At 37.3% G+C, this 144,179-nt stretch overlaps 2 protein-coding genes across 5 annotated transcripts; one reads left to right on the top strand and one right to left on the bottom strand.

The window, feature by feature from the left end:
• Nucleotides 1–67,224: 67,224 nt before the first annotated feature.
• LOC121383266 (insulin-degrading enzyme-like) lies at nt 67,225–116,035 on the bottom strand. Its single transcript, XM_041513179.1, has 29 exons — nt 115,851–116,035; nt 110,073–110,257; nt 108,360–108,436; nt 108,092–108,118; nt 106,912–107,015; nt 105,605–105,774; nt 103,372–103,494; nt 102,035–102,147; nt 97,253–97,342; nt 95,898–95,970; nt 93,542–93,634; nt 92,443–92,534; nt 91,571–91,651; nt 90,390–90,493; nt 89,219–89,321; nt 87,995–88,090; nt 87,655–87,681; nt 86,598–86,680; nt 84,900–85,044; nt 83,369–83,479; nt 81,253–81,373; nt 79,850–79,941; nt 77,036–77,147; nt 74,071–74,238; nt 73,370–73,494; nt 72,750–72,897; nt 72,147–72,208; nt 69,883–70,014; nt 67,225–67,942 (listed from the first exon to the last, which is right to left on the bottom strand). The coding sequence occupies exons 1-29, from the start codon at nt 115,928–115,930 to the stop codon at nt 67,841–67,843; spliced, it is 3,039 nt and encodes a 1,012-aa protein (XP_041369113.1). The 5' UTR covers nt 115,931–116,035; the 3' UTR covers nt 67,225–67,840.
• Nucleotides 116,036–116,127: 92 nt separating this feature from the next.
• LOC121383071 (protein C19orf12 homolog) lies at nt 116,128–134,961 on the top strand. 4 transcript variants are annotated; one of them, XM_041512842.1, is made up of 4 exons: nt 116,128–116,268; nt 126,543–126,657; nt 129,615–129,707; nt 130,966–134,961. In XM_041512842.1, the coding sequence occupies exons 2-4, from the start codon at nt 126,561–126,563 to the stop codon at nt 131,184–131,186; spliced, it is 411 nt and encodes a 136-aa protein (XP_041368776.1). In that variant the 5' UTR covers nt 116,128–116,268; nt 126,543–126,560; the 3' UTR covers nt 131,187–134,961. The 4 variants fall into 4 exon arrangements, with proteins under 4 accessions (XP_041368776.1, XP_041368777.1, XP_041368779.1 ...); XM_041512843.1 differs by lacking the exon at nt 116,128–116,268 and adding an exon at nt 116,346–116,467; XM_041512845.1 differs by lacking the exon at nt 116,128–116,268 and adding an exon at nt 119,013–119,144.
• The last annotated feature ends 9,218 nt before the right edge of the window (nt 134,962–144,179 follow it).

The raw sequence follows: 144,179 nt of genomic DNA, 5'->3' as shown, positions 1-144,179 counted from the left end.
GACCGAAGTTTATAGGGAGGTCACCGTCGGACTACAGGCTGGTAGGTACAGGGTTCGCAGCTCGGTACCGGCTTCAACCCAGAGCGAGTTCTTAAGGGCTCAATCGGTAGGTGTAAGGCCACTACACTCTCTTCTCTCTCACTAACCACTAAGCGCTAACCAATTAACAAGTAACCCACTGTCCTGGACAGACAGTCCAGATAGCTGATGTGTGTGTGTGTGTGTGTCTGTGTCCAGGACAGCGTGCTTGAACTTTAATTGGATATAAGCACGAAAATAAGTTGAAATGAAATGAACTAGAGGGAGGTCAATGAATGTTTAACGACACCCCAGCACGAAAAATACATCGGCTATTGGGTGTCCAAATAGGGAGGTAAAATAAGAAAATATAATTGAGCAGGAAGGGGTTAGAAACCCCCAAACCCCACCCCTAGCACACGCGCCTGTTACACATCGTTCGAGGTGCGCCATTAAATATTTACGGAGTAAATACAGCTTCGGGTTAGATTGGTAGTGTTATATGGCATTGATTATTTGTGCAAATATTAGAGGATGCAGTGACATTGATCATTCACGAGTGCAAGCAACCAGAGTAGGCAATACACATTAGAGACTGATATCAGTGTACAATAGTGTTTTAATACCAGCGTACAATAATTCTTTTAAAAGAAGGAACTATTAGGATTGCTAATAAAAACATTTAAAAATCTGTTAAATGTCTCTCTCCATCCCCGCAATTTTCATCCAGTTAACTTATATATCTGAAAAGGAAGGAAGGAAGGAAATGTTTTATTTAACGACGCACTCAACACATTTTATTTACGGTTATATGGCGTCAGACATATGGTTACGGTCCACACAGATATTGAGAGAGGAAACCCGCTGTCGCCACTTCATGGACTACTCTTTTCGATAAGCAGCAAGGGATCTTTTATATGCACCATCCCACAGACAGGGTAGCACATATCACGGCCTTTGATTTACCAGAAATAACCCAATGGGTCCACCAACGGGGATCGATCCCAGACCGACCGCGCATCGAGCGAGCGCTTTTACCACTGGACTATATCACGCCCCTATATATCTGAAATGCCACACGTTTTACTGCTGTACTGCCTCGGGGTGTTGATACGCTGATTGTATCAATGTTATTAGAATATAAATAAAAACAAAGTCTCTGTCTCAACCGCTGAATTTTCTCAACGTTTCGCTAATATACGTACTGTTAAAGGGACACACCCTAGTTACGGCTAGTTGTTAACCATTACGGCGTTGTTTTTCGCTATTAAACCCATTTTTTCACAAATAAAATTGCACTTTACTTACCGCTTATTATTTAGAATATACATTTCCATTCACCTGAAGTGTTTTTTGGTAATCCTGGTTTTTGAGAAAAAACTGTTGAGCAGACAAGGTCTAATCTATTTTTAGAGGGGATATTTCCATTTCAATGTCACAGACGTTGGTATATCACGTCACCGTTATCATTTTGGTTCGGTTTGTTTTCTCGTGCACGGTTCGCGCAATCAACATCCGATTTGTTGTTGTTCATTTGTGAGATTTTTCTTTACAGTTCGTGAACATTTTCAGTAACAATAAAGTTCAGACAAGTAAGTGTCTCAATACAAAACGTTACAAACCCTTAAAACCAATAATTTTGCTAAGTCTTACGATATCTGGAGAGGGGATACAACCAGGACAGAACAGTTGGAACATGTCCAGGGGAGGTGAAAGAAACGCACCCCAAGTCTGTGAAATTTGTCGTGACGTAGGCATTGTTGTGCTTCGAGCGACATCTACCGGTGACATCAGAATACTAACTTTCAAAATTATTTCAAGCAATTGGGACATGGGGATTCACATGGTATTTATCGGTATAAAACCTGCTTTTTCACTCCATTTGATAAAAACGTGATCTAAGTGTGTTACAGGTTTGTAGATTAACCAAATTATAATTTATTTTCGCTGGATGGAACTAGGGTGTGCGGCTTTAACCTGATCAGGAGAATTCTGAACATAAAAAAACAAGTATTGCAGCATTTATTATAAAATGATAACATTGCTGGCAATGAGAATTGGTTTGGTTCAAGAGAACCTGTATCATGCACGCGTGCCCTAATCCGGAAACTACTGTGTGATGGATGCTCCGCCAGGTCCCTGTGGTGTCGCACGACATGCCAGAATCATCCATGAATACCAGTGCGTTGCCATGTGGTCTCGTCTGATAACCGGACGTTTTTGTCATGGAAGACAACTGTAATACTCTTGGGTCGTCAAAACATATTACTCAAACTATAGATTAGCTTTTGTTTTATTCCTGCCCTCTCCACCACTTCAAATCCATCATGTGTTTTGCCTGTACTACTCAAGGTTATGGTTAGAAGATGCAAATGATGCACGCGACTTCTACCAATCTGATTAAAATTAGCTCTACTGGGTCTAACCAGTAGATCTAACAGCATTGCGTGGACTCCCTGTCCAGGTAACATTTCATCTATAAATAACAATTTAAATATCGACCAGGTCAGGTCAGGTCATAGGGTTTTACGTGCACATTCAGAACAAGCTGTTGTAACGCACGCCTGTCGTGGGCACAAGAGCCGGCCTTGGCCGGCTCCTCCGTCCATGACAGGAAAGGTGAGGGGGGAGGGGAGAGGAGGGACTGCCTGCACTGGCAGGTGCAAGGGAGCACCAGCAGCCCGATCGAATCGGTAGCAGGCGGGTGGGTGGTGGTGGTGCTATGGAATTTTGAATGGAGCCGTTAATGCCAAAGAGAAAAGGGTGCGCAATTTTGATCGAGGGAATTTGGTGCAATTTTGAACGGTCGGTCGAAAGGTAAATGGCCGAGCTAATATAGGTTTTGGTATTAGTGAATCGAGAGTAGCTCGAATATCGACCATGTCATGTGTCATGTCATGTCATGTCATGTCATAGGGTTTTACGTCCACATTCAGAACAAGCTGTTGTAGCGCACGCCTGACGTGGGCACAAGAGCCGGCCTTGGCCGGCTCCTCCGTCCATGACAGGAAAGGTGGGGGGAGGGGAGAGGAGGGACCGCCTGCACTGGCAGGTGCAAGGGAGCACCAGCAGCCCGATCAAATCGGTAGCAGGCGGGTGGGTGGTGGTGGTGCTATGGAATGTGAATGGAGCAGTTAAATGCCAAAGAGAAAAGGGTGCGCAATTTTGATCGAGGGAATTTGGTGCAATTTTGAACGGTCGGTCGAAAGGTAAATGGCCGAGCTAATATAGGTTTTGGTATTAGTGAATCGAGAGTAGCTCGTTAATTTTAGACCTTTACGATGTTGTGGTGTCTCCCTGGGTTGCCCATAGGGCCCTTATAAAGGGCCTGACCGCTTCTGGTCGAGGCATCACCAAGTACCAAGTTATTACCAGCAGCAAGTATTGGGGGTTTGGGTGGGGGAGGCCGATATTCTTTTGTTCAGCTTCCTCCGGGTGCATTGCAATTGTGTACAAGGAACGGTATTCCTTTGTCCGGTTCCTTATTAGAGTACGTGCTGGACCATTAAATGGGGGCGGGTGCATTGTTATCATTAGTCAATGCACTCTGTGTACTGATGCAGTGAGCGTGTAGTCTGTGTGTGAATCCTAGTTTTGTGTTACGGTTGTACCTATTGTCTTAAGTCCCTATTCTAGTGAGTTCAACGGTCATTCATGACCACCCATCCCCATCCGTCCTTGTATAGCATTGAATACAATGACGGAGGGGGAGTTAAACTAGCCTAGCTATCTAATTTGAAGGGTTAAACCCTTATAGTGTAGGTATTGGTTTAAAAGCCTAGTGCTTGGCATACTTAACTTTATTACCAATGCAATAAAACGAAACTAACGGTGGCAAGTAGCAATTGTATACATATATGCACCGATCTAGGTACTTAGTTTGAAGAATTTTGATTCACGCCCCCTAAATATAGGATTTTAGTAGGCTTACTTGGTTTGTCTTCAGGCTATATGGATAGTTGGGTATCGGTTTTCCTGCATGTCTTTGCTTCTGGAACCCTAGTTGACTTACCTTAGTTAGCTAGGATGGAATGCATTAGTAATAAAAAAAAATAAAAACATGGTGCGGGTGCAAAGACAAATTCGTCCAGTTTATTTACAGTTAGGTGTAATGGGGTTCTTGATCCGTGATTGGCTGAATTGGACCAATGAGAGTGCTGCAAAAAAATAGGCGATAATTAGTGGTGTCCTATCTTGGTTGATTATCTAACGATGTTGATTGGCTGGTTAATTAGCCAATTGGGTTACTGCGACTTCGATCCTGTCTTAGTGAGAAAGAAAAAAAACGAAAACAAAACGAGAAAACGAAAAAAAATAATAATAATAAAAAAAAAAAAAATAATAATAATAATAATAATAATAAAAAAAAAAAAAAAATAATAATAATAATAATGTGTCGTTAGCGGGTGGTGTATGCCAGTTGTCAATCACGAGCTTCAGAACATGAACATATTTACAGTAGAATAATATAGTTATCGTGGTTAGGTCTGGATGGCATTGGCATATCTAGTGGTTATTAATCACTCGCTACCGTCCCGCCGTTAATCCCCAGGTTGGAGTGCCTGGTCTAGTGCTTAAGGTCGCTCTTCCATCCAAGGGATGTACAGGCGGGTAGTTTTGAGTAATTGTTAATTTATATTGCTAAATTTATGCCAGCTAATTTGGTTGAGTATCATGCCCCCCGGGTTTTACTTTTGTCGTTTTTCGGTTATTAAATCACCGTTCCCGCCCCCGGGTTGGAATACGTGTTCTGTTCGAGTGCGTAGGGTGGATGTTCCGAGAGATGTACAGGGTGTCAGTAGTTAAGCAGCGTATTTGTAATTACTTATTATAGATCTTTTACTTTTGTCGTTTCACCGTTCCCTCCGTTGGAATACGTGGTCCCCCGAGTGATTGGAGTGCATGTCGGTCGAGTGCAGACGGTCGCTCTTCCCTCCGGGAAACGTACAGGCGGGTCGGTTGCGATCGCTTTCCCTCCGGGAAACGTACAGGCGGGTGGTTGCGATCATTTTCTAATTTTAGTTTTTAACTTTATGACTGTCAGGAGCCCGATGGGTGTGCTACGGTTTCCCATCCTGCCTGCGATCAGTCGGGTTGGTGGTCCGAGTCGACCGAACGCTGGCAAGGCGGGCAGTACGTGGCACTTATAGTTTTGGTTTGGTGGACTGGACGAATTGATATACTGCTTTGAAGGTTTTATGTTTTAGATATTTATCAGGTTTGTGACGGTACATGCTCTTAATCTCTTTTCGCCTGTGGCGATATTAATTGTTTTAGAAGGCCGTGTGCAGTTCCAAATGCACTTAGCCAGGTGGGCAACTTGTTACGTGATACCCTTGCGCGACGGTCGTCTAATACACACCCAGCCAGGTGCGGAGGCCATGTGGCCAGTAGTTACGTAATACCTCCGCGCGACCATGGAATCTCTAGCGAACTGGCGACATTAAGTCTGACGATCTGAGAAAAAAATACCGCTTGGTCGCGGTGGGAATAGTTGTAGGGATTCGGTGCCGCGATGTACCCCCAGGCGATATTCGCTGTCTCTGAGAGTTTTGAATAAATAGCTAGGGTTGAGAGATATCTAGGAGAACCATAGGAAGGTATCCCGGGGGAACGTTGTCCGTTTGGACTTTGGTAAATATATTATTTCTGCTCTGTTGTATAACCTTGATGTGATTGATGTGACTTTAAATATTTTAATACTGTATTATACCAATATGCTTTAGACAGTGTCTTCGGTCATCTGACGAAGTAAATCGTAGTCTTACTGTTCTATATTTATACGAGTATTTGGTAATATAAATCTTAGCCAGTCATCCTAGAGGACCTAGGTAAACTGTAGGTTATTGTCTTTATTGTGATAGGACCGGCCTCGGTGGCGTCGTGGCAGGCCATCGGTCTACAGGCTGGTAGGTACTGGGTTCGGATCCCAGTCGAGGCACGGGATTTTTAATCCAGATACCGACTCCAAACCCTGAGTGAGTGCTCCGCAAGGCTCAATGGGTAGGTGTAAACCACTTGCACCGACCATTGATCCATAACTGGTTCAACAAAGGCCACGGTTTGTGCTATCCTGCCTGTGGGAAGCTGCTAATCGGAAGAGTAGCCCATGTAATGGCGACAGCGGGTTTCCTCTCAAAATCTGTGTGGTCCTTAACCATATGTCTGACGCCATATAACCGTAAATAAAATGTGTTGAGTGCGTCGTTAAATAAAACACTTCTTTCTTTTTATTGTGATAGGTACCAGTATTAATTCTGTGTTGCAAGGTTATTGAACGAATAGTAAGGGTTAATTAAAAATTAACCAGTTAGAAATAGTGTTGTAATTCCTTTATTAATTAAGTTCCCCTAGAAGCGTTTCTCAATTATCACACGTGTGGGTGTTGTGTCACGGTGAAGTGATTAGCATATTGTGTATACTAGACACCTAGAGATTAACTAATTAAGTGATCAGTTCTGGGTTGTTATTATTGTTGTTATTAATTAACTACTGCGGCAGTACATTTGTCAGCGTAGGTTAATACAGATTCCAAAGTGTATTGTGTTTTTGTTGTGTTTTCTAGTGAACTAAACGTGCTATAATAATATATACTTTATATAAGATCGTATCTCTGATCATACCTAGACGAGCCAAAGTGGTTTTGAACTGCCCGTTACAGAGAGATCTAATAGATATACAGTTAGGAGAGATATTTGGACAATCGTGTTTTATTCAGTTACGGGTATTATAGAATCCCCGTGACAAGGGTTAAGTAAAAAGTTAGGTCTAATTGCTTTATTGTGGCTGGCTTCGGTTATTGATTCTATCATTAATTTTCTCTGGCTGTTGTGTAGCGTGTAATCCAGGAGATAGTGTTTCATGTCTTCCCGGGTGCCACACTCACAGTCAGGGTTTTTATTGGTGAAAGAGCACGTGTTGAGCTGCGAAGATTTACCTATGCGCAATTTAGTAATTATTTTATCCACATAAGTGTTTAAGTGTTTAGGTCGGATAGAGTTGACTAGTGGTTTGATGTTATAGTGCCATGTATTGGTTGTTAGGTTCCAGTTGGCCTGCCATTGATTAATGTAGTGTTTTCTTGCTTTTGACATTAGTTCTGATATTCCTAAAGGTAGTGCTGTCATTTTGCTAGTGATTGAAAGTGCAGTTTTGGCTCCATAGTCAGCTGTTTCATTGCCAAGTATACCTACGTGAGCTGGGACCCATTCGAATACTACTATTAAATTAAGCTGGTTTAGTTCATGAAGTTTATTGTGGATGGCTGCGAGGATATCTGGCCTGGTAGATTTATTAGTTTGAAGTGATTGGATAGAGCTAAGACTATCTGAAAAAATAACGCTTTTAGAGTATTGTTTAGTTTTAATCCAGATTAGGGCTTCATAGATGGCTGTCAGTTCTGCTGTATAGACTGATAGGTTATCTGACAGCCTGGCGTATTTAACTAATTTAGAGTGTTTAGATATTTTTTCTTCAACTACTGCGAAGCCAACCCTACCGTTATCTGGATTTTTTTAACCATCCGTGTAGATATGGATGTGCTCAGGGTAATTTTCGTTGGCTGCGGCTTCGAATAGGATTTTCTTAAATGGTGGAAATGGAGTTGAATCCGTAGCTTGTTTAATTAGATATGGTGTGTGGCACTCGACTGGCTGATTGGTATGGTATAGTGCCACTGGCGTGTTATCTATACCTACTTCTATTTCTATTTTACTAGCTTTAGTGGCGAAAGAATCATTAACATTTTGATTGGTTTTGAATACTAGTCCTGGTTTAGCTATGATAGGAGTGAGTTCCTGAACTGGGTGATCTAGTTTAAGAGAGTGGATTTTTAGATGATAATTAAGATGTTGAAGATTGCGACGATATTTCAGTGGCATAATGTTAAACTCAACTTCTAAGCTCTGTCCGCTGGTATTTGATGGAACTTTAGCTATGATTCTAAGAGCTTGGTTTTGAATAACATCTAATTTATGTAAAAGTTTGGGGGCGGTGCAACTGTAGGCTTGGGCTCCATAATCGATTCTGGAGAGTATGCATGCTTTGTAAACCATAAGCATTGCCTCTGTTTGCGCTCCCCAACTGGTACCTGAGATGGCTCTTTACAAGTTTAGAGTATTTTTTGAGTTCCTGACTATGTCATTGATATGGTCACTAAAGGTTAGTTTTGAGTCAAAAGTTACACCTAGAAATTTAAATTTTTTGACTCTTGGAATTATTTTATCACCTGATTTAAGTTGGTGATTATCTGATTTATTGACTTTATTAAAAAGCATATAGACAGATTTAGTTTCTGATAGTTTAATGCCCCAGTCCAGGGCCCATTTGTTAAGTCTATTCATATCAGCTTGCATTAGGTGAAATAAATTAGTGGTTGTGTTGCCTGTGCGCCAGATGGCGCAATCATCGGCAAATAGTGCTGTGTTTAATGGCGTGGTCGTTTTTGTTTTTTCCTTTAGCATTAAGTGCTTTAGTTATGTCATTAATAAAAATTTTGAATAAGGTTGGTGATAGGACCGAACCTTGTGGTATGCCATTAATTATTTCGGTTCTATCTGAATAGTGACCGTTCAGTCTAACTGAGATTGATCTATTATGGATGAAATTGTTGATAAAATTAAACATATTACCTTTAATACCGTTACTATGTAGTTTATTTAGTAGACCCTGACGCCATACCATATCAAAAGCTTTTTCAATATCTATGAATATTGTTAAAACCTTATGAGATTTTCGAAATGCATCATTAATACTATTTTGTAATCTAACTATTTGATCTATTGTTGAATGTTTAGTTCTAAATCCGCTCTGTACATTAGTTATTAGGTTATTTTCGAGTAGGTAATTGTTGAGTCGTTTATTGATAATAGTTTCTAAGGCTTTGCACATGTGGGACGTGAGTGTTATCGGTCTATAACTCCCTGGGAGGGAATGGTCTTTTCCCGCTTTAGGGAGACTAAAGCATTCTGCATGTTTCCACGCAGTGGGCATTTGACCCTCCCTCCAGATTCGGTTAAAGAGCGATAACACTACCTTTAGGGCTACATCCGGCATATGCTTGAATAACGTGTAACTTATTTGATCAGGCCCGGTGGCAGTACTTTTTTTTAGCTTTAAAGCCGCACACCCTAGTTCCATCCAGCGAAAATAAACTATAATTTGGTTAATCTACAAACCTGTAACACACTTAGATCACGTTTTTTATCAAATGGAGTGAAAAAGCAGGTTTTATATCGATAAATACCATGGGAATCCCCATGTCCCAATTGCTTGAAATAATTTTGAAAGTTAGTATTCTGATGTCACCGGTAGGTGTCGCTCGAAGCACAACAATGCCTACGTCACGACAAATTTCACAGACTTGGGGTGCGTTTCTTTCACCTCTCCTGGACATGTTCCAACTGTTCTGTCCTGGTTGTATCCCCTCTCCAGATATCGTAAGACTTAGCAAAATTATTGGTTTTAAGGGTTTGTAACGTTTTGTATTGAGACACTTACTTGTCTGAACTTTATTGTTACTGAAAATGTTCACGAACTGTGAAGAAAAATCTCACAAATGAACAACAACAAATCGGATGTTGATTGCGCGAACCGTGCACGAGAAAACAAACCGAACCAAAATGATAACGGTCACGTGATATACCAACGTCTGTGACATTGAAATGGAAATATCCCGTCTAAAAATAAATTAGACCTTGTCTGCTCAACGGTTTTTTCTCAGACGTGCGTGCGATTTATGAAATACGAAAAATGCATTTTGTGGTATTACAAAAACCAGGATTACCAAAAAACACTTCAGGCGAATGGAAATGTATATTCTAAATAATAAACGGTAAGTAAAGTTCAATTTTATTTGTGAAAAAAATGGGTTTTATAGCGAAAAACAACGCCGTAATGGTTAACAACTAGCCGTAACTAGGGTGTGTCCCTTTAAGAGCTGTTTTTAATTCTAACATTGTTATCGGGTTATTAAATTCTAAATTATCAGTAGTTGGGTGATTTGCTGTTTTAGTATCATTAGTTGGTAGAGAGTTATCTTTCTTAAGTTTCTCAAAAAATTGTTTACGAATATTTTCGTTGCTACTGTTTTTACTGAAAGTTTTACTGAGAAGGTCGGCCTTTTGTTTATTAGTAGTTGCTGTTTTATGTTTTTGAAGGACTGTGGAATTAGCGCGTTGTCCTTGAATAGCCTTAATTTTTTTCCACATTTCTCTAATAGATGTTCTATTGTTAATTTCACCGCAAAATGTATGCCAGCTGGCTTGTTTAGCATTGATGATAAGCTTACCTACTTCGTTTTTGGCTATTTTATATTTAGTGTGATAGTCTTGTTTCCCTGGGTTTTTTTATAAAGTTTACGCATCCTGTTCCTAAAGCCGCATTTGGATTTAATTTCGTCCGTCCACCAGTTAACTAGTCTATTTTTATTGAAGGGTTTAGTTTTAGGAATATTCTTTTCAGCTATTTCTATTATTGAGTTTATTGTAATCTCTTAACGTTAGTTGAATATGGGCTGTTCCCGGTGGGCTATAAACATTGATGATATCAATAGGCATTTTATCGTTTTGTATAGTAAGTCCTAGGACTTCTAAGTTTTTATTAATAGAATCATATTTAATTTCGGTATGCGGTATGGTATTTTTAATTAGAGTGGCTATTCCACCTCTGGTACTATTTTCTCTATTTTTATAATAACTTGTATATCCTGGAATTTTAAATACTTTTTATTTATTTTTTTATCTTTAGTGCCGATTTTCCTAGCCAAGTTTCTTGCAGGCAAATTATATCTGGCTTGATGTTGCTTGTGCTAATGAGGTGAATGAGTTCGGCACCATGTCCCATTGAATGGAGGCCTTTAGCGTTCCACTGGAGAACGCTAAGGCCCTTATTTCCTATGTTTGAATTATTAGCGGGGTCGTATGGAGACTTGTCTCCCATGACGCTGGCCCGATGTTTTTTACGTTTTTAGTTATTTTTAGATTTAATTAGGTTAATTTTTGGGGGTAATTAGGCTAGCTTTAAATGTTGATATCTCCTGTACTAGAGTTTTAATGATGGATTTGAGTCCAGGTGACATTTAATCTATAAATAACAATTTAAATATCGACCAATTACACTTCGCCTTTTATAGCGTTATTCGGGAGCATACAAATTCTAAAAATATCGGGCGAGACTATTTATGCAATAGGCGAACTTGTTTGTCTATATCAACATTGAAAAAATAGGGGAAAAGTGCAGTAATAAACTTTGGATTGTATACTAGTATAAACAGATTTTATGGCTATACCATCACATTTTTTTTTTTTTTTTGTCTTGAAACGAATTTTATATAAAATTTTATATTGCAATTAGTTTCCGGCATATTACGTAATTCCCACGAATTATTTCGTATACCTCGGCATAATCCCGAATGTTTTCAAGTTCTTTTCAAATCACTGGCATGATTTTGCAAGTAAGGTTTTGATTGGTCGAATCAAAGGTTAACTGGACATGAGCTCCAACGGGCAGCTGTTAGATCCACGTGTAATAGTGGAGCTAATTTTAATTAGATTGGACTTCTACGTACAAGTTAGCGTTTACCGTTATACATGGGCGAATGGGGTGGCACTCTCCTGGGGGGAGGGGGGGGGGGGGGGGGGGGCACACGGAATTTACCATCAAATGCTATGCCATGATTAAGCAAACAAGTTTTGAAAAGCAACCCAAGACTACATCGTATCATAACGATATGCCATAAAACGTTTAGTCTCTTTTTTCAAAACGTTCCTCGTCATTTTCCAAGGGAATTCGGAGACAGACGTTTTGAACCTTCAATGGATGTCAAATGGTTGATTGCTTACAGTCTCAGCTCCCTAGATGTAGGGGGAGGTGTGGGGAGGAGAGCTAGGCCTTTCGCTTAAAGATCGATCGCTTGACTACCATGCTACCGAGAGGTACACGGTCCGGTTTCTGATGGGATGATTTTAGAGAAATTGTTATTCACAGTTAATATTCTGTTAATAAAAGTTTGTTTTGTTTAACGACACCACTAGAACACATTGATTTATTAATCGTCGGTAATTAGATGTCAAACATTGGTTAATTTTGACATCTAGTTTTAGAGAGGAAGGAAATGTTTTATTTAACGACACACTCAACACATTTTATTTACGGCCATATGTCGTCGGACATATGGTTAAGGACCACACAGATATTGAGGGAGGAAATCCGCTGTCGCCACTTCAAGGGCTACTCCTTTCGATTAGCAGCAAGGGCTATTTTATATGCACCATCCCATAGGCAGGATAGCACATACCACGGCCTTTGATATACCAGTCGTGGTGCACTGACTGGAGCGAGAAATAGCCCAATAGGCCCACCGACGGGGATCGATCCCAAACCGACCGCTTTACCACTGGGCTACTTCCCGCCATATACCACAAACAATGTAGAGGAAACCAGCAAGGGATCTTTAATATGCACCATTCCACAGACAGGACAGTACATTCAACGGTCTTTGATATACCAATCGTGGTGCTCTGGCTATAAGGAGAAATAGCCTAATGGGTCCACCGACGGGGATCGATCAAAGGCCGACCGCGCATCAAGCAAGAGCTTTACCACTGGGCTACGTCCCGCCCCTGTTGTGTTAACAGTGCATCTAACCCTGCCTAACACCAAGAAAAGAAATCACGAAATCACGCATTACCAGTCTATTTGAGAACTACTAAGTGTATTTTGATATCACAATATGGTGTTGTATCCGGCGACTGCCGATTTCAGGATGGCAGGGTTATAAACAGTATTTCCACTTAATACCACGTAAATAGGTTAACTCTTGGTATTGTCATTTCGTTTGATCATAATTAGTACTTTCACTGAATACATTTTCGTGCTGCGGTGTTCGTAAACATTCAGTCATTCATTTATTCATTCATTCCACTAAATACCGTGTAAATAGGTTTATTTTGCTGTTTTCTTTGGATTGCATTATAGATAGCACTTCCGACAAGACCAATTTTCCTTTAATTACATCATAAATAGTACTTCCATTAAATACCATTAAATACCATTTAAATATGATTAATTTTTCTGTTTTCTTTTGACTGCATCATAAATAACACTTCCGTTAAGACCAATTAAACAAGTTTAATTATTTATTTTTTTACCTTGATAAAATGTGGTTATAAAATGTGGAGATACCTTCAACCAATACCTTCTAAATAAGTTTCAACTTGTTATTTTGCTTTGATTGCAACAAAAATAGTACTTCCACTAAGACCATTTAAATAAGTTTAATTGTGCACTTTTCCTTTGCATCATAAATAGTACTTCAACAAAGGTCTCTTAAATAAGTTACATTTTGCACTTTTCGTTTGATTTCTTCATAAATAGTACTTCCACTGACATTATTTATATAACTTTAATTTTGCTTTTCGCATTGTGTTTACGTGAAATCCCAATTCGTCACAATCATATATCTTTTTTTTTCAAGCCGAAACAATTACTAAAGAAACGGGGGTGGTAATTTATTTTCAAATATATCCAGTAATTGTAGATTATGAAAACAACGATTATGTTTGTGTTCCACGTTGTCATCGTGTTTCGATATACGACAAACGTTTTGTTATTACAAAAAAACTATTTTGGTACTGAAACTACTGTGTAATAATGACAATGCCAGGATAACGATAATTTTTGTTTTGCATCTACAATACACACCGCAGGCTGTTTTGTTTTGTTTTTGTGTGGGGGTTTTACGGCAAAAAGAGTCATTTTAACGTAGCAGTTTGAAAGTTGCACAGTGCCTTTTATATATATTTTTTAATTTATTTTATTTAAATAAAACATTCTACATAAATGACATGCCCACGAAAGGTACATCCAACTAATTTCATTTAAAACTAGTTATAAATTAATATTATTTAAAAAGAAATCTAATAACCGTGACCGAAAGGTTAACAGTCACAGTCCAGAATTAATTTTAATGTTTTTAAAACACTTTGATTTCTATACGAAGTTTTAAAATATACTTAGCGAAATATGACACCCGCAATATTGAGAATACACCTTTAAGGCAGGAAACCGGCTTCGGTGGCACTATGGTTACGTCATAGGACTATAGGCTGGTAGGTACAGGGTTCGCAGCCCGGTACCAGCTCCAACCCAGAGCGAGTTATTAAGGGCTCAGTGGGTAGGTGTAAGGCCACTACACCCTCGTCTCTCTCACTAACCACTAACCAACTAATAACTAACCCACTGTCCTGGACAGACAGCCCAGATAGATGATGATGATGATGATGATGATGTGTGTGTGTGTGTGTGTGTGTGTGTGTGTGTGTGTGTGTGTGTGTGTGTGCCCAGGACAGCGCGCTTGAACCTTAATTGGATATAAGCACGAAAATAAGTTGAAATGAAATGAAATAAAGCAGGAAAACAATATCCCTGGCTAAAAGACCTATAATACTTATAGTAACCACACAAACAGTTTGTAAAATTTGATACATGAATGTATTATGCAAGTTTATCACCTGCGTGACCCTTTGCAAAACGGAATAATACTTGAGAAATTTGTGAATCACTTTTTCGATTACTGTTTTGATAGCGATTCAAGATTACAATTCAACTGTAGTTTTAAATACAGAATACTAACCGAGTGGCCAATACGATACCATTTATCGTACAACGAATTGTTTTAAAACGTATCTTAACTAGCGAAAGGAAGTTGGATACGTTTTTAAGCAACGGGTTTTACGATAAATGGTATCTTATGCTAGTGTCAGACTATCAACTGTCATGACGGGCGCGCTCAGATTAACAACTAGTGTTGTACGACGAGAATCGAGTTGTAAAAGCGCTCAGTTGTGACAGCAGAAAGTTGGCCAACTTTATGCTGGCAGGTGGTAGTCTTATCTAGCATAACTGACAAAAATGTAGTATTATATTTCTTACTCATCTTCAAAAATAAAAATAAACGTCTTTTCGCTCATTAGGTACATTTTAAAATAAGTCGTACGGTAAATGGTATCTAACGGCTACTCATGTTGTATTCTCTATGTATCGAAGGAAGGAAATGTTTTATTTAACGACGCACTCAACACATTTGTATTTACGGTTATATGGCGTCGGACATATGGTTAAGAACCACACAGATATTGAGAGAGGAAACCCGCTGTGGCCACTTCATGGGTTACTCTTTTCGATTAGCAGCAAGGGATCTTTTATATGTACCATCCCACAGACAGGATAGTACATACCACGGCCTTTGATATACCAGTCGTGGTGCACCGACGAGGATCGATCCTAGACCGACCGCGCATCAAGCGAACGCTTTAACACCGAGCTACGTCCCGAAACTATTTTTCTTTCTTCTAAAACAAACGAGACGGTTATATGTTGAAATACCCTTTTATCTGCACTAGATGTTCTGATACTGGCAAGAATAGGTAATTCGGTTGCGTTATCAAGCTGCTCTTTAAAGGGACATTCCTGAGTTTGCTGCACTTTTTAAGATGTTATCGACTAACAGAGATTTTTCAAGGATTGTAATTAAATATCAAATATATTTTTCGGCATAAAATATTAGTGGCTGTATATTAAACGTGTTTCTGATCGTTCTGATATTTGTACTAGGTTAAATTTCATTTTATTTCCTAAAATAGGTTTTTTCGTACGTACGAAATTATTTGAAGACAAAATCCAGTTTAGGCTTATTTCAAATATTAAGACGACCAGAAACCACATTTAATATACAGACACTGATATTCTAAACAAGAAAATAAATTTAATATGCAAGATTAATCGTAGAACTATTTTATTAGTCGGAAGCATCTTACAATACAGCAAACTCAGGAATGTCCCTTTAATGTTTAAATCCAGAAAGTTTGTTTTTAAAAAAGTATTACAAAAGCTTCGTTGATCATTCTGTTCACTATATATACACATAATTACTCGAAGATATAATCTACCAAATCAGTACTAAAAGAAAATAACAGTGGGTGTATTTTTTTTCCATGTAATTAGCGTGAACTGGTTTGAAACAAAAACGGATAATACCATTAGTATCTATCTGCTCTTCTTTTTTCTTTAATTCTTCTTAGGTTTGGGTTTTTATACGATACACATCAGTAAATGATGAGTAAACTTTTTTTTTTACCACGATTTTTTTTTTATATAACCAAAAGGTGATATACGTATAAAGGTACACGGTTTTTAATTCGATTCTATATGTAGGCCTACGATAATTATTGATTGGTTTTCATTTCAAAAGTAGAAACAACGAATGTTTAACGACACCCCAGCAACAAAACAAAAACAAAATCATATTTGCCACAACGATTTTCTTGGGGGTGGGAGTGGGGGTCGGGTTTCTTCATATAGTGTTGATACTGGTTAACAACATGTAAAAACTATTTTTGTTTAACGACACCACTGGGGCACATTGATTAATTAATCATCGGCTATTGGATGTCAAACATTTGGCAATTCTGACTCGTAGTCATCAGAGGAAATCCGCTACATTTTTCCTAATGCAGCAAGGGGTCTTTTATATGTACTTTCCCACATATAGGATAGGACATACCACGACCTTTGATCAGTTGCGGTGCACGGGTTGGAACGAGAAAAAACCCAATCAGTTGAATGGATCCACTGAGGTGATTCGATCCTGCGACGCAAGCACTTCAGGCGAATAACATGTAAGTTTAACGGCATAACTGGACTCGAGAATAATCAAACTAAAGCTTTGTGGCATCAGATTTACTATTTTAGACACAGGAGCTTGCGACCATTTGGTTGTCGAGGATTGCCAAAACATATTACATAGTTTCGTCTAGTCTTCCCCTGCATATCAATATCAATAAAGGGAGACCGGTCTCGGTGGCGTCGTGGTTTGGCCATCGGTCTACAGGCTGGTAGGTACTGGGTTCGGATCCCAGTCGAGGCATGGGATTTGTGCTCCGCAAGGCTCAATGGGTAGGTGTAAACCACTTGCACCGATCAGTGATCCATAACTGGTTCAACAAAGGCCATGGTTTGTGCTATTCTGCCTGTGGGAAGCGCAAATAAAAGATCCCTTGCTGCTAATCGGAAAGAGTAGCCCATGTAGTGGCGACAGCGGGTTTCCTCTCAAAATCTGTGTGGTCCTTAACCATATGTCTGACGCCATATAACCGTAAATAAATTTGTTGAGTGCGTCGTTAAATAAAACATTTCTTTCTTTTTTTTCAATAAAGGGAGGGCTGGAGGTGACTCGAGTTATGATGTACCCAGTACCTATCAACGTTAAGGCCAATGGCTTAAACATTACGATTCCGAGTTTGTGTTGGAACCGGTCTGAAATTAGGTTCTCCTTCACCCTCTCCGTACAAAAAACAAAACGACAAGTAAGTGGCATACTGTGTGGTGCACATACTGACGTACCACAGTTTATTCCATAATAAAACACTCAAAATCTGAAATCCACTCTTACAATGTAAACCTCTAAACGTATTATAATGGGCCGTTACCCCTCCAGTGGCTGTTCACCTTCAGCGTATTCTCACCGTTCGCCAATCTATAAAAAGACAACACAAAATTAATCTGATATTACTTTCAAAACAGTGTAAATTGCGTGCACCACAACCGAGATGAGAAAAAAAACATTGCCACCTCCTTATATAGTGCACTAACAGCGACCCCTACCAAACACTTATGCAAATTACCAACCTTTATGTACTTCGACCAAGGAGAAAATAGTTACTTTCTAATTCGTTCCTCAAACGAAAGAAACAATATATCTATCGCATGTCAGTCTTAAAAAAAGAAGTGTTAAGGACCACACACATAATGAGAGAGAAAACCCGCTGTCGCCATTTCATGGGCTACTCTTTTCGATTAGCAGCAAGGTATCTTTTATATGCACCATCCCACAGACAGGATAGTACATACCACGGCCTTTGTTACACCAGTTGTGGAGCACTGGTTGAAATGAAAAATAGCCCAATGGATCCACGGACGAGAACCAATGAATCAGAATGTAACTATAACGAATAACGTTCAAACTTTTTTTCTTCTTGTTTTTTTAAAATTAAAGTATGTGTAAATAAAAATGTTTCTTAACAAATCCTCCGCCTCAGTGTGAGCACTGTCCGTGTCTTCTGACGTTGCGCCACATTTTGGTGGAGTGTAAGCAGTTGTCAGCAACTCGAAAAGATATAATTGGTCAGAGAAATGTGATGGAATCTTTTCGATTCCATCCAGAACTTTTATTACAGTTTTTACGCGATACTGAATTTTATTCTAAATTTTAATTTTATCTATCTGTCCTATTTGTATTTTTGCACAGTCCTTTACACTGTGTTTTTATTTAATTGTTGAATTTTTATATTGATGTTGATCATCACTTTAGTTTTGCATTAATCATAGTTTCACACCCAATAGCCGATGTATTTTTCGTGCTGGGGTGTCGTTAAACATTCATTCATTCATTCATTCGTTTCTTAACAAATTTTCATGACATTCCAATAAGTTAAATCTCCCTTTTTGATACAGGGATGAAGGTGACTAATTGACCAGCCAAGGTAAAGCAGATGCACCTGCAGTTTTACCCAAGTCATTCTCTAGGTTCTAAATTCATAATTACTAGTAACAATTCAGGTGAAACTGCCAACCTTGGTTATTCCAGCATTTTGTCTTCGTCCCTGTATTAAAAATGAGATTTACTCCATACAGTTTGATGATAAACAATATTTTTCTAAGAATTTGTTTTTACTTACATAGAGTCCAAGGGTCCAAATGTATTTGTATGCAGAACCCTATCTGTGGGATGGTGCATATAAAAGATCCCTTGCTGCTAATCGAAAAGAGTAGCCCATGAACTGGCGACAGCGGGTTTCTTCTCTCAATATCTGTGTGGGACTTAACCATATGTCTGACGCCATATAACCGTAAATAAAATGTGTTGAGTGCGTCGTTAAGTAAAACATTTCCTTCCTTTAACTTCGAAAATTAGATTCGGTGGCTATTCTGTGCTGTAACCACTTTTAACATGCGATTTGTAGTACTTTTTTAAACACTTTGATTTTTATATAAGTTTTAAAATATACTTACCTTGATATTTGTATTGTATTATACTTTTCCCAACAGCTCTTTACATTGGTTTTACATAATTATATAAATTGTATTCTTAATATACATACAGGCCTCAAAAAATTGTGCGAACGATCGTTTCGCTCGCGCATCGTTCGCACAAGTCTAGTTTTGCGTAACTCATTTTTCGTTCTCGTCAAAAAAATCAAGATATTAAGAATATTTTACACTATCATTTGTCACTGTGTTAACATATTGGTATATTTGTAACGGGTTACACAAAATTAAATGGGTTACCTGAAAAAAACAATTGCGCAACCCATATTTGGGTTTTTGTTTTTGTTGAATTATATTTAAATTGTATATAGAAAAGTTAACAGATATTTTTAAAAACCCAACAACAAACAAACAAAACACACATTTAAAATGAGACTGTGATTCTGCTATTGTTGGCTCCAGAAACGTTTTGTACTTCAGGAATTAGGGCCAGGTACTCGGTGACTTTAAGACAGATGTAGTAAGTTTTTGCTGAATTATATTTAAATTGTATACAGAAAAGTTAACAGATATTAAAAACTAAAAAAAACTAAAACACATTTAAAATGAGACTGTGATTCTGCTATTGTTGCTCCAGAAATGTGTGATACCCCAGGAACTAAGGAAAGGTACTCAGTGACTTTAAGACAGATGTAGTACGTTTTTGTTGAATTATAGTTAAATTGTATATAGAAAAGTTAACAGATATTTAAAAAAAAACCAAAAAAAAAAAACCAAACATTTAAAATGAGACTGATTCTGCTATTGTTGGCTCCAGAAATGAGACTGTGATTCTGCTATTGTTGGCTCCGGAAACGTTTTTTACCTCAGGAATTAGGGCAAGGTACTCAGTGACTTTAAGACAGATGTAGTAAGGTTTTGTTGAATTATAGTTAAACGTTCACAGATATTTTAAAAACAATAATTAAAGAAAATTAAAATGAGACCGTTCTTCTGCTAAATAAAATACTTTTAAAATAACTCCCAGCGACACATCACATTATTTCCTCAATTACTGCTAAATAAAATAACTCCCAGCGACACATCACATTATTTCCTCAATTACTGCTAAATAAAATAACTCCCAGCGACACATCACATTATTTCCTCAATTATTGTTAAATAAAATAACTCCCAGCGACACATCACATTATTTCCTCAATTACTGCTAAATAAAATGGGAGAACTCAGGTGTTGTAGTCATCCGTCACCTGAGCCTCGCCATTTTGCAGAACAGCTGAATCAGTAGAGTGATTTAGTTTTGCTATTTTTGACTCCCTTATTAACAAAACTTGAAAGACGCCCGGTGCGTTTCCAGGAGCCTTAAATATATACGTCTCTATGCACAGATTGAAAGTCTAAAAAAATACCTTTGTTGTAACAATATTAACGAATTTACTCGCATCTAAAACAGCCCAGTAATAAATTGGGAACAAATTATACAGCAGGAATCAATATTATTAGATAAGAAAGATTCTAAAATTCTAAAATAGCGCTCTATTATATAGTGCTGTCATGAAACTTATTTTGGGCTTTTACACACATTACAACTGATTAAAGGGACATTCCTGAGTTTGCTGCATTGTAAGATGTTTCCGACTAATAAAATATTTCTACGATCAAACTTACATATTCAATATATTTTCTTGTTTAGAATATCAGTGTCTGTATATTCAACATGTTTGTGGTCGTCTTAATATTTGTAAGAAGCCCAAACTGGATTTTGTCTTCAAATAATTTCGTATGTACGAAAAAACAATATTTTAGGAAATTAAATTAAATGTAACCTAGTACACATATAAGAACAATCAGAAACACGTTTAATATACAGCAACTAATATTTTATGCAGAAAAATATATTTGATATGTAATTACAATCGTTAAAAAGTCTCTGTTAGTCGATAACATCTTAAACATCGCAGCAAACTCAGAAATGTCCCTTTAAAACAAATGAGTTGGATGTTCAAACTTTTATTAATAACAAAACTGTAAGTCCACTCATTCTGTAATGGTCAACAACAGGTCCAAGAATATATAGAGAATAATACATGAGCGACTATTAGATACCATTTATCTCACAACGAGTTGTTTTAAAATGTATCTAACGAGCGAAACCGAGTTTGATACGTTTTTAAACAACGAGTAGTCAGATAAATGGTATCTAACTGACACGAATGTATTATTCTATTTCTTACATATTTTCAATAAACTGGTTTTAAGCAAAGTTTAACATCTTTTTCGACTAAAAGTTATTTACAGCCATTGCACTTGTAGCTAACGTATACGTCACAGACACATGATTGTCAGGTTAACTATACGTCACAGTGTAATCTATTTCCACCGTGTTGTTTTTCATTGGATGCATGGCACTGGTGACCTGGTCATCACCAAGGAGCAGACAGTCGTATGTCTTGAAAGTGTTAACACAGGTACATGTGTAAACAACCCAGGTGTTATAAAAATAATGCATGATGTTCTCACCAAAGGGTGTGTAAGAAATCCGTTTAAACAGACACAAAATAATGTGTGGTAATTATGTTCATTAGATAGTTACGGTATTCTTACAACCTGTACTATAGACAAAGATGTACTCTTTCATAAACACGTGTTCAGTGGCGGATCCAGAAAATTCATTTGGGGGGGGGGGGGGGGGGGCGTCAATGGTATGAGGCGGAATGCCAAGAGAACTTTGGGGGACGTTTGGAGGGGAATCGTAAACAAAATGAAAATTAATATATAATAAAAATATTAGCTCGCAAAATTTAGGGGGCCTGGGGCCCCCCTAGATCCGCATCTGGTGTTTATAAATCGTGAAAGTCCTTCACTTTTTTCTTTATATTTACAGGTACATGAATAAAAAATAAATGCCATAGCATTTACTGATAGATTTACTTAGACATTCCGTAGTTTATATAAATTTAGAACTGATCGTCACAAAATTGCATCTTTTCGCTTTACTAACAAATAGCGGATTCTGAAATGGACTTCAAACAGACTTTAATTTTGCAAATTCAGATTTAATTTGGTTGGACAGAACTCAGTGATATACATGAATGAATGGATGAATGAATGAATGAATGAATGAATGAATGATTAACGACACCCCAGCATAAAACATACATCGGTTAATGGATTTCAAACCATGGTAAATAAATAAAAGAATTGATGAACAAAACCCAGGATGTGTGTGTGTGTGTGTGTGTGTGGTAAAAACCAAAAAACATTTACTCTAAACATTAATTATACAAACGTAAAATATATGGGGGGCGGGCCCCTGGGGCCCCCTAGATCCGCCTCTGGTGTTATTGGGTAAATTACCGGAAGTAGGTCTTGTCAGTTATCACTCTAAACCATATAGTTTTATAAATCGTCAAAGTCTTTGACTATTTTCTTTATATTCACAGGTCCATGAATAAGGATAAATGCCACAGCATTTATCGATTGATTTACTTGACATTCCGTAGTTTATATAAATTTAGAACTGATCGTCACAAAATTACATCTTCTCGCTTTACTAACAAATAGCGGATTCTGATTCTAAAACGATTAAATAAATATTGCAAATATACTCTGCCGTTCGGGAGCTAGACGAACATAACCGTACAAATGTCCGTCTAGCTCTCGGCTAACTTGGCATTACACTTCATGCCAACCAACATAGCTGGTACCCAACAGAATATAACATCTTTTTTGGCAATTGATAGTTGAGGTGTGTGCCCAGGACAGCGTGCTTGAACCTTAATTAGATATAAGCACGAAAATAAGTTGAAATGAAATGAAATCAATGAATGTAATCACAGTACCTGTTTTGGATGTCCATAAAATGTTGTTTATAAATAACTGCATACGTGAAATAATTTTTTCAGATACACAAGATCGAATACAATTTTGGGTGGTTTGATACACCAAGGTCGCAGAGTGTGCGCAAGGTGTTTTGGCTATGACTTAATCTGGGTAGCATACTGCAGAAAAAGTTTTACATGTCTAGCACCTAAACTAGGTACAAGCTCTCCGGGAGATGTTCTAAAAGCAACACGACAAAGCCCAAGTCCCTGGTTGTGTACAGGATATGTATATATATATATATATGTATATGTGTGTGTGTGTGTGTGTGTGTGTGTGTGTGTGTGTGTGCGTGTGTGTGGTAAAAACCAAAAGGAATTGCACATCTATACATTTACTCAAAACATTTGCATTTTTATTAATTATACAAACGTTTTGTACATAAAAAAACAACAACAAAAAAACAAAAACAAAAAATCGTCAAGGTCACTGAACTGGTGTGACCTCAAAAGTCATAGATTCCTACTAACATATTTTTTTTTTAGTTTGTGACAGAAATTATTAAATTACCTTTAAATTACTATTTCCCTTGTTACTGCGTATGCTTTTGACAGGGAAAGCACGGTATTAGCCGTGCCATTTAATATGGGCTAGAGACAAAAAGCCAGCAACGAGTGTTTGGCATATTTCTAATAAGGTCCCCTGTCGTGAATAATAGCAGAGTCATATTGCGAATCAGAGTTTCTCAAAGACTAATATTGCATTTAATACGCGGTAATAATACTCATTTAAAAGGGAATTATTTGATGGAATAGTATTAAGGAAATGTCAGATTGTCCCCAGCGGACCATCTTTTGTTGGTGTACGTTGGCGTCAGTTTGTCATTTCTTGGCGCATTAATACTTGAGCTATGCTAGACGAAAGCAGCGTGAACAAAAAATAGAGGGAAGAAAAGAAGATCCATCGTTGTGAAGAACTATGCGCATCTTCTTTTTTACGTTTTAGCTTGTTTTTGTTTACCGAGACCAGTAGATCGCTTTGTCTTTTGTAGAATGATATATACTACATATATACTCTTCAAACAAAAGTAGGGGAACTCTAATAAAAATGTACACTTGCCAAAATTGTAAGGTATATTAGCTGTAGGGAATGGTTATACGATAATAGTGAATTAATTCGGCAAACATTACAACCGGTTTTATGACCACCAAAGATCTTGAAGGACGATTGTGGTCAGAAGTGAAATTTGAAAGTTGACGTTTCTTTATCAGTGGTGGGCGATACCGCCACGATTTGTCAGACATTCATTCAGTCGATGAGGCATACTGCGTATGAGTCTCCCAATAGCCATTTGAGGGGTCTGTTCCACTCCTCTTGCAGCGCCTGACTAAGTTCCGCTAACGTGGTCGGCGTTCTTTGACGTTGGCGCACACGTCTCCCAGACGTGTTCAATGGGGGAGAGGTCTGGGCTCATTGCTGGCTGTGGCATTCGGTAGATGTTGTGCTGCTGGCGGTGAGCATGGACGATTCGTGCACGGTGGGCACGGGCATTGTCGTCCTGAAAAACAAAATTTCGACCCACACGCCTAGCAAACGGGACGACAAAGGGTGTCAGTATGTTGTCCCGGTAGTACTGCCCAGTGACCCTTCCTTGCACAATATAGAAAGGGGTTCTGTCAGTCATAGTGATACCACCCCACACCATAACCGATCCACCGCCAAATTTGTCATGAAATCGCATTGTGACGTTGGCGTGCCGTTCATTTCGTTGTCGCCAGACCTGACCACGCCTGTCAAGGAAGTCCAAAGTGAATAGGGACTTATCTGAAAACATGACACGTGACCAGCGACGAATACCCCAGTTCTGACGCTCCGTACACTATTCACGTCTAAATGAAAATGTGACGATTTGTCAAGGTAGGCAGAATCCGGGGCCGTCGAGCATGAAGACGATTTCTAATCGTCTGACCCGTAACTCGGACACCAATAGCCCGATGAAGGTTTGCAACAATTTGATTTGCCGTTTGAGCTCGATTTCTTATAGCCTGGTTACGGGTGAATCGATCCTGTACTCCTGTCGTTGCCCTGGGACGACCTGAACGGGGTCGATCGTCAACATTTTGGGTTTGTTGGTACCTGTTCCATAGTCTGCTAATCACTGACCTCGAAACATTGAAGGTGTTGGCCACTTCACGCTGACTTCTGCCCGTTCGCAGCATGGCAATAGCCCGTAGACGCTCATCGCGTTGTATACGCCGCATCGCAAATTCAAACAATAACAACTGTATGATCAACAGAATGAAAAACATTGACAGAAATAATGATTAATCAACCTTCCTGGAAATTGTCAAAATCGAGAATGACACTCCACGCACGTGATGCATGTGCAAACTATGGAATGTGTTTCGGTGTGTTGATAAACAGACCTGAACGTTGTATGTATGCAATCTAATTAAAATTAGCTCCACTATTACATGTGGATCTAACACCAGCCAGTTGGAGCTCATGTCCACCAATCAAAACCTTACAAAAACTAACAACACTGCGTAGTCCCCAATGTCCAGGTAACATTTCGTCTGTAAATAATAATTCGTCTGTAAATAATAATATTAAATATCACACTTCGCCTTTTATAACGTTATTTGGGAGCATACAAATTCTAAAAATATCGGGCGAGTCTATTTTAGTGGCCGCAGTACAGCGAACCATACCAATACGTACGGGGTGGGTTATCAGTCTTCAATTTTACATTAAAAATTATTTGTTTATTTATAAAAAAATAAAAATAAATAAATCAGTCTTCAGTTTTACATTACAAATTATTTATTTTATAAAATAAAACATGTTTTAAGGCATTCGTAATTCACACGAAACATGTCGTATACCCTCAGGATAATTCGGAATGTTTTCAAATTATTTTTAAATCACTGGCAGGTTTTGATTGGTGGACATGAGCTCCAACTGGCTGGTGTTAAATCCACATGTAATAGTGGAGCTAATTTTAATTAGATTGGTATGTATGCATGTATGTATGTATATATAAATATAATATTATATATATGCTTGGCTTTACCCCCAAAATATAACTACTGTGTACATAGCCAGCCGTCATTAGCCTAGGCTATATACACGGCCGCCGGATATAGCCACTCCTGTATTACGTACCGTAACAAAGATGGCGGCCTCCATTACAGTTGTATTTACGGAAATAATCCTTGTACGCAATATTTATCACAATGTGTGAACGTCTGTGCCCCATTGGACTATTTCTCGTAACTGGTATATGAAAGGTCGTGGTATGTGCTATCTTGTTTGTGCGATGGTGCATATAAAATATCCCTTGCTACTAATGGACAAATATAGCTGGTTTCCTGTTTAAGACTATCTTTCAGAATTATCAAATGTTAAGACAGCCAATAGCCGATGGATAATAAATTAATGTGTTCTAATAGTGTCGTTAAACAAAACAAATTTAACTTTAACTATTTTCCCTTTTTATTTATGTTTAATACGTCGATCTGCTTTAAGTCTGCGTTATTCGGTGACCTGTTACATGTTACATGCGTCGATCTGCTTTAATTCTGCGTTATTCGGTGACCTGTTACATGTTACATGCGTCGATCTGCTTTAAGTCTGCGTTATTCGGTGACCTGTTACATGTTACATGCGTCGATCTGCTTTAAGTCTGCGTTATTCGGCGACCTGTTACAGGTTACCTGCGTCGATCTGCTTTAAGTCTGCGTTATTCGGCGACCTGTTACAGGTTACCTGCGTCGATCTGCTTTAAGTCTGCGTTATTCGGTGACCTGTTACATGTTTTATGGAAACCAGGCTTAACGTGGCAAGGGAATATCCTTTGTCGGTGCATACCTTTCATCTGAATGTCATTGTCATCATGCCCAATAATCTGCGGAGATGATTCGTCATTATACGACCGACTAATATCTCCAGTTCTAATTACGTCTGGTATCCATATCACTGACGATAAGGTTTTAATGGGAAGCTGAAAGCAATTGGATGCATGATAATTTGTAACTGTGTACACGATTTTGAATAGAACAAATGTTTTGCAGGGCCGAATATTATATAGTCTAAACTGTGGGGGCGGTAGTACAATAAGAACCAGGGCATAGTAAAAGTGCATCTGTACCAAGGCAGACCAAAACAGGGGGGGGGGGGGGGGGTAATCGAAAAGGCACTTTTTCATATTTTCTGTGGGTTCATCTTTTACCACTTGCACTCCCGCTAGATATGGTTCTGTTATATCTGTTATATCATTATATCAGACAGGATATAGGTAGATTCGATTTCCAAAAATTAATGTAATTTTAATTTATCATCCATTTTTAGAGAAATAAGGTCCTTAAATCGGTGACAGTAAGTCTAAGTCGATACAAGAACAAAAAAAACTTTTTTTTTGCAAATTAACTCAAACGATCAGAAGTGGATTTGGGTAAATACTATTTGAAGTCAACCGCCCTTTTAACCAAGTTTGCTGCGAAAAGAAAATTTTACTTCCACTCTATAATGCCAAATAATGAAACGTTTCAAAACGTCCTCGCATGCACCCCAATCCTTCTTGAATTATTACGTCCATAATATTAGCTGTTGTGCTCTAATGTGTGTGAATTATTACCTTGACTATTGATGAATTTATAATAATACCAATTAAATATTGGGAACATCTGCCACCTAGGTACATGTATTTGTAATGGTCAACCGCAAATTCTTGTCCACTTTACTTTTGATGATTATGGATTGAATACTTATCGTGGAAAGCTCTATCTATTTAAATATATTAGAAGTAACATTTACAAGCATGTTCAATAATTTCATGCATTTTGATCGTCTGAATTCGAAAATCAGCTGTTAAAAACATAGGGCCGAATTTACAAAGCGTGTAACTACATATATTTACAATGCTTAAACACCTACGTTTAAGAAAAACGTAAATTTTGGCCCATAATCTTTTTTTCTTCTAAATTCGCAACCTTAACCCTACAAGCATTGTTCGTCATTCAAATATATATATTATATATATATCTATATATATATATATATATATATATATATATATATATATATATATAATATATATATATATATATATATATATATATATAATATATTATATTATATTATATTATATTATATTATATTATATTATATTATATTACTGAACAAAATAAGAAACTTCCGCTAACTTTTCTTGAACATAACGTGATGAAAACAAACCGGGGGAATAATTGTTATATATACGTTTAAAGAGTGTTACATGATGCATCGTTTGGTGCAAAAATCATGGCCATAGGTTAACAGAAACTGGGAGAAATTTTGACCAAGTGTGGTAGGGGTTAAAACAAAACCCACCCACTTAACAACGGGTATGACCACCTCTTGAATTGACCACTGCAGTGCATCGCAGGAGCATAGAATTGACTAAAGTGTTGATTTCTGCCTGTGGAATATTGTTCCATTCCTGAATGAGCGCTTGACGAAGTTCGTTGATGTTAGCGGGTGGGTTGGAACGACGCCTCAATCGTCTGTCCAGACTATCCCAGACTGCTCGATGGGGTTGAGATCAGGACTTTTAGCGGGCCAGTCATCAATGAAATCATTGTTTTTTGTCCTAAGAAAATTTACAGTGTCTCTAGCTGTATGAGAGGTAGCATTATCATGCTGAAAAATCGAGATGTTGGCGTTATGGAACATGTCGACATGCCAGCATCAAGCATGCCAATCGCCCGTTCGCGTAAATTATTGGGTATTCTTTGCATACTAAAAATGCTACAATGTAAAAAACGTTAATCTTTTTTACAAATTTTGAAGCGTTGTCGTTCACTTGACAACAATGTCAGTAAGACAAGTAATACAAATTGACCGAATACTACACGGGACATGTCGAACCATGCATGCACGTGCACATTGAATTTCACGTTGTCGACGATTAACAGTGCAAAAATAATCGATAAAATTCATGAATCCTGATTATATAGGTAGTATAAGGCTAATACTACCTATATAATTTCATTACACAATGAATTCTTTAACACAACAAATACTATATGTACAAATCGGAAGTTTCTTTTTTTGTTCAGTATATATATATATATACTCACGGCCAAAAGAAACTTTACAAGTAATGTTTTTGAATCTGTGGGGTAACGGCAAATAATAAGAATAACATTATTTGTGATATTATTTAATAGTTCAATACCAAATGTAAATCATCAACAAAAGCAACGTGACTGCAGGTAACAATTACGTCATAATGTGAAAGTTACACGTGGGGTCAAAAACCAAATTTACACTGAAATGTCACCCAATGAAGTCGAGCAAAGTGAGGTATTTCAGACTCCATAATGTCTCTAATAACGTGTGTGTCCCCCGTGAGCTCGGATACATGCATGCACACGTCTTCGCAGAGATGTAGTCAGCCTTCTGATTACATCATTCGGGATGCGTCGCCATTCCTCAACTAGGGATTGTTGCAGTTGTTGTCTGTTGAGTGGGGGCTGTTGTCTCTGTCGAATCTGGTGATCAAGGTAGTCCCAAAGATGTTCTATAGGTGACATGTCCCGAGAGCGTGCAGGCCATGGCAAGACGTTAACGTTGTTCTGATAGAGGAAGTCCTGCACAATGCGAGCAACGTGAGGTCTCGCATTATCCTGCTGGAACATGATCCCTTGAGGCTGTTGCTGTAGGAATGGCAACTAGTCTTAGCACTTCATCCCTGTAACGTTGAGCGTTCAGATGGCCATCAATGATGACAAGTTCAGTGGTCTGATCGCCACAGATGCCTCCCCACACCATCACACTACCACCTCCGAAAGGTTCGACTTCATTAATGCAACAACGGGCTGTACGTTCTCCTCTACGCCGATACACTCTTATTCTCCCATCCCCACGGAACAGGCAGAACCTAATCTCATCAGAAAAGAGAACCCTTCGCCAATCACGAATCAGCCAACGCCTCATATGCCTGGCCCATCGTAATCTGAGCCGACGGTGTTGGTCTATCAATGTGGTCCCACGGTAGGGTTTGTAGGCTCTGATACCAGCAGCACGTAATCTTCTTGACACGGTGTGTCTACTCACATGGTGGCGTAATGCCGTTGCCGCTGATGATGTCACCGTCAGAAAACGATTACGTAGGTGTAATGTTCGTAGGTATCGGTCATCCCGTTGAGTTGTGGCACGTGGTCTACCTGTTCTTGGCCTGTCCGATGTCCAACCTGTCTGTTGGTATCGATTTATCAGGTTACCAACAGCAACTCTGGAACATCCAAATGTCCTTGCGACATGAGCGTTAGATGCCCCCATTTGTATCATGCCTATGACCCACTCGCGTTGTTCTACAGTAAGTCGTGGCATTCTTTTGGTGGTTTTCTATCAAATGCATACCCTACCAGTATCCTGGTTCATTTTAATACCATTATTGCACGGGTGAATTTCGTAGGTCCTGGAAAACGTGATTTCGATTTATTTTTTTGCTGGGCATGAAAAGCATGCAACGTTACGTTTCAAATATACTGTTGAAAGTTGGTTTTGTTTGGGTGATTATATATGCAATTGGTTACGTTAGGATATATGGATGTTTTCAGAGACTAAATTTTGTTTTCATTTGTAAAGTTTCTTTTGGCCGTGAGTACTGACGATCAAAAGTATACCAATTATTTTTTCAAAGTATTAAAAACACAAAACACAAGTTGATGCAAATGTTATATTTTGAAAGTATAATAATTTGGCGTTAAATAAACACGAGTATACTCAATAAAACCCATAAAATTATAATATCAGTGCACAACAGCACTAGGGGTGAAATGTGCGATTTCATAAAGGACCACTCGTAGCGAAGGTGAATAAATTTGACCACAAAGAACATGTTTCAGTAGCGTGTATGTCCACCATGTGCAAGTATGCAAGCATGGACCCGATGTCGGACAGAGTTTAAGCGCCTAATGACGACATCAGGTATTGCCCTCCACTCCTGCCTCAGTGCCTGTACCAACTGATCCCTGTTCATTGGAGGGCTAGGTCGACGTCGAATTCGCTGGCCAAGATTATCCCACAAATGTTCTATCGGCGAACGGGCTGACCATGGCAAAACATTGACGTTGTTTGCGGCGAAGAACTGTTGCATCACACGAGCTGTGCGAGGTCTGGCATTGTCCTGTTGAAACAAAGAGTCTAGGATGGCGTTGCAAGAAGGTAACAGGACGGGACGTAAAATCTGGTTGATGTAACGGTGTGCGTTAAGATTTCCGTCAATGACAAGATCTGTCCGCTGTTGGCCACAGATACCGCCCCAAACCATCACAGATCCACCACCAAACGGTTCAGTCTCCTGAACACAGCACGGAGCTGTTCTCTCTCCTGCACGTCGGTATATCCGAGTCCTGCCATCAGCTCTGAATAACTGGAACCTGCTCTCATCAGAAAAGAGTACACGTTGCCAGTTGAAACTGACATGCCCAACGTAAACGTCGAAGTCGATGTTACCTCGTCAATGCCATCCCTCCGAATGGTCGATAGGCCCTAATACCATGCTGTCGTAGTCGATATACAGTGTGACGACTGATGACATGTCCAAGGCCAGTCGCTGCAGATGACGTCACAGTGAGGAATCTGTTACGTAAGTGTAAGATGCGGAGATGGCGGTCCTCGTTGGCTGTTGTGACGCGGGGTCCTCCACTTCGTGGTCTGTCTGCAGTCCTGCCAGTCACCCCGTAACGCTGTATCAACCTGGTGATCGTCAGTTTTGTGCAATTCAGGATTCTTGCCACATGGGCATAACTCGCACCCACCTGCACCATACTAATAGCTCTCTCTCTTTCTTCAGTAGTTAGCCTTGCCATGTTCTCTGGTGTTTCACTGTTGACTGAGGCATGTTCTAAGCAATGGCACCCTTTTTTATACCCTTATGTGCACGAGTATCATGTTTCTCGTGCAGTATAAATTTGATTAATAAACTCATTTTGCCCAAACGCAGCAATGTGCGACTATTCGTCATTGATTACATTATAACGAACACTACTGGAACCTATCTAACCTTCCATGAACGAATGAATGAATGAATGTTTAACGACACCCCAGCACGAAAAATACATCGGCTATTGGGTGTCAAACTATGGTAATGGAAACAAATAAGGTGATGATCAACATCAACAGAAAAATTCAAGATATAAATAAAAACAGTGTAAAGAACTGTGCAAAAATACAAATACAAATATCACAGATAGATACTGACTTTTACTCTAAACTTCAATTTGTGCTGTATTGGCCATTCTCAAAGAAAATGTTACACCCCTGCACCACGGTGAGGTCACAGCACGCGCAGGGGGGAAATGAACGTGTATTGTGTTTATTTATAATTTAAAAAACGTGTATTGTGTTTATTTATAATAAAAATAATTGGTATACTTTCTTTTGATCATCAGTTTTTATATATATATATATATATATATATATATATATATATATATATATATATATATATATATATATATATATATCAATAAGTGGAAAAGTTTGTTTTGGTTAACGACACCACTAGAGCACATTGGCTGTCAAACATTTGGTAATTTTGACAAACAGTCTTAGAGAGGAAACACGGTACATTGTTCCATTAGTAGCAAGAGATATGTACCATGCCACAGACAGGATAGCACTTACCACAGCCTTTGATATATGAGTCGTGATGCACTGGCTGGAACGATCAATAAGGGGAAGCCAAGAGGTGACTCGAGCTAGTCGCAATAGTGTATAGAGACAACATTTTTGTGGAGGTTTTCCATTGTCTGTGCTTTAACTATGTTTAGTTAATCTACAAACCTGCAACATATTTGGATAAAGTTATAATTGTCTGGTGGTATAATTTCAAAATGACAGAGAGAAGCTAAAGTCTGTTATGTTTAAATGGGGAAAACTGTCTAGAAATAACTAGAGTTTGTCTCAATAACCATTACTTGTCAGACGAACGTGCGTTTTTTAGAATTATGAAAAATACATTTTGGGGTATTATAAAACCTGGATGATCAAAACCACTTCACGTGTATGAAAATGAATATTCTAAATTTAAAAAAAAATGTAAGTACTTCTAATTTTAACGGCTTTAATATTGAAAAATACGTCGTAGTGTTTAAAAACTAGGGTCCGTCACTTTAATATTCTTAATTGAAGTCAGTGACCCTGGTTCTTGTTGGGAGTAGCTTTTCTGTTTCGTATCACATTTGATGCATTTTCAACGTACTACAAAGACTAGGATGATTGGAAAGATATTGGATTCACCCCCCCCCCCCCCCCCCCCCCCCCCCAGTTTAAGCATTACCGTAAAATAACATGTTTAAACGGTTTAAAAAGGTCTTAACAGTCGATAATAATTCAGACTGCCTACCTGTCAATGCCTTTAAAGGGACATTCTTGAGTTTGCTGCAATTTTTAAGATGTTATCGACTAACATAGACTTTTTAACGAGTGTAATTACATATTTTTCTGCATAAAATATTAATGGCTGTATATTAAACGTGTTTCTGATTGTTCTAACATTTGTACTAGGTGAATTTCACTCTATTTCCTAAAACATTTTTTTTTCGTACGGAAATTATATAAAGACAAAATCCAGTTTGGGCTTGTTACAAATATTAAGACGACCAGAAACACATTGAATATACAGACACTGCTATTCTAAACAAGTAAATATATTTAATATGTAAGTTTAATCGTAGAAATATTTTATTAGTCGGAAACATCTTACAAATCAGCAAACTCAGGAATATCCCTTTAATTATCAAAAACGGCTTTAATATTGAAAAATACGTCGTAGTGTTTAAAAACTAGGGTCCGTCACTTTAATATTCTTAATTGACGTCAATGTCTCTGGTTCTTGTTGGGAGTAGCTTTTCTGTTTCGTATGACATTTGATGCATTTTCAAGGTACTACAAACACTAGGATGATTAGAAAGACGTTGGATTGCCCCCCCCCCCCCCCCCCGAAAAAAAAAAAAATAATAATAATAATCAATAAATAAATAATAATAATAATAATAATAATAATAATAATAATAATAATAAAACAAATGTTGTTGTTTTTTTGTTTTTTTTAAATGACCGTTTAAGCATTACCTTGAAAATAAGGTGTAATTGAACGGTTTAAAAAGGTCTTAGCAGTCGATAATATTTCAGACTACCTATCTGTCAATGCCTTTAAATAATTCGGCTAATTCGTCTCTAAGGGTGGAATTAACTCCAAAAAAGGTGTATAAATGAGATCGTGTCACCTTTTTCTTAGACTCAGCTTAACGAACATGACACCAAATGGCATCAGATGCAGCAGAGGGATATCATGTGTCGAGATTATAATATTTTGCTGACGCTTGTAGAAAAAAAGGTTAGAATAATCGTATTAAAAATAAAACAATGTATGACATTAACATGTATCTGTCATCTGGTGTCCACATCTAGGTTAACATGCCTCTGACAGTATAGTACATGTAATAAGCTAATAACCGTTATAACCAATATATTTACTGAAATTAAACTTAATATCCAGTGACGTAATGATACGTGTGTGTGTGTGTGTGTGTGTGTGTGTGTGTGTGTGTGTGTGTATGTGTGTGTGTGTATGTGTGTGTGTGTGTTTATAGTAACAAATACTGTTCTCAAATTGTTGTAAAGAATAGTTTCGACATGTTTTTATTTGTTAAATGTACAATTAACATCGTGTATGAGCATCTAATTTGTAAAGTAATGCAGTAGGAATCCCCAATCTTAACATTTCGGGGCAATAATTAAAAAAAATTAAGTTTGACTTTCACGGCGATTTACCCATTTTTTTTAAGGAGTTGTGTCCCTTGAACGTAGGAGATACGAAAACGTGTTTTCCGAATTTTTATTACTATTTAGTTCTTTTGCAATGCTTCAAGATATTGCACTGAACAATTTGTGTATAGCTTTATCATGGTCTGTTACAAATCAAGTCTGAATGTTATGGCAATTAGCTCGAGTCACCTCCAGCCCTACCTCTTATTGATATTGATATGCCGAGTAAGGCTAGAGGAAAGTCTATGTAATGCTTTAATAATCGTATGGTTACTGTGTCTAAAATATTAATATCAATAAAGGGGTAGGGCTGGAGGTGATTCGAGATACATGGTCATTTACCCATGTTTCAGCCGCTAAACTTAGGAATTTTTTTTAATGGTTTTTTTTTTAATGTTTTATTTAACGACGCTCTCAACACATTTTATTTACGGTTATATTGCGTCAGACATATGGTTAAGGACCACACAGATTTTGAGAGGAAACCCGCTGTCGCCACTACATGGGCTACTCTTTCCGATTAGCAGCAAGGGATCTTTTATTTGCGCTTCCCACAGGCAGGATAGCACAAACCATGGCCTTTGTTGAACCAGTTATGGATCACTGGTTAGTGCAAGTGATTTACACCTACCCATTGAGCCTTGCGGAGCACTCACTCAGGGTTTGGAGTCTGTATCTGGATTAAAAATCCCATGCCTCGACTGGGATCCGAACCCAGTACCTACCAGCCTGTAGACCGATGGCCTACCACGACGCCACTGAGGCCGGTGAACTTAGGATTTATGCAATTTTGTTTTGCTACATTTTTTTGTAATGCCTGACGATATTGAGATGACATTTTGTATATATAGCTTTAGCAGTGTTCTCAGAATCCTTGTTTATTTAGTACTGTCTCTCTATCTGTCTTTCTGTCTCTCTCTCTCTCTCTCTCTCTCTCTCTCTCTCTCTCTCTCTCTCTCTCTCTCTCTCTCTCTCTCTCTCTCTCTCTCTCTCTCTCTCTCGCTGTTAGATCCGTTCCTAAAATATCGTTGTTGTTTTTTCTTCTGCTACTGTCCTTCTATCCAACAGACAGGATAGCACACACCACGGCCTTTGATATACCAGTCATGGTGCACTGGTTGGTACGAGAAATAACCCAATGGACTCACCGATGGGAATCGATCCCAAACCGACCGCGCATCATGCGAGCGCCTTACCACTGGGCTAGGTCCCGCTCGAAGGCCCCACCCACCACCCCCGAGGAGAAATGCAGACGTTTAGAAAAACTAGCAAATTTAGAGTCGCCTTCATTATGCTCGGGCACAAAATAATAACAAGTGTGCATCAATAAGGAAGTATGCCCATGTAAACGTACTTACGTTGAAAAGTTTGTTTTGTTTAATGACACCACTAGAGCACATTGACATATTAATCATCAGCTATTGGATGCCACGTACGTACAGGAATGTGTGCAGGAATTTATGCACTGGGGAGTCTTAGACTGGCAAGCGTAGTTTCGGGGGTCGAGGCATGCTGGCCCGGAAAATACATTTTTAAAAAGAAAATTTGCATGAGTACGGGTGGGTGATCACCGAACAGCCCCAGTGGCAGATCCAGAAAATTCATTTAGGGGGGCCCCAATGACATGAGGTTGAATGCCAAGGAAACTTTGGAGGTTTGGGGGGGGAGGGGGGGAGGGGGGATGGTTGGTAAAAAAAGAAGAAAATTAATATATAATAAAATTATAACTATCGTAAAATTTAGGGGTGCCGGGCCCCTGTCCCCCCCCCCCCCCCCCCCCGATACGTCTCTGAGCCCTTGCACATGCTCCTGAACTGATAGTGGAAAACGTACACTTAATGTTTCGTAAAATCGGCTCCTGTCTCATTTGTCAGTTGTATTTTGATATACCGTTTTGGCCTTGTGGATAATTTTGTAATTAGATTGTATGTTCTGTTAAGATCTGAACACGAATACTAAGTAGCCCTAGGGGACACGAATGAACGAAACCAGATATTTTATGGCAATATTATACAGCCCTTAGATCAATAATGTATTGTACTATGCGACATCGCTTTGCAAAGGAGCACATTTTAACTTACGGCTGGTTGGCATCTAACATAATATTAATTATGGCTTCATCATTTTGTTCAGAATATGAGAAAATCCGCAACCGCCATAATATAACAGTAATTAACATAATTATACACAACACTACTTCATTCTTTATGCACTGCTTGCGGGAAGACTGCCACTTTCTCAAGAACGGAATGAAGTTTGTTCTTGATCGCACCGTTCCAATCATCTTGTCAAGTCGAAAAGATGTATTGGTTAATATGATTTTAAAACCACTGTTGGGGACATAAGCGTACGAAACGGGGTAGGATGGCAACTACCCCCCCCCCCCCCCCCCCCCCCCCAGTCCTGGAGAAAATACTTAAATTCGGGCAAAATGAGCAGGCCTGAACACTTTTCACCATGTAATTTCATTATTCTACCCTAAATATTAGCTGTAACCCATGTAAAAGCATGTGGCTATTCGTTTGAAGCCCTATATAGCTGTTTGTCAGTGATGCTAATATGAATAAACGTTGAAATCCAGATTCGGGCGCTTTTGTTTAATTCTTTCAAAAATCAGCCCGTACGTCTATGGTTGGGTATACCAACATTGTCATTAATGAATGTTTAATGACACCCCCGCACAAAACTACACATCGGCTATTGATTGTCAGAAAAGGTAAATATATGGAAATACCATTTACATTAAGAATACAATTTATACAATTTTGTAAAACCAGTGTAAAGAGTTGTGAGCAAAAGCAGGGCCGTAGCTAGAATTTTTTGTTTGGGGGGGGGGGGGGGGGAGGAGAGAGCAACTGAGTAGTTAATAGTCTAAAACTCCTTAAACGGTTAAGAAGAGAATTTTCTTTAAGTTTCTATTATTTTTTCCGGATTTTTCGGGGGGGGGGGGGGGAAATAGTGAATTTGGCCAGTCTAATATGCCCTCTCTCCCTACCCGGAGAATGATGTGCGGGACCCAGCCATATTGTTTTTTCAAAACTTAGATATGCTATAATTGAATAATCGTCTCTCATGTAAAAGTCTATAAAAAAAAAAAGTGTCAGAATGACCATATGTTTGACGTCCAATAGCCGATGATAAGATAAAAAATCAATGTGCTCTAGTGGCGTCGTTAAATAAAACAAACTTTACTTTTTTAAAACGAAAATGCCCGAATCTAGATAACAACATTTATTCGTATTACCATTACTACCAAACAGCTATATAGGGTTGCAAACAGATCACTACGCATTTTTACATGGATTACAACTAATTTTGAGGGTAGAATGATGGAAATACATAGTAAAAAGGTCTCAAGTTATCACATTTTCCCCGAATATCTGTATCATTTTCCCCCGAATTTGAGGTTTTGCTCCAGCATTACGGGGGCAGTTGCCCCTACCCCCTGCCCTCCTGTCTAGTACGCGTATCATAGCCATAGAGGTCAAATGAACGTTATAAACACTTACTAGAAAGCCAATACCAACATAACGGCATTATAATTATGACAATTTGTGATATGCAGTCGCGGAGCACTGGTGGTGTCTGCTGCACTCAGTGATCCCAGGAAGTTGATCATCGCAGTTCTAACCAAGCTCAGCGTTGGTGATTCATTATCATCTATTAAGAAATCTGGCATTTCAACGTGACACAGTCTTGCGGGGTCGTATCAAACAGTTATAAGTTTGTTTTATTTAATGACACCAGTAGAGCACATTGACTATTGAATATCAGACATTTGATAATTCTGACACATTGTCTTAAGAGGAAATCCTCTACGTTTTTTCATTACCATCTTTTAGTACCCCGCAGACTGGACAGCACATACCACGGCCTTTAATACACCAATTGTAGGGCTTTTGTTGGAAAAGGAAAACCCAGTCAGAGAATACATTCACGAAGGGATTTTGATTCTCTCGCTAGATGACGTGTGCTACATATTTCAGACTTTCAATCTCAGAGGTGCGAAATACCCACCCCTCCACCCCTCCACCCCCCACCCCCGTCCCCTCTTCTTTGAACAAACCACACTGAACTAAGTTTTGTACAATAGTCGATGTATGAATTTCAGAAATTTTACTCGGTTAAAACTTAAGCCCAGTGGTACAGCGTCTCAAGCAAGGACTCGAGCGACTGAGCTAAATCCCGCCCCGATATTGGTAGAGAAGAAATCAAAGAACGAAACAGGGCCCTCAAAGAGAGGTTCAAACGGGAACCTACCGGGACTAATCTGAATGCCTATCGCATTGCTAGGGCTAAGGCTCGTAGAGAGATCAGACAGAATAGGAAATAATCTTGGAGAAATTATGTCTCAAACGTCTGTAAAATATGTCTGGAATAGAATCCATAAAATCAAAAGGAAAGAATCTAGTAGAACTGTTCATCATTTGTCTATCAATGGTACAAATGTCGCGTCCCGACGAGACATATCCAATGTCTTGGGAGACAACTTTTCACATAACCCATCTTCGGCTTTCAGTACAGATGATTTTGCATCTTTTACAAATCTATTCACTTTTCATGATCATTCAGTAGGACCAGATGAAATACATTATCAACTATTAAAACACTTACCTGAATCATACTTGATGGTTCTATTAAATATATTTAACAAAATCTGGATTTCTGGTGATTTTCCTTCTGATTGGAGAAAAGAAATTATCATTCCTATTCCTAAGCCTGGTAAGTATGGGATTTTGAAAGACCTCCATTTCATGGGCCTAAGAGGTCGTATGCCTGACTTTATCTCCAATTTATTTTTAAAATAGGTCTTTCAAGGTGCGAGTGGGATATACGTTATTGGATTCTCACTCCAAAAAAATGGGTGTTCCTCAAGGTAACATTCTGTAAAAATTAACAGCATCACCCAGTATTTAAAGCCTGGTGTTGATAGCTCATTATATGTCGATGATTTCTAGATTTGCTACAGATCGTCCAGTACGAATATCATTGGACGTCAGTTGCAACTTTGTTTGAATAAACATCAATAATGGGCAATGGATTTCAATTCTCAAAGTCAAAGACTATGCATATCTGCTAGAAAAGAGGTCACCAATTAAATCATCAGCTGTTTCTGGACAAAAATCCTATTCCAGTTGTGGAGGAGACCACAAATTTCAGGGAATTATTTTTTTTACAGGAAGCTATCTTTTGTTCCTTAATTTACAATATGTTAAATGGAAGGGCTTAAAGGCCCTCAATATTTTAAAAGTTATTGGCAATACTGAATGGGGGGCAGATCGAAACAAAAGGTTATTTTTCGTTTGTATAGATCTCTAGTAAGATCAAAACTTTACTATGGATGCATTGTGTACGGGTCAGCACGCAAATCTTACTTGCAGATGCTAGATCCTATACACAACTAGGGATTTAGGCTTTACCTTGGCGCTTTTAGAACATCTGATGTAGAGAGCTTGTACACGAACTTACATGTAGTTTGGGTGCTAGACGTCAAACGCTTTTTTTTGTGCACTATGCTATTAAGATTAAATCAATGCCACAACATCCTGCACATGTGGTGTTTGATAACAAATGTATGACGTTATTTGATGCAAAGCCGAATGTCATCCGAACATCTGGTATTCGCATTAAGCACATTTTAATCAGTTTCCAACATTGATTTAACTGACATTTTAAAAACGCCTTCATATTTTGTTTTGCCACCTTGGTGTACACCAAAGTTATTGCTGAAATGGATTCAGTCGACCATTCAGAGGTCAGCAAATGGACTGTGAAGGAGATGAAGCATTGGTTACGACAACCAGGGGAGAAGATGTGTCAAAGGTTGGAATGATTGATATCCATCAGCACTTACGTATTTAAAGGGACATTCCTGAGTTTGCTTCAATTTTTATGTTATCGACTAACAGAGACATTTTAACGATTGTAATTACATATCAAATATATTTTTCTGCATAAAATATTAGTGGCTGTATATTAAACGTGTTTCTGATCGTTCTAATATTTGTACTAGGTTAAAAAAATTATTTCCTAATTTTTTTTACGAAATTATTTGAAGACAAAATCCTGTTTGGGCTCCTTACAAATATTAAGACGACCAGAAACACATTGAATATACAGACACTGATATTCTAAACAAGAAAATATATTTAATATGTAAGTTTAATCGTAGAACTATTTTATTAGTCGGAAACATCTTCCTTTAACCGAAACATTGTTGAAATGGGCTGCTGTCGGGATTCTTTCGTTAGTATGTGTATTAGTGGTCAATATGTGAAATATTTGTTAGCGATGATCTCGAAAATGATCAATGTAATGGTATTTAATGTTAAACATAAGTTTATTTTTGTGTTAGACTGGGAAACGTTGTCGATGGTAGGAAGAAAGAAATTGAGGGTTTTCGGTATAGATTTATATCTGACTTAGAGAGCGATTATAACCGTCCAAATGTCCATCTAGCTCTCGAAGGCAGTGTACTCTGACTATATTACGTAGTACCTGTATATCACATAATCTGTACCTAATAGTTAATAGTGTATGGATGTCAGTCTTGGTTATCTGTTGTGAAATACGACCAAGTCTGTCTCAAATTTGAGTATTTTGTTGTTACGATGAATATTAGAAATATACTTACGGAAAAAGGTTTCTCAGAAATACTTATATTTTAAAATAAGTTAAAGTTTGTTTTGTTTAATGACACCACTAGAGCACATTGATTATTTCAAAATAAATCAAAATGTTCTGTTTTCCATACATGTATGGGGGTTTTTCTGTTAAAAGTATAGTGGTCCAGTCCTGTCATCCGAACCTAAAGTGTGGTTTACACCATGCTTGATACGTCGTCGATGACGTTGTAACAGGACTACGTATTGCTGAACGGTTGTGGTCGTCTTTTGTGATCACGTAACAGGTTGCGTACAGTTCTTCCACTAATTGGCCTTAACTCAGACTTGTTTTGGGATGTCAGACTTATCGTTTCAAACTGTTTCCGTAGGTGTACTAGCCTGATATAGGCATTTTGCAAACGTGACGTCACACGTAGCCTCCCGAATACAGAAGATCTCTAGTACTCCTAACTATTAATATCATCTCAGCAAGCACTGTATAGTGTCCAGATGAACACTAATGAACATCACGACGTCTAGCAACAATGTGTTGTGCCATTCCAACTTCATGCTTACCAGTCGCTTGAAGACGTTCATTTTCCGAAAGGTGTGACATCACGATGGCGACAATCAGATACCAACCAAAGTAATTTTCAGAGTGATGAGAAGCCAGCCATACAATCGTTTTGTGGTCAATGATAGGGGCAATGACGTCAAACAGGAGCACGTGACCCAAAATGCACATAAGGCAAGCTGTGCGCATAAAGCGTGAATAGCACGTGCAATTGACAGAACATATCTGGAATATCGAAGGGAATAGTTACCGAATCATTTTGTAACATTTTCATGACCAGATTTCACGTACATTTAATTCTGTATTCATTTAAGTTGTGCACAGGAACTTTTTTCCGCGAGTATATAATTTACATTATTGATACATTTGTCAAATTAGTTTAAATAAATTATATATTTAATGATCTAGTTATTATTTTTATTGATATATATTTATTTAACAGCGTTTACAATTAATGTTTTTTTTCTGCTTTTTTAATTCTACATTTTCAACATGCAAGTTGTTTATTATGAATATATTTCAACTTTCTTTGAAATTGTGAATATAATTATTTCCACTTGACGTGTGTGTTTTAAACTTTTGAATGTCTGCCTGATGTGATGTCTTCATGAAGTTGAAAGAGCTGTTCATTGTCCACCGATAAATACATTTGATATAATTATTTGTACATGTGCAATGGCGTAGCCAGCATGAGGCAGCCGAGGCGCTTGTCTCGTCTGGAATTTCCCCAGATTTATTTTATTTTTCCCATGACACTGATATTTATTTTACAGGTCTGGGTTTTCATCGGCGTTTTTTCCTCTCAGGCTACGCCCCAGATGTGTATGTATATTGTTAATATTTCTTTCTTTGTGTTGTTGCAGGATTGTTGGTAATATGTCACTGGATGGTGTTGGACATAAAACAGCCGAACTTAAAGGGACATTCCTGAGTTTCCTGCACTTTTTAAGATGTTATTGACTAACAGAAACTTTTTAACGATTGTAATTACATATCAAATATATTTTTCTGCATAAAATATTAGTGGCTGTATATTAAACGTGTTTCTGATCGTTCTAATATTTGTACTAGGTTAAATTTCATCTTATTTCCTAAAATATTGTTTTTTCGTACGTACGAAATTATTTGAAGACAAAATCCAGTTCAGGGGCGTGCGCAGGACATTTTGCAGGGGGGGTCGAGGTGTAAACATTTTGCAGGGGGGGGGGGTCGAGGTGTCTGGCGAAGCCCGACACCGCAAGCGCCGCAGCCGAGAAGCCCGTGGCGGGGGGTCTGGGGGCATATGAATTTTTTTTTCACCTTGAGCGGGGGGGGGGGTTCGACCCCCCCCCCCCCCCCTGCGCACGCGCCTGCAGTTTGTGCTTCTTACAAATATTAAGACGACCAGAAACATATTGAATATACAGACACTGATATTCTAAACAAGAAAATATATTTAATATGTAAGTTTAATCGTAGAAATATTTTATTAGTCAGAAACATCTTACAATGGTGCAAACTCAGGAATGTCCCTTTAAAGGTGATGACAATGATAATGACAATCGTGTACTTGGTAAGTTTAATTTTCCTCAACTCACGACATACAAGGCTATTAATTGTGTTGCCATTGGGGGCGGGATTTAGCTCAGTCGGTTGAGTGCTCGCTTGAGGTGCTTGCGTCGCAGGATCGAACCACCTCGGTGGATCCATTCAGCTGATTGGGTTTTTTTCTCATTCCAGCCAGTGCACCACAACTGGACAAAGGCCGTGATATGTGCTTTCCTGTCTGTGGAAAAGTGCATATAAAAGATCCCTTGCTACATTAGAAAAAAATGTAGCGGGTTTCCTCTAATGATTACGCGTCGGAATTATCAAATATTTGACATCCAATATCCGATGATTAATTAATCAATGTGCGCCAGTGGTGTCATTAAACCAAACAAACTTCGTCTTGTTGTCAGTGATGTGCCCGATTTTAACATTAGTCATATTTTATTGCATATGTTATAATTATCAAAATCTAACTGATCTAACTGTTTCCTTGAGGCTTTCTGCCAGAAAATAATTTGAGTTCCAACATACGTCACAAAACAAAACTGATCATAAGTGCCCCTCCTAGGTAGTTAAGGGGTTGAAATATTTTGAAATTAGACACTGCATTTGATGTACTTTGATCGATTCCCGTCGGTGTAGCCCATTGGGCTATTTGTCGTTCTAACCAGTGCACCACAACTGGTATATTATCAAAGGCCGCTGTATGTGCTATCCTGTCTGTGGGATGGTACATATAAAAGAACCCTTGCTACTAATGGAAAAATGTACCTTAACTCTAAAATACTTCCCTTTAATTGTTTGTTTTTTGTTTGTTGTTTTTTTTGTGGGTGGATAGAGGGGATTGCAATTTTTGTAAATGTTCAGAATATGTTGGTGATTATAAAGCTTTGATACAGCCCCTTTAATCTTCGACAGACTACAACTTAATGTTATTTCCTCAATTAGCAGATATTTGCTACCAGCTGCGGTAATTGTCCATTCCGGAACTTCTGTCCGTCCGTTCGAATTTATCGTGTCATTTGCACTGTGGCCAAGATCTTACTAGCACGTCGTTGTTAACATACATTGTATAACTACATCTACAGACGTACTGACGTTATTTCATGAGCCCTTACAAGAACCATATGGCTATTAACTTCAGTTTACTTATGGTCCATTTGCGTCAAAAGGGAACCGATGAAATGGAATGTAACTATAATGAATAATGTTAAGTGTAATAAATGAATGAATGAATGAATGAATGAATGTTTAACGGTTAAGTGTAATAAAAACACATTATTAGGTTTGAAATCCATAACACCTCAAATAGCATGGGTTTTTTTTTTTTTTTTTTTAATACATATTTTTTCAAGTTTGTTGATAAATTGCCATAAAATACCAACAGGTTAAATCTCCCATTTTGATACAGGGATGAAGGTAACGGTAAAGTAATTGCCTGCGCAGTTCTACCTTTAGTCTCTATGTACTGCATTTGTGATTACTAGTAAAACATTCAGGTGGCACGATATATTTGGTCAAAGAAATGTTTTGAAATCTTTTAAATTCCAAACAGAATTAATTTTAAAGTTTTTAAAATACTTCGATTTCTATACACAGTTTTAAAATATACTTACCTTGATATTTGTATTGTATTATATTTCCCCCCACAGCTCTTTAGACTGTGGTTTTACATAATTATATAAATGTTATTCTTAATGTAATTAATATTTCCATATACTTTACCTTTTCTGAAACCCAATAGCCGATGTGTATTTTTGTGCTGGGGTTAAACATTCATTTATTCATTTATACTTTGTATGTTCCAACATTTTGTTTTCACCCCTGTATTAAAAATGAGATTTAATCTATACAATAGGATGATAATTTGTTGAAGGGACTTTCCTGAGTTTGCTGCATTGTTAGATGTTGTAGACTAATGAAGTTTTATAACGAGTTAGTATTACATAGTAAATATATTTTCTTGTTTAGTATATCAGTGTCTGTATATTCAATATATTTCTGATCGTCCAAATATTTCTTTTACTTATTTTATCCCACTGCCCTCTTTCCTTTTTCTCCTTTGAATTTCATCTCATTTCTTCCCTCTCTTTCAACTTCTATCACTGTCTGCCTCCACATTCCAGTCCTTGTCTCTCCACTGCCCCCTTTCCTTTCTCTCCTTTGAATTTCATCTCATTTCTTTCTTATTTTTCAACTTCTATCACTGTCTGCCTCCACATTCCAGTCCTTGTCTCTCCACTGCCTCCTTTCCTTTCTCTCCTTTGAATTTCATCTCATGTCTTCCCTCTCTTTCAACTTCTATCACTGTCCGCCTCCACATTCCAGTCCTTGTCTCTCCACTGCCCCCTTTCCTTTCTCTCCTTTGAATTTCATCTCATGTCTTCCCTCTCTTTCAACTTCTATCACTGTCCGCCTCCACATTCCAGTCCTTTTCTCTCCACTGCCCCCTTTCCTTTCTCTCCTTTGAATTTCATCTCATGTCTTCCCTCTCTTTCAACTTCTATCACTGTCCGCCTCCACATTCCAGTCCTTTTCTCTCCACTGCCCTCTTTCCTTTCTCTCTTTTGAATTTCATCTCATTTCTTCCCTATCTTTCAACTTCTATCACTGTCTGCCTCCACATTCCAGTCCTTGTCTCTCCATTGCCCCCTTTCCTTTCTCTCCTTTGAATTCCATCTCATTTCTTCCTTATCTTTCAACTTCTATCATTGTCCGCCTTCACATCCCAGTCCTTGTCTCTCCAACTGCGACAGGTGCTTGTCTCGTGTGGCTATCCGTGCAATTCAGAAATGGCTCGAGGGATTGGCAGGTGAGCCCAAAATTGTTAAGAAATTAAGGAAAGGCTCATTTTGGTTAAATTTTCAACGGAGAGAGTATTTTCAGAAATATTCTCAAATTAAAACTATTATGTAACATCTTCATCAGTGATAGTCCTCGTGCAAATCTTAATTCCTCCAACGGAGTAGACCGATCAACAGATTTGGAAGAAGTTACTGGGGCGTAGCCAGAGAGGAAAAATCGCCGAGGCAAACCCAGACCTGTAAAATAAATATCAGTGTCATGGGAAAAATGCAATAAATCTGAGGAATTCCAGACGAGGCAAGCTACGCCATTGAGAATACGATTTATGAAAATGTCTCTTCACAAGGTGTAGTGTCAGTCAAACAGATACAGGTTCGTTGGAATAATGAGCTTGTCACGACGAATACTTTGATCCTCGTAATGTGTTTTTATCACCCATAAAGTATGTTTAATCTCGCCAAACAACACTTCATGGGAATTCATGACAGGGTACCATGATTACATTCCTGTTTACACGGACGGATCACGGGATGGTAATGCTGTGCCTTCAGCTACCGTTTTTCCGTCAGACACTGATATTTGTCATCATTTTTTTTACTGCTGAAAGTTGGACAATGTATTAAAGCCGTGGAATAAATAAATGATTCTGCTGTATCCAAATACATTATTTTTATGGACTTTCCCATCGGGCTAATTGTCGTTTCAGCCAGTGAACCATGACTGGTATATCAAAGGCTGTGGTATGTGCTATCCTGTCTGAGATGGTGCATATAAAATATTTTGTTGTTGTGCTACTAATGGAAAAATGCAGCGGGGTAAATCTTAACGGGTCCACCGAGGAAGTTCGACCTTAGGTCCATGCACCTTAAACGAGCGCCCTACCGACTAAGCATGGTCTCGCCCACATTAACCTTATAAACCAAGTCCATAAAAGAAATATCCATGATGGCACGCAGGCAACCGGAAACGCATAGTTCTAAAAATAAAAATAATTTTAATTCCGTGGATGATAGGTATTGGAAATGATTGCCTGTATATCTAATGCATGTACATAATTGCACGCACGCACCGATATACAAACAAAATATATTACAGAATACATTTTTTAAAAATGCAAATTTATTCCGTCTACCTGTCACTTGGACCTTTAAATTTTATTGTCAAAAAACAACAACTATTAAAAGACCCTGGATCCGCGCCTACTTAACCACTACGCTATTGTATTATATATCAATACAATTCAATCTGTATTGCAACCTCTCTCTCTCTCTCTCTCTCTCTCTCTCTCTCTCTCTCTCTCTCTCTCTCTCTCTCTCTCTCTCTCTCTCTCTCTCTCTCGCCATAATCTCTACCCTCCGCCCCTCCCTGCTTAATTTCCTGCGCACTCGCCTGTAACCCGCGATTAGTTTTAAGTGATGTCTTCGGATATTACCTATGACCATTCCTCATTGATCTGTTTTATTCTGCCTCACTTGACATTTACAAATTTTGACATTTTCGTCAAACCAATGTGATCATACAATTTGTTAGCCGATGCTACCTCAGGTGTTCTTTTAAACACTACTTCCATGCCAATATTAGTTATAAAAGTATGTTTTTAGAGCTATTTTATTTGACATTTCTTAATTGACGTTCTTGAAAGCCAGTAATGGGCATCATAAATTCCCACGTATTTTCTTTAAATGTTTTGTGGGTTTTTTTTGTCCTAACAAAACCAAGGTTATTGCGTACTCATTTAGAATATTCTGAAATTACTTTTGAAAAAGATCATATTATCTCAGATATTTTAATCAAGGACCAGTTTTGTTTTACATATATATATATAAAAGATCCCTTTCTGCTTATGTAAAAGTTTACTGTTTCCCCTACGTGTCACAATGACCAATTGCAAATATTTGACATCCAATAGTCGATGATTAGTAAATCAATGTATTCTAGTGGTATTGTTAAACAAAACACATTTTATATCCACGTTGATTTCTAGCTTTCGTTAGATCAAATCAATTTCTACTGACGACAAAGTGAATATTTTCTGTTCTGGAGGGACTGGTTTTTGTGCTTATTAACGCTACGCGAATATGATATGAGAGAAAGCGATGATACCAGTCAAATTGTTCGCGAGCGCTCGACTTCATGAACACGCCACATAATATTAAAAATACTCAGGAAGTACAGGTATAACAAGTATGGCATCTTATATTTCATATACTAGCAAGGAAATGACGGGTCACCTGGCATCTAAGAATTGTTTTAATGTTTCTTATTACAAACCCGACCGGCTTCGGTGGCGTCGTGGTTAGGTCATCGGTCTACAGGGTGGTAGGTACTGGGTTCGGATCCCAGTCGAGGCATGGGATTTTTAATCCAGATACTGACTCCAAACCCTGAGTGAGTGCTCCGCAAGGCTCAGTGGGTAGGTGTAAACCACTTTCACCGACCAGTGATCCATAACTGGTTCAACAAAGGCCATGGTTTGTGCTATCCTGCCTGTGAGAAGCGCAAATAAAAGATCCCTTGCTGCTAATCGCAAAGAGTAGCCCATATGTGGTCCTTAACCATATGTCTGACGCCATGAATGAATGAATGAATTAATTAATGAATGAATGAATGTTTAACGACATCCCAGCATAAAAAATACATCGGCTATTGGGTGTCAAACTATGGTAATGAAAACAAATAAGGTGATGATCAACATCAATAGAAAAATTCAAGATATAAATAAAAACAGTGTAAAGAACTGTGCAAAAAATACAAATACAAATATCACAGATAGATACTGACTTTTACTCTAAACTTCAATTTGTGCTGTATTAGCCATTTTCAAAGAGAATGTTACACCCCTGCACCACGGTGAGGTTACAGCACGCGCAGGGGTCTGACGCCATATAACCGTAAATAAAATGTGTTGAGTGCGTCGTTAAATAAAACATTTCTTTCTTTCTTTTTTATTACAAACCCTCATCTGTTGCTGAAAATCACATTTCTAATGTTTATTATACCTGTACTAGATGTAACACTTGGTTGGGATGGTAGTACGAACTTTTTATCCATTGCCAGTAAAGCTGTTATATTTTGTTGGGTACCTAGTCATGTTGGCTTTTAGGGCAATGGAAAGGCAAATAGTGCGACGTATGTTTCACAATTACAGCCGGTTTTTATCATTTAAATATTAGAATTACTTACATTTTATTGTTTAGAATATTAATTTTCGTAAACCCAAAGTGATTCTGGTCATCCAGGTTTTTGCAATACCCCAAAATGCATTTTTTCATAATTCTAAAAAGCTCTAGTTATTTTAGACGGTACTTCCTTGTTTAAACATCACGGACTTTAGCTTCTCTCTGTTATAATCTTATCCAAATGTGTACTGTATTTTAGATTTGTATATTAACTTAGTGTCCATTTTCATGAGTTGAAACTAGGGTCAGCACCTTAAACCAATATATCTTTTCGACTTGACAAGCTTCGTTCTGTTAAGGCAGTACTGCTACAGGCGATGAATTCGTCTTAATATGTCGTGCCCGTATCGACCATACATATTGTATGTGATACTGTTTTGCTTCTAAGAAGGACCCGGCCACAGACAACAATTAATTACGCTATATTTTTCTTAGGGGCGGGTGGTAAAGCGTTCGCTTGATGCGCGGTCTGTCTAGAATCGATCCCCGTCGGTGGATCCATTGGGCTATTTCTCTTTCCAGCCAGTACTCCACAACCGGTGTAACAAAGGCCGTGGTATGTACTACCCTTTCTGTGAGATGGTGCATATAAAAAAAATCACTTGCTGTTAATCGAAAAGCGCTTATGAAGTGGCGAAAGCGGGTTTCCTCTCTCAGTATGTGTGTGGTCCTTAACCATATGTCCGACGCCATATAACCGTAAATAAAATGTGTTGAGTGCGTCGTTAAATAAAACATTTCCTTCCTTTCAAATAGCCAGTGTGTATTTTTGTGCTGAGGTGTCGTTAAACATTCATTCATTCATTCATTTTCTTCGTACGGGAAAGTTTAGATGGGACATGGTGGCCTTACACTGGACTTTCCCACCAAATACGACCATCATGTAGATAGCTAGTCCTCATTAGCCAAGGATATATACACGGCCTCCGTGTATATAGCCATTTAAAGTCACAAAGATGGCGGTGTCCACTGAGGTTGTATTTATGGAATTCGTCTATGTACCTAATATTTAGCACCATGTGTGTATGGTAGTCGACTGGATCTGGGCATAAAACGATCCTTGCGAAGTGCGACATCGGGTAAGTACAGAACTCTGTCGGGAATTCAGATTAAAAGAGAAGCGATCAGAGCGTTCAGAAATTGTTAAAAAGGCCTTGCGATTTATATTATAGTTTGGGAATAGATAGTAGTATTTGCACACAAAGAAAAAGTGTCGCATATCACTACCGATCGACCAGAGTTGCAGTTGTTTTTACTTTGAACATATTTCATGGCACACCTCTAACACGCAACTCTGTATAGTGTAGGGGACGGGATGAATCTTAGTGGGAAAGCGCTTGCCTGGTGCGGTTAGGCCATTGGGCTATTTCTCATTCCAGCCAGCACTCCACAGTTGGTTTACCAAAGGTTGTAGTATAGCATGTATTATCCTGTTGTGGGACAGTGTATATGAAAGGTATCTTTCTGCTCGGCATACTAAGTTAAAAAAAAACATGTAGCTCCCCATTTTACCTTTAGGCGAACCGTTCATAAATGCGCAAACATTCCTTCATGAAAACTGCGCCATATTTCTTCTTTTTTTTACTTAATCCCTCGGGATATTCAAAATTTAATAGCACCAAAATTGCCCACGCCCGCTACCGACCCCGTTCGGGCTGCTGGTTGTCCCTTGCGCTTGCCAGCGCGGGCGGTCCCCTCTCCCACCCATCCCAACCCTTTTCCTGTCTTGGACAGAGGAGCCGGCCGAGCACCTGCGTCCATGACAGGCGTGCGCTACAACAGCTTGTTCTGAATGTGCACGTAAAACCCTATGACATGACATGACACATCGAAAAGAGTTTCCATGAAGAGCATGGCGGATGAAAGTTTCCTCTCGCATTATCCGTGTAATCAGTAACCATATGGGCAGGACGTAACCCAGTGGTAAAGCGTTCGCTTGATGCGCGGTCGGTTTGGGATCGATCCCTGTCAGTGGACCCATTGGGCTATTTCTCGTTCCAGCCATTGCTCCACAACTGGTGTAAAAAAAAAATAAGGTCGTGGTATGTACTATCCTGTCTGTGGGATGGTGCATATAAAAGATCCCTTGCTGCTAATCGAAAAAGCTAAAGCTCATGAAGTGGCGACAGCGGGTTTCCTCTCTCAATATCTGTGTGGTCCTTAACCATATGTCTGACGCCATATAACCGTAAATAAAATGTGTTCGAGTGCATCGTATCATCATCGTTAAATAAAACATTTCTTTCTTTCTGTTAATGATTTTGTCCATCAAGGTCAAAGGCAGCTGCTTTATCACAAATGGCCCGTTCAGAAACATACTGTATTGCACAGCAAATCTTCCGCATTACCCAAAGGACGTACACCCACACACAGTTAACTAACCAAGTGGTGGTAACTGCGTTTTCGCACGTTCCGTCTCTCTTCATTGATGGACAATGTGGATTCGCCGGCCGTTTTCATCGCCTGCGCTGTCTGTGACGGCGTGATATACCGATTGAACAGGCAACTGCACTTGTTCCCAGAAGTGGTCTACTTAAAGTCGGTCAATTCTTCTGGCATTGATCAATAGAAGTTGTGAACCCTGAAAGTTTAAAAATACGCACACACAACCCTCAACTGAGTCAACTCTGGCTGGTTGGAATAATATCTGCAGGGGTAGGTTTCCGACGGTCGAAGTCTCCCCGGACAAACAGCATATATTTTCGTCCTTGAATCGGGGAAGGGGGAATAGCCTATCTCCGAACTCGCCCATCATTACAGCTGCATATAAACAAAATAATTAAAACAACTAATAAAATAATTATCAGTTGATATATTTCTTTATCATTGAGTTCAGACAGTTAAACAAAAATATCCATATAATATTTTTTGTTTTAATTTCACGAGTAAAATATTGAGGTGGGGGAGTCTAAAGATGTGTGGTTCCAAAATGTACGCACTACGATTCCAAAATATCCGATTCTGTCTTTGAGCCTGTTTTTCACATATACCTCTTACGAACATGCACCCTTCGAGACGACCATGGAAAGAAAGAAAGAAAGAAATGTTTTATTTAACGACGCACTCAACACATTTTATTTACGGTTATATGGCATCAGACATATGGTTAAGGACCACATAGATTTTGAGAGGAATCCCGCTGTCGCCACTACATGGGCTATTCTTTCCGATTAGCAGCAAGGGATCTTTTATCTGCACTTCCCACATGCAGGATAGCACAAACCATGGCCTTTTTTGAACCAGTTATGGATCATTGGTCGGTGCAAGTGGTTTACACCTACCCATTGAGCCTTGCGGAGCACTCTCTCAGGGTTTGGAGTCGGTATCTGGATTAAAAATCCCATGCCTCGACTGGGATCCGAACCCAGTACCTACCAGTATGTAGACCGATGGCCTAACCACGACGCCACCGAGGCCAGACGACCATGGATAGAACTCGAACAAGTCGTGTAATAATAGCATGCTAATATAAAGGTCCAGTGCAAGCCCCACCTGAACCTCGAAACGTACTTTTTATACTACTGCATAAAAAACAAGCAAAAAGTGGCTGTATATTAAACGTGTTTGTGATCGTTTTAATATTTGTACTAGGTTAAATTTCATTTTATTTCCAAATTTGTTTTAATTTTTTTCGTACGTACGAAATTATTTGAAGACAAACTCCAGTTTTACAAATATTAAGACGACCAGAAATACATTGACTATACAAACACTGATATTCTAACCAAGAAAATATATTTAATGTGTAAGTTTAATCGTAGCAATATTTTATTAGTGGCAAACATCTTACAATGAGGGAATGTCCCTTTACTGTGTGTACACACAACCCAACCCACTTCACACATATTGTTCGTACGGGAAAGGCAGTCGTATGCATGTGCTATATATCCTGTCTGTGGTAAAGTGCAGATAAAGCATCTTTCTATGCTGCTAATGGAAAACTCAAGCGGGCTCCCTCTGAAAGACTTGCCAAATGTCTGATATCCATAAAATAGCAGACGATTTAATCAATCAATGTGTCCTAGTGGTGTAGTTGACCAAAAGACACTTTTAACTTTCCCAGGAGCCTGAAACATTTTACCATTTTACGAAACAAATATGTCATTCGGTAGTGGGCGTTTGGTCTGTTACCAGAATAGAATCATTTCTAACATGTAACTGATCGAATCAAAGAAGTCTCTTTTTATTTTACTTTGCTGCTATTTAGTCAATTATACGCGTTATTGCTTTGGACATGTGATCAGTCAGACGCCAATATAACGTCGCCTTGTCATTTCCACTAGTTACCTATTGGATTTAGACTCCATTAGTCAAATGACGGTCTTTTCAACTACATTGATCAAACGTGCACATCTGAGCAATGGTGTCCATTTGTATAAACAGATCTCAAGGATATATGATCATAAATCTTGCTATATGTCACTTTGCATTTTATTCAATGTGTCTGCTTTGAGCAAACTTCAAAATAACAGTGAAAACAAGTTTGTTGAAATAATGTAATTATATAAAATGTGCAAACGTTGACAAAAATTAGTTTCTGTGTGTGTGTGAGAGAGAGAGAGAGAGAGAGAGAGAGAGAGAGAGAGAGAGAGAGAGAGAGAGATGTTCGCTCTTTTCAATTTATATTTATGATACTAACATTTTGTGAAAGCCGGTTACCTAAATTTTCCCGCTGCACCCTTTATTCCTAAGCCCTTGCGTTGCTTCAAATGTCAGAGATTTGGCCATAGTCAGAAGACATGTGGTGGAAAACTTACATTGATCGTTGTGGTCCTTTTTTTTAACTTGACAGCAAGATGTAAAAACGATGTTCTTTGTCTCAGGTAACGGTACATATCAAGCTATCCTTCATGGATGCCAGTACGTTGGAGACAGCAGTACCAACAGTGGTGGACAAGTCATATTATGCAACTGCTACCAAGTATTGAAGTCAACACAGAGCTAATTATAATGAAGCCAAATATATATATTTTTTAAATACACTGTCTGACATCGAGAAAGCTTTAAAAAGATAGGTGCAAAAAGTAGCAGACAAAAAGCTACTCCCCAGCACAAGGAAATTGAAACCCAAGTGTTGTTGGATTTGAAAAATCAACCAAACATGTCGAGCACTGATCTTCCTAAAATAGACAATTACTCAAAGAAATCTTCAGAAGTACTTTCAGGTTGGCTGAAAAAGATCGAACGACGTTTGGTCCCGACAGCAATATTTATGAAACTTTGGCTGATATCGATGATGATGATTATGATGATGATAATGATATGGATATTTCATCTCCAGATCAGTGCCCATCACAAAGACAACCAGCAAAGCTAAAGATACGTTCTCCCGATGGAATTAAAATCATCTAGAGGAACTGCCGTGTGCTTGGGCCCAATTTTGATGAAGTAACGTCAGAGTTTTTAATCTCCACTATAAATGTTAAGACAATGAAAACATTCCCCAGAATAAGTTACATTAAATACAAATTTACAAACTGTTGCCGTACAAGTATTACTCATCTTCTGTTTATTTATCCCTCTTGAAATAATTATAATGTTAACACTAGGGACTTTCAAGATATTTTTATGAACTCCCTACTCCTTTTGTTATCATGGGAGATTTGTGGGGATATGAGTATATAAATAATAAAAGTAAACAATTAGAAGACTTAATTCTCCAAAACGACTTAATACTATTTAATGATAAACGTCATATACATTTTCATACTGCAAGAATAGTAAGTGAGAGTAAGTGATGACAAAATTTGTATAAATATGTCATCACAGGATGTTTCAGCAGTCAAGGGGATAAAACGTTCGTAGGAATTATGAGTTAGTTCTACGAATACCTTTATCCTAACATTTAGAAAATCAATCCTTCCAAAATCAATCAAGGCTGGGTATCATTTAAATCTACCTGTTGAAGCTTTCATTTCTAATCCCTTGCGTTGTTTCAAGTGTCAACAATATGAACATGGTCAAAAGTCTTTTCGCAATAAGCGGACTTGGGCTCAAATTGACCATGAGAGCAAGTAATGCAAAAATGACATCAAATGCATCAATTTCAAGGGATCCCATTTCGCACATTCAACACCCAATAACCGGTGTGTATTTTTGTGCTGGGGTGTCGTTAAACAATGAAACTGTTCAGAAGCAGAAATAAGAAATGGCCCAAGTGTCTTTGGATTCGCTGAATCCACCATCTAAAGCGAGCACTCGTGTGCCAGGTCCCAGTGTCTCTCCAACAAGAAAATATTATAAATATAAACAGACTTCCTCGTCAGGACGTCTCAAGAAGATAGAGCAAAGATCTGTCCAGGTTAGCAATCCTTTTGATCCTTTGGATATGGATGGAAGTGATGGCATGAATGATATGCATACGAGTATCTGTCAGAAAATTTGTCACTATTTAGATCCACAGCTGTTTCTGGACACACAAAAAAATCCGATTCCAGTTCTTGGGTTATTTTTGACAGGATGCTATCTTATGTGCCCCGTTTTAAATATGTTAAACAGGAGAGCATAAAGGCCCTCAATATTTTAAAAGTTATTGGCAGGATTGAATGGGGAACAGATCGAAAGGTTATGCTTTGTCTGTATAGATTTATAGTGAGATCAAAAATTGATTATGAATGCATTGTGTATGGGTCAGCACGTAGGTCTTAACTGTAGATGCTATATCCTATACACTTTGCCTTGGTGTTTTCAGAAATCTCCTGTGAAGAGCTTGTACGTTGATGCAAACGAACCTTGTTCGGGTGCTAGACGTGCAGGTCTGTCACTGCAGTATTTTATCAATATTAAAGCTTTACTCAAACATCCTGCACATAATGCGGGTTTTTTTATAACAAATATGTGATGTTGTTCGATGCGAGGCCGAATGCCATCTGAACATTTGGTTTTCGCATTAAGCAGTGTTTATCAGTTTCCAACATAGATTTATTTGACATTTTGGAAATGCCTTCGTATTTTGTTTTGCCACCTTGGTGTATCAAACAACCCCAAATTGTACTCGACCTTGTGCATCAGAAGAAACATTGCACAGATGTAGTAACTTATAAACATTTCATGGAAATTAAAGACTGGTACTGTGCCCCATGCCAGTGTTGGTATTCCCTTTCGACTTTGCAAGATGATTGGAATGGTGCATTTGGTAACAAGCTGCATTCTGTCAAGCCCTGGTGGGAAAATGGCAGTCCTCTTACAGACGCTACAGGAAGGATGAAGTAGTCTTGAGCCGCATCGCCACACACATTTTCAGATTAAAAAACTGTGTTGGACTGTACAATTATTAGCTTCAGTGTTCTCTCAGGTCTGGAATTAGGTGAAGCCTGCAAGGCCTACTCCTCCCACCTATTCACTTTTGATTAAATTATTATTTTAACATTTGTATAAGTGTAGGGGTGTGGGGCAACTGCCCCCTCAGTCCACTCCAGGAGAAAATCTTCCAATTCAGACAAAAACAATAAAGAAATTTGGGCGAAATGAGCTGGCCGGAACACTTTTCACCATGTAATTTCATTATTCTACCAGAAATATTAGTTGTAACCCATGTAAAAATGTGTGGCGATTCATTTGCAACCCTATATAGCAGTAATGCTAATATTAATATGTTCATGTTGTAATCCAGATTACACAAACACACAATGGGAGCCCGTATGCTTATATGTATAAGGCATGAATGAATGACACCACAGCACAAAAATACACATTGATATGCGACCTTGTTTATCCATGACACCAAACTAACTATATTAATGTTGCACACACACACACACACAATAAAAACAAATCTTAAATCTGCACTTGTCTCTAGCCCTAACAGGATACCAGTATAGATGAAAATAAAGTCATTAATAGGATTAATTGGTACAGTTCATCATAAAACTAATCTGCACATCGATTCATTCTATGAATACTAGAGGCCAGACATACATGTAGCTCAGTGGGTTGCAGAATCAACTGCTCTTAGTGGACTCTGTTGTTTCCAATTCCAACCAGTTGTCCATGATTGGTACATCAAAGGCAGTGGTATGTACTCTCCTGTCTATGGGGAAGGAAGTGCATATAAAAGATCCTTTGCTAACTTATCAGTAGGAGTAGCCAATGTGGAGACACGTACACGCACTTGCACTCTCTCTCTCTCTCTCTCTCTCTCTCTCTCTCTTTCTATTTATTTATAATGACCAAATGTCAAAACAAATCCTATGTCAAGACATCAAACAGTCAGGGCGGGATGTAGCCCAGTGGTAAAGCCATCGTTTTATAATGGTCAGTCTTGGATCAATCCCCGTTGGTGGACCCATTGGGCTATTTCTTGCTCCAGCCAGTGCACCACGACTGGTATATCAAAGGCTGTGGTATGTATTATCCTGTCTGTGGGATGCTGCTAATCAAAAAGAGTAGCCCATGAAGTGACAACAGTGAGTTTCTTCTCTCAATATATGTGTGCGTCCTTAAATAAAACATTTCCTTCCTTCTTCAAGCAGTCATAGATTAAAATGTGATGAAGTGTTGGTGAACAAAAATTTCTGTCCTTTCCTCTGAATAACAAGTATTCTGAGAGAACTGCTAAAGCAACATGTCCCCTACTGGACCGAACAAATTTTGGTATCTCCTAAGTTCAAGGGCCATAACTCGCCATGAAAATTAAACTTGAACTTTAACAGTAACAGTACATGACAAAGCTGTATACAAAATTCCAACTCAGTATCTTCAGTCATTGCAAAACAAAGTCTGGAAAAAACAATTTTCATATCTCCTAAGCTCATGAGCCATAACTTTGTCACAAATGGGTAAACTGCCATGAAAGTCCAACGTGATCTGTAACAGTACATAATAAAGCTATAAACAAAATTTTACATCAGTAGGCCTATCTTGAGGCTTTGTAAAAGAAAAAATTCCTAAAAACTCTATGTGGGACAGACAGAAAAACAGACGGACAGCCTGAGATGTAGCCTATAGTCACCTCTGGTTGGACCAGTAGGGAACTAATAATGCCATCAAGCTTTAGTACAATTACTTGTCAATAACCGTTTGTCAACTTTTTTTCACTGAATACTATTATGTGACAAAAGCAACAGCTTTTTTCGCATGCTATTATGATAAATTCACCAAATTTTGGTCAATTTGTCACAATTTATTTAAAACTTACATTGTATTTTTTCTCTCTTCTTTTTGATACTTAGTATGTCCTCGGTCTCCTTTTGAATTTTTCATACATGTATGTTGGATTATTAGTCACATATATTTGATTTTCTAGCTAAATATATCTTTTAACTACTTTATTTTTCATGTAGTTAAATATCTCTTTGTCATATTCACTGTATATATCTGTGTGTGAATATCATGTCAATAAAAATGGAAATAATAAAAAGAAATTAAAAAATATTTATACATTATGTCATTAACACCAAAAACAATATAAATTACAACAAACTACTGCTAAAAATAATACAAAAGTCTGACTTACAAAGCAACAATTTATTCCCAATACAATACACAGGTCATATTCCAAACACCATAAAACAAATACATATACCAATACATAATGTATACACTGAGGGTATTTTTACATCCCTGTTAATTAACACAATATCCAGTTAGAAAATCAAATACACCCATACCAAAACTACACAGAATATTCTGACTGAAACAATAAATTTCAATTACTGAGGTACATGTATAGGAAAACCAAAAATGTAATGCCTTAGTCTCAGAAACATAAATTATAAGTGCTTGCTTTGATTTTCATGTTCTCGCTAGAACGTGATGCCCTATGCCTCCACATCATTTGTAATTACCAACTGAAACAAAGATACCGGCCTCAGTGGTGTCGTGGTTAAGCCATCAGACATACGGGTGGTAGGTACTGGGTTCGCAGCCCGGTACCAGCCCCCACCCAGAGTGAGTTTTAACGATTCAATGGGTACAAATGTAGGTGTAAGACCACTACACCCTCTTCTCTCTCACTAACCACTAACAACTAACCCACTATCCTGGACAGACAGCCCAGATAGCTGAGGTGTGTGCCCAGGACAGCGTGTTTGAACCTTAATTGGATATAAGCACGAAAATAAGTTGAAATGAAATAAAGATATCAAGTTGGTTGGGGTACCATGAAAAGAATAATACACAGTAGCATAGGAACAACTAGTACCATGAGGTGTGAAAACATATCCAAGGGAAGTAACTATTTTTATCAACAAATTACCAAGACATACATTTTCCTGAAGGATCTATCTGTGAAAATACTAAATTTTCACCAATTAAACTATTCAATAAATTACATAATACATCCCCTAGTTTTTCTGGCTTTTAATAAATATATTCAGAGGTACACAGGCAAAGAAAAATCAATAAAATTAATACATTTATAATTTACATTGCACAAGCACCACTTTGAAACAATAAACTTTTACAGTCAACACTACCACAATTTTTTTTTAATGTTACCCTAATTTTTAAATGGCATTTTCTAATGGGTGAATGTTGAAAACCAAATGAAGGGTCCAAGGGAATGACCTACCATGACACACTTGGTATTTTGAGATAATTGAATTTTAAAGTTTACAACTCTGTACTTAATGCAATTGTTATATATCTATATCTAAGCAAGCGTGTTTTACCAACAACCTTTAATGGCCTACCATAATTATATGTTTTTATTTCATTGTGTCATTGTGACCGTGACATGCACAAATGTTTTTGATATGATGTCTGGTTCACAATGACTCCAAGTTATTTTCGTTATGTAGAAGTTCACCCGTGTGACCTATTTTGACGTAACGTCACCGATTTCTTCATAGCTAGCATGGTGTTCCATATTAAATGCATTTTAAATATGCTTACACCATGTGAATGATCACGTTATATTACTGGAGTAGTTTGTAGTTAAAAAGTACATACTCTAAATATGGGCTAGGGCAGATAATCGACAAATATTTCAAGTGTGGACATGGTAGATTATTCCCTTGGACCCTTGGAATATGATACAAATTGAATGCATTTTTATCCATTAGTGATGCCTAATATTATGGGTATATTGTTACATTATAATTAAAACAATATGAATTATGATACGCCCTACCAATGAACTACATGTGTAAGTAATGTGTGTATTTTAATCCATCCATTGTAGGTGGGAACCCCATCTCTTAGCTTCATCTAGTTTTCTCAACTCTGTTCATAGTTGCAAAAAACAATGAAGAGACTAAATAAACATTCATATATGTCAGAAAGACAACTCTGTGAGATTCCTACATCTACTGAAGATTAATCTAAAGACACCTTAATGGCTGCTCCATAGTGATGCCCAATGCCAAAGCCAAACTGTCCAATGAAATAATTAAACACTACCAAAGCTGATTGTCATACAAGTTAACTGTGCAAGGATCATAAATAAGTAAAAACCAGGGACCCATTCCATGAAGCGATCTTAGTGCAAAGATCACCTTAAGTGTATACGGTAGTTTTACACTTAAGGTGATCTAATCACTAAGATCGCTTCGTGGAACGGGGCCCTGGTTTTTAAGAAATAGAAAACTGAAATCATGTCTTTTACATTCCATTTATTTTACAACTTATATTAGAACAAATTTTTTTTATTTATGAATAATTAAATTTCTTTTACATTCATTACAACATAGTGTCATCCCATTGGTCCAGATGCAGCAACGGCAGTTTGTTCAATTCTCGATGAATATAAAAATTACGTCGTCAGGGAACGTCATATCTGATGACATCATTTTATATGGGCAAGTTGTCTTATAAGCATTATGGTTTATGGACCAAAAGTAATTCAAAATAAAGGATGAAGTTTTAGTGTTATTATTAGCAAGCATGATTTAAATTTAATTATAAGTATCGTCTGTTATTACTTTTACGTTCATCTGGGAATGAAAAAAAAATCGTCCACAAATTTATGTGAGAACGGCATCACCGATTCACAGTATGCGGATCATTTTTTTTTCTTCTTACCCCGATGAACATAAAAGAAATAACAGACAATCCTTAATTCTCTCTTTAGTTCACTGAAGTGATCCTTATATTTTGAGTTTTAAATAATAAACATCAACTTTTATTATGTGTTTTTATTATTTTGTTACAAGCTTTCCTTAAAATACTTTTGATAATTACATGTATGACGGTACATATCATTATACAGGATACCATATAATAATGTACATGTATTATGATAACAATAATTCTTATAATACCCATCCATATTATTCATGATACAGTAATGGTTTAAAAAAAAAAAAACCCCACATTTATGAAGCCATAGCCATCATGGTTATTTTTAAACCTCTTTGTAGAGAACATCTTTAACAAATATTTACCAGACAAATACAGAATATATACATGTATACTTGTACTGTGACATCATTTGACATTTTGAATCACCTGCTCAAAAGTAATAGCCATGACAACCAGGATCAATTCTGAATTGCCAACACAGTGCTGCTTTCACACTGTCCATGATACACAACAGGGGCCTACATGTATTTCATAAAACATCGTAAGTTTACATCTGCAACTAGCCGTTATACCGGACATATGTTTACAAGGGTTTTGGCATCTATTTCACACAGAAAACTACATCATTACAGAAGATGGAGCATTTTAAGGGGGGGGGGGGGGGGGGGGGGGAATTAAATGTGTATTTTAAACTCTATTTGTTGTACTATAATAATAATAATAATAATAATAATTAAAATTGTGGTTTAGTCATAGATTTACGTTTATGTGCAAAATTAGGCTTGCGATGTTTTGTGAAATTGGGCCCTGAGTTTTTACACTTGTCTTGCTAGACTCTGATATTCAGCACAATGCCCTTAAGGTTATGTTGCTTTTCAATCCCAATTCTTAAGTCAAAACTCTCAAATATGTAATTCAATGTTAAAATTCCCCACTCTTTACCTTTTATTATATAATCATAAACACACATATATATACTATATTTAAATAAATTTACACATATTTTTCTCAAGAGATAAACAGAAACATGAAATTATTTAGGTGGCTTATAAATCTATTTAATTGACTGGTTTCACATTCATGAATTGTAGTCACCAAACTTTATCCCTCGAAATTCTTGCAATGACCCTTTACTACAGATAATAGCAAAGTACCTGATAATGATAAAAATTCCACTGATCAACTTTGCAACAGATTTTTACAGTGGCAGTCACTGACTGACGTCACAAATTTTTATGTTTGGAACTATGCCACGCTTGAAACTATTAATTTCATAACAAGTTGCAAAATGCTTTCTTCTCGCATTGGAAGTTTGTTTTGGGTCCATCAGTATTAAAAATGTTCAATAATTGTTTCTTGCAAGAATTTTACTCATATCACCAAAACACAAAACAAATCTTTAAAATGGATTTTAATATTTTATTCCAACACCAATTCTGACTGTATTTATGGGTATTTAAAAAAAAAAAAAAAAAAAAAATTGTGTACATAACCAAGATACAGGGTATAAAAGTCAGTATACCAGTAATGCCTTTTGTACTTACAAATTATGAGGTAATTGTGAACATATATCAGGCATCCAAGCAAAATGAATGTTCCGGACAAAAGCATAAAATTTTGTCTGTTATCCATTGCTATAGTTTTCAATTATTAACAGGAACCTTTACCTCAAGGTGCATTGTGGAGACCATCTTGCCTTTCCAAGATGCCCACAATGTAAAAACATATTAGTACCAATATCTCAGCTCTCATGCTATTAAGGCTCACAATTGTTTTGCCTACGCTTACATTTTTAGGGGCAAAGAAAGCAATCTTATCATTCAAAAGATCACTAGATGGATTTTTATAAAAGGAACAAAAAAGATGAATTATTGAGGGGAAAAAATGCAATATCTATTGTGAATATTATCAGCATCTTGCTATGGTATTATTGTTCTAGATAGTCTCTAACACCACAAAGTACAAGGCAATAATATATTTATGAGAACGTTTCATGGAAATTGAAAATACACATGTACCAGTCAGGTATAGATTAACCTGATTAAGAATTGCAATATGTAGGGGCACGTATCATTCAAGATGTTTTGCTGATTTTATGCACTACTGCACAAGCATGACGTTTATATTGAACCTCTTACCTCTCACAGTACTGAGACACAATTCTGTGCATTTCCAACAGGCCTTTCTTGCATGCCCATCTATAGTCCGTCCCACAGGGAACGCCTTTTTTGATACTGTGGAATTTACTACAAGTTATTTATTTCTGAGCCGAATGTTTTGTAACTTACATACACAAATACCAAAATGAAATTATAACAATAAAAAAATAAACTTTTGTAGAAGGATGGGATAGACTATAGTGCTACATCTATTTAGATGCTCTCAACAATATGTAACCACACTTAGCCATGTCTTAAAGAAGTCGTTCCTGTTGAAAATTTTAAACTTACGGCAATGGGCAGCATATGGTCAAAATTTGATATTTGTATCCAGAACGTCCACATTATTCTGAAATTTGAATATCCGCTGCCTGACAAGTGAAGAAAATAGTACAGACATAAACACACACACACGTATGTGCACGCATACACACACACTGCACACATACACACGCACTACACACGCACTGCATACATGCACACGCACTGCACACATGCACAAAAACTAAAACACACAAAACAAACCTCACCTATGTTTAACCATTTAAAATGACATCATGCTAACCTACTTTTCAGTGGTGTTTATAAAACATTACAGACAATATAAGAATTGTATTCATATAACTACACTAGACTGATGAGAACAAGTATAAACATGGATCATATAATGAGTCTAAACCAAGAGGTGTAATGTATTATACACATGGCGATGAATATTACACATATTATGAATATGAGGTGACAAATACACAAGTGCCAAAAAAAGGTTTGCAAAAAGGAATAATATGTGTATTTATTTTCTTTAAAAACCAAATTATGTTGGTCTGTCTATTTAAGGGCCATTTTAAATGTTCATGGTGGCGTGGGGTGTTTTTTTCGAGTAGTGCGAGCATAGCTAGCCTACCATGGACCATATTGGCTGATATGGAAACACTTGTCATGATAACCATAAAAACCATCAACATGGAAAACAGCTCAAACTGTGTTATCATTATCAGAATTGAAAATATATATCACTGCATTTGTAAATAATCTTATTTTTAAATGTTATTTTCTTAATTCACCATTCTGATACCATGGCAACCGTATAATGTAAACATAAGCTATGGATTTAACAAATTTCATTTTGTGCATTAAATATCTTTTTTAAGGTTGTTTTGTTTTACCATATATTACAAACAAAATATGCTTGCCATGACCAGTGCTCTTGTAACAGAAATGCTAGGCTGGTTGAACGAGATTACAAGACCATGTAATTTTCAAACAGTCTTAACAACTGGCTAGTTTTACACCAATCCATCTATGAGCTTCATCTAATAATATCAAAAACAACTGACTCAGTGTTGCAGTTTGGTTAGCATGAATCAGAATCATAAATTGCACCAATGGAATGTAACCTATAAAACTAATATGCAAGGAGAAATAATATGTCGGTAAAAATGAATGATGTGAGTGATGGGACAATAAAAGAAATGGGCATCATCCACATGAGTTACTCTTTTATGCTCAATAGCAATGTCTACTTATCCTTCTAGAGTATCCCAACAACACTCAAAAACGTGTTAAATCTTTAGATAAATGCAAATGAACAAAATATTTTTTCATAATTTGTTTTAAAATTTAAAAATATTTCTATCCCAAATATAATGTGCGATCTTGGCCTTATTTAAGTCTCCTGTCTCCTATTTACATCACAATACATGTATTAAAATTACTGTTTACTAATAATCGATTTAAAAAATATTTATCTGCTGGAAAGTCAAAAAAATAAAATAAATAAAGGCTGTAATTTTATCTATAGACTTTTGACAGGATAGCAACATGGCTTTACAGCCCTTGCAATTAAGCAATTAAGAAATTGGCCTCGGCAAAAACAACAGTTTGCTTCAGCTAAAATATACACTGCTTCAGCAATTTAAAAGAAAAGAGCTTATATCTCTATACAATAATATTAACCTGTTTTTTATGTCACTGTGCTATGATAATCTTATATTAAATATGTACCTGTACGACAAGTTACATTGTTGATCTTTTGACTATATATATCATTGGTTTCGATTGAAATTTTCGACAAGTTAAATACCGATGTGAATCAATCATTATTACTTCAAGTTTTACGTCGGCACTGCTGAATGTTGAAGCAAACTGCGAGGGCTGCTCATATCACCTGTGTATTATTAGTGTTGTACACACAGTTTTACGTCGGCACTGCTGAATATTGAAGCAAACTGCGTGGGCTGCTCATATCACCTGTGTATTATTAGTGTTGTACACACAGTTTTACGTCGGCACTGCTGAATGTTGAAGCAAACTGCGAGGGCTGCTCATATCACCTGTGTATTATTAGTGTTGTACACACAGTTTTACGTCAGCACTGCTGAATGTTGAAGCAAACTGCGAGGGCTGCTCATATCACCTGTGTATTATTAGTGTTGTACACACAGTTTTACGTCAGCACTGCTGAATGTTGAAGCAAACTGCGAGGGCTGCTCATATCACCTGTGTATTATTAGTGTTGTACACACAGTTTTACGTCAGCACTGCTGAATGTTGAAGCAAACTGCGTGGGCTGCTCATATCACCTGTGTATTATTAGTGTTGTACACACAGTTTTACGTCAGCACTGCTGAATGTTGAAGCAAACTGCGTGGGCTGCTCATATCACCTGTGTATTATTAGTGTTGTACACACAGTTTTTGTCATGGCCTCAGTGGTTAAGCCATCGGACTACAGGCTGGTAGGTACAGGGTCCGCAGCCCGGTACTGGTTCCAACCCAGAGCGAGATCTTAATGGCTTAATAGGTAGGTGTACTGCCACTACACTCTCTTTTTTCACACTAACCACTAACAATTAACAACTAACCGGCTGTCCTGGACACAGAGCCCAGATAGCTGAGGTGTGTACCCAGGACAGCGTGCTTGAACTTTAACTGGATATAAGCACGGAAATAAGTTGAAATGAAATGAAAATATCACATTAATTGATAAAAAGTAAATCAAAATATGGCCCTTGATATTTATCACAACACAACTAGATTCTAACACATTTTTTATGATACAGTTGGCTGTCATAAAATAAAGACTGGCTGTTATAGCAGGTTCCACTGCATATTTTTTAGGACATGTAAAGTAACATTACCTATTTGGTTATGTCACCCTATGAATAAGGAATCTGATAGTTAAGTCACATTAGTCATTTAATTATGTCCCCCTTTGATTTATGAATCTGTTGACAATGGATACTACAGGGGAAAAAAAAAAATTATCATCAAGAAGTCTTATACAATATTACTGTTGTTATCTGTACTAAATATGATGTCATCATGATTTGACAAACAAAGAAAATGATGTCACACAGTTTAAAGAGTTTGCATTTATACCTCTGGACACTGGCCTCGGTGTCGTCGTGGTAGGCCATTGGTCTACAGGCTGGTAGGTACTGGGTTCGGATCCCAGTCGAGGCATGGGATTTTTAATCCAGATACCGACTCCAAACCCTGAGTGAGTGCTCCGCAAGGCTCAATGGGTAGGTGTAAACCACTTGCACCGACCAGTGATCCATAACTGGTTCAACAAAGGCCATGGTTTGTGCTATCCTGCCTGTGGGAAGTGCAAATAAAAGATCCCTTGCTGCTAATCGGAAGAGTAGCCCATGTAGTGGCGACAGCGGGTTTCCTCTCAAAATCTGTGTGGTTCTTAACCATATGTCTGACGCCATATAACCGTAAATAAAATGTGTTGAGTGCGTCGTTAAATAAAACACTTCTTTCTTTCTTTTATACCTCTGTTTTTACTGTTAAATTAGCCACACCGAAATATGTTATTTTAATACACTGTAGATTCAAAAATTAATGCAATCATGATATTAATGCGAAAAATGTGAGACATAATTCACATTAACAAATTGATGCATTTATTTTTAACTGGACTTGACGTTTGCTACAGTTAAATCATTTACTTATTTAAGTCCCTCTGTGAATTAGTAACCTGTCAACATGGCACACCATATTTTTTATAGGTCAAGTCCTGTTACTTATTTGATTATGTTCTGTGAGTTATTAATCTATCAACACTGGAAACAAAGTTTCCTATAGTTAAGTGACATGTTACTTATTTTACTGTCCTCCTGTGAGTTATTAATATATCAACACTGGAAACAAAGTTTCCTATAGTTAAGTGACATGTTACTTATTTTACTGTCCTCCTGTCAGTTATTAATATATCAACACTGGAAACAAAGTTTCCTAGAGTTAAGTGACATGTTACTTATTTGATTACGTCCCTCTGTCAATCAGGAATCAATCAACATGGACTCTGCGTTTCCTACAGCTTGGATTTCGCCTTGGCCAGGTCAATGTAAGGCTTTGCAAGCGGATACAATGCCAGTTCTCTTTTGAACTCCGACTCATCAGTAACGATGATGGGCTGTAAGAACAGAACAATAAAATCTTAAAGGACTGTCCTGAGTTTGCAGCCATTGTAAGATGTTTCCAACTAATTAAATAAAGAGTTGTTTTGTTAACTAAAATTACATATTAAATACATTTTCTTGTTTAGAATACCAATGCCTGTATATCCAATGTGTTTGGAGTCGTGTGGTAATGTTTGTAACAGTCATTTTTCATTGTACTTCGTACTACATATATATACTGAACTCCAGTGAAAACACATCACCCAATTTCCAGTTATTATTGCTATCGCAGGTGCGAGGTTCCTATAAAACACTCAATAACCCTAAGCCTTATGTACAATCTTGGGGCCTACTAGAATACACCCACTTATACAAAATCAGTTAAATGTATTCTTTTTTTCTTCTCATGTCATTTTAAAAACTTAAAATCTGACTGGTGTGTTTTCATTTGGGTTCAGTATAAGTGTTTTAGTATGTACGAAATCATTGTAAAGAAAAAATCCACTATGTGCTACCACAAACATTAGAACGACAACAAACAACTTCTCTATAGATAATAGAGACAGTGTTTTTCTAAACAAGAAACTATCTTTAATATTTAATTTTAGTCATCAAAAAAGCTCTGTACGTTGTAAACAATAGCAGCAAACTCGGGATAGTCCCTTAAAGTATATATAAAAATAATTACATATATTAAGTGTTTTTCCACAGAGCAGTGGGAGGCAAAATCCAGGAAAGAGAATCATTTTATTTATATCATGTATTTAAGGAGAAAAATTATAATTACAGTGCCTTCCACCTCCCTCATCTGATTCTGTAACAGCCTTAAGTATACAATCAATTGAAGAAAACTTTTATCATTTTCTGTTCAAAATACTTAACCTGACATCTCATCAAGTGCATTTCACACACACACACACACACACAGAGACAAACACACACAGACACACAGAGAGAAACACACACACACACACACACACAGACATACTGTGAGACACACACACACACACACACAGACACATACACAAACACAAACATACATACACAGACACACACACACACACACACACACACACACACACACACACACACACACACACACACACAGACACACACACCCTATGCCAACCCAACACCCAAGATCCAAACGCCTGAACAGCCAATCAAATGGCTATCATCTTCCATTAAGGATGGTACCATTTCCAGTCATGTGACTACTTCATAACCTTTTTGAGTTTAAGAGGAAATGCAACTTAGTGACAGGTCAGGCTAATGTATGAAACATAATTGTTAATCAAGATGTTATAGACTTGCATGGAAGGTCTCTAGAGCATCTTACACAATATGTTTAAATTATAAATTTATCTATATTTTATTGCATGCATCTAATGGGAGAAAGAGTATATTCTACTGCTCTACTTTACAGTCAAATGTTATGCACATTATATTAGGGTTCACGCTTGAAAAGAAAATTATATTTGGATTCTGGGCAATTGTTGTCAGCACTCTGACTTGTCAGTGTTTTGTTTTTACTTGCCTTATGTTATAAAACTAATACTCTCTCAAATTACTATTCGAATACAACCAGCACATTTATGAGATATTAAACAAGCTTCCATTTCATTAATTATGTTTATGTCCAGAGTGAAATAATTTCAGGCATTTAAAACTAAAACCTGCACTGATTTTAAAAAGCTAAAACCTCTGTACCATACCTATATAAAGGTCTTTTTTTCAGCATTTCATGCAGATCAAATCCAGACTATAGTAAACTTTGTGAAAATTATTTTACACAAAAAAGCTAAAATCAAATAAAAAGCTAAAAAATCACATCCCTGTAATTTTCAATTGTTACAAGCTTTAATCTTTTTTAACTTTAAAAAAAATATATATATTAGAGATGTGAGTTGCCCACCATTATTTCAATAAGAGGTGAAACATTACTGGAACTGACCTCAGGACATGTTGTTTGTACCACAGACTCCAGACCATCTGGCGACTGAGATGTCACGTTAGTGGGCTCAGTGCTGGATGCCACATGTACACACAGTTTGTGGCGCTGTGGAGCATCATGGGATATCAAAGTCTGAAAACAAGAATGAGTACAGGGGCTTATTTCACAAAACATTGTAAGTTTACATCTGCGACTAGCAGTTACACCGGGCATACATTTACATCCGTTTGGTATCTATTTCACACAGAAAATTATATCATTACGGAAGATGGATCATTTTAACGACAAAAGAAAATGAAATATATGTACTTTTAACTATATTTGTTGTACAGTAATAGTACAATAATAGTAACAAAAACTGTGCTTTAGTCGTAGATTTACGTTAACATGCAAAACTAGGCTTATGATGTTTTGTGATATTGGGTCCAGGCATGCATGAGTATTATTATTTTATTTTTACAGTCTCTGTACATAGAAAAGTAACGGTTGTTTGCGCCTCTCAAAAGTTCATTATGTAAACTACTTAAGGGTTATGTAAAAATAAATTCAACTAACTCATCTCTTTTTTTTTGGGGGGGGGGGGGGGGGTTAACTCGTCATGACCACGTAAACGAAAGAAAGAAAGAAGTGTTTTATTTAACGACGCACTCAACACATTTTATTTACAGTTATATGGCGTCAGACATATGGTTAAGAACCACACAGATTTTGAGAGGAAACCCGCTGTCGCCACTACATGGGCTACTCTTCCGATTAGCAGCAAGAGATCTTTTATTTGCGCTTCCCACAGGCAGGATAGAACAAACCATGGCCTTTGTTGAACCAGTTATGGATAACTGGTCGGTGCAAGGACCACGTAAATTATGTCCTTTGATTTAATGCATGAACGAAAACTGGGTTAAAATATGACTTAAATGAGTGTCGCACTAAAGTTATAAAGTTTGTTTTGTTTAACGACACCACTAGAGCACAATGATTTATTAGTCATTGGCTATTGGATGTCAAACATTGGGTAATTTTGACATATAGTCTTTAGAGAGAAAACCCACTACATTTTTCCATTAGTAGTAAGGGATCCCACAGACAGAATAGAACTACCACAGCCTTTGATATACCAGACGTGTTGCACTGGCTGGAACGAGATTTATAGCCCGATGGGCCCACCAATGGGGATCGATCCCAAACTGATGGCACATCAAGCAAGCGCTTTACCACTGGGTTATGCCCTGCACGTCGCACTAGAAAAACAACCTCTCTCGCAAGTTTCAGAGGCCTGGGGCCTAATTCACTAAACTCTCGCAACTTTGCGATCTCGCAGTGCAATGCTAAAAGACTTGCAAAGAGGATGCTTTGTTGTCTAGCAGAGCCTAAGAGACCTTTGTGAATTATGCCCCAGTTGTTTAATCTCTGCACTGTGGCGAGGACGTATGTCATAGGTCCTCTGTCCATGGCTGGCAGTGTTGTGATGATTTGTGTTGTATGTAACCATTTATTTTCACTTGCACGCCGCATAGCAGAATAACTAGTTAGTCCACCGAGTTACTTCATTTAATTTTCTTTTTTATATGAAATCTGTCCATGTCCTTTATCTGCCTCTTGCATAAATGGAAGGAAAGTTTTCGAAGTTGGGACTAGAACAGACTAGCAAATTCATTAGCAATGAGGTGTTTAGCGATACAAGGAATGGACACATCAGTACATCTGCTGTATTGACACGGTTATTTTAACATTTGGTCTTGAAGCAAAATAGGAAGGTAATATTTTTATTTAACGATGCACTCAATACATTTTATTTATGGTTATATGGCATCAGACATATGGTTAAGGATAATGAGAGACATGAGCTACTCTTTCCGATTAGCAGCAAGGTATCTTTTATATGCACCATCCCACAGACAGGATAGCACATACTACGGCCATTGATATACCAGTCGTGCACTGGCTGTGACGAGAAATAGCCCAATGGGCCCACCAACGGGGATCGATCCCAGACCGTGAAACAAAATAAAGGAAAGTGGCTGCCAATTAATAGGCTACTCTAATGGAACAGCAGCAGGGGTTCTTCGATATGCACACCAATCAATTCAATTTATTTCATAGCCTCCCTCCACCCCCAACTAATAGATCTGGCCAAACTGTCTGAATGTTAATCAACACTAATCAATTCAATGAATTTCATAGCCTCCCTCCACCCCCAACAAATAGATCTGGCCAAACTGTCTGAATGTTAATCAACACTAAAGTACCATTCCTATAAGTTTTACCTTATAGAATTTTAACAAATCATCTTTAGTGATTCCTTTCAGATATGCAACTTCAGTATTATCTGGAAAAACAAAACAACACAATTTTACAACACAGCATTACAGTATACCTAATTAATGGATAGCATTTCAAATTAATACAGTTACAGTTACAGTTGCAAACCAGTGAGTGAGTGAGTGAGTGAGTGGAATGATTGAATAAATGAAAGAATGAATGAATGAATGAATGAATGAAAAAAGTTTGTTTTGTTTAACAACACCACTAGAGCACATTGATTATTAATCATCGACTATTGGATGTCAAACATATGGTAATTTTGACATATAGTCTTAGAGAGGAAACCCACTATATTTTTCCATTAGTAGCAAAGGATCTTTTATATGCACCATCCCAGACAGGACAGCACATACCACAGCCAGTCGTCGTGCACTGGCTGGAATGAGAAATGGCCCAATGGGTCCATCGACAAATGAATTAGTGAATGAATGAAGGAAGGAAGGAAGGAAGGAAGGAAGGAAGGAAGGAAGGAAGGAAGGAAGGAAGGAAGGAGTGAGCGAGCCTGAAAAGAACCTTGAAAACAAGTTTAGCTGTATCACACCAACCTCTGTCAAAATGATACTGCTGTGAACTGATTTCGGCCCAGAATTTTGCATTCTGCGCCGACAACTTCTTGGGCTGTTCTAATCTCCTTGCAGCTAGAGCTTTCACGTGTTTCTGGTACTCCTCATCTGACATGCTGGATATGCATTCCTAATAAGTAACAAATAAATATATCTACATTGTATAGACAAGGCTGTGTACACAACATTATCTTATTTGACCTGGATAGAAAGAAGTGCAGAAGAAAACATGAGAACATTCAAGTTATCTCACTGTAGAAGAAGATCTTGTGGATGTGACACCCATTTAAAAATAAAAACTGAAAAGATCTTTAAATAGTTGTCAAAATTAGCTGATTTTTCTTCATTTTAGATCCAATACAAATCTAATTTACAAAAGAGAAAAAAAGCAGAAATCAGATTTAAAAAACAATTTGTTTTTTAAATGCATCCATGCATCCAATGTTTCTCTCAGATTTATATTAAGCTTATCAAAAATATTTGCCATTTCACACCTAATGATTCTTCGAAGCAACATTTCTCAATCAGTTTGAACCAGAAATGTATTATTTCTTTCCATCAGATGTTGAATGTGTTACGCCCGATTACCAGCTTTCACTTACTTCCACACTTTTGATGAAAGCTTCTACACGTCCCTCTACATAAGCTGGCGATTTGTCAGACTGGACAATGATTCTCAGCCCTTCAACTCCACTGGACCTGCGAAGTCCACTGAATACTATGTATCCTGTAAAAAACCAAACATAATAGGTATCTTTTTCAAGCTAACTTTTTCTATCTATCTATCTATCTACATGTATGTATTGATGTATGAATATCTATATATTGTATGTATGTTGAGGTTGACTGTTACATACATAGATATTTAAACACCTAAAATTTAAATTTTTCTAATGCCTCAAACACCCCTCCCCAAGCCCATGTTCATCCCAAGGGCCATCACATGACAGCCCTGCCTCGTCTTTGAAATACACACTGTGGACCCTGTAGGCCTCTGGAAATTTTAAGTCTGCATAAACCATTTATGGCTTTTGCCAAAAAAACTATAGATAGACCTTTTTATTTTGCATAACCTATTACAACCAAGTATATGTCCTAAATTTAATGCAAAATCAAATAAATTATGGATTACGCAACTTGACTTGCACGACCAACGAACTAACTATTGTTTACAATTTTTTTACGAGATCTCTCATAGAGAACTGAGTCGCTTTTTTTTATTAATTCCAGACAAAATCTACATTTTTAATGTACGCTTTTCGGAGGGTGGAAGTTGCAATAAATACATGTCGTCTTCTCTTACCGAGCTGCTCCTTGGTGCGTAGAATGTTGAAGCATGGCTCGCTGATCACCTGACAGAAGAGCTCCAGCTGCATGTTGAGTTCACGGGCCTGGCGCCCACACTGATAGTAGATCTCAACACACGAGCTCTTGTGCACCTCATTCGACTTCTTGTACATGTAGTAACACCCTGCAGAAGAAGGAGGAAAATGTTTTATTTAACGATGCACTCAACACATTTTATTTACGGTTATATGGCGTCAGACATATGGTTAAGGACCACACAGATATTCAAAGAGGAAACCCACTGTCGCCACTTCATAGGCTGCTATTTTTGATTAGCAGCAAGGGATCTTTTATATGCACCATCCCACAGACAGGATAACACATACCACGGCCTTTGATATACCAGTCGTGGTGCACTGGCTAGAGCGAGAAATAGCCCAATGGGTCCACCGACGGGGATTGATCCCAGACCGACCGCGCATCAAGCGAACATTTTACCACAGGGCTATGTCCCACCTCTAACACCCTGCAGATACAACAACAAACAGCTCAACAACTCCACACACACTAGTCGACTCTGTACAGTAAACTGTACTTTAAATATATCAATATATTTCAGTCAATTTAATTAAATTTCACCATTCAGTAGCATACATTAGTTTTTACTTAATACAGTGGTTATTATGCAGTAGCAAATAAAAAAGAGAGTTATGTCAAAAACAAATACAATGGTTATCACATATAAACGGATTAATGTTAGTGTACAGTGTGATTTTGATAAAAATAATGGGCCGAATTTAGTCTTTTTTTACGTCTTACACGCGTGTAAGTATATACTACTCAAAAGAATTTAAGGGTCAAAAATTTATAACCAAATAAGTTTCAGAGTGTATTAGATTGATGATGTAAACTACACCAAATTTTTTATTTATTGTTCCATATTTACAAAAAAACACAAATAAACGTCACTGTATACAAGAAAGTCACATGACATGCTGTCAAAGTTGAAGGTTGTCAAACATGGATTTTACACATTAGAACATTCGTTTAATAGTGTGTGAATCCACCCCTGGCGTGAATTCACTCGACACATCGTTGCCTCATGCTGTTGATCAGACGTCTGAAGAACTCTTGGGGAATGGCCTGCCACTCTGCCATAAGAAGTTGACCCAGATCATGAAGGTTGGCTGGAGGGGCATGGTTATCCCGAACTCTCCTGCCTAATTCGTCCCAGGCGTGCTCTATTGGGGCCAAGTCAGGCGAATATGCTGGCCAATCCATCCTGGCGATACCTTGTTGTCTGAGAAAGTCTGTTACCACCCTGGCGCGGTGGGGTCTGGCATTGTCATCCTGCAGAACTGCCCCGCCGCCAATCTGCTGAAGGCCTGGGAGAACCAACGGCCGGATAATCTCATTCAGATAGCGGATTCCATTCAGATTGCCATCCACCACATAGAGGGGGGTCCTGTGGTGGATAGAGATGCCGCCCCACACCATGACGCTGCCACCACCGAACCGGTGACGTTGTCTAACGTTAACGTCAGCGAAGTGCTCCCCAGGACGTCTGTAGACACGAACCCGACCGTCGTTGAACTGGAGACTAAACCTGGACTCATCAGTGAACATCACTCGACCCTACTGAACACGTTGCCACCGCAGATGAAGCATGCACCAGTGACGTCTGGCCGTTCTGTGACGTGGTATGGTGGTCGAACAGCCTGGCGACGGCAGCGTAGATTATTGGCTCTCAGACAATTGCGTATGATTTGATCAGACACTGGAGTTCCAGTCGCTGTCCGCAGATTGTCACGTAATCGGCGTGCAGTGGTTGTGTTGACATAGAGCCATATTGGTGATGTAGCGGTCCTCTCTATTTGTAGTGCTTCGGGGTCTTCCCGAACGTGGACGATTTCGAACAGAATTCGTTGCTTGGTACCGTTGCCACAGTCGGCCAACGACACTCCGACTGACACCAAGTCTCAAAGCAACATTTCTTTGCGTATTGCCATCCTGAAGCCAAGCAATAGCCCTTCCTCGATCTTCGATAGTCAGTTGAAGTCGTACCATTGTCGAATTTGGAGTGTGCACCGTACACGAACGCAAGCTCCAATTATACGGAAATTCAGCATTGGGAACATGGAATACACGTGCAAAGCGTGCAAATGAAGCGCTTTGTGAAAAAGCAAGTTATGGGCACTTAGCAGACCTTTCGCTTTCGCCCTAATTTACGTGCAAATGTAAGCATGTTTTCGCCATTAGAACTAGTTGACAGTGTCAATGACAGTGGATTTTAATTCATTTATGGGTTGCTTAGACCCACTTTCGTCAAAATGGAACAATACCATGCGTGACATTATGGTCTAGCTAATATAATTGACATTCAGAAAATAATGTCGAAAATATCGTCTGACCCTTAAATTCTTTTGAGTATACTAAATTATTACATTTACAATGCTTAAAGTAAAGTTTGTTTTATTTAACGACACCACTAGAGCACATTGATTTTTTATCTTATCATCGGCTATTGGACGTCAAACATATGGTCATTCTGACACTGTTTTTTAAAGGAAACCCGCTGTCGCCACATAGGCTACTCTTTTATGACAGGCAGCAAGGGATCTTTTATTTGCGCTTCCCACAGGCAGGATAGCACAAACCATGGCTTTTGTTGAACCAGTTATGGATCACTGGTCGGTGCAAGTGGTTTTACACCTACCCATTGAGCCACTGAGCCTCACTCAGGGTTTGGAGTTGGTATCTGGATTAAAAATCCCATGCCTCGACTGGGATGCGAACCCAATACCTACCAGCCTGTAGACCGATGGCCTAACCACGACGCCACCGAGGCCGGTTTACAATGCTTAAACACCTGCGTTTATGAAAAACAGGCTTCATAAATTTGGCCCATTAAGTTATAAATATAATCCTGTAGTTTTTGGTAACAACATACTTGCTGACAAAAAATTAATTTTAAACCATACCATTTGGTAACTGGACTTCACGAAGGCGTTTTCTCTGACTTCTTGTTAATGGTTTGGTAGCAGTTTTCTCCTTTAGTATATTCTCAACTGCACCCAATGTGTCAATAGCTTGCTGAAGTAAAGAACGAATTACATGTATACCAAGTCAAAGATAGCAAATCTCAGTAATTTAAAATATTAAAAAAAAAAAAAAGGTACTTTAAGGCTAACCAAAGAAATAAATGTTTTATTTAACAATGCACTCAACACATTTTATTTACGGTTATATGGTGTCAGATATACAGTTAAGGACTACACAGATATTGAGAGAGGAAACCCGCTGTTGCCATTTTATGGGCTACTCTTTTCGATTAGCAGAAAGGGATCTTTTATATGCACTATCCCACAGACAAGGTACTACATACCATGGCCTTTGATATACCAGTCGCGGTGCACTGGCTAGAACAAGAAATAGCCAATGGGCCCACCGGCGGGGATCGATCCCAGATCAAGCACGCATTAAGCGAATGCTTTACCACTGAGCTACGTCCCACCCTTTAAGGCTAACCAAGACACTAACTTAAAGGTATTTTATCTTAGTCACATCAAGTGTTTAGCTAATAGTATATACAGTCAAACTTCAGTAACTCAAAATCGAAGGGAACAGAGAATTAATTCCAAGTTTCATTGATCTAGGACTCATTGTTTGTGAGAAATGGAGCTACCTGTGAAATTTTAATGTTGAGCTAAACTTATTTTTAAGTCAGTCATCGGTAATGTTTAAAACTTTAACTTTTAATTCTTTTTAAAGTACAGTTTGTACACGCATGAAAATGTTGGTACCGTATATCTTCACCTACAAGTCGAATTATTTTCACCCAAAAATTATTTTATAACTTGGGGGGTCGACTTATAAGAGGGTAAAAAAATTTCACCCAAAAATATTACCGTTTTGGGGATTATTTTATAAGTTTTATTGTTGAAGTATGCCCTGTATTTATACTCAAATATGTTAATTTGATACATTTATTTTTTTATAACCTATTGTTTTTGGCATTATAACGGTTTTGGTTATTTGAAAAGGCGTGCGATCTCACTCACATGCCAAGACAACAGTCCACTTAGTTAAAATAACAGTCATCACTAATAGCAAAAATGTAAACAGTACTAACTACTTGTTGACTGAGTTTATTTTGAAATCTGGTCACTGGCATTAATGGTTGTTCAAACAATGTTTTGTCGGTGATTAACTTCATGAATATTACTGAGCTTTCCCGTAAAATAGACTGATCTCTGCAGTTCACTAGAGCAATAGGAACACACATCATTTGGTACAAAAACCAGTGTACTTTCCAGAGTTATCCTCCTTACATGTATTAATATGGTGGCAAAACATGTGATTAACCGATGATACATGTACTTTCAGTTTTATCGTAGTGATCTGTTGTCAGTGCTTATAAATAAAGTTGTTGTCTTTGCACAAAACCATGCTGTACAGTGCCATACAGTAACAGTCAAACAGCTTTCACTCTCTACTAAGGGAATATTTCGTTTTGATGCTATGTAGTTTGGTTGGAATATTATTGCGATGTACAAAACGTGAAAAACAAAGTTTGTAAAATAATTTTCTTTTGTTCAGATATTGTACATTATTGTTCTCATGTGCTGAAAATATGAAATATTTCAATATTTATAAGTTGTTTTTCATGGGTTGACTTATAAACGGGTCAATAATAAATAAAAAAAATTCGGGGCTTGAAATTAGGGATTTCGGGGCTTGAAATTAGGGGGCTTGAAATTAGGGACTCGACTTATAGCCGAGAACGACTTACAGGCGAAGATATACGGTATATGTAATTGTGAATGGCTCTTAAGGTGTCACCACACAATATAATATAATCAAACAGTCACTTGTATGATTATCTCACACTGTACTTGTCAATCAAATCAAATGTAGAATGAGCTCATTGATCAACTTCAAAATACATGATGTCATTGCCATCAAACACAGACGGCATCACAATGTATTGGTTGTAAATACACAAAATACTGAGTACACCAAATCAAGGGATATGTCAACAGGCAGAATACACACATTTAATAATAAAAACAAAAATCAACCACCTCTGTCTCATTTCATTTCACTGACAGTTATTCTTGTGCTTATGCTCAATCAGGGTTCAAGAACGCGTCATAGGCACACACACACACACCTCAGCCACATCTGGACTGTCACTCCAAGACAGGGGGTTACTGGTTAGTTGTTAGAGAGAGAGAAGTCGGTGTAGTGGTCTTACAACTACCCACTGAGGCAGCCTTATGTCTGATGGCTTTAACCACTGCACCACCGAGGCTGTGTCTACCGATAATCCTTATTTTAACTTCAGTCCCAACCATGTCAGGATCAGATTGGTCAACCGTACATCCAATTCAATGGTATCAATGTAGACACAAGTTCTAAAGTTCAATTAAAAGACGAGTCTGCTTGTATTTTGTATAATTTTTTTGCACTTTTTTGTAGGCAAAATAATGAGTATGTCTTTCCACAAAGTCTACCAACACACAACAATATGGTAAGCAAGCTCCCCCACCACCACCCTTTTTTTTTGCTTTTTGTTTTTTGGGTGTTTGGGTTTTTTTTATTGAAGGGTGTTGTGGCGCATGGCCGCCCTCCTTTAATTTCACCCAGAGAGAACACTGACAAGTGTCTTGTAAACAAGTTTCTTAGGTGACAAGACAAACATTACAATTTCACATCATAAGCGATGCAATCAGCTATCCTCATGTGGCATCACTTTTAATAATCGATCTACATAAAAATAATGATTGATATACCTGTTTTGTGATATTACCATATATCAGCGCCTCTATATACAGCTTTGATAGGAGTTGTGGTATATAAGACTGGAGCTTGTCAAGTGTGACCTCTGAAAAATAAATAAAAACAATTTAAAGTATTTAATCTTAAAGGCCCAGGACCTGGCTGGAACACCTGCTATATTGTGACCTTAAGATCAGGGAAGGAAAGATTTTTTTTTATTAATAACACCTCAACACAATATGAACTACAGATATTTTGTGTCAACGTGATTATTTTGACATCTGATCAACAAATAGAAAGAGACTAGACAAACTGCCACTGAAATGTGATATTATAGTATTAATGGATAAATAAATGTGTTCTTGTTATATTAAAAGAAAAGTAATAATTAGTATTAGGATTTCTGCCAGTAAATAATTTGAGTGTACATAATAAAAAACAAACAGACCACAAGTGCTCCTATTATATTAGGTGATTATGGGGTTAGAAATGTTTTGAAATTGGACACTGCATTTCCAGCACATTAAATTTAAAAAGCAGTTCTCTTTTCTATAATATAAATATTACAAAAATATATCCATTAATTTCAAGATTTTAGGGTATGTAATTATTATTATTATTTTTAAAATAATCTTTATTGTCCCAGAAGAATATGTAGTGCTAGGGTTGGGCCCCTAAATCACTATAATACACAGTATATATATTAGTAGCAAGGTATACAGGTAATTACAGAGACATGTCTGGTACAAAGAAATATGACTTTAAACTCTTCAAGGGCATTGACTTAAAAAAACAATAATTAAAAAAAAAAAAAAAAAAAGTAGGAAAGAATGAAAGAGTGGGGTATGTAATTTTACCCTCTGAAGAAACTCAGAGTATTTTCTAGAATTACTAAAATGAATCCAACTGAAAACTGATCAATACCTGACTGATTAAAAGCAAATGGCACCACATGCATCAATGTCCAGTTTCGTGCTAAAGTGAAACAAGGGACCAACAATGTGCTTAGTGTGTTATGACAATAAACATATCAGTTTCTTGACATCTATTGTGTGATTTTTGTTTTTGAAATTAGATTGTGTCAAAAATACGATGCAGGTTTCACTTTTCACAACTACTGACAACTTGCCAGTTTGTGCCAATTTCCAGTGAATAAAACTGTCAGTTCGCCAACTAGATTAGTACCTGTAATAATAGTTCACAGACCCAGAATTTCAATTTTGTTAAAGTCGGCTAGGTTCAGGGGCCTAATTCACAAAGGTCTCTTAGGCTCTGCTAGACAACAAAGCATCCTCTTTGCAAGTTTTTTAGCATTGCACTGCGAGATCGCAAAGTTGCGAGAGTTTAGTGAATTAGGCTCCTGTTCTCCAAATCCTTGCACAAAAAACCCCTGAAGTTTTAAATTAAACCAACAAACCATCCAGTGCTTCCAGCAGCTCATCCTTGGTCCAAAAGACCTCTGACATCAAGACCGATGTGTAGTAGATGGCGTGTTGATGAGGCTGCTCAGCAACAAAGTTGCGTAATGATCGCGCATACTAAAATAAACATTAATGCAAAGCATCAGGCAAATGAAAACATCTTTTACAAGCTTGGCAGAATAAACTGGCAATTTCTGTGTCTGCTATATTTTACAGTACAATAATTCTCAAAATGAGGAAATCTGGAATACTGTAAAAATTAAAGGGACATTCCTGAGTTTGCTGCAATTTTTAAGATGTTATCGACTAACAGACTTTTTAACGAATGTAATTACATATCAAATATATTTTTCTGCATAAAATATTAGTGGCTGTATATTAAACGTGTTTCTGATCGTTCTAATATTTGTACTAGGTTAAATTTCATTTTATTTCCTAAAATATTTTTTTTTCATACATACGAAATTACACAATGTATTTGAAGACAAAATCCAGTTTGGGCTTCTTACAAATATTAAGACGGCCAGAAACACATTGAATATACAGACACTGATATTCTAAACAAAAAAATATATTTATCATGTAATTTTAATCATAGAAATATTTTATTAGCCGGAAACATCTTACAATGCAGCAAACTCAGGAATGTCCCTTTAAGGTGGAAAGCAAAAACTGACTGTTAAACTGATTATCAGAAAGCATATTGATAATTTTGAGCAGCATTTGATTCCTGTCTCCTGTCAATTTTGAGCCTTAGATTTAAGATGCTGTTTACATTTATAAACATTTTCACACACTTATAAATCTTCTTTTTTTCTTTTTTTTTAACAACACCACTGGAGCACATTGATTAATTAATCATCGGCTATTGGATGTCAAACATCTGTTAATTCTGACTCGTAGTCATCAGAGGAAACCCTCTACATTTTTCCTAATGCAACAAGAGATCTTTTACATGCACTTTCCCACAGACAGGAAAGCACATATCATGGCCTTTGACCAGTTGTGTTACACTAGTGTGGACAAGAAAAAAAACAATCAGCTGAATGGATCCATCGAGGTGGTTTGATCCTGCGACGTAAGCACCTCAAGCAAAAACTCAACCGACTGAGATAAATCCCACTTCCTTATAAATCGTATGCTGGAGGGGAGAGGGGAAGTGTTAATGCCAGTATATGCTTTATTAACCCCCCAAAAAACCTACATAAGTTTCGAAATCGACATTATTTTTGTATGATGTACATTTTTAGGAGTGAGGCAAAGGGTAGCAAAAATATTTATGCTCAGTATGCCTGTGAAAATACTGATAATTATGAATGGCCCTTAACAAAAATATTGTCTAACGAAAGGAAAACAATATTTTTCAAGCTCTCAAATCCAAAGGTATTATCTTTCAAACCTAATGTAGTTGTGTTAAAAAAGAAAAAAAAAAAATTCTGCAAAACAAAGTACTCTCTTTTTGTATTAGCATCTACACTGTAGATCATTGTACTTTCTAACATGCTGATTAAAATTTCATTTGGTAAATAATATAAGTAAATATTTTTAAGGCCGAGTTACTCTTTTGGGATTATTAGTAATGGGGATAATTTTATAATACATTTGGCCAAAAAATAAAATTGGCCTATAGAACTATAATAATCATAATTTATTAAGTTAACCCTATGAACCAGAAAAGCCGGTTTTCCGGCTAGATGTCATTTGACATATACCCAAGAAGCCATTTTTTTATGCTGGAAGCCCAGAGTGGAGGTAATTGAATTTTTTTTTAAATTTAGGGTTCAAAGTTTGTTTTGTTTAACGACACCGCTGGAGCACATTGATTAATCAATCATCAGTTATTGGATGTCAAACATTTGGTAATTCTGACACACAGTCATTAGAAGAAACCCACTACATTTTTCCTAATGCAGCAAGGGATCTTTTACCACGGCCTTTGTCCAGTTGTGGTGCTCTGGTTGGAATGAGAAAAAAACCAAATCAACTGAATTAATCCACCGAGGTGGTTCGATCCTGCGACGCAACCACCTCAAGCGAGCATTCAACAAACTGAGCTAAATCCCACCCCTTTAGGGTTCAAAGGGTTAAAATAAAAATAATAATGACACATACCAAGTCTTTAATGATCTCGTATCTCTTTGGGTCAAGTTTAAAGCTTGTCAGCTTGTCGAGCACTTTCTTCAGGAGAACATGCTGCTTCTCATTGTACCCTCGGACAGACAGCTACAACAACAATCATATTGTAATTAAACCATATTGTAATTAAACCAGAAATTAATTAATCAAGAAGCACTGCGTTTTTCAATATTTTTATTAACGACAGTGCTAATCAATTTCAAAATTGGTTATCCACTACTGTTTAATATTTTTAAAAATTGTAGAACAATCTCTGAAATTTGCATAGCAAATTACATCATACTGAACAAATTACTAATAATTTATTTATTTAAAGTACCAATAAAAAAATTCCATTCTTTACAAAACAAACAAATTTCAATGTTGCTACAACAACTTAGTTGTTTTAGGAAGGTAAGCACTCATGGACCCTTTTAATCAATTAAGTATACACAATACTGAATCAAAACCTTAGTCTCCTCGATCTAGCTATAATCTGTTTAAATGTGAGAATATGGTTAAAGTGTACTCTATGTAACGGACTGTCAATTTTTAACAGCAAAACAATCTCCAAGTACTGTGTTTATAATACCTTAAACTTTTCTAAATTTGATGCCAACTGACTGCAATTAATTACCTCTTGAAAATGTTACATTTCACATAACCAGATGATCAGCAACTTCGAATGTTTGAATATTCAGATGTGAAATCAATGTATGTTGGGAGTGTACAAGAATGAGAATGGCAAATAACAAAAAATCCAGTTCAAATATTTGTGTGACTGTGCAAGGCCAAATGCTATGTTGGGGGTCTAGGCATGGGAACAAAATTTGATAGGTGTGTTGAGGGATGTGAAGCAGATTTATGATGTTGTAATGCTGCGTTCATTATAAGTCGTGAATATCGAATTTCCCAATTCATAGATCACGAAGAGCATTCATTTGGCGAAATAACCCATGAACTGGGATAGGATTTTCTTCTCAATCTTCACAACTCGTGAAATAATGGTGGAACACACACAAATCATTCATTGTCTGTAAATCACTGAACACTCTCCACTTGGTGAAGGCGTGTTCACAGTTTGGAACTTGTGAATTACTGATATTTATAAACACCAAATGAATGCAGTATATATCAGAAAATCATTTTAACATTATTGCTTCTGTGCACCTGGTATGCAAATATATTTATTTTTTATCTTTGGTGAAGTAGAAGGGTTATGGGATGAATTGAATCGTAGACTTTTTAAAATGTTCCTTTCATTGACAAAATTAAATAAAAATGAGAGACAATCAATCTGAAAGAATAAGTTATACAATGTTGATTTTTAAAAATTATTATTATTAAAATATTGTAGCAGAATGAACAGGAATAAAATTTAGCCACCCCACACACACCCACCCACCCCACCTACCGCAATCAAAATATGCATCTGTTTCTGATAGTCTTTATGAATGTCCCTGTCCAAAGACTACCAACAAGTTGTAAACCCACCAGCTCCAAACTGAACTATGCCGAACAGACTCACGTGTATTCCGTATATGGAACTGTCCAGACTGTAGTAAAGACCTGCCAGCTCGGCGTCATAAGCGTATTCGTTGAGGGAATCGCTGAACAGATTCACAAACAGGCTGTTCATGTTGGCATGTGCTGGGTCATTGTAAGCCAGAGGACTGCAGTAGAGAAAATATTTAATTCTTATTACATCCCATCAAGCATTCTTACAGTACTGCTAAAGCAAATTTTTGTATCTCCTTAGTTCAAGGCCCATAACTCAAACACAAAATTTCAGATCAATATCTTGAGGCATTATGAAATAAAAGTCTGGAAAACTAAATTTTGTGTCAAAGTTCAAGAGCCAAGAATGGGTAAATTGGTATGAAAAGTTAAGTTTGTTTTGTTTAATAGCACCACTAGAGCACATTGATTTATTAATCATCGGCTATTGGGTGTCAAACATTTGGTAATTGTGACATAGTCTTAGAGAGGAAACCTGCTATATTTTTTCATTAGTAGCAATGGATCTTTTATATGCACCATCCCAGACAGGATAGCACATACCATGGTCTATGATATACCAGTTGTGGCGCAATGGCTAGAATGAGAAATAGAATCGGCATGAAAGGCAAACTTGATCTCTAACAATACATGATAAACCATCACACAACATTTCAGCTCAATATCTTGAGGCATTGTGAAAAAAAAAAAAAAAAATCCGGAAAACTATATGGACAGATGGACAGACAGAAAGACTGAAAGACAGTCAGACAGACAGAAGGACGAATGCGAAACTAATAAAAAGGAATTCATATCAGATGCCCTGACATGTCATGGTTTATTTATGCAGTCATATATTTTTAGAGGTTTTTTTCACCTATGTATGAGATTCAAGAGCTAATGTATTCTTTGTGCTGGGGTGTCATTAAACATGCATTCATCCATTCATTGCATGTATGTTTTTAAAACTATTTTCATGCTTATAACTATCAAGGTTCAAGCACTATGTGCTAGTCACATACATTAGCTATCTGGGCTGACTTTTTCGGGACAGGGGTTAATAGTTGTTAGTGGTCAGAAAGAGAGAAATTGTTCTGATAATCTTTAAAAAGTTAAAGTTTGTTTTGTTTAATGATACCACTACTAGTGGCACTACAGCACATTTACTTATTAATCATCGGAATTTAAAAAAAGTTTTAAAATCTTATAACCTGCTTTATTAGATTATAATGTTATTTTTAAAAATAATTACAGTAGAATCTCGATGGGTCGAACTTGGAAGGGTCGAATACACCGCAACGCTCAAACCAACTATTACGTTGTTGACCAAATGGTTAGGTTGAACTACATGATCAGTTGAACACCGGCAGGGTTCAAGCCAACGGTATTCAACTGTAATTGCAACTGTAATTGCAACTTTTTCAACATATTAGAACATCATATTAAGCTGTTTTTCACTTTTATAACTATAATTTTATTAGAGGTACTTCTGATCGGGATTTTTAAGGTTCTGCATCAAGTGCATTACCCAGATGACTAATTTTTATCCTGACAATTTATTGTCAAACCTCCAATGGTACTTTGGTAGAGAGACAATATCAACAAGTGGAAACCTGTAATTCCTAAAATTTTGTTAACAAAAAGACATATTTAACCTTTTCTTTCTTGTTTTCAGCCTCAAAATATACATAATCATCTTGCGAACAATACATTAAAAAATATTATATACCTAGTCATATCAAAACTCATGCAGGCTTTTGGCAACAGGAATTTGTCGTCTTGCTTGAACCATAATCTGGACATTTCACAATCCTGCAAATAAAACAACATCACAGAACTGACGATAAAACTGTATTATGTAAAGCCAGCATAGAGGGTAATTAAACCTACAATTCAAAATAATCTTCAGTAAGTAAAGGAAGGAACGAAATGTTTTATTTAATGAAGCACTCAACACATTTTATTTACAGTTATATGGCGTCGGACATATGGTTATGGACAACACAGATATTGAGAGAGGAAACCCACTGTCGCCACTTCATGGGCTACTCTTTTCGATTAGCAGCAAGGGATCTCTTATATGCATCATCCCACAGACAGGATAGTACATACCACAGTTTTTGTTACATCAGTTGTGGAGCACTGGCGGGAACGAGAAATAGCCCAATGGGGCCACTGACGGGAATCGATCCTAGATCGATGGCGCATCAGGCGAGCGCTGTAACACTGAGTTACATCAAAATATTTCTGCTTAAAACCAAGTGGGCTAATATAAAGAGTTACACAGACGTAAGATTTGAGTATTTGACAATGTGTAATAAAATAATATATCAATCGGCTGTTATTGTAACACATTTAGAATAGCACAATCAGTTAAAGTTGAAATTATAGTTACTGTAAACAAAGTCAGGAAAACCTTACTCAAAGCCTCTTGCACCTACAGGTTAAAAACATTATGCTTCCCTTTCTTAATTATTGACAAGAAAAGCTTTCCATCTGCCCTAATGTTTTCTAATATTCATAATATTCAACAAAAATTATAACAAATAATTTACAGTAATCCAAGGAAAAAAATATGCATGTATAAATTTTACGTCATTTGTGCCAAAGTTGTTACATTTATACGTGAACATTACTTTCAAGATACACGCTGCAGATATAAATTGTTGTTCACGAAATGGCCACATTGCAAATATGTGCTAATGTGTGTATTCATGAAAACAACCCATGTAGCAATATTAATCTGGTTTGCAGTTTTTACGTTAAGAAACAGCACTACAAAATACCTTGATAATTTCTGGTACAGGAGATATCTGAAAATATATAAAAAATCAGTGTTAAATATACATGTAGTATATCTGGAGACTAAAACTGAGGTTAGAATTTTATATTTATTAGTACTAAATTTAGAGAACTTCATGAGACAGACAAACATTTTAATGGTGTGATAGTGTGTATCATCATATTACAATAACACTTACTGTATTTTGACAAACAAAAAAACAGATAAAAATTAAAAGAAATACAGCCAAGTGAAAGTTTTTAGAGGCACAAACTTGAAGGTCTGTCTGTCTCTCTGTCATAAAAGCTGATTATTTTGTATGCTAAATGTATAGTGTATCATACCTCAGCCTCCCTTGGAGTAATGTCAAAGTTTGATGCAATAAATTCATTCCTGTCTGGTAAACGAAGATTTTCATGGTAACCACCATTGTTCCATATCTAAAAAAACATAAAAAGTCATGTACTTGTTCATAACATTTAATCATTAATTATTTTTTCCCCTCCCAAATGCACAATTTGTCACAATGATAAACAATTCCAGATAGTAACATGTGATTCCTTTGATTCTTGGAATGTCTTAAAAGTAAAGCTAGGGGTGTGAGACGTAGACCACTGGTAAAGTGTTCAAAAGATGCACAGTCGGTATAGGATCGATACCCACTGATGCACACATTGAACCATTTCTCGTTCCAGCCAGTATACCAAAGGTCATGGTATGTGCTATCCTGTCTGTGGGATGGTGCATGAAAAAGATTCCTTGCTACTAATAAAAAAGTGTAACAGGTTTCCTCTCTTAGACGATATGTCAAAATTACCAAACGTTTGACATCCAATAGCAGATGATTAATAAATCAGTGTGCTCTATTGGGGTCATTAAACGAACAAACTTTAACTTCATTTAAAAGTAAAGATAATATTTCATTCTACGAACTAGATTTAGAATATGCTATACTATCAAAACAAATGAAAACTGTTGATAATAGCTGGTAATTTATTCATTATCCTCTTTTTAAACTGTTCATCTGCACTGAAAGATTTTGAAAACCACTCGGATGGGTCGCTGTTTTCTAAGCAATGAGAATACATGTCTGTGTGCACGAGACTGGGAAATTCCACTTCTATGGATGAGAATACATGTCTATGTGTAAGAGACTGGGAAATTCCACTTCTATGGATGAGAATACATGTCTGTGTGCACGAGACTGGGAAACTCCACCTCTATGGATGAGAATACATGTCTATGTGTAAGAGACTGGGAAATTCCACCTCTATGGATGAGTATACATGTTTGTGTGCACGAGACTGGAAAACTCCACCTCTATGGATGAGAATACATGTCTGTGTGTAAGAGACTGGGAAATTCCACCTCTATGGATGAGAATACATGTTTGTGTGCACGAGACTGAGAAACTCCACCTCTATGGATGAGAATACATGTCTGTGTGTACAAGACTGGGAAACTCCACCTCTATGGATGAGAATACGTGTCTGTTTTTACAAGACTGGGAAATTCCACCTCTATGGATGAGAATACATGTTTGTGTGTACAAGACTGGGAAACTTCACCTCTATGAGCGAACTTGGAATCCTCTCCATCTTGTAGTCCGTTCCATACCATGTCTCCTTCTTGTCAGTCTGGCCTTCAAACTTCTTGGACACCACAAGCACTCTACAAAAGAAGCAGTACATGGATTACGGAACTGTTGAAAATCCAAACCAGGATGTGATTCTTTATGAATCAACAATCTTTATGAGCCCAGTGTTGGAATACATCTATGTAGTTGAAAAAGCATTGATGCTACATGTAGCTGAAAATGCACACAGACATTTACAGGCATCGAAATAAATATTATAGTATCTGGAAAACCCATTTATAGGTTTGCACAAAATATAGACCATGACCCATGCTTATCTACAGGTAGACTCAAATCTTTAATGACATCACAAGGATGCAGTGTGTATGATGTTGCCATGACATTAAAAGTCTCAAAACATTATTAAAGTCTTCAATCTACAATCTACAAAAGATTTATAAGCATGAAGCCTGGTAACTTACGTATTACAATATATTTATTATAAAGTTTACAAATCCCATTATTTATTACCAGTAAAGCCCTTCACAAATATGCTAATACTTTGTTATTCAACCACTGTTCTCAATATACTAATGTGTGCATCGCATCTGATCTAAATATATATGGTGTTGTGTTTCTTTAAGAAGATTTTAAACACAATTTACCAGTTTAAATTGATGTCAATATCTTTTGTTCACAAAAACTAATCCCATTAACGACTACTGCAGTTAGGCAAAAGATAAGAGAAACAAACAAACAAGATACATGCAGATAAAGGAAGAAGCAATTTGTTTGTTTTACGACACCACTACAGCACATTGATTTATTAATCACTGGCTATTGGATGTTAGATATGGTATTTTGACAGCCACAGAGAGGAAACCTGATATATTTTTCCATTAGTAGCAAGGTATCTTTTATATGCACCATCCCACAGACAGGATAGCATATACCACGGTCTTTGATATACCAGTCGTGGTGCACTGGCTGGAACGAAAAATAAGCCAATGGGTCCACTGATGGGGATTGATCCCAAACCGACTGTGCATCAAGTGAGCGCTTTACCACTGGGTTTTGTCCTTCCCCTTGCATATAAAGGAGATTAAAATACAATATTTTTATTAGGAGAATAGAATATTAAAGCAAGTTAGTGAAAAGCCAACCTCATGTTTTCAGGAACAAGTTTGTCTAAAACCATCTGGACTAGATCTGGGCGGTACTCTGTCAGCAACTGTTCACCACTTAGCACTTCTTTTAAAGGAAATCTCTGATAATGAAAACAAAATAAGATGGTGCATGTACTAGATTATGTATAATTATCCCTCAACACAAAATGTAAAACCAAATAATGCCAGAAATTAACTGTCTAATAATAAAAAATTAAAGGGACTGTCCTGAGTTTGCAACAATTGTAACATGTTCCGACCAGAGCCTTTTCAATGACATAATATACAAATTAAATACATTTTCTTATTTAAAATATCAGTGTCTGTATTTACAAGGTGTTTGTTTTTGTCCTAAAGCTTGTAGTAGCCCAAACTGGATTTTACTTCTAAATACTTTCGTACGTATGAAAAAATATACATCACAAAATAAAGTAACAAGAGTATCGGTGAGGTACATGAGACACCTATCAGGTGTTTGATGGAAAACCAGATCTATATTAATGAATATTTTACGGGTATGATTCAAGTCGAATTATGTGAATTATGTGAAATGTTTGCAATGGGATGGATGAACAGTTTGTTTTGGACCAACCACCATACCAAGTTGTTCCTACATATGAGGTTTGATGGTCCTGTATGCAAGATATGATCCGGATAAGGAGTTATTGTTATGTGCAGTAGACCGTGAAAAGTAGGTCACAGTGACCTAGTAATAGTACGCAAAACACCGCCATCCCAAGTTGTTCCTACATGTGAGGTTTGATGGTCCTGTATTGATCTGCATGCAAGAAAAAGTTAACAGACGGACATACAGATGTACAGACGGATGGACAGATAATATGACTTATAGATGGGCATATAAAAACTGAGTGCTACAAACATTAGTATACGACTGCAAACACATCTGATATACAGACACTGGTATTCTAAACAAGAAAATGTATTTAGTATAAAATAGTAGTTACCAACATGGTTCTGTTATCGCAAACATCTTACAATGGCTGCAAACTCAGGACAGTCTCTTTGAGGTAAAAAATTATTAATTATAATTTTAAAAAATGTAATAACAAAAAACCCCACAAAAAAACATAATATAATATATATGAATGACACTGTTATGTTAGTCAGTTAATACAGTTAAGAATATTTAAAACATGTATTATAGATATATAACTCACATGCAGTAAGCTTGATATATGACTTGTGTAACCTCTTGGCTTCTCTTTGTCTTTGAATCGGAACCGCATCGCATCAATTTCCTGTGGAAGTAAACCAAAAAAAGCATATTATTATATCTTTAGTCTCTATGTATCACATCATCATTAAAAAAACACTAGTATATTTATTAGTGATTCATCTACATATTCAAATAAACTTATTGGACTAAATTGTAAGCCCCACTTTCTGTTTTGACAATTCAACAGATTTTTAATAGGTGTTTTTATCATTGGCAGCAACTCATGTCTTTCACTAAGCTTTTGACACACAACTTCCAACTACAAACAAATATGGATTTACTGCATTTATGTGAAGCTTTCTACAAATGTTTAACACCAATTAACAAATTGAAACAAAATAAATCATTCTCTTAATGTTTCTGCTTGAAACGAGTGTATGTTAGTTACAGGTAAGTTGTTATACAAAAACAAAACAATCTTCAGATACATATGATTGTTAAACGCCATTTTCAGGCCATAAACCGGTCACTGCTTTCTCAGATCCCATATGTACCGCCTGAAACTGGCAGACACTGATGAATGTCCATGTCAAACAGGACCATAGTACCCAGGCACATCCTGCAATTCTGTCCCCTCTATGAGGAAGCCAGGATAAAGCACTGACCGAACGGAGCAACACTGGCTGTCAAGCTTTGGGGTTCCAAAGAAGACTTGACAGAGACAGCGTTTTTTATCACCACAACCGGACTCCAAATCTAAAGCATGATCAACTATAGCTGGAACGCAGAAGAAGAAGAGTGTTAAACAGAGTTGTTGTTGTTAGGTTTTCATCACAAACAGATGAGCAAAATGTTTTTTTGTTTTCCACTGACCTGACACTCTTTGAATATCCACTCCTTGACTCCCTCGCGTCTCAGCATGTTGATGTACTGGTAGGCAAGGCTGATTATATCCTCAACATGTTCTGGTAACAAAATGTGATAACAAACTTCAAAAATAGTTAAGTATTAATATGTCAGCTTGATGATATTTTTCAAAAGATTTTCACCCATACCACTACATTTATATGTAATTTTACACACTCTACATCAGGATTCAAACACATGGCACATTGCACCATTGTTTGTTAATTCTGCAATTTCAAACTGAACCAGACATTCTCATAATCAAGTGAATTACTTCAAATCTTATAAACCTGATTGGAATCAATTCTTATGAAATGAACCAAAAACAGTCAATCATAAAATTTGAAGCATTAATTTATGAGTGTTGATTGAATGAAATGCTTTATATCTCTAGTGATTTAAATTAATCACTGGAAAAAATTACACAAGAAATGAAACTGCTTTTAAAATGTTTTATAAAAAAATAAATAGTTATACCATATATTGTAAGGAACGTTTTTAGTACTTAAATGTTATCAATGCTAAATATATAATATATATATGCATAGATACATATATATATATATACATATATACATATATACATACACACATACATACATACTAGCCAGTGCCAGGTCTGCCCACTGTTTGTGCACATAAGTGGGATCGACCGCATAGATTGTAGGCCCCATGCATGTGGTTGAGTTAAAGAGCATCCTTTTTATGGATGCCTCAATAGCTCAAAGCGCATCGTGGTTAGTCTCGCAATTTGCAGGCGATTCAGTGCCACAGGTTCGAGTCCCAGCAACGGCAAAGAACAATTTGTGAGGCCAGAAAGGATTTAATTATTCCCTGTGCCAGTGCATTAATATCTATGTATGTATGTAACAGTCAACCTCGACATACATACAATATATAGATATTCATACATACATACATACATCAATAGATATAGATATAGATATAGATATAGATATAGATAGATAGATAGATGATGTCATCGTGACAAAAGTAACACCAATATCTCTCCTGTAAACTTTGTCAAGACGTGACAAACATGTGTTAATCAACTTATTGCCAGTACCTTGTCCTTCTTCAGTAAGATCCACATTTAATATGAAAAATCCAAATCCTTTAGCTCCGTTCTGATAACCACCAACCAGTGTATTCACCCATCCTGTATGAAACAAAATAATCTATAGGTTGTCACAATGTTAAAAAATAACAACATGAAAACACATCTATTTTATTATACAAAATAAAAGTAATAAATCTTTGCAGACTAAATGGCTCTCATCAATATGTCAATATTACTTATATGGGCATCATATTCAATGTTTTACTGAATCAGATGTAACATCATGACAAAGTCTCTTGTCCTCAACTTGGTAAACTTGTATAAAATCTTCCATGACATCAGAATAACAATGGGTAACAATGGGTAATAAAAAATATATTGTTTTGTTTATCTCCACCACTAGAGCACATTGATCAATTAACCATCTGCTATTTGATGTCAAACATTTGGTAACTCCGACTTGTAGTCATCAGAGGAAAGCCGTTACATTGTTTCTAATGCAGCAAGGGATCTTTTATATGCACTTTCCGACAGACAGGAAAGCACATACCATGGCCTTTGACCAGTTGGGGTGCACTGGTTAAAATGAGAAGAAAAAACCCCCAATCAGTTGAATGGATCCACCAAGGTGGTTCGATCCTGCAGATACCGACTCCAAACCCTGAGTGAGTGCTCCGCAAGGCTCAGTGGGTAGGTGTAAACCACTTGCACCGACCAGTGATCCATAACTGGTTCAACAAAGGCCATGGTTTGTGCTATGCTGCCTGTGGGAAGTGCAAATAAAAGATCCCTTGATGCTAATCGGAAAGAGTAGCCCATGTAGTGGCGACAGCGGGTTTCCTCTCAAAATCTGTGTGGTCCTTAACCATATGTCTGACGCCATATAACCGTAAATAAAATGTGTTGAGTGCGTCGTTAAATAAAACATTTCTTTCTTTCTTTCCAACTTGCTACTCAGCAATACTGTTTATCATGCAGCCCATTTGTCCTTCGTCAACATCAACATCAATTCAGATAAACAGTTCTGACTGGATTTAGATAAAAGTAACAAATTGTTAGTGTAACTGAACCTACACTATGGGGATGTACATCTTAAAAGGAAAGAAAAATAATGTTAAAGGTTAACTTTATATTGTAACATTATGAACTATGCGCTGTAGACTTTGTATTCCCAGTAGCAAGTAAAATGTGTTATTCCTACTTTCACATTCAAGTATGCGCAGCAAAGCATCTTACAAAAATATCTAAGCTGAAGATGATATTCTAATGTTTTCAGTATGTACATATACACCATACAGCAAATCATATTCAGGAGAAAATAATACAAACTATGTCACTGTTCAAGAAAGTTAATTCTTGGTCCTTTTTCTTTAGACCAAAAAAGCAATTTTAACACAGGATTTTCAATTTTTTTTAAATTTAAATAGCCTGTATTGGAAACGAACACATATATTATGTCATCTCTTTTTATTTGATTACAACTTGGCAAACAAATTTTGGTCTGGTTTTAACCTTTCGTTACTATAAACCTTTAAATGATACCTCAACAGATTTTAAAACCACAGCTATTTGGTGTACATTATGGTTATTGCAACACTTGGGATTACAGAAAAACTGAAGAAAACTGCAGATGCCACACAGGCTACTCCAACCAAGGAGCAGCATGAACTTTTTTATGCACTTTCCCATAGATACGACAGTACATGTCAAGATTCTGTGTACAGAAACAATGATACAGGAATGTGACATCCAATTGCAAACGAGCATTCTGAGAGTACTGCTAAAGCAATACATGTCCCCTACTGGGCCAAACAAATTTTCATATCTCTTAAATTCAAGGGCCATAACTCTGTAAAAAATGGGTAAATTGTTATCAAAGTTAAACTTAATCTGTAACAATACATGTTAAAGCTATATACAAAATTTCATCAGTATCTTCAGGCATTGTAAAAAAGGTCTGGAAATGTTTTTTTTCCGTATCTCCCAAGTTCAAGGGCCATAACTCTGTTAAAAATGGGTAAATCGTCATGAAAGTCACACTTGATCAGTAACAGTATAAAGCTATACACAAAATTCCAGCTCAATATCTCAAGATATCCAAAAAACTATATGTGGCACAGACGGACAGACAGATGGAGATAAAACCAATAGTCCCCTCCAGTTGGACCACTAGGGGACTAATAAAGCTGAAATGATTTTTTTTAAAGTTGAAACCCCCGTACTTTAACTAAATAAATGTCATTTCTCAGCATTTTAGATCAAATCCAATCTACTATGTGAAAATTATTTTACACAAAAAAGCTGAAATTAGATTTAAAAAACAAACAAAAAAAACCCTGAAAAATCACATCCCTGATTATACCTTTGTTCTTGAGCTCCGACAACAAACTGCCTGGACCTTCATGACCAATCAAATGTCCTAGGTAATGACCAGGCTGAAAGAGGATATATAAAACAAGTTAAAACATAATCATGATCAAATCATAGTCTGAAAAATATCTTAAACATCAAAGTAAAGAAAACATAATCAATGTTTTATACCTTCACACAATTCAGCCATAGTTCAAATGATCTCATATAAATAACACTTAACAGTTTGCAAAACAATGTTTAAATCATTCACTTTTCCATGCACAGGACAGCACATATCACAGCCATTGGTATACAAGTCCTTAGGGTTTTCCCCATCCAAACCAGTTCCTGAAACATCAGAGGACTGCAGGCAGAAACTGTTGCCCAATATTATGTTTTTCTGAGCTATTGATGACAGAAACTGCTGCCTAATATTATGTCTTTCTGAGCTATTGATGACAGAACTGCTGCCCAATATTATTCCTTTCTGAGCTATTGATGACAGAAACTGCTGCCCAATATTATGTCTTTCTGAGCTATTGATGACGGGAACTGCTGCCCAATATTATGTCTTTCTGAATTATTGATGACAGAAACTGCTGCCCAATATTATGTCTTTCTGAGCTACTGATGACAGAAACTGCTGCCCAATATTATGTTTTACTGAGGTATTGATGATGGGAACTGCTGCCCAGTACTATGTCTTTCTGAGCTACTGACGACGGGAACTGCTGCCCAATATTATGTTTTACTGAGGTATTGATGACGGGAACTGCTGCCCATTATTATGTCTTTCTGAGCTATTGACGACGGGAACTGCTGCCCAGTATTATGTTTTACTGAGGTATTGATGACTGGAACTGCTGCCCAATATTATGTCTTTCTGAGCTACTGACGACAGGAACTGCTGCCCAGTATTATGTTTTACTGAGGTATTGATGACGGGAACTGCTGCCCAATATTATGTCTTTCTGAGCTACTGACGATGGGAACTGCTGCCCAGTATTATGTCTTTCTGGAGCTATTGATGACGGAAACTGCTGCCCAATATATCTTTCTGGGCTATTGATGACAGAAACTGTGGCACAAAATTATGTCTTTTTGAGCCACTGATGGCAGGATTTGCTACCTGGTGAAAGCCCTTCATTGCAATCCAAATCCTGTCATTTTCCCAAATTCTTTATCATTAAAAAATGTAATGTTTTATTAACATTAAATATATAACATGATTCTTCTTCCAAAAATGGCATTGCAGTTGCACCCTCTCCGCAATTTTAGCTACTGTCCGAATTGATTCATAAATGGAAATGTTTTCATGAATGTATTCTTTTATCAAGGTACAAAGCCATGTAAGTGTAAACTTACATTTGAAGAATAATATGGATCCAAGTCTGGAATTGGCCACGTGACATTCATGCTACGAATATCTTTAACAGGAGCAACTGTAATTTTGAGCTGAAAACAAAACAGGGAAAAGAAACATTTTAATTTTTTGAAACATGGAAACATCTAAAGTCCGAACCAAACTGTTAACAACTACGATAAATTATTCTCCTACCTTTAATTACTGTTACATTTCCCCCAAATTCTGTCCAGACACAAGTTGTGGAAAAAACCATTACAGTGACACAGATTCCACATATGAGACTGTAACGATGTCACCAGTATTGCATAAGCCAAAATACATGCAGTTTTCTGACGTCTGCCATTCCGCACTTTTATGGAATACTCTTCAAGAGGGATGAAAGTCTCCAAAGTATGTGACATAATTAATATAAAATCAATGTTCTCTAGTGGTATCTTTAAACAAAACAAAACAATTTTTTTTAATATGATTTCATCATGACATATTATGACGTTGTTAGATTAAGTCATATCCTTTCCAGTCCTCTTAGAGAGTATTCCATAAAAAGTCAAAATGACAGCCAGCACAAAATTACATGCATTTTGCCCTATGCGATCTCAGCAAAGTCGATATAGGTGACATAGTTATCATCTAGTTTGTGGAATATATATCATTGTAATGGTTTTTTCAAGATTTCTGTCTGGACAAAATGTGGGTAAAATCTAACAAAAAATAAAGGTAGGAGAGCAGTTTATCATAGTTGTCAACATTTTGGTTCGGACTTTAATCTGACTTAACATATCAACAAAGTAATGTGCCTTAGACATCCACTACCTGTGTCAACATAGAAGGTAATGTGCCTTAGACATCCACTACCTGTGTCAACATAGAAGGTAATGTGCCTTAGACATCCACTACCTGTGTCAACATAGATGGTAATATGACTTAGACAGGCACTACCTGTGTCAACATAGAAAGTAATGTGACTTAGACATGCACTACCTGTGTCAACATAGAAGGTAATGTGACTTAGACATCCACTACCTGTGTCACCATAGAAGGTAATGTGCCTTAGACATGCACTGCCTGTGTCAACACAGACGGTAATGTGACTTAGACATGCACTACCTGTGTCAACATAGAAAGTAATGTGACTTAGACATGCACTGCCTGTGTCACCATAGAAAGTAATGTGACTTAGACATGCACTGCCTGTGTCAACATAGAAAGTAATGTGACTTAGACATCCACTACCTGTGTCAACATAGAAAGTAATGTGACTTAGACATACATAGAAAGTAATGTGACTTAGACATGCACTACCTGTGTCAACATAGAAAGTAATGTGACTTAGACATGCACTGCCTGTGTCAACATAGAAAGTAATGTGACTTAGAGATCCACTACCTGTGTCAACATAGAAAGTAATGTGACTTAGACATACATAGAAAGTAATGTGACTTAGACATGCACTACCTGTGTCAACATAGAAAGTAATGTGACTTAGACATGCACTACCTGTGTCAACATAGAAAGTAATGTGACTTAGACATGCACTACCTGTGTCAACATAGAAAGTAATGTGACTTAGACATGCACTACCTGTGTCAACATAGAAAGTAATGTGACTTAGACATGCACTGCCTGTGTCACCACAGAAGGTAATGTGCCTTAGACATGCACTGCCTGTGTCAACATAGAAAGTAATGTGACTTAGACATGCACTACCTGTGTCAACATAGAAAGTAATGTGCCTTAGACATGCACTACCTGTGTCAACATAGAAAGTAATGTGCCTTAGACATGCACTGCCTGTGTCAACATAGAAAGTAATGTGACTTAGACAGGCACTACCTGTGTCACCACAGAAGGTAATGTGCCTTAGACATGCACTGCCTGTGTCAACATAGAAAGTAATGTGCCTTAGACATGCACTGCCTGTGTCACCACAGAAGGTAATGTGCCTTAGACATGCACTGCCTGTGTCAACATAGAAAGTAATGTGACTTAGACATGCACTGCCTGTGTCACCACAGAAGGTAATGTGCCTTAGACATGCACTGCCTGTGTCAACATAGAAAGTAATGTGACTTAGACATGCACTGCCTGTGTCACCACAGAAGGTAATGTGACTTAGACATGCACTGCCTGTGTCAACATAGAAAGTAATGTGACTTAGACATGCACTGCCTGTGTCACCACAGAAGGTAATGTGCCTTAGACATGCACTGCCTGTGTCAACATAGAAAGTAATGTGACTTAGACATGCACTGCCTGTGTCACCACAGAAGGTAATGTGACTTAGACATGCACTGCCTGTGTCAACATAGAAAGTAATGTGACTTAGACATGCACTGCCTGTGTCACCACAGAAGGTAATGTGACTTAGACATGCACTGCCTGTGTCAACATAGAAAGTAATGTGACTTAGACATGCACTGCCTGTGTCACCACAGAAGGTAATGTGACTTAGACATGCACTGCCTGTGTCAACATAGAAAGTAATGTGACTTAGACATGCACTGCCTGTGTCAACATAGAAAGTAATGTGACTTAGACATGCACTGCCTGTGTCAACATAGAAAGTAATGTGACTTAGACATGCACTGCCTGTGTCACCACAGAAGGTAATGTGACTTAGACATGCACTGCCTGTGTCAACATAGATGGTAATATGACTTAGACAGGCACTACCTGTGTCAACATAGAAGGTAATGTGCCTTAGACATCCACTACCTGTGTCAACATAGAAAGTAATGTGACTTAGACATGCACTACCTGTGTCAACATAGAAGGTAATGTGACTTAGACATCCACTACCTGTGTCAACACAGAAAGTAATGTGACTTAGACAGGCACTACCTGTGTCAACATAGATGGTAATGTGACTTAGACAGGCACTACCTGTGTCAACATAGAAAGTAATGTGACTTAGACATGCACTACCTGTGTCAACATAGAAGGTAATGTGACTTAGACATCCACTACCTGTGTCAACACAGAAAGTAATGCGACTTAAACATGCACTACCTGTGTCAACATAGAAAGTAATATGCCTTAGACATGCACTACCTGTGTCAACATAGAAAGTAATGTGCCTTAGACATGCACTACCTGTGTCAACATAGAAAGTAATGTGACTTAGACATGCACTACCTGTGTCAACATAGAAAGTAATGTGACTTAGACATGCACTACCTGTGTCAACATAGAAAGTAATGTGACTTAGACATGCACTACCTGTGTCAACATAGAAAGTAATGTGACTTAGACATGCACTACCTGTGTCAACATAGAAAGTAATGTGACTTAGACATGCACTACCTGTGTCAACATAGAAAGTAATGTGACTTAGACATGCACTACCTGTGTCAACATAGAAAGTAATGTGCCTTAGACATGCACTACCTGTGTCAACATAGAAAGTAATGTGCCTTAGACGTGCACTACCTGTGTCAACATAGAAAGTAATGTGACTTAGACGTGCACTACCTGTGTCAACACAGAAAGTAATGTGACTTAGACGTGCACTACCTGTGTCAACACAGAAAGTAATGCGACTTAAACATGCACTACCTGTGTCAACATAGAAAGTAATGTGCCTTAGACATGCACTACCTGTGTCAACATAGAAAGTAATGTGACTTAGACATGCACTACCTGTGTCAACATAGAAAGTAATGTGACTTAGACATGCACTACCTGTGTCAACATAGAAAGTAATGTGCCTTAGACATGCACTACCTGTGTCAACATAGAAAGTAATGTGCCTTAGACATGCACTACCTGTGTCAACATAGAAAGTAATGTGACTTAGACATGCACTACCTGTGTCAACATAGAAAGTAATGTGACTTAGACATGCACTACCTGTGTCAACATAGAAAGTAATGTGCCTTAGACATGCACTACCTGTGTCAACATAGAAAGTAATGTGACTTAGACATGCACTACCTGTGTCAACATAGAAAGTAATGTGACTTAGACATGCACTACCTGTGTCAACACAGAAAGTAATGCGACTTAAACATGCACTACCTGTGTCAACATAGAAAGTAATATGCCTTAAACATGCACTACCTGTGTCAACATAGAAAGTAATGTGCCTTAGACATGCACTACCTGTGTCAACATAGAAAGTAATGTGACTTAGACAGGCACTACCTGTGTCAACATAGAAAGTAAATTTTTTCTCTGACTGTTATTAGTTTCACCAAATCATAAGTCAGTTAGATGATAACAGAGAATGACAAAAAGTTTATATCACACAATATACAGTATTTACACCTTACAATTTAAATCATATGGTATCATGTTTATAAAATCTTAAATGCTTATCAGTTTAAAAGACAGTCCATTTACTTTATAGGAAAAACTACAAGTGTATTACATAATGAAATAAATTTAAAATGGTTTCACCCAGCATATAGTTCACCGATGCTGTTACGATCCAATACGATTTCTATACTGCATTCCAGTCTTATATTCCAACATGATTTGATGGCTTAAATAAAATGTTAATTTGTGGGTAAAGGGGATATAAACAATATTGCTTCCTTCCCTCAGTTGCAAATCCAGTGAATTTTTTTTTTGGGGGGGGGGAGGAGAGGGGAGGGGAGGCGGAAGAGGGCACATGGACCAACATGGATTGAAAACAAAAAACTAAAAGAGGGAATATTTTGGGGGGGAACAGGTCCCCTGGTCCCCCTCCCATCCCATCCCATGGATCTGCTTCTTCCCCACTCATCCATGTGATCAGTTCTGGAACAGCTCCTAGAGCTAAATGCAGTAGACGTGATCACCTGCAACTGGTCAGATCCAAACGGATTGTCGTCCCACTGAGGTACGGTGACATTCTTGTTCTTGCTGTGGCCAAACAGAGGTACCACCATGTTTGTAAGCTCGTCCAGTGATTCTGTTCATCAAAAACAATTACCATACAATTATTACAAAATAAAAGCAAAAACAAACAAGCATTCTGATGGTACTGGGCAGAAAAAAAATTCATATCTCATAAATTCAAGGGCCATAACTATACAAATGAGTAAATCGCCATGAAAGTTATGCTTGATCTGTAATAGTATGTGATAACGCTATATAAAAAATTATTTTCAGGCATTGCAAAATAAAAGTCCGGAATTGTTTTTTTCATATCTCCTACGTTCATGGGCCATAACTCTGTGAAAAATGGGTAGATTATCACGAAGGTCTAACTTGATCTGTAACAGAACATGATAAAGCAATACACAAAATATCAGCTCAGTATTTCAAGACATTGTGAAAAAACATCTGGAAAACTATATCTGGACAGATGGACAGACAGACAGACAGACAGATAGAAGGACGGAGATGAAATATATAATCCCTCTGGTTGGACTGGTAAGGGATTAATAAGACAGCATTCAGAAGAAAAAAGAAATGTACTTAACAGGCCCCATATTAGGAGGACTGGTATATATGTTTATGCACCCTCATAGGAACTAAAAAACAAAAGCGAAAAAATAGGTCCATGTTTTTTCTCAACAGAAAAGGTAAATCTTTAACAAAAAAACAAACACTTGGAGGACATTCCAGTTAGTGCTACAATCCAGGGGCCTAATTCACAATGCTTTCTTAGGCTCTGCTAGACAACAAAGCATCCTTTTTGCAAATCTTTTAGCATTGTACTGCGAGATCGCAAAGTTGCAAGAGTTTAGTGAATTAGGGCCCCTGGTCTTGAAATAACAACTTTCCAAAAGCAAAAACCAGTCCATTTTGTAGACCTATATGTAGCAGGTGAAATAGAACTTCACATTTATTTACTTAATGCCATAGTGCCCTAAAATACATCTCAGAGATCCTACATGTTTCATATACTATCTCAAACCATCTCCTCATCCCCATGCTGTTTTATTTCCAGCAGGCCACTTTTTCTTAGCAGGACATAATTCTTTTAGCCTTCTTTGATAAAAATAATAATAATAATAACAACAGGCCATATTTTACTTCCTAGTTCGAGGTGTGCAAGTGAAATAGGGGTCTGGGCAAAAGGGCCTTTCTGCTTTTGACTGACCTGCTTTGACAAGGCCCATACAAAAAAGATTTTGATACAAAATGTAGTTATTTCACTAATGCTGTTGTGTTAAAAAATGTCTCTAACCTTTTCCTAGTACAGACAAGCCCATGATATTGGAAGAGTAATAGTTGGAATGGAATTTCAACAGTTCATCTCTAGTGTTGATGCCTTTTTCCTTTGGTAAAATCTCTAACGTTGTCTTGTTTCCTGAAAATGTACAGCACAGAAAATTAATATATTGTAGAAATAAAATTAAGACTGCTGTGTATTCAGATACTATGGTACTTCAGAATGAATGTTTAACTGTTAACAATACCCCAGCACAAAAATACCCCTTGACTATTCGGCATGGAAGCACAAAACTGATAAAATCAGGGTAGTAGCTAGCAGGCGGCAAGGGGGCAGTTGCTCCCTCCCCCCAAACAAAATTACTGGTTATTGATATTGACGTTTTAAGTATGCAAAATGGTATTTCAGAGCCTCTAGATTTAAAAATTTCCTGGGGGGCATGCTCTCGGACCCCCTAATGTCTTGCGCCTTCCATGCTGGTTTGTTCCAAGAATTCATCTGCCCCCCCCCCCCAAACAAAAAATCCTAACTACGGCCCTGAAAATAGCTCATATCTGTATATATATACTCTTCAAAAAAAGAAACGCAAAAGGGTACAAATGGGTTATAACTCCGATTTTATGTTTCCTACCGGTTCATGCTTTGTGAATATAAGGTCATTGCATGTCCCAAACACATTCCCATGGTTACAAGTGATAAACCACCAAGGCAGCTACTGTGGAATAAAGTTGGCCCAAAATGTGAATATTCGTAAAAACGCAGCCACGTGCAAACCATGTCACCACTGCCCGTGCGTTGTCTGCACTGCCAACATGCTGCCGACAGCTATAAAAGGGCTGGGGTGGTTTCGCTTGCCTGGCCTCTGTATCTGGCCCACAGTTGCTCAATTGGGGACATGCCACGTCTCATGTGAACCGCAGAAGACAACAATGCCATCGGCCGACTAGAAAGGCGAATCCAGAACGGCCGTTGCCAGGGCATTCCATGTGTCCCCAAGGACCATCTGCCAGGCTGTTGGACCGTTACTGCAACATGGATCAGGACACGTGACCTCCCTAGATCCGGTCGACCACGGGTCACTGCCCCCGGGCAGGACCGCTACATCCCAGTACGCCACCTTCTGCCGACGACTACTGCCACCTCTACAGCCGCCGCAATACCTGTGCGCAGGATTCCGACCAGACCGTACAGAACCGCCTACGTGAGGTACGAATTCGTGCCAGACGTCCAGTTTGAGGTGTCATCTTAACACCACAACACTGTCGACTCCGACTGCAGTGGTGCCAGATTCTCGACAATGGCCTCAACTGCGATGGAGACAGTTGAGGCCAGTGACGATCCCGATTTCTGGCTCCGATGTCATGATGGAAGATGTCGCATGTATAGTTGTGGTGGTGAACGTTATGCGGCAAACTGCGTCTGCACGAAGTGGACAGATTCGGCGGGGGTAGTGTCACGGTGTGGGCAGCCATCTCACACACCTGGCAGAACTGCGGCTGGTCCACGTGGCAGGGCAAATCGAATGCACAAGGCTACATTGACCAGATCCTCCGGTCCACATCGTTCCAGTTATGGCCAACGCCAACGCAGTGTTCCAACATGACAATGCCTGGCCTCACACAGCCGTCACACAACGACTTTCCTACAGAACAACAACATTAATGTCCTTCCTTGGCCATCGATATCACCGGATTTGCCTGCGTCTAGTCGGCCATTGTTTCTATGTTCACGAGACGTGGCATGTCCTGGATTGTCAACTGTCGGCCAGATACACAGCGACAACCACAGCCTCAGACCCTGCCCGAGCTGGCAGCAGCCTTGCAGGCCGAGTGGGCCACATCCCCCGGGACGTCATCCGTACAGTGGTGCTTCAATGGGCAGGCGGTGTGGCTGCAGTTGTTTGCACAATAGGCCACACCCGGTATTGACTCCAGATGACCTTGACCTTGGTGGTGTGTCCTATCACTTACTCACAATGGACTAGAGTGAAATGTGAACAATCCTGCAACATTTGGTAATTATCGGACTCACCATTCAATAATTAAATCAATTCTCCAAATGTTACGACAATGTGGTTTTGTGTTTCTTCTTTTGAAGAGTATATTAGCAAACATAAAAGTTATGTAAACATTCTCATGGCCTACTGCTCATCAAGCACTCAACAGTTAAGCTACATACCAACCAAACAAAACCCGTATATAACTACAATGAAATCTGTTGAATGACCAATCACGGTACTTGTACATACCCGTGCCGAACTTGCTGTAGTCATGATCTGGGTTGGCCAGAGATTTCTCCAGCTGCATCAGTCGCCACTGATCACTCTGTAGATTTTTGTCATTTTCAGAATTCACAGCATTTACCTCCCTTTCCGTCGCCGAAGCCGTAAATAATGGAGATAAGAAGAACTGAGCAAATCTGGAAACAACAACCAGTTTTACTCAACAAAGCTGACTGCAGCAGTAATAGTTGTTTTGGGGTGGGTTTAATAGGGTTTTTTGGGGGGGGTATTCTTTAAAGCACGTAACAAAGTAATATTTAAGTCTTAAATAAAAGGTTCAGTCCTCAAAAAACATTGCACATTACCCAGATATTAACCGGAGTTGCAAAAATTATTAGTACTACGGTGTCAGTGAATTTGGTCAAAAAGTCTGGATTCAAATTCATGTTTCAGTCCACGAAATGACATATAAGAAAATTAAGGCTCATATTTATTTGATTTTTCAAAATGTTTTTTTTTAGAAGATTTGGTAAGGAAATATATTCACAAATTTAACTTTAGTTCACATCTATAGTCCGTCACATCATTCTGTAAACAACTTTTTGGTAAATATTTCAGTTTGGTTTGATGCAAGAAGAAAAGCAAAAGGTTTTTAGAAATAACAAAAATATACTATTTTTGTGTCCAATTTACAAATCGACTGGCTCAGCTTGTAGTAAATTCCATAGTATGAAAAAAGGCGCTCCATGTGGGATGGACTATAGCAATTTGGTCGAAACTTACAGAACTAGCTTACAGTATTAATTTCTGTACATCAGGTGTGTTTGTGGATAGAATAATGTGTACTGAAACTCAAGACAGTGTTCAGAAGCTCAGGATCATGCACTAAAGCAGTGCTCAAAACAAACGGTCTGTAAGATGAAAAACAACCAGTCCATTTTTTAGATCTAGCAAGTGAGAAAATATTTTCACCAGTTAAACCCATCCCGAAATCGCAGGCCATTTTTCCAAGAGACAGATGCATGTATGATTATTTCAACTAATCTTTTAACTTCCAATTCTGTTATATTTTAATTCCATAATGCTCTAAGTACATCTCAAACATCAAACATTTTCACACACAATCCCAAACTCTCCCCTCACACTGTTCTGTCTTATTTCCAGCAGGCGAGGTTTTCTTAGCAGGTCATTTTTCTGTTGCTCTGCTATTTAAACATAATAACAGCAGGCCATATTTTACTTCCTATGTCGAGCCCTGTAAAGCTGATGACTGTGTCTTGGTGCGACTATTTTTGGTGTATGCCAGAATGATGCGGATAGACGTTAGTTCTTACCTGTCTAGAGCACCAGGTAAATCGTCAGGAGTGATGTCAAAGAAAAAGTTGGTATGTTCTGACGAAGTGAAAGCATTTGACGAACCACTATGTTCATTCAAAAACTGGAAAATAGACCAAAATGTATTTTTAAATAAGCTGTAGTAGACGTTTCCAGTTTATATGTACCTAATAGAAATTACATGGCTGATAAAATGTAAAAGTAAATACGTTCTACTAATAAACTTACAAGTAGAGGACTGTTTGACAAATGTAGACAATTACCACCTAGATAAGTGATCACAAAGAAAGAAAGAAATGTTTTATTTAACGATGCACTCAACACATTGTATTTACGGTTATATGGCGTCAGAGATATGGTTATGGACCACACAGATATTGAGAGGAAACCCGATTTCCCCACTTCATGGGCTACTCTTTTCGATTAGCAGCAAGGGATCTTTTGCACCATCCCACAGACAGGGTAGTACATACCACAGCCTTTGATATACCAGTCATGCTGCACTGGCCGGAACGAGAAATAGCCCAATGGGCCCACCAACGGGGATCGATCCCACAAGTGATCAGATGTGTAAACATCTTTGAGGGATGCTACAGAAGTTTAAACTAATTTTGTTTTTTAATATTGTATCAAAGAAATCAAAGGTACAACAAATATATCAGTATGGTGACCTGATATTTGTGTATCAATCTGCAATGGTTCTTTTGTATCTAAAACCCCCCAAAAAGATGAGCTTAGATTGCCACAAGCTACAAATAAAACTTATGGAATATTATAGCCTCTTCTTCACAACTGTTTTCTGTTTCCACACATAATAATGGACAATAAACATCACTGGCAAACATGTATGAAATTCTGAGTTTGCTGAAGAGGATTAGTAAATATCAATACAGGTAGGAACAAAATAATTATTCTCATAAATTGTTACAATTCACATACACAACGTGCATGTACATGTAGTCACTGTGAAACACAAACTGAATAATTTTAATGCTTTGACACAATAAACAGTTTATTTTAGACATAATGTACTGGGGAGGGGAGGGAAGGAGGGAGGGAGAGGGAGAAAGGGAGGTAGGGAGGGAAGGAAGTGGAGAAAGAGATACAACATGTAAATAACAATTATATGGGATTCATACAATCATAGTCAAGTGGCTATTAAAACACAAGCTTTCTTACCTTTGTATATTCATTTTCCTCAGGATACTGAAAAATAAAATGTAAATTTTATTAGAATATTGGACATAGTAATCAGAGTGTTTGATATATATACAATTTCCAGTTGATCATATGGCATTTATGCTCTTTTAATGTGTTAGTTGTCAAGACTCAAGGTGAATACAAATACATTGTACATGCATTTATTCAAAAATGTATTTTTTCAACTTGTACTGAACTTCAAACTTATACAAAGTTAACATGTACATATCAAGTTATATTGATTTACCTTCTCTGTTCCCAAAAACAGCATGTGTTCACAGAAATGAGCCAACCCTGGCAGTTCTCTGGGATCTTTCATGAACCCTGTTAAAAGAAAATTAAAATAATAAATACACACACACAAACACACCACACACACATGCATACAAAATAAATCTGAGTGTATATACATGTATGTATGATATATATCACCCCTTTCAAATTAAGAACAGAATATGCTTAAAGTTAGTTTGTTTTGTTTAATGACACCACTATAGCACATTGATTAACACACATTCTGAGAGTACTGCTAAAGCAATGCATGTCGATCCCCTACCAGGCCCAACAAATTTTCTTATCTGTTAAGTTCAAGGGCCATAACTCTGTGAAAACTAGGTTAACAACCATGAAAGTTAAACATGATCTATAACAGTACATAATAAAGCTACACAGGTACATGTTTATACAAAATTTCCATCTCAATATCTATAAAGGTCAGCTTTACAAGTCATTCCTGTTGCATAATGTCAAAAGCTTACAACCACATAGCGAGAACAGGAAACGAGAAGACTTTTTCATTTTTCTGTGAGATCAGAGGTTTCCACATATAAACAAACAGAGTTTGGAAGCCCTACCGGTACATTATAAGATGATCTTATGTCAAAATGTTTCATGGATGGTCATAATACTGGAGTTTTATTAACTTTTAGGGCTTCTAGAATTTTTATAAAATCACTAGCCATGGGATCAGTGATTTAAAACATTTACTAGCCACAATTACAAATTCACTAGCTCTACTTTACTTTAAGTTATTACAATTTCACTAAATAATAGTGAAAATTGGATAGGTCACCTAAAGAAAGAGGTATAGCTTAAATACACTAACACTGGGGGTGGGGGTCAGGATATTTATATTTACAACATAGACTTAACTGCAACATTTGACTTCTTTTTTTTCACTAGCCATCAGGCATAGCGATATTAGTTATTTACTAGCCCAACATTGAATATCACTAGCCATAGGAGTGGGCTACTATAATCTAGAAGCCCTGACTTTAAATCATTACAGTAGAATAGGCTCACGATTAATTAACCATTTACCAGTTGTTTAAAGCTTTTTATTTCAGTACAATCTCAACCATGCCAGTTTTGTACATGAAATGCAGTATTTTCTTCTCATAAAATGTTGAGTTAGAATTTTATCAGGTTTGTTCCTGTAAAATGGATTTCTAAATGAATGATTAGTAACACCCTAGTAGAAAAACTAACATATCGGCTACTGGGTGTCAGTCAAAGGTATATGTACATGATGTAAATTTATGTAAGTACATGTATATTCATAAACTGAACATCAATATAAATATTTAAAAATAATAATAATTAAATTAAATTAAAACTGTGCATAAAGAGCTATGCAAAAATGGAAGTATATTTAAATGTTATAATCAAATTCTAGTTCCAGTGGGGGAAACAAAATTTAATTCAGGGTTTAATCAGTTATTTGTCAAATTGCCAAATGCAAATTAAAGTTGTATTTTATTATCAATTCTGAAATCAAAATAATTTGAAAGGAGCAAGTCCTTTATATTTAAATATCTAATGCCATGTTGTTTTTACTGAAATTTCAATTTGGCTACAGATTTTTTGACAAAATCCACCAAACTGCTAATAATTTTGGGGAATTTCTACCGTAACCCTGATATATATATGTATAATTTATAAATTCAAATAATTTCTGTACCGATGTTTACATCCATGGCCGCTGATGACTTGTCTGTCTCTGGGTCACTGATAAGAAATACTTTTATCCCATTGGTCAGTTCCAAGCCTCGATACAACCTCTTATCTTGAGCAGAACGAATTATGTCATCATTCTCCACCACCACTTTTATATGTTCTCTGTTCATGGCCGACATGTATCTGCAACTACACACATGATGCAAACATTAAAAGTATTTAAATGAAAACTTTCAAATAATTAAGGACTTTGTGTCAAGGAAAGGAATTCCTGTAGACACGTTTAATAACACCTCAGTGCTCATATTTCATGTATAAATGGTCAGGGTTTCTGCCAGAGGGTAAAACAGGTATGGTGCCATACCCAAATATATGTGCATATTTTTACTGTTTTAATTTAATTTTCTAACAAAATTAGTTACTCTTATCATTACTGTATGATTTTTTTTAACCCTAAACTTAACCCACTTTCTTTCTGAGGGAGGTCCCACATGCCCCCTGTTGACTGTGGTTGCATTCAATTCCATAGCGCCATACCCAAAATTTCTTTCTGGTAGAAACACTGATGGTGTCTAACAAATGGTTAGATCTGGTACTTCCAGGGCTCACCCTGTACATTGCCAAATTAGCTAATTGCTAATTTTTATAGGTGGCTAAAACATTTAGTCTTTGGCTAATAAAATATTCCTTAAATGACATGTACCATTTTAATAATTTTCAAGGAAATACTCTACAAACTCTAAACCAAAATTAATTCCAGTGTAAGCTCTGGTATATCTACCAAACTGTTATTTTGAGAGAGTAAAACTAGCTGGCAGCCATCATACTGAACATGCTTCCTGAACAGCAGGAAGTAATATATTGGGAATCGGCTGGTATTCCATCATCAACTATTGGTTATATAGTCAGTTTACTGCACAACTGATCAACTTTTCATTATATACAATAAGTTAAAATTATATATGAAAATAAAAAGAATTTTAATTATCAGCACTACATATATATGCAACCACTGTCGTATTCACTGACACAGCTAGCTCAGGGAGAGCAGAGCATTTCACAAAAATATCTAATAAATTTTTTAAAATTACAATCTTAGTTAATTTGCCAATTGTTCTCAAAATTCACAAGTGCCAAATCTGGCGAGTGCCAGAGTTATAGCCCCATGCGGAATGGCTAATTTTCACTTTAATGACTAGATGTAAAAAAAAAAAAAAAAAAATCTTTACATATGAAAACAAATATCATCCCCAATATATATTAATTTAGTCACATCAATTCTATATTTATCTAAACTGGTGGAACAATTACAGTTAACATTTCCCCACACAATCAAGAGAGAGAGGGAGGGAGAATTACTGTACAAACAATTAGCAGAAAAGATTTGTTACGAACACATTTGTTTCCAGTTTTATATTTTACACATTATATACATGTACATGATGTTGGTTAATTGTGGCACTTTCCAAAGTTTCGTGAAACAGAACTATTCATAACTGAATACGAGGAGATGCATTAGACACTATTTGCTTTCATGTAGTCATCGATCCAAACTAAAATAATCGGAAAAAAACCCAATGTTTACAGACGGCTGTTTGTGGTATCGATGTCTGTTCTTGTTACAGCCAGTTTTGGACTATGTTAAGTCTACAATCTTGTTGCTTGTTAGGTGACTATTACGACAAAATTATGGGTAAAATTGTTTTTATATACCTAAGTTTACATACTACTACAATACAATAAGGGCGAAATGACTCATGATGGAGGGCAAAATTTAATGACTCGTGATGGAGGGTGAAACGACTCACTCTAGGGGCGAAACGACTTGGGGCAAACGGGAATAAGGGTGAAATGACTCGGAGGCGACCAGGAATAAGGGTGAAACAACCCAGATTCTATTTTAACACCTCAAATTAAAAAAATTACTTGAGGAAAGCAGCTTTAATAGCAGGTGGTTACCTACATTTGAGTATATTTACTGATTACAGTAAGGTGCATAAATGTAGGCATAAAACTTATAAACACCAATGCCAATGGAAGGAGGAAACAATGTTTTGTTTAACGACACACTCAACACATTTTAAATATTAGTTAAAGTGCTGTCCTGTGTATCGGCGTACCTAAGCATTCAAGGACCATTTTCTATGTGAACACTGTGAAATACTTAATAAAATGTGTCTCTTACTAATGAAGCAGTGCATAATCTGAAATACACTACAATTTGTTTATATATGTCTGTAGTAAATAAACATTTTAAAATGGTGCATAAATATAGGCACCCCCTTTTGCATGTCCGGTGATTTGGCGCAGTAGATGTGGATCGTTGACCCCACTATTTAAAGGCCACCCATGACCTCACTTTGTAGCCCATAAACGCCACACTATTGTCCAAGGATTATTTTAGTACTGTTTTGTTTTGTCTTGTTAAAAATATTACTGAGTGGCACAGTACTGCAGATGCATACATGTACATGGATTTTATCTTTCACGGGTAGATTGTTATAAAAATAAAAGAGAAACAAAAGTGTGCACAATGTGACAATTGTGAACTGGAATGACTGTCAATTAAAGTTACATTCTCTGGTTACCATATTATAATATCATGTACAAATATGAAATACAAGCTCAAATGCACTTTTAAAAAACTATGTGTGTTCGCTATGAACGGAGATCTATCGTCAAAAGTATACGCTCAATTTGTCGCCTGTGCTCGGCAAAGCACAAACGACAGCCTGTTGTCAGTTTCAGTTAACACGTGCGTTTGCCAATTTCAAATTGTAGGGTTCGTCTCAAAAAATTAAAAGAGAAATCTTGTGCTGTACGAAGAACATTTGGTTGAGGATACAGTAAGTACTAGAGTCTTTAGTTAAAACCGGTTTGATCTTGACAGCGTATTATCGACAGTCGTACCCTCCTATTTCAGAATTGATATTTTATAAAGTGTTAGTAGTACTTTCAAAGTTTAGTTTGTATACTAGTAACACATTAATTATGTATATATTTTTAAAATAAAATATACTAAAGTAGACAATGAACATTTTCACTTCTTAATTTTACGTGTTAAAATCGACAAATTCAAATAAATATTATTTCGTTTGGAAAGGGTAAAGTTGGGCGGGGGTGTGTGTGTTTAACGACATCAAAGATAAAGCATATTGATTTAATAATCATCCGACCCCATACAACCGTAAATAAAATGTGTTCAGTGCATTTTTAAATAAAACATATCCTATCCTATCTGCTGTTGGATGTCTAACATTTGGTAATTTTGACATATAATCTTAGAGAGGAATCGGGCGCATGTGCAGGGGGAGGGCATGGGAGGTCGAAACCCGTACTTGCCCAAGCTTAAAAATAATTGAAATGTATTTTTGGGGGGAGCATGGCCCCATATAAACTTCGCTCAACACAGTCTATAACCCCAACCCCGCTGAAATCCCTGCACATGCGCCTTGGAAACCTGCTACATTTTTTTTTTAGCAAGGGATCGTTTATATGTACCATCCCACAGACAGGATATCACATACCATGGGGATCGATCCTAGACTGACCACGCATTTCTAAAAAACACCTTTTTAGGTCTAAGTAATGAATAAAAATAACATATAGTCTTAAACAATGTTACGTAAATCGAACACAGTACCCTCTTCCTCTACCCTAGAGCATTACGTAATTAGTAACACCCCTTACATGTAACGTGTATGCCAACAGCTGGCCACCCTCTATGGGTATAAATATGTTTCGGATATGAGACAGTTAAATTTGTTCAAAAATTGCTAAATCTCACGTGATCTCTTGTTGGGGAATTCTATACTTGTGATAAGCCAATGAAAACCGAGATCTGTACGAGCCCATCAAAAGTGTCCCACTTTCAAAATGCTGGCTTTGGTTTTGACCTGGGTAAGCCAGCGTAATCAGTGTTCTTGCTGCTCCATGCAGCAAGAGATTTTTTATATGTACAGCATTCCACCGACAGGATAATAGTAATACATACATGTGTACATACCACGGCCTTTGTTACACCAGTTGTGAAGCAGTAGCTGGAGGGAGAAATAGCCCAATAGTCTTTGAATGGTATCAGGTCGTTTCGCCCTTATTCCCGATCGCCCCGTGTCGTTTCGCCCCCGTGTCGTTTCGCCCCCATACCGGGTCGTTTCGCCCTCTACACAGGGTCATTTCGCCCTCATGTTTATGTTTGTGAATGATGAATAAATTTGTTTACATGACTCTAGTTGCAAATCAGATATAGATTATTAATTTGTAACCCTTTATCAACCATAAACACCATTTATATGTATATGTTATTATGTGCAATATTTTAAAGAACCCCTCCCCTCACATCATCCCAGTTCCTACGGGCCTGATGTATTTTATATTAATAAGTACAAAGACTAGCCTACACAATGATATTGTCGATAGGACATATTAGTTATAAAGTGCTTTGGTGTGTGTGTGTGGGGGGGGGGGGGGGGGGGGGACCGCTTTTTTGTAAATTTGCGAAATTGGCCTCTGTAATATCCATTGACGTGTCATGTTTACATCTATGCTGATGAAATATTAAAAGGTCCATTTGCTTCAGTTTACATTTAAAAAATGCTTGTTGTATGCTATATATGGCATTATTGTTGTCCTTGTTATTAAAATAATGCTTATTTTGTTATTAAAATGTTTTAAAATAATGAGTGTTTTGTGCATTTTAAAACAGGTTTTAACTAAGAGTTCCCGTTAGAAAATCACATACAGATGTAATCATAGAGCGAGTCTGAAATATTATTACATTTTGTGTGTTTTTCTTCTAATTAGGTCCATTTGCTTCAGTTTACATTAAAAAAGTCATTAAAAAGATATGTTTAAAAAAATGTTTGTTGTATGCTATAACATATCGATGTCTGTTCTCGTTACAGCCAGTTTAGGGCACAATACATGCAGTTTTCTGCTGTCTGCCATTTTGGGTTTTTTATGGAATACTCTTCAAGAGGGGTGAAAGACTAAAATATTAATATAAAATCAATGATCTCTAGTGGTATCTTTAAACAATCAAATAATATTAATAATAATAAAATAATATGACGTCACCCCTCTTGTAGAATATTCCATAAAAAGTCAAAATGGAAGCCGGCACAAAATTACATGCTTTTTGCCCTATGCGATCTCAGCGAAGTCGATACAGGTGACATGGTTATCATCTAGTATGTGGAATCCATGCCATTGTTTTTTTTCAAGATTTCTGTCTGGACAAAATGTGGGTAAAATCTAACGAAAAATAAATTTATTGTAGTTTCTTGTTTCGGACCATCCCAATACATAGGGGCAAAACGACTCATAATGGAGGACGAAATGACTCATTCTAAGGGCGAAATGACTCGGGGCGAATAGGAATAAGGGCGAAACGACCCGGATTCCTTTGAATAGACCCACCTATGCAGGCTATGGGGATCGATCCTAGGCCGCATCAGACAAATGCTGTCCCTCTCAGTTTACTAGGGCCTACAGTACTAATGAACATCCCCCTTATTTATGTTTAAAAAAAAAAAAAAAAAAAAAAAAAAAAAAGGTTTATCAATTTACTGCAGAAAGATATCCGCCCAGTTCAACCCCCCCCCCCCCCCCCCCCCATCAATTTTAAAAAGAGAATTTTTTTTGATGGGGCTTATATGCAATGAATGAAAGGGTAGACCGGGCGGATATTTTTCCATTTACTGCCTAATTTGCAATACAATAGAACATTGTTTTCAAAAATAATAACAATAATAATAATAATAATAATTTGTCATGTGCAAACCTGTTCGGATTTTCAAGAAAAGTTTTCTGAAAAATCTTGGTGAAACTAGCCGATTTACCGACTGCTTTTTTTACAAACATGTATATTTTAATTTACATGAATTTCTTTTTTTCACCTATAATAAATAAGACCAGTATCTGGAGGTGAGCTTTTCTTTCAACTACGCCTCAAAATATTGAACTGAAAATACGATCCATCTGTTCTTTTGACTGAATATACGGAAACAGGAAAGACTCTTTTTCTTGTTTTCATTAAGAGTCTAGGAATAGTCATCGAATCGAGACTATTTCGTTCTTTGGATTTTATTTTAAAATATTTGTTTAGTTTGTTTATTTTTTATTGCTGGGGGTTCTGTGTGAAGCACCGTGTTCCTCCTGTGCTTGAATTGTAGAACTGACTGAAGAATTCTAAGTTTGGGGTTTGTTTGTTTTGGGTTTTTTCAGTCTGAAAATGTCTTGTAAAAAGAAACTAGACTAGAGTTGTCTCCCCATAGTTTACGATTGCAGTGCAGGAATGATGAAAGCCTTTTGTGATTTTTACTTTTAGTTACATTAGCGTACAGACTAAGCTCTGACAATTTATTCTTATTAGCTTAAGTGTAGATAGAATATTTTTTGGTAAGAGCTCGATAGTCATTTTGTATTTATAGTCCTTTCCAGCCTCCATCACCCATGAACATTCTTTTTTGTAAATAACCAAAAAAACTAAAAACTTTTTTGTGTAATTTAGAAAGAATCTGATCCGAAATAAATAATTTGTATTAAATACCATAGTAAGAAAATGGCATTCCCTGTGGGAAGGACATATAATTTGGTTGCTTCCTACGGGTACCAAACAACGTGAAACGTTTCTCCCGCAAGCCAGGTCGCCCCAGTCAGTTCACCCCAGGTCAGTTCGCTCCCAAATAGGATGTCAGTTCGCCCCCAAATAGGATGTCAGTTCGCCCCACGTGCATAGCCAGTTCGCCCCACAAAGGTACCAGTTCGCCCCCATGAAGATGCCACTGTGTTGATGTGAATGTTACCTTTTTAGATGATGATCATCTTTTTTTATGTTCATGGTTACTAATTAGTGGCCAAAAGAACGGATGCAATAATCCCTCAGTTAGAATAATGCTCACCAGAAGAGGCCATGTCGAATTGCGGTTCAAAGCCCTCTTAGGTGTTAGCTGAAGATGCATAATCAGCATCAAGGTTATGTAGCTGATTAACCATTGTTTTAAAATCAAATATGGTGGAGGTTTATTTCGTTTTATTTGTGATAGTTTGTAGATGCTCATAATTCTTTAAATTACTCAAATTATTTTTTTATTCTTAAAACAAATCCTATCTCTGGCAGGAATGGATGTTTTAATAAATGTTGATGATGTGGTTTATGTATAAAAGTGCTCTTTTTAATTTGCAAAGATGACACACATGTCTAACAATACAGATGAAGCACTATAGGTTCGATTAAGCGATTGGCCACATGCAAATCTGGATATCAGCCAGTCAAAATTAACTGAACTTAACACTATATACCGCTGTGCATGGACTGGTTTCCATCAATGGTAACTGGAATGGAAACTAGGGCAAGATATGCGGTTTGTGTATGGTCATATTAGACTTAAATTTGACAAACATACATTTATTTTAAATAAATCTATACTTTAAATGACAAATATATCGATTTTTAAAAACCATAAGTATCGATACAATAGTGCATGTATCGTGAATCATATCGTAGAGAGAAATATCGCGACATGTCGACTTAACGATGAAATGTTAGATCCCTAATGTATACAGTGCTTGCGAGATAAAAAATAGTGACTGCAGGATAAATTCAGTTATATCAAGAAATGTATTTAGTGTAAATTTATAATATTAATTTCTTGTTCTAGTACTGTCAGACTTCTTTAATACCACATTTACACCATCTAACCATAAATTGTTGGGAACAAACATACATCAATGGTATTCTGTTCATTACACTATAATTCACACATTCTGACACCAACAGATTAGCAAAAAACATGCATCTGACATCTAAAAAAATTATATTACATAATCACAGATGTTGTAGCATGTTGGCAGTACACACAGACACTTGGCATCCTTAATCTTGTCACAAGCTGACAGTGTCACATGATGTCCGAGTTACCAATGTCAGCTAAATCTGTATACGACGTACTATATTGCTTTTGAAAATAAACCATTAGTCATTCAGTTAAAGGAATAACTTTGAACAATCGTGTCTTCTATTATTATGACATTTTCTAAACGAAATAGGTACAAATTGTATAGATGTCTTTAAATAAAAAAAATGATTAGATTGACAGTGAATGCACATTGATTAATATATTTAATAATTATTAGCCATGTACTAAAACATTCATTCTTCATTTCCTCCTTGAGGTGGCAACTATACCCACGAGTCATCATCTTATACACCATATATCCGTATACATATAAGGTGGCTGGGTTATGATAGCTCAACCTTGGGTGGGGGGGGGGGTCCTGTCCAACTAGTGCCATTTTATCATATACTAGCTGTCCTCTTATGGGAGGGTGTATATATAAAAGATACCTTGGTGCTTTTGGATGGTGGTATAATTGTTGTGCATGGCTGCACCTGTGTCTGTCCGTCCCTCTCTCTCTCTCACAACAGATGCTTATTTCTTGTGGGTATCTGGGCCACACATCTGTCATTTCTCATGTAGCCATGGAGTGGCAGTTGCGGGTTTCCTCCCTCATGGGATGGGACAAAAACTCAGTGGTAAAGTGCTCGTCTGATGCATGGTCGGTCTAGGATCAATTTCCACCGGTGAGTCCATTTGGTTATTTCTCATTCCAGCCAGTGCACCACAACTGGTATATATCAAAGGCCGTGATATGTGCTTTCCTGTCTGGTACATGTATGATGCATATGTAAAAGATCCCTTGCTACTAATGGGAAGATGATGATCTAGTAGGTTTTCTCTCTAAGACTACATGTAAAAATTACTGAATGTTTGACATCTAATAGCCGATTATTAGTAAATGAATGTGCTATATTGGTATCGTTAAACAAGAAAACTTTACACTTTTTCCATTCTCGTTATCTGTGTGATGCTTAACCATATGTCTAACACAATATAACCGTAAATTTAAATGTGTTGAGTGCATTAATGTTTTAACAAAATATTTCTTCCTTCCCATCTGGGCAAGATTGGGCTAGCATTCAGCATACAAGATGGGAGGGGGCATCGATCTGCCCGAGCCCTCCCCAATGCTGGAAACATCTTCATATTGGTGCAAAAATGACTGAGATGTTCGGGTGAGAATGAGCTACATGTAGCCTGAAACCTTGTCACCATGTATTTCCATCACTCTACTCACAATCTTGATTGTAATCTGTAAGAATGTGTAGTGATTCATTTGGAACCCCATGTATATATTATACATGTAGCATTTTGGTAGTAGGGGTGGGACGTAGCCCAGTGGTAAAGCGTTCGCTTGATGCGTGGTCGTTCTAGGATCGATCCCCGTCGGTGGACCCGTTGAGCTATTTCTCGTTACAGCCAGTGCTCCACAGCTGGTGTAACAAAGGCTGTGGTATATACTAATAGAATCTATCGCCGTTGTGAGGTATAGATAAGGAAATTCCAACCCGAGGGACAAAATGTTTTTTGTGAGGGCTGAAGTTTACCGAGGCCCTTGCAAACGACATAAACGACATAAAAATGACATAAAAATGCAACAACTTAACAATAAATATAAAGTTGAAAATATTAATTTGTTTAAATATTTTTAAAACAATGATACAAATTAAGTGAAATGGCAATTTTTGTTGTTGAAAACCATGAGTTATAACGTCAATCGTCGTAAAACATGAGTTATGACGTCACGCATATGTATAAATCGTCTAGCCCTCGAATCAGACAGATTTTTCTAGCCCTAGGGTCAGACAGATTTTTCTAGCCCTAGGGTCAGACAGATTTTTGTAGCACCGTGCAAATATTTTTAATATATACTTATATATATTTTCATTTTTATATCAAATTAAGGTTTATAAGCACATTGTCTTGAGCACACACCTCAGCTATCTGGGCTGTCTGTCCAGGACAGTGGGTTAGTGGTTAGTGAGAAAGATGTTGGTGTAGTGGCCTTAGACCTTCCCACTGAATCCAAGGTTCGCACATGCTTGAAAAGGCCCTAAATTTGAAGGATTGCCCTAAAAAGTCCCTATTTTGATCATCTAGCCATAAAAAGGCCTATATTTTACAGGCAAGTTCACAAAAGACCCTAAATTGGGCCATATAAGCCCTGAAATCGAAAAGACATTTTTCTTCTTCCGGAAACATTAAATAAATTGCCAAAAATACATAGATATCTACATTCATTTGTTGATCTCTATGCTCGCTCGAACGTTGGTGTGTAAACAATGCCAAAATGATACCAATTAACGATTCATTCGTAAAACATCGTCAGTGTTCAGTATTGTTCGTAGAAGGATTCATTCGTAACGTTTGGGGAGCGCATGATTGGTCATTCTAAAACGAAACACGTTTCTAAAATACTATTCAACAGTCTTAATCTCAGTGCAAACTAAAAAAAACCCCAGAATATTCTAAAATTATCTGAACTGAATCAGACATTTATGCCTATGTGGATTCTACGTATTTATGAATGTTTACGACGGCCCGCTCAAACATAACTCCCATTATTTTGTCGAGTTCGTAGGTCATTGCAAATGGTGGAAAGCATAGTTTTAGTCCCTAAATTTTACTTATATTGACCCTATAAAAGTCCCTAAAAAGCCCCTGAATTTAGGTTTGAAATTTCTGTATGAACCATGGAATCGCTAGACTCGCTTTGGGTGGGAGCCGTTAATGGGATGCGAACCCAGTATCTACCAGCCTATTGTCTGATGGCTTAACCACTACACCACTGAGGCCGGGGAACAAAAATGAGAGCCTGAACAGAGACTGCAGCTTTAAGGTTGTTATAAATAGGTGTCTACACTTTGTTCAGGCCTTGCTATTCTTTAAGGTTGTTATAAATAGGTGTCTGCACCTTGTTCAGGCCTTGCTATTCTTTAAGGTTGTTTAAAATAGGTGTCTGTACCTTGTTCAGGCCTTACTATTCTTTAAGGTTGTTATAAATAGGTATCGACACCTTGTTCAGGCCTTGTTATTCTTTAAGATAGTTATAAATAGGTGTCTACACCTTGTTCAGGACTTGCTATTCTTTAAGGTTGTTATAAATAGGTGTTTACACCTTGTTCAGGCCTTGTTATTCTTTAACTTAGTGTAAGGTTGTTATAAATAGGTGTCTGCACCTTGTTCAGGACTTGCTATTCTTTAACTTAGTGTAAGGTTGTTATAAATAGGTGTCTGCACCTTGTTCAGGCCTTGCTATTCTTTAAGGTTGTTATAAATAGGTGTCTGCACCTTGTTCAGGCCTTGCTATTCTTTAAGGTTGTTATAAATAGGTGTCTGCACCTTGTTCAGGCCTTGTTATTCTTTAAGATGGTTACAAATAGGTGTCTACACCTTGTTCAGGACTTGCTATTCTTTAAGGTTGTTGTAAATAGGTGTCTGCACCTTGTTCAGGCCTTGCTATTCTTTAAGGTTGTTATAAATAGGTGTCTGCACCTTGTTCAGGCCTTGCTATTCTTTACGGTTGTTGTAAATAGGTGTCTGCACCTTGTTCAGGCCTTGCTATTCTTTAAGGTTGTTATAAATAGGTGTCTGCACCTTGTTCAGGCCTTGCTACTCTTTAAGATTGTTATAAATAGGTGTCTGCACCTTGTTCAGGCCTTGCTATTCTTTAACGTTATAAATAGGTGTCTGCACCTTGTTCAGGCCTTGCTATTCTTTAACATTGTTATAAATAGGTGTCTGCACCTTGTTCAGGACTTGCTATTCTTTAACGTTATAAATATGTGTCTGCACCTTGTTCAGGCCTTGCTACTCTTTAAGATTGTTATAAATAGGTGTCTACACCTTGTTCAGGCCTTGTTATTCTTTAAGGTTGTTATAAATAAGTGTCTGCACCTTGTTCAGGACTTGCTATTCTTTAAGGTTGTTATAAATAGGTGTCTACACCTTGTTCAGGCCTTGCTATTTTTTAAGGTTGTTGTAAATAGGTGTCTGCACCTTGTTCAGGCCTTGCTATTCTTTAAGGTTGTTATAAATAGGTGTCTGCACCTTGTTCAGGCCTTGCTATTCTTTAAGGTTGTTATAAATAGGTGTCTGCATCTTGTTCAGGCCTTGCTATTTTTTAAGGTTGTTATAAATAGGTGTCTGCACCTTGTTCAGGCCTTGCTATTTTTTAAGGTTGTTATAAATAGGTGTCTACACCTTGTTCAGGCCTTGCTATTCTTTAACGTTATAAATAGGTGTCTGCACCTTGTTCAGGCCTTGCTACTCTTTAAGATTGTTATAAATAGGTGTCTGCACCTTGTTCAGGCCTTGCTACTCTTTAAGATTGTTATAAATAGGTGTCTGCACCTTGTTCAGGCCTTGCTATTCTTTAAGGTTGTTTAAAATAGGTGTCTGTACCTTGTTCAGGCCTTACTATTCTTTAAGGTTGTTATAAATAGGTATCGACACCTTGTTCAGGCCTTGTTATTCTTTAAGATAGTTATAAATAGGTGTCTACACCTTGTTCAGGACTTGCTATTCTTTAAGGTTGTTATAAATAGGTGTTTACACCTTGTTCAGGCCTTGCTATTCTTTAACTTAGTGTAAGGTTGTTATAAATAGGTGTCTGCACCTTGTTCAGGCCTTGCTATTCTTTAAGGTTGTTATAAATAGGTGTCTGCACCTTGTTCAGGCCTTGCTATTCTTTAAGGTTGTTATAAATAGGTGTCTGCACCTTGTTCAGGCCTTGTTATTCTTTAAGATGGTTACAAATAGGTGTCTACACCTTGTTCAGGACTTGCTATTCTTTAAGGTTGTAAATAGGTGTCTGCACCTTGTTCAGGCCTTGCTATTCTTTAAGGTTGTTATAAATAGGTGTCTGCACCTTGTTCAGGCCTTGCTATTCTTTACGGTTGTTGTAAATAGGTGTCTGCACCTTGTTCAGGCCTTGCTATTCTTTAAGGTTGTTATAAATAGGTGTCTGCACCTTGTTCAGGCCTTGCTACTCTTTAACATTGTTATAAATAGGTGTCTACACCTTGTTCAGGCCTTGCTACTCTTTAAGGTTGTTATAAATAGGTGTCTGCACCTTGTTCAGGCCTTGCTATTCTTTAACGTTATAAATAGGTGTCTGCACCTTGTTCAGGCCTTGCTATTCTTTAACATTGTTATAAATAGGTGTCTGCACCTTGTTCAGGCCTTGCTATTCTTTAAGTTTGTTTAAAATAGGTGTCTGCACCTTGTTCAGGCCTTGCTATTCTTTAAGGTTGTTTAAAATAGGTGTCTACACCTTGTTCAGGACTTGCTATTCTTTAACTTAGTGTAAGGTTGTTATAAATAGGTGTCTACACCTTGTTCAGGCCTTGCTATTCTTTAAGGTTGTTATAAATAGGTGTCTGCACCTTGTTCAGGCTTTGCTACTCTTTAACATTATAAATAGGTGTCTGCACCTTGTTCAGGCCTTGCTATTCTTTAAGGTTGTTATAAATAGGTGTCTGCACCTTGTTCAGGCCTTGCTATTCTTTAACGTTATAAATAGGTGTCTGCACCTTGTTCAGGCCTTGCTACTCTTTAAGATTGTTATAAATAGGTGTCTACACCTTGTTCAGGCCTTGTTATTCTTTAAGGTTGTTATAAATAGGTGTCTGCACCTTGTTCATGCTTTGCTATTCTTTAAGGTTGTTATAAATAGGTGTCTACACCTTGTTCAGGCCTTGCTATTTTTAAAGGTTGTTGTAAATAGGTGTCTGCACCTTGTTCAGGCCTTGCTATTCTTTAAGGTTGTTATAAATAGGTGTATGCACCTTGTTCAGGCCTTGCTATTCTTTAAGGTTGTTATAAATAGGTGTCTGCACCTTGTTCAGGCCTTGCTATTCTTTAAGGTTGTTATAAATAGGTGTCTGCACCTTGTTCAGGCCTTGCTATTTTTTAAGGTTGTTATAAATAGGTGTCTACACCTTGTTCAGGCCTTGCTATTCTTTAACGTTATAAATAGGTGTCTGCACCTTGTTCAGGCCTTGCTACTCTTTAAGATTGTTATAAATAGGTGTCTGCACCTTGTTCAGGCCTTGCTACTCTTTAAGATTGTTATAAATAGGTGTCTACACCTTGTTCAGGCCTTTCTATTCTGTGTATGTGTATTTTTATTTACACTGTATTTTAACTTGGTTTGGGGCAGGACATAGCCCAGTGGTAAAGCTCACGCCTAATGCATGATCGGTCTAGGATCGATCCCCGTCTTTTGGTCCATTGAGCTATTTCTCATTCCAGCCAGTACACCACGACGGACATGCATGTACCAAAGGCTATGGTAAAGAATAGCAAGGCAGTAACAAAGTGTAGACACCTATTTGTAACAACCTTAAAGAATAGCAATGCCTAAACAAGGTGTAGACACCTATTTATCTGTGGGATGGTGCATATAAAAGATCCCTTGCTACTAATGGAAAAAATGTAGCAGGTTTCCTCTCTATGACTTTGTCAAAATGACCATACGTTTGACATCCAATATAGCCGATGGTTAATAAATCAATGTGTTATAGTGGTGGTTTTTAACAAAACAAACTTTTAAACTTGGTTATACCAAGCTTTGCACAATTGTCCTGAACACACATATACTGCATGCAACTATCAATTAACATTGTTTCTTTATTACCAGTATTTATTTCTGTGGTTTTGTTGAACATTACATAACCTACGTGTGTATAAAAAAAAAAATCAATCTTCATTAAAGGGATTCGACCCAGAGACCCTCTGTATGAGAATCCAGTGCTCTACTGAGATAATAGGGAAATTTCTACTGCCGGTAGAAGCACTTGATATTAACACTACTACATTCACCTGGTATAATTCTGTGAAGTTATTCAAATCTGGATTATTTCAGCATTCACTGTATTTTCCATCTATATATTCCTGTGTATTTTTTACAGTAGTGCAACTACCTGTACATGTAGCTGTCAGCAAGATTTGTGGGAGCCTACCACGGCAATATATTCAACCAAAATACAGCTGGAGATGGTTAAATAAATCTTTTGCTTCCCTCCTTCCACTCCCTCCAATGAGTCATATAGACCTGTTAACAGATATTTGAGGACAAGTCACTTGTCGCACTAGTGATCAATAACAATAAAGAGAATAACAGACCATACATGTACATATACTCAGGGCATGATGTATACATGTTGAAAACAAAAATTGTTTTCTATACAAGGCTGTAAGAATAGTATTAAAATATTGTTATTGTGGAAAAAACAAAAATTGTGTACATAAAAAGTGTGTGTACCTGCGATACTGGACATGTAAATACATTGAGCTGAAAAATGGAGGGAGATTGACTTTAAAATTGTAGCTTTGGATTGAAGTACATGTATACCTTGATCACATGTGGGGAGCGGGACGTAGCCTAGTGGTAAAGCACTAGCTTGATGCGCAGTCGGTTTGGGATCGATCCCGTCGGTGGGCCCATTGGGCTATTTCTCGTCCCAGCCAATGCATCACGACTGGTATATCAAAGGCAGTGGTATGTGCTATCCTGTATGTGGGATGGTCCATATAAAAGATCCCTTGCTACTAATTGAAAAATATAGCAGATTTCCTCTCTAAGACTATATGTCAACATTACCAAATGTTTGACATCCAGTAGCAGATGATTAATAAATTAATAAGCTCATTAAACAAAATAAAACTTCTTTTTTTTTATTACATGCAGATGCAGTACATTGTATAACGTCCCAACCAGTGCACTACAACTCTTATATCAAAGGCTGTGGTATGTGCTGTCCTGTCTGTGGGAAAGTGTATATAAAAGAGCTCTTGCTGCTAATGGAAAAATGTAGCGGGTTACCTCTAAGACTATGAGTAAAAAAAACTGCTACATATTTGACATTCAATAGCTGATGATTAATAATTAATCAATGTGCTCTATAGCGGTGGTGTTAAAACAAACTTTTACATTCAATGCAAGTGCTTTGTAAAATCCATCTCCATATGTAAGTGTTGTTACGTTAAGTCAGTTCCATATTATGATTAGGTACTGATGTATAGACTCTACATGTTTATTTTGGGGGGGCTGTTCAAGAATTTATCATACATGTATATGGTGATAGTGGGAGGCACAGTAAATAATTACTTTATATCTGGTGAATCTACCACACGGTTTTTTCACTCCTTTGCATTAAATGATATTTTATTTCATGGGTGCTGGGTACATGTACATACACCTCTTCATCATTATGATAAATTCTTGACTAGTCTTTACTTGTTTGTATTACACAGGCACGGAGGAAGCAAGTAGACATTGAGGGGCGACTCAGATCGAGGACTCGAAGCAAAGTTTCTAGGGTGTTTGGGGGTATGTTCCCCCTTAAATTTTTGAAAACTTGATGTCCTGAAATGCAATTTCCTGCATTCTACAAGTAAAATTCATCTCAGCTTTAAGATTTACTACTAATAATATTTTTGATTCAGAATTATTGGAGGGGATAGAGTCACCCCCCCCCCCCCCCCCCCCCCCCCCCTGCTCCACCGTGCCTGTTACCTATTCAATCAGTGTCCTGGTCTGCCTTATATACAAGTATATGTACTTTCAGACTTACTTTCTGAACAGTATGGCTGCAGCTGTTCTAGGCGCAGCATTCATTCCATATTTCAACCACCTCATTGAGATCTTGGAAACAAACAAAGAACTGAAAAAGACTGCGCTAGGTAAGAAAAACTGTTGTTCCGTGAAATTACATTATCAGTGTGTGTTATGTGTACATGTCTGTAACTTGTGCAAGTTAAAGGTTAAAGATGAAGTGTATTATATTACTGATCTTATTCTCTGGTAGGGTTGTCACGTTTACATAAAAAAAATTAATGTCCAGACGAAACCTATTAAATGATTATAAAAAGATATACCACCAACATCTAGTTAATCAATATAGATATAAAACTTGATGAGAAATATTTCATACAAACTGGGAATAATTGCTTCTTTTTTTTAAGCTTTATTTTAAACATGATATACAACAATAAATACCATACCTCAACTTTTTTTCTTTTTTTTGGCACCATGCAGGCCAGCTGTCTGATATTGTCACACGTTAAACTGAATAAATTATAATTCAGTATATTAACCTGTTAGCTCCCACTCATAAACTGAATATTACTGAATGCATTAACATTACTATCTGAATCTCCTGAAATTTTCTAGATTACAGTGCAACTGGGGCCATCTCAAAGGCATATATTTTTCAGGATATGTCACAGAAATTTTGAGAATAGTTAATTACATGTACATACAAACACATGGAATTTCTGTCTCTGAGTTAAATTAGGATATCAGTTTTATTCTGTGGAAGTAAGAATGGAGAATTCACATTTAGCATAACATGATAACGTCAATATTCTACATCATCAACTGATTATCCAGGGCTCACCCTGGATCAAAAATACCTGTAGCCCAAAAGGTACCCAAATGGGATTTTTATGAGCCATAATGAAAATGTTTTAGCCAAAATTGTTTTTTGCAGTACGGTATAGAGTATTTATATATGAATATGGCGGGACGTAGTCCAGTGGTAAAGTGTAAGCTTGATGCACGGTTGGTCTAGGATCGATCCCCATCGGTGGACCCATTGGGCTATTTCTCGTTCCAGCCAGTGCTCCACAACTGGTGTAACAAAGGCCATGATATGTACTATCCTGCCTGTGGGATGGTGCATATAAAAGTTCCCTTGCTGCTAATCAAAACGAATAGTCCATGAAGTGGCGACAGCAGGTTTTCTCTCTCAATATCTGTGTGGTCCTTAACCATATGTCCGACGCCATATAACCATAACTAAATTGTGACGAGTGAGTCGTTAAATAAAACATTTCCTTCTTATATATGAAAATGCATCTTTTTCAGCTAATTATGTACAAACTGGAATAAATCTGAATAACAAAACCAAAATTTTAGCCACTTTCAAATTTTATAAGCTATTTTTTGTAAAAATTAGCCAATGGCTAATTTGGCTATTGACAACATGAGCCCTGATTATTTGTCTTCTACCGGTTCAACCAGAGGGGACTATACATGTAGGTTTCATCTCCGTCCTTCTGTCTGTCTGTTTGTCATTCCCACATACATGTATAGTTTTCTGGATGTTTTTTTAACCAATGCCATGAGATATTGAGCTAAAATTTTGTATATAGGTTTATTATGCACCGTCACAAATTAAGTTTGATATTCATGGAGATTTACACGTTTTTACAGTTATGGCCCTTGAATTTAGGAGATCTAAAATTTTGTTTTACGGACTTTCTTTTATAGCAATTATGCTTCAAGATATTGAGCAGAAATTTTGTGTATAGCTTTATCATGTACTGATGGAGATCAAGTCTGACTTTTATGGTGATTTACTCATTTATTACAGTTATGAAAAATTGTTGGCCCCGGTAGGGTACATGTATCAGAATGCTTGTTATCTTTATCCTATAATTATCCTATTAAACAAAGTAAATTAACTTGAATGATGGTTTGCCATTTAAGATATTGTTATATTGATACCATAATGATATAAATTCACATGCTAAGTGGAGCTAAAAGGTGTGTGCTATACAACAACTTATTCTGAATGTGCACGTAAAACCCTAGGCTATGACCATGAAGCTAAAAATTACTCTCCCTGAACTAGTCTTATGGAAGTCATAGGGAATGAGAGAGATAGCTACCCTTTATTTTATTTCAACTTATTTCCGTGATTATATCCAATTAAGGTTCAAGCACGCTGTCCTTTGCACATGCACACCTCAGCTATCTGGGCCGGCTGTCCAGGACAGTGGGTTAGTTGTTAATTGTTAGTGGTTAGTGAGAGAGAAGAGGGTGTAGTGGTCTTACACCTACCCACTGAGTCGTTAAAACTCGCTTTGGGTGGGAGCCAGTACCGTGTTGCGAACCCTGTACCTACCAGCCTTACGTCCAATGGCTTAATCACGACACCACCGAGGCCGGTGTTCCCCTTAAACAGCGAAGTCTGGTGGAAGAGCACTCATATTATAATACGTTTCTGTCTATGGGAATGTACACATAAAAGATTCCTTGCTGCTTTATGAGTAGGATCGAGTACCGTAGCCTAAGTCGTAGCACAGGGTTTCCTGTCTTTCTCAATTGATCAAACATCAAAATAATTATATTTTTGAGACCCATGGTCCATATAGTCTAAAAATATGCTGAGGTCAGGGTTTTATCGCCTAATATGTATCTAGACTCTGATAATTAGCATCATTACCCACCATTCCCCAAAGGCTATGTTGTTTTTTATTCCCAATTTTGGACTAAAACATTCCCAATCTGAATGTAAATCTCAAACAAACACCCTTCTCCCCCCCCATCCTTTAACATTTTATCAGGCAAAATAGATATATTAATTTTAATAAATACAAATACATAATATTACTCTTACTAAGCTTAACAATATGTTTTAGAAATGAAACTAAAATTCTCAAAGTCAAAGTCATGGGCATCAAGTCAAATGTTAGAAATAAAACCCTGGAGGTGATGATAAACAAATATTCCTTTCCTTTCTAAAATTATCATTCAGCATTTGAATAAATATTTTTCAGTTTCTGTAAAATAGTTTTTTTATTTTGCCGAGGATATTGCTGTGATAAGCTGGAAGTTGTTTTTTATTGTACAGGCATTTTGAGGCAGGTGGCTTGGGGTGCCGGCGGTACAGTGGTTGGAGGATGTTTAGGTGGACCACCTGGAGCCTTGGTTGGTGGTATAACCGGTAAGTACTGTCGGCTTTAGATCTTCCTTATTTCAGCACAGCAGGTATTTAGTTTTTTTTTTCTCAGTGCAGCAGTGTTAAAAACAGCTGGGTGCATTTGGCACACATTATTAGGCCATCATCTGCTGAAGTTTTACTGGTTTTGTGTTTAATTTAACTGTCATCATGTTAGCATTTAAAAAAACTATTTGTTATCCCACTGCCCCCTTTTGTTTTTTTGTTTTGTTTGAATTCTAACTTATTTCCAATGGGGCAGTGTATCCTGTTGTACAACTTATTGTGTTATCCATCTATATCTCCACATCCCAGTCCTTGCATCTAACTGCGACATGTGCTGGTCTCTTGTGGCTATCTGTACCACATACAGGTCTGCCATTTCCCATTAGCTTTAGCTGTGGGCATAGTCTGACCTCAGTGGTTCATTGTTACTACTGACAGACATGCATGGGTTAGACCAGCTTTACTAGTGGCAGAGGTCAAGGATGCCAGATGGGTCCAAATATGGACACAAAGACTGCACCCATGGAGGAAGCTGAGATTAATTTGGGCAGTCATATTTTAAATAGTGTTTACCACCATGACTTTGGTGCAATCTAAAACACTGGTAGTAGTATCTGTATTACAATAATTCCATGAAAGCAAGTTTTAATTCTTCATCTGTACAAGGTACCATTTTGAAAGTGTATATAAAAGATTACTTGCTTCTGTACATAAGAGTAGCCACAGTAACAGCAACCTTTTAATGGTATACCATGCCATATTGAAACAAAATTTTGCTTACTTGTGGTTATCTGTCACACATTCATAACATAAGCTCATATTCAGTCTAGTGTACCATTAATCAATTTTGCTTTCTTTTTTAAAGGTGCAGACCTTAGTTTTAACCCGTAAAAAATGGACTAAGTTTAGTTCATTTATAAACTTGTAACTCATTTGGATAAAGTGACAATAGAGTGAAAGAAGAGTCTGTGACGTTAAAACAGGAAATATCCTTAAAAATAGACTGGAACTCATATCAATAAACCACTACTTCTCAGACGCATGTGCGGTTTTAAAAATATGTAAAATGCAATTTTTGGAAGTACAGACACCAGGATGACCAGAAACACTTCTGTTCTATGGAAATGGATAATCTGAAGAATAAGATATAAGTAATGTTTGATTTCAGTTATCATAAACGGTTCTAATAGTGAAACATATGCTGTAGTGTTTAAAAACTAGGGTCTAGCTGTCCCTTTAAAGATGTTGATTGTTTCAGGTGCTGTGATTGGCTATGCTGTCGGTGATGAGTACCAGTCATTGGTTAAAACTTTGAAGAACCTGACAGATGATGAAAAACGGAGGATTGTTGACAAAGTACAAGATGTTGTTGGCTCGACAGGAATTGAAGCTCTGACCAGATTTGTGGGTTTCCAGGCACAGCGAGAGATTTTGATCAACATTCTGCAAAAAGCAACCAAAGAAATGAGAGGTGGTTGATCCGCTGAACAATAATTGGAACATGTGTACTGACATTTTTGGACAGATAATAAGTTATGTTAAAACAAGAAGCAAAAACAATGAGAAGTGACAGCCGCTGATAGCATTTACACTTAACATTGACTTTACACTTAACATTGACTTTGAAATATGCACAGACATATATATTGTAGAGACGTATGGTTTGTGTATAAATTATAAAAACAATCATAAACAGGGCTAGCTTCAGGTAAGCAGAAAATGTCGCTTAATTATCAAACTTCAAAATTATCAGAAAGTCAGTTATTTTATAGCAAAATGTAAATTATTAGATGAAATTATTTCACTAAAATAAAATTTGCCAATTGTTTTTAAAATTTGTAATTGGTGACGGGTGCCAGAGCTAGCCCTGCATGACAAAAGTGTATCACATGTATAAAAATATATGCACATACACAGGGCTCGAACTTTAGAATTTGTCACCTACTGCATTTAAAACAAAATAAAAAGATGTAATTGCCATGGGTAAAATAGCCAGCCAACAGCAATTTTCAAATCTGCCTATGGTAAAAAAAAAAAATGACCTTTACAGCAAATAAATATGACTGAAAGGTTATTTTGTTTGCATGTAGACATATTTCAATTGTACAGATTTTTAAATACTGGCAGATAATGTATACCAGATATATTCATTTTGCTGTTGTTGAGGAGTTTTTCTGACGGCAGTAATTTTTATCCAGCGCACAAAAGTGCCATCAGTGACACTCCCGACCCATGGCAATATATATCTCAATGACGGCAATTGCCATCGTTTTTGTCATTAAATTCGAGCCCTGATACATATGTACAGCTCATTCCTTTCTGGTACTGGGTTATCATTCATTTTGAAATTACAATCTCACCTCACCATATTATATACTACCTGACAAAAAATAAGGGAACGACTGATGTGAATGTAACTATCGTTGACATGCACTGTTACAATACAGTGGCGTTGCATCTGAACGCTTCTTCTGATCAAAATGAAATTTCACATCATGCATGAACAGCATGTGATGTACGTGCACACAGAAGATCATGTGTATGTGCTTATCCTGGAACTCACAAACACTGATGTAAGTGAGGTAATCACATGCGTGAAAATGGTCCCAAAACGATACCTTAATGAAGAGACGAAATGGCGAATTGTCGGTACGATAGAGGGAGGTACGTCAATATGCCAAGTTGCCCGAATGTTTGGTAAATCAAAAAGTGTAATTTCTAGATTGTGGGATAAGTACCGTCAAACTGGCGGGGTTGCAACGAGACCTGGGCGTGGCAGGCCTAAAAAGACGACACCTCGACAAAATCGTACCATAACATTAATTGTTCTACGCAATAGATTCAAATCAGCTACTGCTATCAACAGTGAATTCCGTACAATAACAGGAAGGCGAATTTCAACATTGACCGTCAAGAACAGACTCTACAAAGCCCGCCTGAAAGCGAGGCGTCCTCTGAAGGGTGTGACCCTAACAGCTCACCATAGGCGGCAACGGTTACGGTGGGCTAGGCAACACCAGGGACGGACTGTGAGACAATGGCGTTACACCATGTTTACAGACGAATCGAGGTTCTGCCTGAGATTCACAGATGGCAGAAAACGTTGGCGACGTAGCTGCGAGAGATATGCCTGGGCTACAATTCTAGACCATGATCGGTATGGGGGTGGTAGTGTCATGGTGTGGGGAGGGATCACACATAAAAGGCGAACAGATTTGATTATTGTTAATGGAAATTTGACTGGCCAGAGATATCTGGACCAAATTTTGTGTCCTGTCGTTGTTCCAGTGGCAAAAAATATTGGCAGAAATTTTGAATTTCAAGACGACAATGCAAGTCCACATCGTGCTCAGATAGTCACCGATTACCTACGACAACAAGGCATACCGACAATCGACTGGCCCGCTAAGTCCTCCGATATGTCCCCTATAGAGCACCTGTGGGACGTTCTTGGGCGGAGAGTGTACGCAAGGGACCCAGCACCCGCCAACGTGGCCCAGCTTGCGGTAGCCTTTCAGAATGAATGGCGGGCAATACCCAGGGCAACCATACGTACATTAATCAACAGTATGCCATCAAGGTGTCGAGCATGCATCGCCCAAAATGGTGGACACACCAGATATTGATATACACGCCCCAAATTGGTTTTCCAGACATTAATCGAAATAAAACATTCACTATAATTTCACCCGTTCCCTTATTTTTTGTCGGTAGTATATTATCATTTATGAAATGCATAACACAGCCACACCTACTGTTTGTCGGTCTATCACAATGTTTCCAAATTGTTTATTTCCATTTTTTTATGGATTTTGTATTTTCACTTCCTGTTGCAGGGCTCGAACTTCAGAATTTGTCTCCCATTGCTATTTTGTTTTTATATTGCCGTAGGTGAAACAGCTCACCATCGGTAATTTAAAGCCTGCCACAGCTGTTTGGAAAAAAAAAAAAGAAGACTTTTGCAGCAAATAAATAAGACTCAAAGGTTATTTTGCTGTATATGACGTTTTAATTAAATGTACTGTTATATATACTGGCAGATAATGTACACCAGGTGTAAACATTTTGCCATCATTGAGGTGGTTTACCGACAGCACTTTTGTGCCATCAGTGATGCTCCAGACCTAGGGCAATTTATATCTCGACGGCAATTGCCGTCTGTGCCATCGTTAAATTTGATCCCTGCTGTTGTATACAGGAATCACTGTAATGGTAACTCATAAGGGTATGGGTCTTTTCTAACGGAGATTGTCACCATCAGATGATGTCGTGATGTATATCTGTGTCAAAGTTGTAGTCTTCTTCGAGTACTCGTGGAGGCCCTAATACCAGTAGTTTTTTCATGTTATTTATAGTGTGCAAGATTTATCCACTAGATTGCTACACAGTGTCCAAGGAGAAAACAAGATACAGCTAAAATTACTCTTCCATTTTGCTCCATCTCTCACAAACTATAAGTCCTAGACCAATAAAACATTGTTTATAGTTGCACAGGTCTAAGCATGTTCGTCACAATGCCTGTGGGAAAAAAACCACAATAATAAAAATATTATTTATAATAATTGTTTTTTATGGTTTTTTTACTTAAGATTTTTTTAATATGCAATGAGATTAATATCTATGAATGCATCTGTTATCAACTATATACATGTAGTAGACGATATATTTATATATTTACTTCCGCAGAATTCTGGTATAAATGCAGTTACTCTATCCCAAAATGGGGACAGAACGTAGCCCAGTGGTAAAGCGCTCACCTGATGCATGGTCAGTCTTGGATCGATCCCTATTGGTGGAACCATTGGGCAATTTCTCATTCCAGCCAGTGCACCATGACTGGTATATATCAAAGGCCATGTTACATTATGTGCTATCTTGTCTATGGGATGGTGCATATAAAAGATTTCATGGCATCCATAATAAATCAATGTGCTCTAGTGGTGTCATTAAACAAGAGAAACTTAACTATCCCAAAGCTGTTGCATATTCAAGGCTCTGATTTTAATGGATGATTTATTTAACAAAGACTTAATTATGTAGATGTGCAATCATTAGTGCAAACTGTGTGTACACATGTTGTTTATCATTAATATTTTAACAATATATTACTCATATATTTTATGTACTGTACATGTAGTTTGATATTTTTGTTACATTCTTTACAATTTACTTGGTGTTGAAAAGAGTAAATTTATAATATTATATGTCAATAATTTGTATCAAATTAATGTTTGAAATAAAAAGTTAAAATATTTTGATGGTATTTACTTATTATTTGTACATACTTAGTACCGAGTATTAAGTTGCGTGGTGTTTGTGACGTCAGCAGAGCTAATTATCCGTTCATCGTCCATTCACTTTTAAGCTTTTCTATGATGTTGGTGACATCAGCAGAGCTAATTATCCGTTCATCGTCCATTCACTTTTAAGCTTTTCTATGATGTTGGTGACATCAGCAGATCTAATTATCCGTTCATCGTCCATTCACTTTTAAGCTTTTCTATGATGTTGGTGACATCAGCAGAGCTAATTATCCGTTCATCGTCCATTCACTTTTAAGCTTTTCTATGATGTTGGTGACATCAGCAGAGCTAATTATCCGTTCATCGTCCATTCACTTTTAAGCTTTTCTATGATGTTGGTGACATCAGCAGAGCTAATTATCCGTTCATCGTCCATTCACTTTTAAGCTTTTCTATGATGTTGGTGACATCAGCAGAGCTAATTATCCGTTCATCGTCCATTCACTTTTCCCTTGAAGTCTATTATTCTCCTGGTTTTCATTGGATTGTTCTGAAGCTTGGTACAGTTAATTTTGGGGAAGTGTTGACAAATTAATATTTATTTTGGAAAATTTATTTTTATTCCTTCTCTTTTATTTTTGATAACACATGGGTTATTTACACATGTATGTGTGTCAACAATTTCAAGACATACGACTGGCTGCTCCTATGTGATGACCAGGTCACCAGTGCCATGGATGCATCCAATGAAAAACAACACGGTGGAAATAAATTACACTATGACGTATAGTTAACCTGATAATCATGTGTAAGTTAGCTACAAGTGCAACGGCTGTAAATAACTTTTACTGAACATTTTTTTAATTTGCTTAAAACCTGGTTTTTGAGGATATGTAAGAAATTTAATAATAATTTCGTGTTCGTTAGATACTATTTATCTCCAACTCGTTTAAAAACGTATCAAATTCGCTTTCGCGAGATAAATGGTATCCGACAGCCACTTGTGTATTATTCTCTACATTTATATATACGCCATCCCACAGATAGAATAGTACATGTAGGTTACCACGGCTTTTGTTACCATGTGGACTGGCTAGAACAAGAAATAGCCAGTGGGCTACGTCCCACCCCTCCTACAGAATCGCTGAAAGAGATCTTTTATATATACGCTTTTCCACATACATATATTAGTTTGTAATAATATGAATAAATGCTAATTTTATTAATTAATTAAAAGTATGTAAATGTTAAAGGGAGGAGGAAGGGACACGGCAACAATACAAAAAGCACGGTTCATCAACTCTAGAGGGACATAACTCATTAAATCCTAAAACCTTACATTACCTAGAGTTCTCCCCCTTGTTTTGGTTTTAGACTCGCGTTTGTGGGTGGTGTTTTAATTATAATAAAGTATGGCTACAGTTATTTAATTTCAATATTATGTTGAGTTTTGTTTTTAAACTATTTTTGACAAACTGTTTATGGCGTAATTTATAACTGCCTAATAAATTGTGTGATAATGATTGGCTAAAATAGCGGTCACCTGATGGTTCTAATCAGGGGTGGGGGGAAATAAAATTGTCAATTGGTCCCACGTTGATGTCATCACTGCCGGGGGGGGGGGGGGTAGAGGGATAAGAAGAAAGGAATACAAATAAAAATTATAAAATCATTTAAACGGTGATATTTGCCAAATAGTGTTCTAAAAACAAAATCATAGTGGCATTTGTATATTTTTATCTTGAATCATGAACGCGAAACGATAAACATCAAAACATGAAAGAAAAACAAAATATTTGATCACATCAGCAAAAAAAAAATTATTATATTTATTTTACATAATGGAATAAATAATATAAAAAAGGACTAAAAGTTATGCATTTTAACTCCCATATATGTATAAAAAGTACCAGTATTCAGTAGTCCTGAAAATTAATAAACAATAACACCGTTGGAGCGTTTGACAACTTGAGCTGGCACACGTTTAGACAAAGCAATTAATAACGTTATCGCCGATTGGATGACATTTGACCTCTCCTGGCTCTAAAGATAGCCGGTTTAGCTATTCCAACTCACTCCCACTTTAAAAAAAAAAAGAGGTGTAAACCTTTTTTTTAATTTTAAAGTCCTTTATAATTATTTGATACACTACATTGAACAGTCAACAAGAAACACATTTATAGATTATTTCAGTATATTTTATGCTATTTCAAGCAGTTTGTATTTCACAAAAGCCTCTTGCCTCGGACTCTTGACACTCGACCCGACAGAGCTCCGTACACAGGCGTTAACATGTGTTGATTGTGACCAGTTGCAAACTTTGGGTCCTTTGTTTAATTGGTGTGTAAATACCTTGGTAGCTTTCTCACCAAGAATGATGCTATTGTTAACGTCTGTTTTATCTCGTGACCAGCACAGCGGCTTTGACAAATGTCTAGCCTAGTGGCAGTAGATTGATTGTAGCTCCGACTTATGGCAGACTTTAAAATCACAGACGGCAGAAACACCAGTCAATTTTGACCACTATTTATTTATTTATTATTATTTTAAATCATGCACAAGATGCCAATGTCTGGGCAGGCCGATCCAATTGGCGGATAGGAATTTGTTCCTATAATAGAAACGGACAGGTGCTTCGGACCGACAAGAATGACAAAAGTGGGACCGGCAAACGCTTGTTTTTTAAAAATAATTTCGGTCTCAGAGATCGAGAATCGGTCCCAGACCGGGAAAAAATGGCTTTTCCCCACCCCTGGTTCTAATAGACCAAATCAATTCCTATTGCCGATTATGTTAACGTTTAATAATAAAACTGATATAAGGTGCGTATCAACACACCCAGGAAATACAGCAATATAAGGTGTGGCACCTCACATTTAATCTACCTGAAAATGGGGGTGGGGGGGGGTCACATACCATTTAAGAGATTTAATTCATGTTTTTAATAGCAACCGTCATTTTTCATTAGTTTCAACCTCTGGTATATATATACTGCATAACAACTGTATAACAAATAAAAGTGTATTTATTTGACGGTGCACCTCGAACTTTGACACGGAACTCACTTCTTTGGTACTATGCAACCTGATCAGCCTGTTCCAAGAAAATGACCAGTTTCGGTTTCGATTTCTCGCTTCCTCCAGAGGTATCCAAGCAACAGAATGCTGTGTTTTTTATTCAGGCATTAATACAACACTGTTCTTGATCTTTTAGATGTAAAGGTAAAACAAGACATTGTTTATTGTGTTAATTTACTGTTTCTTTATATCTGATAACTTTTTTTTTTACTGACTACCAAGTATTCACATTAGAGGACCCCCTTTCAGTAATGTTCTGGTTAAATACGTAGGTGCTGTCAAAATGTCCGTCTAGATCGCGAACGGCAGAGTACTCCGTCTAGGCGATGGTATTCCGATTTGGAGAGGACACTCCCACAATGACACAGCTCTTTGTAATTTGACCTGTTACAAAACATAGTTTTCTGGCAGATAAAAAAAAGAAAAGAGTTGCATTGTCACAATGATTGTGTGAAATAGTATTTTTATATTAAATGCATGATTTGAACTTATTTTCGTGCTTATATCTAATTAACGTTCAATCTAGTGCAGGGCTCACATTAAATTAAGTCAATACTTTCTACATCAGTTTGGACTAGGTTCAAGCACACTGTCCTGTGCACACATCTCAACTATCTGGGCTGCCGACAGTGGGTTAGTTAGTGAAAGAGAAGTCGGTGTAGTCGCCTTACCCATTGAGTCGTTAAAACTCGCTCTGAGTGGGAGCTGGTACCGGGCTGTGAACCCAGTACCTTAGTAACTAGCCTTATGTCCAGTGGCTTAACCACGATACCACTAATGCCAGTATTAAATACCACCAAATATGTAATTTACTGATTCTCTGCTATGTATAATAAGCAGCCACAAAATATACATGTTTTCTGGGGAAATTTGGGGGCCAACCAGTCTATTAAAATAACACTTGGTCTGATTTTATTTACCAGCATGCAACTACATTGGGAGTGTTCGATTGGGAGTGTTCAAATTCAGTGGGAACTATAGTCGTACCTCGTTAATCCGGACAGAATGGTTTTTCCACAAACTGACCGGATAAACAAATTTCTGGACTACTGAATCATGTTCAGAGTAGTCTCCCTTTGATTACAAAAGATTAAAAAAACAAAACAAACCCAAGCATGAAATACAATCATTTATTTGTTTAACCTTCAATATCACATGTACACATGTACACATGCACAAACCTCAGTCAATATTTCACAAAGTAATCTGAAATACGGCATTGTCTAATAGCACAGATTGACGTAAAAGAGCTTTGCACTTTAAGGACAAGTTCAAGATTGTTTTCATCGCCAACGGTCTCAAAATAGCTGACAAGCGAATCAATGTGAGTTTTTGCTTCCTTTGCCGATGGGGTTGGTAGTGGTTCGATATCGTCGTCATCACTGGTTTCGTCAGGGTTTGATTGATCTCCAACAACTATATCCAAAATGTCACTGTCTGTTAAAGACTCGCCGGTTTCTTTATGGCTGTCAGCATCCACGTACTGTTCAGCGGTCAGAACAGCAGTTTCTCCATTTTCGTCTGCTACTTGGTAAAATTTCAGCAAGTCGCGTAACTCTGAAAGGACCATGTCATCTTCATCATTGTCGACAGTTTCACTTGTAGGCAGGATGTCAGCGTGACTGTAGCAGTGACTGATGGTTGATGGTTTCACCTCACCCAACGCTTATTTCATAAATCTCAACGCCTGTCGTATACTGACAACTTGAGGTTCGTTTTCTTCGACACACTTCAGGTAAAGCCGGACCAAATACCTCCAGTAATATGCCTTGAATGATTCGAGGCCCCCAACCTTGACATTGCTCGTGTTTCTGGGGCCAATAAATTTTTAAAAAAAAGGAAAAAAAAAGTATATAACATTAGTATATCTACATACAACAAATTAACCTTTCAGTCTGATTTATTTGCTGCAAAGGTCTCTCGTTTTTTAATTGCTATGAACAGGCTTTAAATTACAGTCGGTGGGCCGTTTCACCCCCAGCAATTTTGTTTTTTTAATTTCTGTGGGAGACAAATTCTTAAGTAGTCCTGAATTCATCCCCAAACATTTTCAAATCATAGAGATATGGAGACTATGCACTATATACAGTGTAGTAGTCATCCATACAATTCAGTAAATGAGTTACAGTTTTGTAGCTGGAATTTACATTGCTAATTGTCAAAAATGGAGGCCAATATAGAATTCATGGAAAAACATTTCATCCATTCGACCTAAGTGCACATAACAAGCAATGGGGTGGGATTTAGCTCAGTCGGTTGACTGCTTGCCTGAGGTGGTTGTGTCACAGGATCAAATCACCTTGGTGTATCCATTCAACTGTTTTTTTCGCTCATTTCAACCAGGGCACCTGTCTAAAGATGTGAAAGTGCATATAAAAGATCCCTTGCTGCATTAGGAAAATTGTAGTGGGTTTCATCTGATGACTACGTGACGAAATTATCAAATGTCTGACATCCAATAGCTGATGATTCATTAATCAATGTGCAATATATAGTGGTGTCATTAAACAAAACAAACTTTTAACTAACCAGCAATGAACAGTTAACTGAAGCAAATAAAATTACTTGTGATGTCATCCATTTGTGGTTATGTGTTTGATTTCATTTTACCATTTAATAATTGTTTAAAAATAGTAAAGAGTTACTTTGCCCTATATTAACATTCATATACAGCCTTATTAACATTCATGAGTCGCAATGTTCACAAAATGCAAGGCCTTGGTCAACTCTCGCCAAGACTAGTAATGGGCTGCCCTTTAAGGAAATAGTGCCATATAATTATGATAATTTGTTTACGTAGATCTTGAAATTGCTTTGGATATCTTGGTCCTGTCCATGATTTTCGGAATTGCTGTAGTTCCATGAAGGCGTTTTTCCTGCACCAAATAAACAAACCTTGACAATTCCATAGAATTTGTTGTTAAGTGCACCACATCATTAATGTCCTAGCTGTATTATTTTGTTATTTTGTTCTTGTGGCTGGTTTTAAAGGTATAACAGAAAACCTGTGTTTTTTCCTAACTTAGAAAGGTTGAAAATGGTTTTAACGTACTTGGTGCCATCATGTAGAGACCTTATGATGTGTACAGGAAGCCCAAATGGCGTACTTAATTGATTTTGGGTAAAGAACCTAGTGGCAAGTACCTCCAGATGTATCATCAGAGTAAGGATTTGTAAGTGAAGGATTTGGTCCCAGTACTTGAACATGGGGATCTTTTAAAATTATCTACCTTGCATCTTTTAAAGGTTTCTAACCATATGGAAAGTATGAGGCTTGGCATATATATTTATGGCATTTTAGCTAGAAATTGAGATGTAAACTGGATGTTATATAATGGTTGTACTTAACACTGCCCATCAATCAGAATGGTAAATTTGGGAACAAGTGAGATGTGCTCAAACATGTTTCTTTATTTTATATAGGGTAGTAAAAAAACAAAAAGCGATACATTTTTATTTTTATCCTCAAGTGGGGGGTGGTACATACCCTGGACCTCATTTCCTACAGGTTGGGGTGGTGTGTGTGTGTGTGTGTGTTCAATTAAAATAAATCGGGACTCAGTAATGTAGGTTTCTCCATCTAGGAAAAGGGCACTTTTAAATTATAAAAATGATACTATTGTGGGTTTTCATTTTAGAGGAATGACTGACAGTGGTACCCCCCCCCCCCCCCCCCCCCCCCCCAAGTTGCTCTACATTGTAGCACACATCCCCAAGACTAGCATTGTTAAAGAGAATGTTGGCAGCCTTCTTGGATTTTTGTGAGCATAGATGTACTATACTAAGTTTGTAATGTAATCAATAAAGAACTTGTTTTTGACAAAAGAAAAGATTATAAGTAAGTATAAGTCACAACAATGAAACATATTTTGTCGTAAATTCAGCAGAAAAGGTACGCTTTAAATACCATAATCATATGCAGATGCCATTATCTTTGCCCAAATGAGGCAATGTGAGGCTTTTAATATGTGATAGAGGATGTAATTACGGTTCCAACAACACCAAATTTAGCTAAGGTATATTTAATTCTGGGTTGACCTCATATTTTACTTAAATCGATCACACTATTTGTGAATGTCATTAATGTTGGGTTCCTTGTTTGTCCATGGAGAGGGGGTGAAGGTTACTATGAGAAATTGATTAAAACTGTTATTTCTTTGATTTCTTCTCCAAAACTACTTGACCTATTCCAACCGAATTATGTGGGAACCTTCCTTGGAATGTGGTGAACCAAAGGGCAAAATTAAGCCAAACTTTTGTCTCTCGAACTACTTTGAAGATTCCTTGACACACGGAGAAACAAATATTTCAATTTGGTCATTATGACGGGCTCAAAGGGAGAAAATTGAGGCAATTGCAAAAAATCATCTTATCTCCTTACAGAAATGCTACAACTGAATATAGTCTTTATATAGTCATTAGAATGGTCTATCGAAGTTGGTCATTTATGTTAGGTCCCCTGTTTGTGCCTGGGGGGGGGGGGGGGGGGGGGGGGGGGTGAAGTTTATTATCTAGAGTTGTATGAAGAAATGTTTTTACAACTTTGTCACACCTACTGGACCATTTCCAACTACATGTACATTTAGTCGGATCTTTCCTTAATAGAGCTTTGGAGGAACAAAATTCATGGACTCCACAACTCTGGTAGGTGGAGTCAACAATTTACTCAGGTGATCATTTAGGCCCATGGGCCTCCTTTGTTTTATGGGGTTTTTTGTTTTATTTTGGTGTATGGGTTGGGGTGTTTAATTTTTTGTTTGTTTATGCTTTTGTAATTTTGCCAGTAATTAAAATATTACTGTGGCATCTTGTTCTCCAGTTTGAAAACAAAACAACAAACAAAAGGCAAAACAAAGGCAACAATAAACAAAATCCCTATCAAAGAAAATGTCAATAATCGTACAAAAAAAACTACAAAAAATAAAAACCACTTTGTTTTTTGTTACTACTACTTTTTTGTTTTAAATGACGGAGGAAATAGTACAATTTTGTTATTTTAGAAACTGTTTTTCTTCTGTACATTGAACCTCAAGTTATATTGAGGAAACAAACTACATCTTTTGTGTCAATTGTCAGTTGCTGAATATAAGAAATGTTGTTTTTTATTTTGTTGTGGGTTTTTTTTTTTTTTGGGGGGGGGGGGGGGGGCTGGAGATGGATGACTTTTCTTTTTTCTTTTTTAAAAAATTTGTTTTATATAAAGTTTATTGACCCCAGAATAAATGTAGTGCCAGGGTGTGGCCCTGGTATCACTACCATACAGTGATGTTCAATATACATGTAACAATTTTAAATGTCGGTGTTTTTTTTTACCACCCCAATGATGAACCCTTTAAGACTGAAAAATGTACTTTTTTTACTTACTAAATACTATGTTTCCAGATCTATGAAACTTGTGAGAGCAATTGTTTTGTTCACCCATTGTTCATGCAAATAGATTTTTTGTTCATGCATTCAATTTAGAACAATATTTACTTGCTCTTAACAGGTTATGCAAAATGATGTGAGTTAATTAACTGGATTCTAAAGTTTAAAGTGCTATGTGTATATGTATTAATATATATTAATGTATATTGATAAACAAAAATGTAGAATGTGTTTTGTTTTATTACCAGTAGTAACAGTATGTAAAGTGTCTCTAACAGTAGTTGTTTCATCTTCTTGACATTGATTGTAAAGATGCAGTTAAACATTCATTGCTGAATTTGTGAAGGCTGTTTTTCTTAAAGGCAGAATTTAAACATTGTAAATACATGTCGATATATGTGTGTAAGTCAAAAACATGATTTGTAAATAAAACATACAGTGTCTGGGAAATTAGGAAAATGATTATCAGACTGTGAACAAAAGTTGAGGAGAATGCATGATTAAATAATTGATCCCTAACTTAAATTTTTGGGAGCCATTTAAGATATTATCGTATATTGAGCATCAATATTTAATCTTTTTTTAGTATTGTCCGTGGCTCTGTTTTGGCGGTTTCGTCATTTGTGCTCAGCAGTACGTACATTAGAAGATATCTGACGTTGTTGACTTTTGCATGGGGAAAGTAAACAAATGTCTTTCACATTCACAGAAATGTTCGTAAAAATAAGGTTAAAACGAGCAAAGAAAGCAAGATCGAACTTTACGCAGTCATAAATATGGCATAT

Source organism: Gigantopelta aegis, chromosome 10, assembly GCF_016097555.1.
Source record: "Gigantopelta aegis isolate Gae_Host chromosome 10, Gae_host_genome, whole genome shotgun sequence".
Taxonomy (NCBI): Eukaryota; Metazoa; Mollusca; class Gastropoda; order Neomphalida; family Peltospiridae; genus Gigantopelta; species Gigantopelta aegis.
This window is presented reverse-complemented; position numbering and strand designations above follow the sequence as displayed.

Excerpts from the sequence above, each read along its gene's own strand:
- LOC121383071 (XM_041512842.1), top strand. The coding sequence starts at position 126,561 with ATGGCTGCAGCTGTTCTAGGCGCAGCATTCATTCCATATTTCAACCAC. Across the intron at positions 126,658-129,614 it reads ACTGAAAAAGACTGCGCTAG|GCATTTTGAGGCAGGTGGCT; the intron begins GTAAGAAAAACT and ends TTTATTGTACAG. Across the intron at positions 129,708-130,965 it reads CTTGGTTGGTGGTATAACCG|GTGCTGTGATTGGCTATGCT; the intron begins GTAAGTACTGTC and ends TGATTGTTTCAG.
- LOC121383266 (XM_041513179.1), bottom strand. The coding sequence starts at position 115,930 with ATGTTTGTAAAAAAAGCAGTCGGTAAATCGGCTAGTTTCACCAAGATT. Across the intron at positions 103,495-105,604 it reads CTACAGCAAGTTCGGCACGG|GAAACAAGACAACGTTAGAG; the intron begins GTATGTACAAGT and ends GTACATTTTCAG. Across the intron at positions 81,374-83,368 it reads ACGAGATCATTAAAGACTTG|TATGCGCGATCATTACGCAA; the intron begins GTATGTGTCATT and ends TGTTTATTTTAG.